The 141,012-nt window shown below is 41.0% G+C and overlaps 2 protein-coding genes, 1 long non-coding RNA gene and 4 pseudogenes across 14 annotated transcripts; 2 read left to right on the forward strand and 5 right to left on the reverse strand.

Moving 5' to 3' along the window:
* Positions 1-33,845: 33,845 nt before the first annotated feature.
* On the reverse strand, positions 33,846-79,071 carry RPN1 (ribophorin I). 8 transcript variants are annotated; one of them, XM_081078914.1, is made up of 12 exons: positions 78,873-79,020; positions 77,556-77,627; positions 62,589-62,717; positions 60,491-60,555; positions 56,466-56,772; positions 42,125-42,334; positions 40,983-41,175; positions 40,450-40,549; positions 39,098-39,236; positions 38,744-38,863; positions 35,849-36,094; positions 33,947-34,571 (listed from the first exon to the last, which is right to left on the reverse strand). In XM_081078914.1, exons 5-12 carry the CDS (start codon positions 56,757-56,759, stop codon positions 34,389-34,391), a joined length of 1,485 nt encoding a protein of 494 aa, XP_080935040.1. In that variant the 5' UTR covers positions 56,760-56,772; positions 60,491-60,555; positions 62,589-62,717; positions 77,556-77,627; positions 78,873-79,020; the 3' UTR covers positions 33,947-34,388. The 8 variants fall into 8 exon arrangements, 7 of the variants coding, with proteins under 7 accessions (XP_080935035.1, XP_080935040.1, XP_080935041.1 ...); XM_081078915.1 differs by having other exon boundaries at positions 78,888-78,981; XM_081078910.1 differs by lacking the exon at positions 62,589-62,717 and having other exon boundaries at positions 78,873-79,071.
* Positions 42,456-43,265, reverse strand: LOC308510055 (small ribosomal subunit protein eS6-like; annotated as a pseudogene). Its single transcript has one exon. The product of its transcript is annotated as a small ribosomal subunit protein eS6-like (transcript).
* Positions 79,072-79,172: 101 nt separating the features above from the next.
* Positions 79,173-119,839, forward strand: LOC308510057. The gene is made up of 4 exons (XR_013995297.1): positions 79,173-79,343; positions 115,891-116,178; positions 119,067-119,164; positions 119,516-119,839. It is a non-coding gene; the product is annotated as an uncharacterized lncRNA (long non-coding RNA).
* On the forward strand, positions 79,382-95,561 carry LOC308509737 (26S proteasome regulatory subunit 4-like; annotated as a pseudogene). Its single transcript has 3 exons — positions 79,382-79,474; positions 94,315-94,754; positions 94,967-95,561. The product of its transcript is annotated as a 26S proteasome regulatory subunit 4-like (transcript).
* Positions 119,840-129,404: 9,565 nt separating the features above from the next.
* Positions 129,405-130,169, reverse strand: LOC308509877 (E3 ISG15--protein ligase HERC5-like; the record flags this gene model as incomplete). The annotated part of the gene is given in 3 exon segments (XM_081078387.1): positions 129,405-129,726; positions 129,728-129,752; positions 129,755-130,169. Coding segments are annotated over 3 exon segments (762 nt in total).
* Positions 130,170-130,786: 617 nt separating this feature from the next.
* LOC308509878 (E3 ISG15--protein ligase HERC5-like) lies at positions 130,787-132,310 on the reverse strand (annotated as a pseudogene). Its single transcript has 2 exons — positions 132,270-132,310; positions 130,787-131,451 (listed from the first exon to the last, which is right to left on the reverse strand). The product of its transcript is annotated as an E3 ISG15--protein ligase HERC5-like (transcript).
* An 11-nt stretch (positions 132,311-132,321) lies between these two features.
* LOC308509879 (E3 ISG15--protein ligase HERC5-like) lies at positions 132,322-132,830 on the reverse strand (annotated as a pseudogene). Its single transcript has one exon. The product of its transcript is annotated as an E3 ISG15--protein ligase HERC5-like (transcript).
* Positions 132,831-141,012: the final 8,182 nt, after the last annotated feature.

The following is a 141,012-nucleotide window of genomic DNA, read 5'->3' on the forward strand; positions in this document are numbered from 1 at the left end:
AATTAGGAGACACGTCATCAAAATGGCGGTGTGAGGTGAGCCTCTGTAAAGCTCCCCTGGAACTTACAACTAATCAAACAACAATAACTCCACAAAGGACTCCCTGCACAGCAGACAGGCAAGACGAAGAGGTCCACTACTGAATTCACCTGCAGGTGGGAAAATCGTGCGAGAAGGGGAGGACGGAAGGGAGAAGTGTGGAGACAGAGCCGCTCCGGCACAGGACACAGACCTGGCTCAGTGCTCTGAGCTCGCTTCATCCCGGAACTACCGCAGCTGCGGGAGACAGAAGAACTCGGACTGCGAGGGCTCCGCTTACGGCCCACAGGGCTGAGGGGACAGCATATAACACAGCTGAACCCAGCGCTCACGGCAGAGACCTGGGAGAAAAGACAGGAAAGAAGGCTGAAAACTGTGGTTTAAGCCCTCACTGCCAAGCAGAGAACGGAAGCCTTAGGCACGGAGACTAGCCGCCCCTTGCCAACCCTCCCACAGCTCGCCCCACCCCCACCTGCCCGGTGCTAGAAACGAAACAGTAGCAGTGTCGGATCAAAGGACAGAATATTTGCTGTTCTGAGAACTGTGGACCTCAGGCACAGATTCGCAGCCCAACTAGTTACGGCAAAGGGGAGGGAGCTGTGGAAGCAGGACTGGCTGTGGTGGTGGTCCCCGCCATTGCTCTGGGCCACCTCTCACAACTCACCCCGCCCCTGGCCCCACCTACCTGGGCGGATCCCTGCAGGAGTAAACAGAACTGCTGAAACATATGGCTCTGAATCTGGTGCAGAAAGAGCTTTGGAACTTCAAAAGCTCTCCGCATCCCCACAGGGACGTGCCACCCTATGACTCAGGCGAACAGTTAACAGAGGAGAAGCCCATTTCCACGGGAATCCCACCATTGTGTGAGAAGCTGCAATAGTGCAGAGAAAACATAGCACAGGTGTGAGAGAGGAAAAAAAAGGCTACAGTCAGAGAGAAAATAAAACATTCTACCAACAAGTATTAAAAAACAAAAGAAAAAAAAAATGGCGGCTTGAGGTGAGCCTCTGTAACGCTCCCCTGGAATTTACAACGAATCGGACAACAATAACTCCACAAAGGACTCCTTGCACAGCAGACAGGCAAGACGAAGAGGCCGACTACTGAATTCACCTCCAGGTGGGTGAATCGCGCGAGTGGGGGAGGAGGGAGAGGAGAAGTGCGGGGACGGAGCCGCGCGGGCGCAGGACACAGACCTAGCTCAGTGCTCGGAGCCCGCTGCGCCTGGATCTTCCGCAGCTGCGGGAGAGGGAAGGACTCGGACTGCTAGGGCTCCGCTCACGGCCCGCAGGGCTGAGGGGGCAGCATACAAAACCGCTGAACACAACGCTCGCTCACGGCAGACCTCGGAGCAAAGACTGAGGGAAGAGGGCTGAAATCGGTGGTTTAAGCCCTCACTGCCGAGCAGAGAACGGAAGCCTTAGGCACGGAGACTAGCCGCCCCCTCCCTACCCTCCCAGAGCTCGCCCCGCCCCCACCTGCCCAGTGCTAGAAGCGATAAAGTAGCAGTGTCGGATCAAAGGACAGAATATTTGCTGCTCTGAGAACTGTGGACCGCAGACACAGATTCGCAGCTCAACTAGTTCCGGCAAAGGGGAGGGAGCTGTGGAAGCAGGACTGGCTGTGGTGGTGGTCGCCACCATTGCTCTGGGCCACCTCTCACAACTCACCCCGCCCCTGGCCCCACCTATCTGGGCGGATCCCTGCAGGAGTAAACAGAACTGCTGAAACAAACGGGCTCTGAATCTGGTGCAGAAAGAGCTTTGGAACTCCAAAAGCTCTTCGCATACCTATCAACCTGTTGCAGAAGACACTCCTGTAGATGTCTAGGAAGAGAAATAGTAAATCAGTGATTGCCATGAATAACCAAGGCAACAAGATAGCTCAGAAAGAAAGTGAAAAGTCTCCAGAAAAGGAACTTAGAGATATGGACCTTTGTGATTTAAATGACAGAGAATTCAAGATCACAATTCTGAAAAAACTGAACGAGATGCAAGAAAGCACAGAAAGGCAGTTTAATGAACTCAGAAACACAATCAAAGAACACCATGAGCATTTTACAAAAGAGATTGAAATCTTGAAAAAGAACCAAATAGAATTTCTGGAGATTAAGAACTCAATAGAAGAAATTAACAATAAAATATCCAGCTTAGGTAGTAGAGTTCACCAGATGGAGAAAAGAATCAGTGACATCGAAGATAGGAACCTGGAATTTACACAGAGGGAAGAAGAAAGAGACTTGAGACTTAAAAGAAATGAAAGAACTCTACAAGAACTTTCTGACTCCATCAGAAAGAGCAATATAAGAATAATGGGCATAACAGAAGGAGAAGAAACAGGGAAGGGAACAGAGAATATATTCAAACAAATCGTCGATGAGAACTTCCCAAACTTGTGGACAGAACTGGATCCTCGAATCCAAGAAGCAAATAGAACACCTAATTACCTCAATCCCAACAGGCCTTCACCAAGGCACATTGTATTGAAGCTGTCTAAAATCAATGATAAGTAAAGAATCCTCAAGGCAGCCAGGGAAAAGAAGACGGTAACTTACAAAGGAAAGCCCATTAGATTATCATCAAATTTTTCAGCAGAAACTCTACAAGCTAGGAGGGAATGGAACCAAATATTCAAACTATTGAAAGAGAGAAATCATGAGCCAAGAATAATATATCCAGCAAAGATCTCCTTTAGATATGAAGGAGGAATAAAGACCTTTCCAGACATCCAGAAGCTGAGGGAATTTTCTAATACACGACCTGCACTACAAGAAATACTAAAGGAGGCTATTAGACCACCATCAACAGGGACAACTTGTGGCATCCGAAACATAAAAAGGGGGAGCGTAAAGGCCTGAACTGGAATATGGGAATAGAGAAAGTAAGCGTACTGAAGAAACTGGAATACTCTAAATATCAAACTTTCTTTTACATAAACTCAAGGGTAACCACTCAAAAAACATCCAAATCTGAAATATATACTGTAATAAAAGAAGAAACAGAGGGAAACATCATAGAATACTACCATACAGAAATAACAGACAACAACAAAAAGGCAAAGAACCAATGGAGACACAGCCTTACCAGAAAACTAAAGACAGAATGACAGGAAATCCTCACATATCAATAATCACCCTAAATGTAAATGGACTGAACTCACGAATAAAGAGACACAGAGTAGCAGATTGGATCAAAAAACTAAACCCAACCATATGCTGCCTACAAGAGACACATCTCAGCTACAAGGACAAGCATAGACTCAAAGTGAAAGGGTGGAAATTGACACTTCAAGCAAATGGTACCCAGAAAAAATCAGGTGTAGCCATAATGATTTCCGATGAAACAGACTTCAGGGTGAAAAAGATAACAAGAGACAAAGATGGACATTTCATCATGGTAAAGGGGACTATACAACAAGAAGACATAACAGTCATCAATATTTATGCCCCCAATCAGGGAGCACCGAAATATACCAAGCAACTACTAAGAGAACTAAAGGGAGAAATTGACCAAAACACAATTACACTAGGAAACTTAAATACATCATTGACAGCTATGGATAGATGATCCAAATAGAAAATAAATAACGAAATAGCAGACCTAAATGACACATTAGATGAAATGGACATAATTGACATATATAGAGAACTTCATCCTAAAACATCAGACTATACATTCTTTTCTAGTGTACATGGAACATTCTCAAGGATAGACCATATATTGGGACACAAAATCAGCCTCAGCAAATTTAAGAAGATTGAAATCATACCAAGCATATTCTCTGATCACAAAGCTTTGAAATTGGATATCAACTGCAAAAAGAAAGCAGGAAAAAACACAAATACATGGAGATTAAACAACATACTTTTAAAGAACGACTGGGTCAAAGAAGAAATTAGAGGAGAGCTCAAAAGATACATAGAAACAAATGACAATGAAAATACATCCTACCAAAATTTTTGGGATGCCGCGAAAGCAGTTTTAAGAGGGAAATTTATATCATTACAGGCCTATCTCAAGAAACAAGAAAAATCCCAAATAAATAACCTCGTGTTACACCTTAAAAAACTAGAAAAAGAAGAACAAGCGAAACCCAAGGTCAGCAGAAGAAAGGAAATAACAAAAATCAGAGCAGAACTAAATGAAATAGAGAACAAAAAGACAATAGAAAAAATTAATGTGACAAAAAGCTGGTTCTTTGAAAAGATTAACAAAATTGACATAATTAACAAAATTATCTTAGTGGCTAGACTCACTAAGATAAAAAGAGAGAAGACACTAATTAACAAAATCACAAATGAAAAAGGGGAAGTTATCACAGACACCACAAAAATACAAAGGATTATCCAAGAATACTATGAAGGACTATATGCCACCAAATTTAATAACTTAGAAGAAATGGACAAGTTCTTAGAAACATATAGCCTTCCAAGGCTGAATCATGAAGAACTGGAAAATCTTTACAGGCCGATCACCAGTAACGAAATTGAATCAGTCATCCAAAACCTTCCCAAAATCAAAAGTCCTGGACCAGATGGCTTCACCAGTAAATTCTACCAAACATTCAAAGAGGATCTAATACCAATCCTGCTCAAACTCTTCCAAAAAATTGAAGAAAAGTCAGTACTCCCTAACTCATTTTATGAGGCCAGCATTACCCTGATACCAAAACCTGGTAAGGACAACACAAAAAAAAGAAAACTACAGACCTATATCTCTGATGAATACAGATGCTAAAATCCTAAACAAAATTCTAGCAAATCGAATACAACAATGCATTAAAAAGATTATTCATCACGACCAAGTGGGGTTCATCCCCGGGGCACAAGGATGGTTCAACATTCGCAAATCCATCAATGTGATACATCACATAAACAAAATAAAGGACAAAAATCATATGATTCTATCAATTGATGCAGAAAAAGCATTTGATAAGATACAACATCCATTTATGATTAAAACACTTACTAAAATTGGTATAGAAGGAAAATACCCCAACATAATAAATGCCATATATGACAAGCCCTCAGCTAATCTCATAATTAATGGTGAAAAGCTGAAGCCCTTTGCTCTACGTTCAGGTACACGACAAGGTTGTCCCGTATCACCTCTGCTTTTCAACATAGTGTTGGAAGTCCTCGCCAGAGGTATCAGGCAAGAGAAAGAAATAAAAGGCATCTAAATCGGGAATGAAAAAGTTAAATTGTCACTCTTTGCAGATGACATGATGCTATATATAGAAAAACCTAAAGACTCCACCAAAAAGCTATTAGAAACAATCAATGAATACAGTAAAGTTGCTGGCTACAAAATCAACGTACAAAAGTCCATTGCTTTCCTATATACCAACAATGAAATCTCAGAAAAAGAGATAGAAAAAACAATTCCTTTTGCAATTGCAGCAAAAAGAATAAAATACCTAGGAATAAACTTAACCAAGGATGTGAAGGATTTATATGCTGAAAACTATAAGACATTTTTGAAATAAATTGAAAGACACAAAGAAATGGAAAGACATTCCGTGCTCATGGATTGGAAGCAACAACATAGTTAAAATGGCCATATTACCCAAAGCCATATACAGATTTAATGCAATCCCCATTAAAATCCCAATGGCATTTTTTAAAGAAATAGAACAAAAAATCATCAGATTTGTTTGGAACCACAAAAGACCCCGAATAGCCAAAGCAATATTAAAAAAAAAGAACAATACTGGAGGTATCACACTCCCTGATTTTTCCTTGTACTACAGGGCTACAATAATCAAAACAGCTTGGTATTGGCGGAAAAACAGACACATAGACCAACGGAATAGAATTGAGAACCCAGAAATAAAACCACATAAATATGGACAGATAATTTTTGACAAAGAAGCTAAAAACATACAATGGACGAAAGACAGCCTCTTCAATAAATGGTGCTGGCAGAATTGGATAGCTACGTGCAAAAGAATGAAACTGGACTGCTATCTGTCACCATGTACCAAAATTAATTCAAAATGGATCAAAGACTTAAGCATAAGACCTGACACAATAAACTGCATTGAAGAAAACATAGGTACTAAACTTATGGACCTTGGGTTCAAAGAGCATTTTATGAACTTGACTCCAAAGGCAATGGAAGTAAAAGCTAAAATAAATGAATGGGACTATATGAAACTTAAAAGCTTCTGCACAGCAAAAGAAACTATTGACAAAATAATGAGGCAACCAACTGAATGGGAGAAGATTTTCGCAAACAGTGCCTCTGATAAGGGGCTAATATCCAAAATATACAAGGAACTCATGAAACTCAACAACAAAAAAACAAACAACCCAATTGAAAAATGGACAGAGGACCTGAAGAGATGTTTCTCCAAAGAGGACATACAAATGGCCATTAGACATATGAAAAAATGCTCAACATCACTAATCATCAGAGAAATGCAAATGAAAACCACAATGAGATATCACCTCACCCCAGTCAGAATGGCTTTCACCAACAAGACAAATAGCAACATGTGTTGGAGAGGCTGTGGAGAAAAAGGAACCCTCATATACTGTTGGTGGGAATGCAGACTGGTGCAGCCACTATGGAAGGCAGTGTGGAGGTTCCTCAAAAAATTACGAATAGAATTACCATATGACCCAGCAATCCCTCTCCTGGGTATCTACCCAAAGAATTTGAAATCATTTATACATAAAGACACGTGTGCTCCAATGTTCATTGCAGCTTTGTTTACGGTGGCCAAGATATGGAAACACCCAAAATGTCCTTCGATAGATGAATGGATAAAGAAGTTGTGGTACATATACACAATGGAATACTATTCGGCATTAAGGAAAGATGATATAGGAGCATTTGTGACAACATGGATGGATCTTGAGAGTATAATGCTAAGCGAAATAAGTCAGACAGAAAAAGCAGAGAACCCTATGATTTCACTGATATGTGGTATATAAACCAAAACAACAAAAGAACAAGACAAACAAATGAGAAACAAAAACTCATAGACACAGACAGTCATTTAGTGGTTACCAGAGGGAAAGGGGGTTAAGGGGTGGGTGATGAGGGTAAGGGGGATCATATATATGGTGATGGAAGGAGAACTGACTCTGGGTGGTGAACACACAATGGGATTTATAGATGATGTAATACAGAATTGTACACCTGAAATTATGTAATTTCATTAACAATTGTCACCCCAATGAATAAAAAATAAATTAATAAATTAATTAATTAAAAGAACAAGACAAACAAATGAGAAACAAAAAGTCATAGACACAGACAATAGTTTAGTGGTTACCAGAGGGTAAGGGGGGTGGGGGGAGGCAGATGAGGATAAGGGGGATCAAATATATGGTGATGGAAGGTGAACTGACTCTGGGTGGTGAACACACATGGGATTTATAGATGATGTAATACAGAATTGTACACCTGAAATCTATGTAATTTCACTAACAATTGTCACCCCAATAAATTAAAAAGAAAATTGGAATTATGTTGTCATGAGCCAAGGAATGTCTGGGGCTACCAGAAGCTGGAAGAGGCAAGTAAGAATGCTTCCCTGGTGCCTTCAGAGGGAGCAAACCCGTTGATTTTGGACTTCTAGCATGCAGAAGAGACATTAAATTGCTGTTATTCTAAGCCACCCAGCTTGTTAAGGCAGCCCTAAGAAAGTAATCTTGTCAATGTTCAAATTTCGAATTATCTCACAAATGTCTTTTTTTTTTTTTTACATTTTGTTGAAATCAAAATCCAAACAAGGATCACCCACTGTAACTGGTTAATATGTCTCTTAAGACTCTTTTAATCATTCTTTCTTGCAATTTACTTGTTGGGAAAAAAAATCATATTGTTTGTCCCCTAGCGCTGTGTGGATTTTGCAGTTTACATCCCCGTGGGGTCGTGTAACCCTCACCGCTCAGAGTGTGTTCCCGGTGCAGCAGCAGCAGCACCCAGGACCCGTTGGAAATGCAAAATATCTCAGGCTTGCCCCAGACCTGCTGGATCGGAACTTCATTTTCACAAGCTTCCTGGTAATTCATACACATGCTGGAGCTCAAGAAGCACAGGAGTCACATATTCTTGTCTGCATTTCCTAAAATTGGTAGTTGAAGCTAGAGCTTGATTTGATTCAGGTTTGATTTTTTTTTTATTTTTTTTTGGCAAGACTATGTCATAAGTGATGCTTGTTCCATCAGGAGGCATGCCATGCCTGGTTGTCTCTCTGTTATAATGCTAGGAGAAATTGAATCATCAATGTCTACATTTATTAGAGTTGCAAAATGGGTGGTATTCTATTTCCATTACACCTCTTCATTCAGTAGTAAGAATATGTCTGTAAAGAAAAATTTCCTCTTATCTACTATTTGATTACCCAGTTGTACAGCTGATATAGGAAGAAAAGGATAAATGCTCAATTCTTTCCCTCTTATATACCACTTTTCAAAAAAAAAATTAGTATGTTACCAATGGTGACAGTGAGTTTGTTTGTTTTTAGCACCATGTGAACCTATGGATTTAAGCAGACTTAATGTGTTTACAATCCATTATAGTTCTTATTCTTATTGGTGCTTAGGTGGTTGTCTGACCTTTGACCAGTGAGAATCATTCACGTTGTCTACTGAGTCTTTTAGACATGACCCTGGTAGTCTAGGGTAGCTACCTTGCTATCGCACGACCAGATGTTCCAAACTCACCTTGTACATCTCCTGCTCAGACCTGGAATCAGCCATTTCTCCACGGTCTTCTGGTTTCATTCAGCAGAGAAGGGTGTTTGGAAACCACAATATGTCTGTAAGAGAGCACACTGCTATCTGCTGGACTTGTTTTGGGACCTTTCACTGAATAAAATACATTTAACATTTTAACATAAAATACATGAGTTCACACTTCCAATCAAATTCAATACCACGTGATTTTTAACTTAACCTTTTCAGTTTCACCTGCATAGCTCCTTTCTCCCAAGTGACAAATCCAAGCTTATGGTGACACCAGAATGGCAGAATTAGAATACCCCCATATGCTCATTTGCCCCTAAAGGCATGATGAGACTTGGGGTTTATAGAAGTTCTAGCCATGGCGGCAGCTTGTATGAGTGAGGAGGAAGCTCTACAGATTGTCTGGGGCTCTGAGGGAGAGAGGCCTGCAGGTTGACAGAGCCAGCTGAATTGGGGTGAAATGACATGAGGTCATTTTGAAGGTCACAAAGGGGAATGATAGGAGGGGAGGCCCATCTCAAGACTGCTCATGGAATGGGAGGCTTGGGTAGGAGACTATCGGAGGGAGAATAATAGCCTGAGAGGCAAGACATTGCCAGCCTATGAAAGGGACTAAGGGTGGGGCCCTCCATACTCAAGACGGTCCCTGACTACTTCCATTTGTGGGGGGCCACTAGTACACAAAAAATGAAGTAATACCAAAGCATGGTTACACAAATTACAAGATATTTTAAGTGTTTCCATTTAACAAATTAAAGTTGTCATAAGAAAAGAAAGCATGCTACAATGTGATTATACTTACAAAAAATAATTAGGAGATTTATAAAAATATGTATATATTAATCTGGAGTCATTATAAGGAGTGAGTCCAATTGTAGAACATACATTTAAAGCTGGATGGAAGGAGAACTGACTCTGGGTGGTGAACACATAACATGATATATAGATGATGTATTACAGAATTGTACAGCTGAAATCTATGTAACTTTATTAACAATTGTCACCCCAACAAACTTTAATTTAAAAAAAAAATTTAACGCTGAATGGAAAACACTGTCTTCTTTCAACCCTGCCAGTGGATTTCTGCAATTATATGTTCAAACTTTTTTTTAATATACTTTATTTTTTTAGAGATGTTTTAGGCCCACAGTCATGAAAAGTACAGAGAATTCCCATACATTTCCTGCCCCCACACATGCACAGGCTCCCCCATTATCAACATGCTATAGCACAGTGGTACGTTTGTTATAATCAATGAATCTATCATGACACATCATAATCACCCAAAGTCCAGTTTGCATTAGGGCTTACTCTTGATGTTGTACAGTCCATGGGTTTTGAGAAATGTACAGCAGGTCTTCTAATAACATTGTTTCATTCAACATTGTTTACTTATAATGTTGATGAGATGCTGTAGGAAATTAACTCTTGTTCATATCAATTAGCCTATGGTAAAATTAGTTTCACATATGTCTTTTTGCTTAAAGTCGCAGAACTTTTTTTGGGGGGCCGGGGGGCAGGAAACAGTGTGTTTTTCCACAACCCATCAGCTCCACGTCAAGTCATTGTTTTTCAATCTAGTTGTGGGGGACACAGCTCAGCTCCAAGCTTAAGCCATTGTTTCTCACTGGCCCATGTGGGAATCGAACCAGTGACCTTGGTGTTATGAGCATTGTGCTCTAACCACTGAGAAAATTGGCCACCCACCAAAGGCTCAGCTCCAAACTCAAGCCGTTGTTTTCAATCTGGTTGTGGAGGGCACAGTTCAACTGGCCCATGTGGGAATTGAACCGGCAACCTTGCTGTTAAGAGCTTGCGCTCTAACCAACTGAGCCACCCGGCCGCCACCACAGAACTTATCAATGATTTTAAGTGAGGACTTAATGTACAATGACATGTATCCACCATTACAGTATCATACAGAATAATTCATTGCCCTAAAAATCCTTTCTGCTCTACTCATTCATCCTTTCCTTCCCTGAACCCCTGGCAACCACTGATCGTTTTATTATCTCCATACTTTTAGCTTTTCTAGATGCCATATAATTATAATCATACAGTATGGAGTCTTTTCAGATTGGCTTATTTGACTTAGTAATATGAATTTAAGTCTCCTCTATGTCTTTTCATGGCTTGATAGCTGATTTCTTTTTAGCTCTGAATAATATTTCATTGGCTGGATATATCACCATTTATGTACACATTTACCTACTGAAGGACATCTTGGCTGCTTCCAAGTTTTGGAAATTATGAATAAAACTGCTATAAACATCTGTGTGCAGGTTTTTGTGGACATAAGTTTTCAACTCCTTTGGGTAAATACCAAGGAGCATGATTGCTGGATTGTATGGTAAGAGTTCTTTAGTTCTATAAAAGCTACCAAACTGTCTTCCAATGTAGCCATACTATTTTGCATTCCCACCATCAATGAATGAGAGTTTCTGTTGCTCCACATCCTCATCAGCACCTGGTGTTGTCAACATTCTGGATTTTGGCCATTCTAGTAGATATGTAGTGGTATCTCATTTTAATTTGCATTTCCCTGATGACAAGTGATGTGGAGCATCTTTCTTTTTTTCCGCCTCTCCCCCCACCCACTCCGGTTCAAGCCGTTGTTTCTCAGTGTAGTTGTGTAGGACACAGCTCCCTGGCCCGTGCTGGTATTATGAGCCTTGTGCTCCCCCCAGCTGAGGCAGTCGGTCGCCAGTCGTCGGTGGGCCACTCACAGCAGCTCACGGCAGCTCATGCCGGCTGCCAGCCACTCACGGCAGCACACAGCAGCTCCCACTGGCTGCCCACCACTCACGCTGGCTGCCGGCCACTCATGCTGGACACCAGCCGCTCATGGCAGCACACGGTAGCCTATGACAACACACAGTAGCCCACAGCAGCTAACACAAACCTCCGCTGCTCACGGCAGCCCAGCTCCAGGGAGAGCCATTGTTCACAATCTTAACTGTAGAGGGTGCAGCTCACTGGCCCATGTGGGAATCAAAACAGCGACCTTGGCATTAGGAGCACTGTGCTCCAACCACCGGAGCCCACATCTTTCCATATGCATATTTGCCATCTGTATATCTTCACTGGTGAGGTGTCTGTTCAGGTCTTTGGCCCATTTTTTAATTAGGTTGCTTGTTTTCTTATTGTTGAGTTTTAAGAGTTCTTTGTATATTTTATTTATTTTTATTTTATTTTATTTTATTTTATTTTTACATCCCTCACACCGTGAACCTCCCTCCCCCCATCCACCACCACCCCGACCTCACACCGAGCCATCACATTATACACATAAAATTATAGTTGGCATTCATTAATGTCCAGCCTCTGGTGTACAATGCCATGACCAGGCATCCACAGCATCCCTGAGGTGGTCTCCCAAACAGGACACATGTCCATCGGATACCCAACAAAATCCCCAAACACTATTGAATAAGTTCCCCAAAGTAATTCTCAAAAAACCCTGAGGCCATCCTGTGGTCACCAGCCGCCCCCCAATCCCTTCACCCTCCCCCCCATCCCCAACCCCCTCCCCCCCGCCCATCTAACAACTCTCGGTTTTTTGTGTCCCCAAAACTGTTTCTGATTAGTTCATACACATATTCTTTTCTTTAGATTCCGCATATAAGTGAGATCATATGGTACTTGTCTTTCTCTTTCTGACTTATTTCACTTAACATAATGTTCTCTAGATCCATCCATGTTGTTGCAAATGATAAGATTTCTTTTTTCTTTATGGCTGCGTAATACTCCATTGTATAAATGTACCACAGCTTCTTAATCCAGTCATCGACCGATGGGCATTTCGGTTGTTTCCGTATCTTGGCTATTGTGTAAAGTGCTGCAATAAACATAGGAGTGCATACAGATTTTTGAATTGGAGTTTTGGATTTCTCCGGGTAGATGCCTAGGAGTGGAATTACTGGATCATAGGGTAGTTCTATCTTCAGATTCCTGAGATACCTCCATACTGTTGAGTTCTTTGTATATTTTAGATAATGGTTCTTGTCAGATAAGTCTTTTGCAAAGATTTTCTCAATCTGTGGCTTGTCTTTTCATTCTCTAGGTATTCGACCTCTTTTAGAAGGTCTGAGTTTGAGACCCACCCATGTGCAATATCAGTGGAATCCCCCACCTCCCTGTGCCCCATAGTTTCTGAGGGGAGAGGAAGGGCCTATGAAAGAAAGAACTAGACTTCACAGGGAGGGATGGAAGCAAGAGGCCTGAGGCGTACAGGGCCTGCATGAGCTTCCTCCCTCAGGGGTAGATGTGGACAAGATCGAAGTACGGAGCGGAGAGTCGGGTCCCCTGAGGAAATAATGGGGGGAAAGTTAAGTGAGAAGAAGGAGAGGTTTAGAGGGTGGGGAAGTTGAGGAAACACTTGGAGGCAGCCTGGGCAGGGGCAGGGAGGCCTGTTGAGAATTAGAGTGAGGACTTTGTCTCTGAGGCTGGGGTGACACTGATGCGATGTCCTGTAGGAGGATAAATGCAGACTTTCCTTTGTCAGGATGGGCAAACCCTGGAGCCAGTGGACCCAGGTGTGAAGGTGGCTTAGTCCCAATGCTGTCACTAGGGGTCCTTTGTGAGCTACTCTGAAAGCTTGTCATGATCCCTCACACTAAGTCTGAGTGGACATGTCATATCTGGCACTTTTAACGATTGGATCCACAAAGGGCAGTAACCAAATGCAAATATCAGGTTTTGCTATGTTCACCTACGACTTGTATCCAGGAAAATCGATACATTTAAAACCCACACTCCAACTTCAAACCATTCCTAGGGACCCACACGTGAGAGTCACATTCCAGGGAAAACTTTCAGTGAAATATTCCATGACTTGACAAAACAGGCTGCTTTAAGGGTATATCTGTGAAATTGTTGGTATTTGATTTCCCTTTTCAAAACCCACATCACCAAAAATAATCAAAAAGGTAAACACAATGGAGCCCAGTGGGTCTCTTCGGGCCGGAGTTGTTGCCAAGTTCACACAAATCCATCAGCTGTCAAAGCAGAACTGCAGCTGTCTCTCCACCATCTCAGGAAGAACAGAAAATTTGTCACCATGTCCCTGATCATAAGATCTCAAATTGGAAGTCTTAACCAATTTTTCTCAGCTCCCATCTATCTAAAAATAAACCCAATAAGAAACCTAAATTCTAACAGTCCTGGTTCGGGACAACCTTTTTAACTCATTAACAACTGGAGGTCCTCGCAGCATCCTACATTTGGTTCTGGTCATCGGGTGGGAGGATGGAAGGAGGAGAAGCTGGGAAAAGTAAAGGGCAGAAAGAAAGTAAGATAAACATTGAACAGCATTAAAAGTCACCAACCTGTAAATATCATGGGTAGGAAACTTTCTGACACACGTCTTTGTGACAACTGGACAGAGAGACTCTCTGTGCCTTCAGGTAGTCATGTATGCTCCCAAGAGTATCTGGAAACCTCTGCCCCCAAATGTTTTTTCTGTGCCTGGAATTCTACCATTAAAGATTCTGATCTCCGGTCGTAACACATAGAAAAACTGGAAATCAGCCTAGATGGATATAAATAATTCTGCTTAAATAAATTATGGTACATACAAGGTCTGACAATTAAGTTCATGAACTCATCCTAGAAAAAGTGCTACCTACCTCATTGCTGAATATCACTACAGTCACCTCAAAGTACTCCCCTTGGGAAGCTATGCACTGACACCAGCACCGAGTCCACCCTTCAAAGCAATTTTGGAACTCTTCTGGAATGGTCGTCAGAGCTGTTGTCATATTACTTACCCTTGATGTCCTGAATGTCATCCAGATGTCTTCCTTTCAATATTTCCTTTATCTTCGGGTAAAGAAAGAAGTCACTGGGGGCCAGATCAGGTGAGTAGGGAGGGTGTTCCAATACAGTTATTTGTTTACTGGCTAAAAACTCCCTCACAGACAGTGCTGCGTGAGCTGGTCCATTGTCGTGATGCAAGAGCCATGAATTGTTGGCAAAAAGTTCAGGTCGTATACATTTTTCATGCAGCCTTTTCAGCACTTCCAGATAGTAAACTTGGTTAACTGTTTGTGCAGTTGGTACAAATTCATAATGAATAATCCCTCTGATAGCAAAAGAGGTTAGCAACATCTTTGCAAAAAGTTTGCGAACTTAATTGTCAGACCTTATATATTACAATGGAATACTGTACAGCTATAAAAGAAAAAAAAGAAACTATTTATCAGTGGGTCTCCAAAACACATTGTTCAGGGAGAAAAATTAAGGTGTAGAACTCTGGTATAAGAAAGAGGAGAAGAGAAATATTATTCACCCATTATAAAAAGGAAACTCTGCCATTTGCTACAACATGGACAGACCTTGAGGCTAAGTGAAATAATCAAACAGAAAAAGACAATACCACATGCTCTCACTTTTATATGGAATCTAAAACAAACAAATGAACCAAACGCATAGATAGAGAGCAGATTGGTGGTTGCCAGAAGTGGGGGCTGAGAGATGGGGGAATGGGTGAAGGTGGTCAAAATGAATCAACTTCCAGTTATGTAACATATAATTCACGGGCATGTAATATACAGCATGGTGACTATAGAAAATGATACTAACGGCATATTTGAAAGTTCTCATCACAAGAAATTTTATAACTACCTGTGGTGATAGATGTTAACTAGACGTACTGTGGTGATCATTTCACAATATATACAAGTATCATATCATTATGTTGTACACCTGATGCTAACATAATGTTATATGTTGATTATATCTCAGTGAAAAAAAAGGAGGGGAGAATTTCTATACATATACGTTTGAATGTGGGAAAGCTTGTCTGTAGGAGAACTCCCAGGAACTGATAATGCTGGCTGTCTTTACAGAGCACAACTGAACAGGTAATGGAAGAAGGGGGCTCTCACTGTGTGTTCTTTTGGATCTTAAATGACATGAATGTATTATCTTTTAAAATACATTTAGATTTTAAAAGGAAGGAAATGAAAACAGATCTATGTGTACAGGCATGGAGAAATATACAAGATTCATTATTAAATGAAAATGAATTGCTAACATGGTGTCTAGTGTGAGTCAATCTGTGCTTTTTTTTAAAAAAATATTCACATATAGTCTTGGAAATACATAGAAAACGACTTGAGGGATATATCAGAAAACACGTGTTCCCTTTGGGGAGTCTGGAAAAAAGAGAGGTCTTGTACTTTTCATTGTAATCCCCTTCTGTCCTGTTTTGATTTTTAAAAACAAACATGTATTACTATTTTAATAATAATGATGATGGGATGGTTAAGGCAAAAGGAAAACTCTGTGGATGTTACGTGTCCTGAGCCTGCCTGGCTCCAGTGCCTGCTGAGCCATGATGGGCAAAGTGACTCCACAACACCATGCCCGTGCCGACCTCCAGAGCTACTGTAGAGCTCCAATCTGAAGGCCAGGTTGCGCAACTCCAGCACAGAGCCCAGCACTGAGGAGATGACCATCTTCAGAAGCCTCTCATTGAAATCCATGTGAAAAGGGCAGGGAGCCAGTGGTGTGGGAACTATTCACAAATATGTGAACCTACACAGGTGATAAAATTGTATAGAACTAAACACAGCATGTGTGCGCACGCGCACGCACACACACACACACACACACACACGCATAATATGGGTGCAAATCAAACAAGGGCCATTAGAACAAGACTGGTAAACAACATCAATGTCAATGTCCTGGTTGTGATATCATACTACAGTCACCATTCAAAATGTCACAATTCGGGAAACTGGGTCAAGGGTTCACAGGCTCTGTGTTCTTTCTTACAATGACAAGTGAATCCACAATCATCTCAATAAAGACTCCCATTTTTTAAAGTGCATGTGCTTCTTGCAGCTTCATGAGCTTAACTCTGATTAGAAGAGTCATCATGAGCATCAAAAATGCAGCAGAGATAGGAGAAAGGAGACAAGCCCCTGGCAGAGGAGAAGGCAGGCCTCATGGACCCTGCGATTTGTCCAATGGCCTCCGAGGAGACCACACAGGGGCCATCACAGTGCCTTCCTTGCAGCCGCCCAGGGAGCTGGACTAAGAAGGAGGAGGACTCAGTCCTGGAAGGATGGGTCCTGGAGAACAGAGGGCAGAAGGAAACAACGGCTGCCAAGTTCTTTCTCTGCCCTCTTAGAGTGCGGTGGAAATTTTGGGTCTCCCATCTGGGAGTGCCTCTGGGCAAGTGGCTCCTTGCTCTCTGAATCTCAGCCTCCTCATCTGTCAAAAGGGTTCTGTATTTGGACCTGGCAACTTGCTGGGGGTTAAAAACACACAGGCCTGAGTATTCCGACAGTGTGGGTGCTCAGGAAATGTGGTTTCCTTCCCCTCAGAGAACCAAATTCACGGAGCAGAGTTCTGTAGTCTTCTGAGGGGTGTCCCTCCCACCTTCGCCTGTAGCCCCTTCCCTTTAGGGAGGAAACCCACCGAGAAAGACAAGACCTAAAACATCACCAGCACATCCCCTCACAAAAGGTACTCTGCTGTAGCAGCAACTCTTTCACTCCTAAAGAACGCTTTTCCAGCCCACTCAGTGCAGGTCCTGAGCACTGGGCTGGGAACACCATGCCTCTGGCCTCCAGGCTGTGTGACACTGAGCAAGGCATTTAAACCCTCTGTGCCTCAGTTTCTTCATCTGTAACTTAGGGCCAAGAACCCCAGCATGATTGTGAGGATTAAATTAAATGAGATAATATAGATGAAAGGGCCTTGCAAACTGCAACCATTATGCGCTATTATTTTTTATCGATCCATCAGGTTAGAGAATGTGTCTCCCTTCCACTGTAGCCTGTGGACATGGACCAACACCCCAGTGGATGGAGATTAAGTCATCACAGGAACACATGCCGCCAGCATGGCTTTAAATGCTGGACTTATATGAGTTCATCCTCACAATGACCATTTGCAGAAAGTTCTATCCCCCTTGTCAGATGAGGAAAATGAGACACACAGGGATTAACCCACTGAAATGGCTAAACTTCTTTCCCACATAGCCCCAATTCTCTGGAGCTAAGTAGCAGCCACCCCGTTACAGTGTGTGGACTCACCATTTCACCACAGTCCCCACCACTTATTGCCACCTGACACTGAAGCCAAGACACTGTTTTCATTTTGAAAGGCCCTTACACTGTTGCTCTTCTTATGGTAGCAACATGGTTTTTGGTACCATGTTTCCATCAAAAATTGAAAAACGGAAAGTAAATCAAGGGGCCATGAGTTTTACTTTGTAGGACGTGAAGAATATTTATATGGAGTTAATCTGCAGACATCTGTCCTATTCACTCATGTGCATTACCAGCTTGGCCAGAGCTGCATTATAAGGTTGTCAATGCTGCATACTGCTCATCTCTCGGGCCCCTGTTTAGTCACACTCTGAATGAATGGCACCTCCCATAGTTCACAGCCTGTATTGCCTAACATAGCAGTGTTCCCAGGAGGCTTGGCATTACAATCTCAGGTCTCAGGGTCCTCAGCCCCTGTCCCTGAGTTGCACATTGAAGGTGGTCCTTCAGTGTGTTCCACACTCGCCTGCCCTATGCGGTGTGCCTCTGTGTCTCATGAGAAAGCCCCAAGGCAAGACTGAGTCTGGGGCTGTGTCACTCTACCAAGCCCTTGCACTTCCTGAAAGTGCTTTAGATAAAGAAATAAAGATGACCATCAGTGATAATGACGCCTGGATGTCAGTACTTCCCATAAGCCTCTGAAAAGGGATCTAAGATACATCTTCTGATCTGTGAAACCCCCATATTCAGCCTCCACAAATGGGAATTCCCTTATTTAAGATTGGGCCTCACATATAGCTGCCAAGAACCATATAAAAAAATCTTTTAAAAAAACTTATCCCCCTTACCCTGTTCATCTATTTCTGGAAATCTAGCCTAAGAGAGGGAGGAGGGGGAGGGAGGGAGGAAGGAATAAAAAAAAAAGAGGGAGGGAGCAAGGGATAAAGGGAGGGAGGGAAAGAAAAAGGTAGGGAGGGAAGAAAAAGTTATATTCATAAAAACATCCACTGGCGGTGCCGGCCGGGTGGCTCAGGCGGTTAGAGCTTCGTGCTCTTAACTCCAAAGGCGGCCGGTTCTATTCCCACATGGGACAGTGGGCTCTCAACTACAAGGTTACCAGTTCAACAACTCCAGTCCCGCAAGGGATGGTGGGCAGCGCCCCCTGCAACTAAGATTGAACACAACACCTTGAGCTGAGCTGCCTCCCTGATGGCTCAGTTGGTTGGAGCGCATCCTCTCAACCACTACTAGGTTGCCGATTGGACTCCCGCAAGGGATGGTGGGCTGCGCCCCCTGCAACTAGCAACGGCAACTGGACCTGGAGCTGAGCTGTGCCCTCCACAACTAAGACTGAAAGGACAACAACTTGAAGCTGAACGGCGCCCTCCACAACTAAGATTGAAAGAACAACAACTTGACGTGGAAAAAAGGCCTGGAAGTACACACTGTTCCCCAATAAAGTCCTGTACCCCTTCCCCAATAAAAAAAAATAAAAATAGAAAAAAATCCACTGGCGAAAGCACATCCAAATGATCATGGTAGGTATGTCGTTTTGTGGTGAGAGATTGTTCATTTCAGTTTTATCATTTTGTAAAATTTCTGCAATGTTATGCTAGTTTGATAATTCTGGCTAAATCAATGCAAACTTAAAACTTGATATGTCTTAAAGACTCCAGGCTACCTGATGCCCCCTTAACTTTGCAGCTGATCGTCAAGAGCAAGACTCTGGAACTAGACCTCCTGGGTGTCTAGTTTTGCTCCTCTACTCCCCTGCTGAGTGTCTCTGGCAAGCTCCCTGATCTGTCTTTGGCTCAGTTTTCTTATTTTTAAAATGGGCACAATCATAGCACCTAGTTCTTAGTAAGTCCTTCTAAGTTGCTATCACTTGTGTAACTGGGTTCTGCCATCATTTCTGACTCACCAGCTCACCCCAAACCCCCATCACTCTCCAGTATCACCTTGTTCATCTTCCAATGCCAAATGAATTCCCAAACTCAACATTTCTATGAAATGCCTTCAGCTCCAGGTGAGGAGCAGAGGAGGAACAACTGGGTGCCGAAGGGCCAGCCACCCTACACCCCTGCTGCCTCCCACCGGATCCTTTGGCCCCCTCCCTGCTCCTGAAGCCCTTTCCCCAGTGTCCCCATAGCTTGCCTTTAATGAGCCCTGTCTCCTCAGGGCCACTTCTTCCTCAGCCTGCCCCCAATTTTATGATTGTCACCCCTTAAGGGCTGACATGAAACTCTAACCAAAAGTAAAATAGCAGAAGAAAGCTTTAATTCTTTTTATTTGTTTTAGGCTGACACGTTTCAAAGTAAATCACAGACCATGTCACCGCACCTCCGCACCCTCCAATGCACATCTTGAAGAAACACGGATATGTTTCTGCAGTCAAAATACAGTCATCGCCAACAACATATTTTATTAATGCCATTTAATAGTTGATTCATAGGCAAATTCAGAAGCAACATTTTGAAATTTGTAATGTTTTTATCCGTCTTTCTTTTTGGACTTTATTATACATAACGACGGGGACTGGCAGAGGTACAAAAATGCACAAAGACTGCGTGAGGCTGTAGGGCAGCGGCATGTCCTACCTTGCTGAGGGGTAAATCCGAGGGCAGTGTGGCAATGGCCAACAGATTTCACAGACATGTGTCTTGATCCAGCAAACCCACACCTAGGAATTTACTGTATGGGTGTCCATCCTACCAACCAGAGGTACGTATATGAGGGCGTTCACCACAGTGCTTCTGGTGGAGCCCAAAACGGAACGTCGGAGATGTCCGTCATCAGGATGGTTCATTCAATCAGCATGGTGACCCGCTCTGGAACCTTTAACAAGTCCCAGGAAAACTAAATGCAGTACCTAACCTTTGATGGGGTCTGTGTCTGAAGGGTCAATTATTGGGTCAATGGACAGAGTAGGATTACAGATTAAAGAAAAGTACTGTGCTGAGACTAAAACTGTGTTGTGTGTATGTAAAAAAAAGAAGAATCTTCATTCTTAGGAAATGCATACTAAGGTCTTTAAAGAGCCATGATGCATACAACTTATTCTCAAATGGTTCAAAAAATTACATTATATATGCATAATGTACATAATACTGTGTGCTTACATATACTTACAGACACACATATATAGAGACAGAGAGACAGAGAAGGGAGAAGGGAGGAGAGGGGAGGAGAAAATGATAAAGTAAAATGTAAACAATGGATGAATTGGGGTAAATGGTGTACAAATGATTTTTATACTATTCTTAACTTTTTTGCAAGTTTAAATTTATTCCTATATAAAAAGTTTAAAAATAAAAAAATGAGGCAAATGAATATAACCAATATTCACAATCTCCAAAATAAAGGGAAGAAGCCAGGTGCTGCAGGCAGTATGGTAGTACTCGGTTGTTGCTCACGGAAGAGTGCAGCAGCCCTGGATCTGGTCCCACAGATGCACAGACCACCTAGTGAAACACTCAGAAGGTCAGCAGTGGCGAGTGGGGCAGTCGTTTTCATTAAAAGGACAAGAAAAAAGAAATGGGTGTGGGGACTAATTTAGTTAGCCCATGGGACTTGCCATAAGGACTGGAGTCCTGGGTTTGCTGGGACCATTCTGATTTCAAATGCTCCCTCCATCTCCCTTATTAGTGCTCTCAGACATGGCCAGCTGGGAGTCCAAGGTGGGGTTTGCAAACTGTGTTGCCATAGTTTGGACATGTGGCCACACAACCCCTGTTAGCCCTGTCCTCCTTTCAGCTCTGCACAGGAGGGACAGGGCTGGTCTCCCAGGCTCAGAACCTGTGACCAGCTTCTTCATGGGCAGGACTGGCATCGGGCTTGGCTTGGGGCCTTTGCAGCAACCCCCCAGGTGCTCCGGCCCAGTCTGGCCAATGTTGCCTGAAAGCATCTTGCTGAGCAGATAGCCCAGAATCCCAGACCCTTTTAAGAAGCAAATCCTGTGCCAGCCAAGCCCAGGCCTCTCTATCATTTCCCCCATTTTCCCTCCTCCTCCTCCCAAGGCCAAGGCCACTTCACTCATAGTCTGGCAGAAGCCTACAGAGGAGGAGATTAGTCCCCCAATCCCTGCCCTGCTCAGGCCCTCTGAGAAGGCAGCTCCCTAGAGGAAGGGTAAAGACCTTTCAGAGGATTTTAGGAAACAGGAAACAGAGTGAGGATCCCTTGCCCTGGCAATTTGCACCATTCCCATCAGTTGGGGCCAGAATAACAAAGAAGCTTCCTTTCATGTGCCTTCTCTGGTCGGTTGATAGTGCTGCCTGAGCTTTGTGATGACAAGGATTCTGAGGCACTGCCCCAGCTTGAAGGAGAAAATGTATTGGTAATCTATTGACCATGTCTGCGTGGTGTGGAGACTGTCAGTATACAGACTATGTATTTGCCATCCCTGAGGTAAGGTCTTTTCCTTCCTCAGCTTGTAAGCATGACTTCGAGTAGAGATGAGGAGAGGTTATTAGCAGAATTACTACGACTACTGCTACTGCTACTACTATTACTCTGACCATAGCTACCAGTTACTGAGCACCTATTATTAGCCAGACATTTATAAATGCATCCCCATAACAGTTCTAAAAGTGTTAGAATTCACAACGGCTGAGTCTTACCGATCTCTGAATGTTTGCTGAACTGAGGGATGCGCATCATAACCCCATTTTGTAGCTGAAGCAACTGAGGCTTACAAATGCTTACCAAGGTCCCACTGCTAGTAGGTGGTGGAGCCAAGAGTCAAACCCAAGCCTGGACACTCTCCACCCCCTACTCTGTCTCTCCCCAGTCCACCCTTGCCATCCCAGGGCCTGGCCCCTGGGTGCCACTCCTGAAACTCCCCACCCTGAGCCCCTGCAGACATGGGGGTCATCTGCCTACAAAGCCGTGGGTGCTGCTGGGAGGGGCGACAAGGTGGGCAGGGACTCACCACCCCCACAGGCAGTGGACAGGGGCCTCCCTGCATCCGTTACTTGCCTCCAGCCCAGGTTCTTCCCACCACACAGCAGTGATAGATAGTTTGTGAAACACCCAGAGCTTGCGGTTGACCAAAATTCTGAAATAATTCCATTGAGACCGGAATTCATGCAATGTTCTGTATCCTGATGTGGTAAAGAAGGCAGCCTGCGGTGTTGAGGTGGGGGGCGGGGAGGAAGGGGAGAGAGGAGAGGCCCAAAGATGATGAGGCAGCCTCCAGCCCCTGCAGCAGAGGCTCCTGCAGTCCCCCTCACCCATGGGCTCCGGAAGGCTCATCTGACAGGAGCGGAACCCTGATAAGCACCACCTGACCAGGAGGCCCCAGGCAGAGAGATTAATGCACAAATTGTCAACAACCTCCCTACTGGGGGAACAAGGGCATATGGGGGCACGTTGGGAAAGGAAAGACAGAGAGGCCTAACTAGAGATACGCAAGAAGATGGACGGCCTGCCCCAGCCTCTCAGTCTCAGCCTCAGCCTCATCCCCCCAACCTGCAGGGCCCAGTCCTGGGCACCCTGAGTGGGAAGAGGCCAAGGTGTGAGGCTGAGTAAGCATCATGGTAGCCGGGCTTCTTGCTGAGCTGGTCTCTAACCTGAGCAGGCCCTTGCTATGCAGGGGGATGGACAGGAACCTGTGCAGGCCCCCTCAGCCTGGAAGCACCCTACAGCTGAGTTGACTTCTGAGTCTCCCTGTCCAGGACTGGGGCTTCAGGCCATCCAGCGCTCCACAAGGCCCAGTCAGCCTCCCTGGCCAATGAGCTGGAAGGGGATTGGGTTTCTCCTTGGCTGGGGCCCCTCCCAGCAGTGCGGAGCGTCTCTCTACTGCAGCTGGGCAGGGATTCCAGGCCCAGACATGGCCAGAGGAAGGCAGGCCCAGGGTGCCTCTGGAGTCACCATGTTCAGGACCTCCCCTCAACCAGTCTCCTCACCAGGAAACCAGAAATCCGAGGGCAATCCAGCAGTTTTTCTATAGAGCAAAATGCATTCACTGAAAGGGCTGCCCTATACTCTGAGATTATGAGCCTCACACTTTTTAAGGAAAAATAGAAAATAAAACCTTTTTTCTGAAGAAATGATGGTACAGCCAATTAGACACAGTGTACTGAAGACCCACTGGTATATTTAGTTTGCTACATGGATTTACATCTTTAAATCCATTCTTTCAAGTTGTATTTCCGGTTTTGTTTGGAAATCTCTGAGCCCCAGGCCCCACCTCTTCCACTTGCTCTCCTCCTCTGCTCTTCACTCCAATGAACCTGAGTTATGTTTATTAGCTGTCCTCACTTAGGGAGTCAGCCATGTCCCAAAGTGTCCCACACCCTGTTGACCTGCCCCTGGCCCATGCGTTCCAAGCCAGGGGACCTCAGTCTAAGTCCCATCCCTCACCCTGGAACAGCTCCCCCGTGGGTCTGCACCCACAGGCAGGGTGTACTGGGGCCCACTGTCCTGGACCACTGGCATCCGTGGGTAGGCAGCCTGCAGATACTGGCCCAAGTTGTACCCTCTGTGTGCAGAGGAGGTTTCTGTACACAGAAAAGCAAGGATCCAGAGCATAAACCCAGTGTTATCCAGGGTGACACAGCCCCAGAGGACTGGGCTTGGGGGCTTCAAACGTACACCTGGTTTCTTCTCAATCATTCCTCCACTTCCACTGGCACTTAGCTATTGTAATCACCTGTCACTGATGATTGCCCTACAATCCTGTCTTCCTCAATCAGTTGTCAGGTACAGGAAACACACACACACACACACACACGCACGAATGGTCCCTGGTCCTGGTAAGGGACATACTGGAGCACGAGGACTGGAGTGGCAGTGGGAGCATGGGAGGCTGTTCAGATAGGCAGAGAAGGTGGTGGCTTCTTCCAGCCCTGGCACGCCAGGCCCACATATCCCGATCATCTGAATTTTTTCAAGACATGTAGAAGATTCGAAATTTTAGGAAATCTCTGACTTTTAAATGTTGAACATAATTTCAACTTTTCACAATGATAATAACATTTTGCAAGAAAAGAAAATACATCTGCCAGACAGCTGGTGCAATCTGCAATCAGCAGCCAGATGACTCACCAGGCCAGTCAGGATTGTGAGGGCACAAAACCAGCCAGACAACTTCTTCTGAGTATCTTTTCTGGGCCCGGCTAAGGCTGGCACAGGGCACCCACCTAAGTCAGACCGAGACCCAGGAAGCTAGGCTTGAAGGGGTGCACAGACACAGGTCATTAAAGATAGTGAAACAGTGTAGCACTCTTGTACAGGCATGGCGAATTTCCTGGGGATTCACAAGACATTGCTCAGTTTTCCTCCGGGAGGGAGGTTGGCAGCTGGAGGCTGGTAGAAAGGGGGTGGAGCCTTCTACACTTCTCTTTGTACCCTTCTGAGCTGCTTGAATATTTATCATGAGCTTGTATTACTTTTAGTTTTTAAAACACAGGATATAAATGTAAACCAATGTAGTGACAGTTATGACATTGGAAGGCGAATGCACAAAAAGCCCAGCAAAGCAGTAACTGTCTCCATCTAGGAGAGAGGAAGAGAGCAGCAGTAAGCCTTCCCAGGGGTGATGATGCTGGGGGTTTTAGACAATACATAGGAGATTTTCCAGGCAGAGAAAAAGAGAAGGTTCCTTGCAGATCAAGGAAATTGGTGGTTGTCGGGGTTACTGGGGAAGGTTTCACAAAGTTTATAAAGTGACATACTTCAACTGGGCCTTGAAGGAGAGATTTGAATAGGAGAGAGGTTAAAGTGGTGGGCACAGCACAAGCATAGACATGGAGAGAAATGAGCCTGGCACATGTCAAGGACAATGGAATCTGGCTGGGATTCCAGGAAGGCCAACTTCTGGTGCCAGAGGGCAGTTCCAGAGCAGAGTCTGCAGTCTGAGAATGTCCTGAGTCCCCACAGAACCTGGCCCAGAGCTATCTTTCAGAGCTCCAGGAGGCCCTCAGTCCATCTCTGCAGGACAAATGACCACGTCAGGCAACCTGCAGGTTCTCAGCAATGTGGCATGACTCACCTCCCAGTTGGGAGCCGGTCAATCACTACTAGGTCCCAATGCCACTGGGACCTTTACCCACCTCGGTGGGACCTTGAGCTATCTTTCCCTAAGCTCCAGTTTCCTTAGTAGGAACTTCCACCTGCAGGGCAATTGTGAGGAACCCATGGTATGAGCTTGTCAAGTTATATCATAGGGCCTGGCTTGGAACAGGAGCTTCATAATAATTGCAGACATTTAGCCGGTACCCACTTTTCTAAGGGCTCTGCCACCACCAATTTGTTTGGTTTTCACAAGAGCCCTATGTGGTTATTCCAGTGATAATCGTATGTAACAGATGAGGAAACTGAGTCAGTCAGGGATACACACAGCCAATGAATGTAGGTGCGGGAATGTGGAGCCCCAGCAGGCTGGCTCCAGTATCCAGGCACCCCACATAAAGGGTCACCCACCACACCCTTCATGCAGGCACCCCACTTTTTCACCCTTTCAAAGATGAAATTGGCAGCCTCAACAGAGCTTCTACATGCCAGAGCACTGGTCACCAACTAGCAAAACTGACCCACACCCAGCAAGAAATGCCCAGCCTCTGTGCTTTGGGCGCCACCTGGCCAACCCCGGGGAGGGGGGGAGGAGTGGATTTCCTGGGTGGGGGCGCCCTCTGGTGGTGATGGGCTCAGAGTTCCCGCTGGCCTCAGAAAGTCTTGGAAAAAAGTAGCAAGCAAGGTGTGGTGGACCCAACTTTTACCTAAACCTCAGTCACCATTCAGGGCCAGAGGCCAGATGCCCCACTTTGTGAAGGAGAAACCAAGGTCCCCAAAATGGAGCAAAACCTTTGTCCAGGGCCACAGAACACATCCATGCAAGAACTGGAAGAAGCAGCCAAACTTGACGCCCCGTGGCTGGCCTGTGGGATGAAGGGGGACATCAGCACTTATTGAGTGCCTGCTGTGTGCTTTACATGCATGACCCCTATTAAATTTTTTTTTTCATGGCACTTGTTAGAGACAGTAAGAAAGACTTCATTCAAGCAGCACTACTACAATGGGGTCTTATAGTAGGGGAGAGTCATGGGGCTCTACCCTGAATACAAGGAAGAGGGAATTTATAGCCACAGAGCAGGGTGGGGTCAATGGGTAAAAAATGACTAACAGGAAAACATCAGGGTTAAGGGCGGGTTCTGTCTAAATCAACCTAATAGGATTCTTGCTGAAAGTGGACCAGGTGATCAGACATCACCTGGGAGATGGTGGTGATGAGGAACCTGAACAGGTATCACGGGTAGATGGAGGATTCTGGTTAAACTTTGTGGGAGTATTGCTGAAATTGGACAATGTAGAGATGAATACGGAAGCCCAAAAGTCAGGGCCTTATTGAGAAGAGAGTTTAGAGGAGCTGACTAGAGTTTGGTCAAGTTGAGAGTCTAGTCTTTGTACCCCACTCTGGGATTATCACAGTCTATGGATGAGACGCAGGGGTCAGACACTGTTGATTCCAAAGCCACCCCAAAGGCTGGCCTCCCAGAAAGCTACCTCTTAACTACCTCTGTGTTCCACTGGGTCCAGTGGAGTGTGGCATAACAGGGACTCAGTTTCTCCTCTGAAATGGGAGCTGAATTAGATAGGTGTTTTGCCAGCATCAAGATCAACCTTCACATCCTGTGCCACCTGCTCCCATCACCCCAGTCTAAATGTTCTCATAATAACAACAGACCCCTACCTAGTGCATACCATGCGCCAGTGCCTGGCCCCCGTCAACTCATTTGAGCCTCACACTAACGACTCTCTTCAGTTAGAAATTAATATTATCCCATTTTATGGATGGGGATATTGAGGCACAAGGCAATTGAGTACCTTGTCCATGGTCACACAGGAAAAGGCAAAGTTACCCATCCAACACAAGAAGCTGCCCAGAGCCAGAGAGGTGAGATATTATGAGGTAGGAGGACACCTGGATGTACTCACAGAAACATGGATGGACCCCAAAGTGTTGAGTCAAGTGAGACCAACATGAAGCAGACTATGTGAGAGAAAAGTGGACACTCACCTTCCTGGAGCTGCCTCTTTCTATACCACCTTCTCCCTAATCAAGTCAGTCTCATAGTCTAATTTACTTTTTTTGTTTTTTTGTTTTGTTTTCTTTCAGGTGTACAAAGCAACATAATAGACATTTAAAGCCCTCACAAAGTGATAACCCACCCCCCCGAAGCTACTACCCCTCTGACATAATATAGCTGTTACAATACCATCGACTATCTTCCCTATTCTGTACTCCACATCCTGTGACTATATATGCCTATATATTTAGTTATAGTTGACATTCAATATTATTCTACTTCAGCTTCAGGTGTCTAGCACATTGGACACAGTCTATGAAGTGATCCCCCTGATAAGCCCAGTGCCCATCTGGCACCTTACATGATCTTTACAATATTGTTGATTATATTCCCCATACTGTATTAACTATCAACTTATATTTCTTAATGCCTTCATCTTTTTCATCCTGCCCTCAACCCCATTCCCATCTATCACCCTGATAGACCTAGTATCTAGTATCTATCTGGCACCATACCTAGTTATTACAATATTGTTGACTGTATTCCTTATGCTATACCCTACATCCCCATGACTACTGTATAACAACCAATTTGTTCTTCTTCATCCCTTCCCCTTTCTTAAATGAAACTTTGTATCACTACCATAATTAGAAAACCAGTTGCACTTGCCTAAATAAAAGGTAACTGAAAAGAACAAAGAGAATGTAAATCAAGTAAAGGGATTGCATACTGCCAGATAGTCAAGTGATCAGGACAAGCTCTGTCATTGTAGAGATTGTTACAGGGGTGTTAGACCCAAGCTGCCCCACCGTGGACTTTCTCTTGAGACCCACCCTCTGAGTCAAGAGTCTTTCTCACCTTGACCAGGCACTGCACCTCCCTTCTTTCCTTTCCAACAAGGGCATGGCTGCTCTCTGGGGCCCCCGAAACTTCAGAGCAGACTGGAGCTTTGGTAGATAACTCCTGCCTTGGACCAGGCTGGGTGTGCTCCCAGTGCTTTGAGGGCTACGCCACATAACTGTTGTTCTGCAAGTCCCCCCCACCAGGCCTTGCCCAGACTTACCCAATTGTTGTGTGGCCCCAGAAAGAGTCACTTCTCCTCTCTAGCTTCCAGTCCTCACTGTAAATGGAGATGAATTACACCTCCTTCTGCAGTAGGGACTAAACAAATACCACTGGCAAAGTGCGCAGAACAGGGTGGGCACTGTGAGGGGACACATTGGTGGCCATCATGGCAGAGCCTGTGGCCTGTAGTCCTCCCACTCCAGCTCCTTCGTCCAGTCATCCCTGCAGCCTCCTTTGGGATAGAGGAAAGATGGAGCCTGTGGACATCCATCACAGGAGGGTGAGTCATGGGAGGTGAAGGAAGATGGGCCACGAGGGTGTCCATCACTGGGGAGTGGGTAGTTGAGAGTCAGAGGACATGGTGAGATATTATAAGGTAGGAGGACACCTGGATGTACTCACAGAAACATGGATGGACCCCAAAGTGGTGAGTCAAGTGAGACCAACATGAAGCAGACTATGTGAGAGAAAAGTGGACACTCACCTTCCTGGAGCTGCCTCTTTCTCTCCCATGCTCCAAGTGTACAAAGATACCCCAGCCCAAATCACCCCTCTCTAGTCCTGTCAAATTCAAAGGGGTCTCCCCCTCAGAGCTCAGCCTTCATCTCTGTCAATTCCCACACCCTATTTCTGTACTGCTGGAGTCCTTCACCTGAGTCTAGTCACCACAGAGCCCAGGTGGCACGTGGTTTACTCCCTGGTTCCCTCCTGGCTTCGAGCAGCACGACATCCCAGTGATCTGGCCTCACGGTGCAGGAAAATGTGAGCTCTCCTGAAGAGCTCAGGTGCCAGGGGGTGAGAACCTGTGCCTTTGTCTACTTTCCTCCAATACTCCTTACTACATGCACAGACCCATCTTCCCCACTCCGGGCCTTGGGCTGGGCACAAAACCCAGGCCCTGCCGCTTTCCCAGTCTGGTGGAGGGAAGCACCAGGCCCTAAAGGGAATGCGTCAGAGCAACAGGAGCTGGGGCTGACAGAAGAGAAGACTTTGTGAGCCAGGATACAAGAGCAGGGGGTGAGAGAGCTATGTGATGAGATGGTGTGTGTGAGAGCATCATGCAGAGGGCCTGAGGGTGCACAGAAGTGTTTCTGCAGTGAAGCAGCCTGCATGCCTTGTGTGTGCACGGGGGACAGACTTTGTGGGCGAGGAAAGGTGCTTCAGATGCCAGGCCTACCTGCTGTGCAAGGTCCCTAGTCTAGAAAGCAGGATAATAGTATCGACCAACAGTGTGGCTCTGATGGTTAACAGTGTCAGATGCATAAGGTGGCCAGAGCGTTGGCCACTGTCTGTGGGCTTCCAAGGCCCCTGAGGGTGGGCACTCTACCCACTCCCCTTTTTGTCCCCAAGGCCAAGGGCAGAACCCAGCACATGGTGGGCACTCAGTGAACGTCTGGCACATGTGAGTCAGCCCAGCAGTGGGTGTGCACGTACATCAGTGTTAATCTGTGTGTGCATGTCGGTGAGCCTTGGTGTGAACCAGGGGTGTGGGAGGGAAGGCACGCCCAAACATTGGAATGGTTGCCTACTTGTGGCTATGTGCCTTCACTGTCCCCCATGAAGGTATACATGAAACAGAGACAGAGAGACCATTCCCCAGTGCTAGCGCAGGTCTGCAGGATCGGGACCTGCTCCACGTCACAGTGCCCCCAGCACCGACAGGTAACAAGAAACCGGGATGGGTCCTGTCTCAGTGTCCAGGCTCAGTTCTCCTCTTGAGAGCCCAGCCCTACACTGGGGAGTAGTTAGAACTTGGCAAAACAAACAGAAAAAAAGCCCTGTGCCTCCACCCTCCTCAACTGAGGCTACTCCTGGGGCTCTCCCCATACGACTGGCGCCAGCATTCCAGCGTCAATATCAGAAGGTCCCTCAGACATTTCATTGTGCAGAGACTTCAGGCCTGGAGAGGGAAGGGACCAAGATCACCCCCAGGCTGCTGCAGAGCTGGGACCTCAACCTAGTGTGCTCTGAGACCCCATCTGATGCCTGAACCGTGAGTGGTGGACACTTATAAATGCACTTCGTAAACAGCTACACTCTTCCAACAAAAGGGTTATGCTGATCATTCTAGTATCTGTTGAGGGAAGAGACTCCATTTCTTGAGCCGGCACTGTGGGAGGACTTATTTACATCCCATCACTGAGTCCTTCCAGGCCTCATATTATATGGTCCCCAATCCCAGGTGAGCAATGTGAGGCTCAGAGTAGAGAAATAAACCCTGAGTCTCGAGTGGATCACATACCCGTAAGAAGCCTGGCATGGGTATGACCATGCCTTAATGCAAAGTCATGGGACAAGGGACAGGGACTGGGGAAGACAGTGCCAGGGCCACGAGGGCGCCAGGACAGCCAACACTCTGCCATGCTGCCTTTCCCACCTCCCAGGGATGATAGACTAAATCTATTTATCACAACACCCTATTTTATTTCCTTCATAGCATTTATCATTACCTGCAATGATTTGTTTTCTAGGTTCTTGTTAAGTTACACAAGACTTTGTCCCACTTAGTGTTATGTAGCCCTGATACCTTTAGACACAGTGCCTGACATAGTAAAGATATTTGTTAAATGAAACATAGGCTCAAATGTTCTGCCTCTTTAACTTTGCTAAAAGTGAGCTCAGGAAGGCAAGCAGTTGCCTCTGCACTTCAGAGAGCAGTGCCAAACAGTGCAAGGTAGAGGCCGTCCAGAGGAATAGGGAAGGCTGCCCAGGAGGCAAAAAGCTTGTACAGTTCTCTGCCGGTTTCCTTGGCAGTACTGGTGGAAGGCACGGCCAATTGCTCAGAGATATCCCTTGAAATCTCTTCCTTTAGCCCACAGTCACATCCTGGGACTCCCTCTCAATCCGCCTCTCCTCTCCTGGATCTGCAACCTTCCCTCCCTATGATCACCTTCCTTCTCACCAGCATTTAAATAGGCTCCTGTCTTTCTCATCTTAACATGAATCTTTCTCAATGGAAGAAAAAAAAGGGGGCTGGAACCTGGGTTCCTCCCTCCTCCTCACCACCACCCACATGCAAATCCTGCAGACCCTGGGATTATTCCTAACCATGTCCCTTATTCTGTCTACTTTTCCCAATGCCCAATACTATTTTGTTCTCTTCTGCGTTCCCTGCATTTAGTTCTGGGCCTGTCATGGTAAATATAGAACCGACCATCGGATAGAAGCTGAGAATTTAAATGGCTGGGTTGGGGACACCATGGAGGGCTTGGCCATGGCAGGGCTCGAGGGGCTGCACTCCGCTCTGGTTCGTCTAGCCCAGTTCCGTCTTCCTACCCTGTCACTTCCCAAGCCTGTGCAGGCAGGTGATGGACTAGTTCACAGACCCCTAGCCAGACAAGAGTCCGAGTCCAGCCCAGCTTCAAAATGGCGCCAGGCCTGGTCCGAGGCAGCAGACCTATGCCGAGGCCATGGGCCCTGGGGTACGTCCGGGGGCATTTCCTGTCTGGGCCTGCAGCCCCCAACCGCTGGCAGCACGGTTTCCGGCAGAGCTGCGGCCGGGCCCTGCACTATCAGATCGGCACCAGATGCCCGGTCAGGATACTTGTGGTGAAACTGTGAGGGCTCACTCGGTCCTTTGGGGTTTTCTCCCGTGTCAGCCTCCAAGACAAATGGAGGAGGGAAAGTAACACCCAGCCTTCCTTCTTTAGCCATCCATGTTTTCCCCCTCTGAGTAGGGGCCAACCTGGGGGCCTGCCACACAACCACCTCTGGCTGTAGGGGCAGCTGAAAGCTGCAGCCATGATGGATGCCAGGGCCAGTCTACTGGCGGGCTGGCCTGGGGGTCTGAGCAATATCCAGGAAGCCCCAGGGAGTGCTCCTCTCTACCGACCCCCCATGAGGAACACAGAGAGTAGGCTGGGTCTGAGACCAAATGAGAGGATTCAGGTGTGTGGGGCACCTCATCTTGCCAAGGGGGAGCCAGGCCTGGGCCAAGGCTTTACACAAAGGGCCCCATGTCACCCTTCACGCCAGGATTTACAAGGGACAAACCGAGGCCCTGTTTGCCACAGGGGAAATCGAAGACCAGGCAGGTGCTGGGCTGCCCATGGCCTAAAACTATGCCCAAAGCTAAGGATGAAAAGGGGCTGGGGGAAGCCAGGCGCGGGATGCCTCATGCATAGACCCCAGCCCAGGACACTGGGTGAGCCATGGGCTCTGGCCAGCCCACCTGGCTCCATAGCCCGCAGAGTATCTGGGAGCTCAAGTCCCTATTGCCTGTAGCAAGCACCACAGCCCAGCTCCGTTATTGACCCCAGACCCAGTTCTAGCCCAGGCTACTAGAGCGCTGTCGATTCCCCCACCTAAATCTCTCAACTCCATCCATGCTGGTACATCATAGCCCTGTCCAAGCCATCATCTTTTGCCTGGATTATCGCAAGAGGCTTTCTTCCACACCCACTTACAGTTCATTCTCAGCCAAAATACAAATCTAAATATGTTTCTCACACTGGTCGGTCTTCCCTTCATTTTAGAAAAAAGCCAAAAGCCTTTTGTAGCCCTATCTTGTTCTGAACTTTTTCTCTGCTGCCCTCTGTCACACACTTTCCACCTTAATCTCTGGATCCCCTTCAATGTTCCTTTCTCAGGGCCTTTGCACATGCTATGCTCTCTGTCTGAACACTCTCTGCCCCACCACACCCTGCCATCTATGTAACTCCTACAGAGCTCAACTCAAAAGTCACTTCCTTCATTGAAACTCTCCCCAGTTCCCATATGGGTTAAGTCCAGTACTGTCTACTATATACATCAGAGGACCCCCTGTCCCTTTTCCTCACAAGGTTTTGTCAGTTTATGATTATGAATTTGTGTTTGATCATTTGACTAGCCTCTTATGGAACCATCTCTGCTTTGTTCCTCACCGTTACTTTCGTGCCTAGTAGTGTGTGTGAGGCAGAACAGGTAATCAAAAAATGTAACAGAGCCCTGACTCCACCACTCTTTTCTGCAACCTTACTTGGCCTTTGTGGCCTCAGTGTTCTAATATGTAAGATGTAACCAGTACTTATTATGCACACTTGCTCTGTGGAGCAAGTCCAATTTTTAATGGATAAAAAACACTTGATAGAAGTACCATCCCCAAAGCTAAGAAATAAGTTATGAGAGATTTTCAACAGAACAAATGTTCACAGTCCCTGCTTTATTTTCATTTGGTCACAAACACTTTAAAAACATGCACACCTGCAATACCCAAACATCAGTAACTAGAAGGGCATAAAACAAGGGGCTTACAGGCTTAAAAGCGTCCTAGGCTTCAGAACAAAACAAAACCAATCAAATATTAAAAATTTAGTTGTTCAAAACACAAAAATATTTTATTTTTAATGGAAGTTTTTGGTGGTTTTTGTTTGTTTGTTTGTTTGTTTAAAAGAACACTTTAGGGACAAAAACTAAGCTTTTTGTGGTGTCCGAGGCAGGGCCTGGTTTCTCTTCCTTGAAGGCCTTTTGCAGAATACAGATGCCAGCATTCACTGGCCTCGCTGTTCAGCGCCCCCCACACCTGCTATCCGTAAGTGCAGCACTCTGGGCCCACCCTGAGGACAAGGACAGAGGCTACAGAGCATCCAGGATGTGATCAATCTTGGTGACCAGCTCCTGACGCTTGCCTGAGAGGAGCTTCTCATTCTCGATGTACGTGTCTTTCTTGAGTTTGCCAGCCACCAGCCGCTCAGCTTCCCCCGCCGACTTGAGCACCAGCTCCTTGACCTGTGCATCCAGTTTCTGCATCTCGCTCACCTGGCCAACAAGAGCAGGGCAGGGCTTGAGAGTGGTCCTCTCCTCCTCAACCGGCAGAGCCCACTGCCTCCCAAGCCTACAGACCCCCGAACTCCTCGGGCAGAGGGGCTGGTTGTGGAGGGAGATAGGCCTAGCTTCAAATACTACCCAGCTTCATCCCCCTATACACCCTATTCCTTCGAGCTCTGAACCTTGTGAGCAAGTCCTTTCACCATCGCTGGGCCTTACAGAAGAGGACTGTTGAGGAATGAGGGTGCACATACGTGCAATCACCAGGCATCGTTCCAGGCACACAGCAGGACTTGAGGGATGTTCATTCTCTTCCCTCCAGCTTGCCAAATTAGGTGCAAGAATTCAGTCAGGCAAAACATCAATGGCAGGGGTGTGGCAGTCGGACTGAATGACTCCCATTTTATCATCGACTCAGTGTCAGGCTGAGGGCTTTTATACATGTTCACTCAACATGCAACAAATATTTAGTGAGCCATAATGCTAGGCATGATTCTAGGTTCTGGAAAACAGCAGTAAAGACAGACAAGGCATCTTCCCCTCACAAAGCTGACAGATTATAAATACTTAAGTACATGGAGAAATACTTAAGTACATAAAGAAAATAGCACACGGTAAGGAGAGAGAATGCTGGGGAGCAGCACATGGAGAGGGTCGTCAGGAACTCTGAGGGGTACCTCCATAGGGAGGGGAGGTCCTCATACTCATTTACAGGTCACAAGAATTCACTTACACAGCATGTCCCAGGCAGGATGCTCAGCACTTTACACGTACTAACTCATTTTAACCACTATGAGGCCAATACTAACAGCATCCCTAATTTACAGGTGAGGAAACTGAGGCACAGAAGTGAGGTGACTTGCCTAGGTTTACAAAGTTTGTATCAGAGGCTAACTCAAAACCATGATTCTAAGTCTACAGTTTTCTTACCACAGCATGAGCAGCCTGGAGCCTTGTCCAGTCTGGCCTCCAGGACAGGAAGCAGCTGCTTTCAATACTGGCCATGTGGACAGACAATGCTGTAGAAGCTAGCAGAGCTTTCTCCAAACCCAGCTCACAGCTGAGACACCAAAACTTCTTGTCCTACCACCATGCCACAAGTGTACGACTGGGGACGTTATCACTCCACAAGCCAGGAGAGAGCAAGAGCTGCCTGGTGTGTGATCAGGTACAACAGCCATCTGGTGCTCTAAAAAGTTGGGTATAATCCCTGAAAGTGGAGTACGGTAGGCAATAAGCCAAATGACTCAGTGATAGCAGACACTTACTTTGTCGCACAGGTCAGAGCCCTCTGTCTTTAGCCTGGACTGCAGCAGTGCAATCTCACTGGTCAAAGCCTTATGTTCCGTCTCCAAGCTCTTCTTGCCGCTGTTGAGGGTGGACACATCCCGGGACTGCTTATACCTATTGACAGTCTCGTCAAAGAGACGGTAGAGACCTATTCTCTTATTGACCAGGGTCAAGACCTGCTCTGTGATGCAGGCCACCTTCATCTTGGCTTCTGCGGCTGGATCCTGGAGGAGAGACACCGTATGTGATGAAACCAGGCATAAGCCCACTCCGACCTTCACTCCCAAAGAGCACCCACCACCAGCTGTGCAAACAAGAAAAGCCACCTCCTTGGAAAGTCAGAGAATCAAATCCTTACTAACACTGCATCTGGACCAGTTCAGCAGGGAAGACTGGGAACATGAAGATGAAGCAGATGTTCACTTCGAAGTCGGACAGGGTAGACAGACGGATGTGAAAAAGGGTACTAAGGCCAGAATGCACCATGAAAGGGATAAAGTGCTGAGCAAAGAGAGATCTCAACTCAAGTCAGGAAAGGTTCCCAGTATGGTCATTATATTTCTCTCTTTAAAAACTTCAAGGGTTTCCCAGGGCCTAAAGGAAAAAGCCCCAACTCCTTATGCTACCATTCACGGCCGTTTAGATGAGGCCCTACGAACTTTCCAGAATCACCTTTCACTAGGTGTCTACTACAAAAATCCTAACTTGACAGCTCAAAAAAAAAACACAGCGGGGGGGGGAGTAGTCTCATTATTTTTGCAAAATAAATCAGAAAGGGTATCCCACGACTGATGAAATTGTTTAACTACAAGGCAGGGTGGGCAAGGATGAAGGAAACTACCATTTTCAATGTCTGAATTTAGAACCTTTCCAATGTTTTACAAATTCATATATTCTCAATCTAAAGAAAAATAACTGCAAACAAATCTCACTTCTACTTGGTAGGTTTGGTGTTTGTAGTGTGATATGAGTATATCAATTCTGAAACTATTTTGTGTTTATATAATTCAGTAAATAAACACACTGATATTGTAGGGATCCAGGAAAGAGGAAAAATGGTAAGAGCAAAGATAAGCAAGAACTCCCATGGTGTTAAGAATGGAATGAAAGACGTAACTATTAATTCATATTTTAAATACTATATTCATTTTTATCTCCTAGCTCTGTCTGCTGAAAAGGCTTAGAAGCAGTGATCGTCCAAAAGCAGTGACCTAGCTCACAGACCATGGTCTCTAGGTACCACCTGTACTGAAAGGAACCAGAGCTCCTTGGAGAAAGGAAGGTATGTCTGAAATGTATTGTTGTGCCAACAATGAAAGTGCTTAAAAAAAGGACGGGGACGTTAAAAACAGTCAAATCTGGGACAATTTGAGCATCAAAACCAATAGCACGAGTAGACAGTAATCCGTGGAACAAAGTAAGAGAATCCATGAATCCAAACAACCAATCAGTAAAAAAAGCTTTTCCTTAAAGTAGAATGCAAACTAAAAATGTAATCAGTTTTCAATCACCATACTAAAAAACATATTCAGGCAAGAATCAATGATAAATGCTACAACTAATGGATCGATGCATATATTTATAACTCCAAACAGATTATTTATTACTTAGAAAGAGAAAAATAATAACTTGATCAACTAAGGAAAGTTACCATCACCAACACTGGGACTGAATAGCACAGTACACTTCCTGATGTGATGCACTGCACACGCAGCATCACTTTAGTGTTCTTGCCAAAAATGCATCATCTGAATTTAATCAGGGAGAAATATAAGATAAACGTAAACTAAGGGACAGTCTACAAAACAGGTCTCTAAACTTCAAATATATCAAGGTCATGAAAGACAAAGAAAGGCTAAGGCACTACTCCAGATTAAAGGAGACTAAGGAAATATGACAACTAATGATCCTACGTTGGATTCTGGAGTATGAAAAATAATTACTGCAAAAGTTATCATTTGGACAGTCGACAACATTTGAACATGAACTGCATATTGGTGAGTAGGATTATAGCAACATTACACTTCCTGAATTTGATAGTTATATTGTGGTTATGTAAAAGAATACCCTTATTCTCAGGCTGCACACACACACTTGCTTAAGTATTCAAAGGTAAAGGAGCATAAATGTGTATAAACTTCTCAAATAGTTCAGGAAAAATGATGATACATACAGAGAGAGGCCAAATGTTAACTGCTATGTCTAGGTGATGAGCATACAAGTTATTTTTACTATTCTTACCAAGTTTCTATAAATGTGGAATTTTTTTTAAAAAATCAATAAAACGAAAGCAATTTTTATAGCTTAAAAAATGGTGCTATTTCATAATAAAACCTAAACTCAGCCCCTTCTGCATGACAAGGTTTGCTAGCAGCTGTCCCAGCTGTACCACCTGACCCTTGGGTAGCCTCGCTGGTCTATGGAACCACCTAGATCAATGTCTTTGCTCATATGTATACTACTGCTACCCACAGGACCCCCTGAAGCCTTTCCTGCTGTCCCAGAAACTGTTCCCTCCGGCTGAGTGCTCTTCCCCACCTTTTCTGCCTGTCACCTCTCCTCAGGATAGCCTTTTCAGCCCCCATGTCCCAACACCAAAAATAAACACTGCTGCGACCCTGTTCCCACAGTCTTCATCCACCAGTAGCAACCTGCGTCACGTAACATCAAGTCTCCATGATCACAGCAACACAGACTAGGTATCTTTACAGAAAAGATTAGCAGAGGCCACATTCAGGAGGGTATCTTCTGGGAAATAGGGTTCTGCCTTGGGCTTGTTGGAAAGACCAATGCTTAGTAAAGCTAGGGAAACACTTTACTGAGGGTGCACATATGACTAAATGACAAGAGAAAGAAAACAGCCGAGAGAGTACCTTTGTGATGGAGAAGTCCAGCCTGACATAGATGATGACGGTGAAGAACAAGGTGTAGAAAGCAGCCACCACCAGCAGGGGCTCCTGCAGCATGAGCACCTTGTTGAACGTGTAGTGCACCTGGGGGGGAGAACCAGGAGGATGGGCTGGGACAGGTCTGCGTGGACTCAGAAACCTCGAGGCCAAAAGCGCTTCAGCAGGCCAAGAATCATCTGGGCTGCCCACCTTACCCGCAGAGGATGCTGTGTTCAAACCATTCCAACCCAAGGAGGAAAAATGGGCAAGTCCTGGCCCCCAGCACCCATTCTCTGGGTGCTGGCATAGGAGACAGAACAAAGGAGTGGAGTCACATACCACAATGTCCTGAATGTGCTGTTCTACCAGATTTTTCTTATAGGCAACAATCACAGGGCGGCCAAATGTGTCCAGGTAGGTGTAGTGCAGTTCATCTGGGGCACGGCTGATTTCATAGGGACTGTCAGCTTGGATGTTCCTGGAGGCAGATGGGAATGAAATAAGTGCAGACAAACTGCACTGACCAACTAGCTTTATTAGGGTTGGAGAATTCCAAGGCTCTAGGGGCCTTCAGGGTCACTAAATTCACACTCCACTCTGCTCCCCTTCTAGCACCAGGGAACACCTGACTTCCTGGGACAGCTGACCCACTGCGAGAGCTCTGATATGAGACCATTCTTCTGCTGAGTTAACAACTGTCTCCCTGCATCCTGCACTCACAAGGGTTCACTAGTATTGGCCTACCCCTTGGAGTCACACAGCTCACAGAGCACTCCTGTGTGACTTGAAGAGACCCAAGAAGTTATTACAAATGTTCTGTCTTTTCACATGACTGAAAATTTTTTATAGGGTGCAGTGGATATTTTCTGTTTTTGTCTGCCCAGACACATTCTCCCTTCTCCTGGTCAACAGTACACTCTAGTTTTACTTGGAGGAACTACCCATTCCCCCATGGAATGTCCTCCACAGGAATTATGATCAAGTTACCTCTCTTTTTGGTGATCAGAGTGAGTAAGTAACCCAAGAAAGGCCAAGCGATGCTTCCCTTTAAAGTGAATCAAGAGCAAACTGACACGAGACTACAAATAGGTGTCTGTCACTCACGCCAAGGGCAGGTGTCTCTGTGAGTGTCCCTCAGTTTCGGCCAACCGGACTCCTGGACATGGTCTGGTTCTATCCTTTTTGAAGCCTGGTTCCCCAGCCTATGCTGTCATTTTAAAAGATCCTTAACTGCTCCAGGTTCATACCTTTCTGCTTAAGTTGGCCAAAGACAACTTAACTGCCTATAACCATAGAACCCTACTGTACCATTTGAGAATGACCCCCCTTCTGAACCTGGTCTAAGGAATGTAGACTGCTCCATTATTGTTCCTCTTTCTATTAACACAGAACAAGGGCTATCTGACTATCCTGACTTTGCGTTCCAGATTCAAGCCATCACTCTGGCCTGCTAAGGTGACTTTGGATACTGCTCCTGTCACACAAAGGCATTGTGCTTTGAGGAATATTTCATAAATAAATCTTGTTCCCTCATCTAACTTTTCTGTTTCAACTCCAGTCAGAAGGTCCTTATAGACTTCTCAGTCAAAGCTACATATACTGAGCATTTATTCCATGGCCCTGGAACACAGATTACTCTCGAGTACCAAGGGCACGCTCCCCATTTGTCTGATGAGAACAGTCACACTCACTTGGCCCCTTCAGGCAAGATGATCTTCACAGTCAGAGAATCTATCACTTGCTCATCAAACACGTGGTCCACAAACCTCATCTTCAGTGCATACTGATCACCTGCAGGGTGTGAAACACGCAGGTTTCAAACACATGCAGTGATGTGACAAACAGAAAACGGGCAGGAACTAGAGGGAAGCACAGGGTATTAACACTCCTATCTTAGACAGAAGAGTAGAGATGCTATCTAACGTTAACAGACTAGGGCTGGCCAGGTGGCTCAGGTGGTTGGAGAGCGAGCTCTCATCAGGGCTACCGGTTTGATGCCCGCATGGGATGGTGGGCTGCGCCCTCTGCAACTAAAGATTGAAAATGGTTACTGGACTTGGAGCTGAGCTGCGCTCTCCACAACTAGATTGAAGGACAACGACTTGGAGCTGATAGGCCCTGGAGAAACATACTATTCCCCAATAAAATTAGAAAACAATAAATACCGTAGGAAATTAAAGGAAAAAAGGATCTCTCACTTTTCTACTTGCTTATTAAGACTGACCCAAATTATAGAGGTACTCATAGCTTGGGAGATTGTAGCCAACGATGTAATGGGTCTTCCACCCTCCAAAAAGAGGGAAGCGAGGTCGGATTTCCATCTCTACGGAGTCATCCAAAATAAGAAGGTGGCTGGTGGACACATTGCCAATCTCATCCCGGTAATAAACATCCTGGGCAGCAGCAGGGAGGATGGTCTGCAAGCAAGTGGACATACTTTCTTCAGAAAAAAGTGATCTTAAATACAGAAAAGATACTGCACCAAAATCTTCATTATACTATGTGCTACTCAATTAAAATAGTCCTCAAACTGTAAACAACCTAAAAAAAGTCTAACTTTCCCTCCAAGACTTCAAAATGTCTAGATGTTGAATCTACTTTTCAATCAAGGTTGGCAAGTAGCCAAATTTTTCTACATATTTCTACAAATTTTTCTACATTCCAAAATTTTCTACAATTTGGCTACATTTTCTAGCCAAATTTTTTACATGGTAAATAATAAAGAAAATTATAAATACCTTTGCAAATACTAAACACAGAACAAAGGTAAAAACAATCTCCAAATTATTTTATGGAAAGGAAAACCAAACATGGAAGAAATTACATCAAATTACTAGACAGTAGGCAGGGTTATAGAAGGGGTTTCTCCGCTTAATATTCTTTAGGTATTTTCCAAATCTGTAAGCATATTTTGATAATTGGGGAGGAAATGTAATACCTTGTTCACAGTGAGCCCTTCTGTAACATGTAAGTACATAAAAATGTTACTAAGATTTCATTTATAAGACAAAAAATATAAAACTGTATATGAAATACGTATGATCAAACATTTTTTAAAAACAGTATAAAAATATGACAGCAATAATAACATTTCCTGGTATTGGGGAAACAAACACGGTAGAGTCTGAGAGGTGATATTATGTTTTCCCTTTTTCTATTTTCTATTACTCAAATTTTCTTTAAAAAACGCCTAGTTATATAAATGACGGCATTTTTTTTTTTTTTTAAGATTCTGTTCTAACACTGTCAGTCAACTGCTTGAACATTAATCTTATACAACTATCCATAGTTACCTACTTTCAAAAAGCAAAAGGGCAGATACGATAATGTCAGTTTCTCCCAACATCCAAGTTGAACACGCCATACCTTAAAAGAACGAATAGAGGAAATACCACTATCTGGCTGTCTCTGGTAATCATAGCGTGAAAAAGGACCCTTAAGCACGGCCCCTGTGTGTTTCAAGTCCACATTTTCTTCCACAGCAATATTACCCCAATGAGAGACCTCGATGACTCGGGTCATGCTGGTGATAGTCAGGAAAGGGCTGTTGTTCTCATAATGAACTTTAAAGGTATCCTGCAGAAGAACAAAACAAGTAGTTAAAAGTTTAAATCAAACTGATTGGAGACAATCCATACACCAGCAACAGAATAGTTCAACTATGATGTATCAAATGTATGCCACTTACTTACTTACTTAATTTATTTTTGCTGTCTGATCTTATTTGTTACTCTTAGTAAAGCTCATTTTAGACTGGACTGACTTAGACGTAGAAGCTCTCAGAGAGGACAGCCTGAGTCTCTTAGCAATCTGTTCCTGGTGTTTCTCTTTGGCCTCCTTCATTCTCTTGGCCAAAACTTTAGTGTATTCTGGAGCCTATTATTTTTCTTAGTATACTATTTCTTCAGAGCAATATGCCAATGTTTATGTTGCAGGACGCACGGAGCAACAAGAAGCTGAATCTTGGGTGCTTTGGTCCCAAGTTTCTTACATTCTTTATTTAGGGGCTTTCTCACAACATATCTTCTTCTTTAGAAATATGAACATCATCTTCTTTAGAAATACTGAAAAATTTGCGGATTCTGCTAGCTCTTTGGGCCCCAGGTGATGAGCCACCATAAAATCAGTGAGACCGGGAATACTTATCTTCCTCTTTTTTACAGTGACCAAGTTGACAACACTCAGATGGGCATCCACAATGCAACCCTGAACAGATTTGCACTTTCTTTGCTCTATAAAAGGAATTGCCCCTTACTCAGGAGCAGGCAGACACGGTCATGGGTCAAGACATCCTGCTTCATGGGGAAACCTTGTTTGTCATCAACAAGGTTGATGAATCAGTGTCCCACCACTGATTCAAACCACATAACCCTTCCATTCTTCACCTAGAGCATCAGCAGCCACTTCTGTGGCCATACACTTCTCATAAAATGTATGAAGTTTGCATTCGTCATCCACTTCAATGAGTTTCTGGCAACCCTTAGCTGGGAAAGATGTTCAGTTTCATCCTGAAGATGCTGACTGCCTCTGAGGCGCCACGAAAAAGAGCTGCCACATTTTAAAATGATACTAAGACTTTTTAATGCTATATTAAAATATTCATATTAGAAAAACAGGATATATAAAACGGTTTTAGGTTCCAACATAAATATCATTTGTTTTAAAAACAAAACCATCTACATTTCACTTATTACCTTATAGCAACTATTTGAGGGGAAAAAGAATGTGAAATGCAATACATGAGAATCTCACAACAGATGGGAAGCAGAGAAATTATACTTTCTCTGTAGAATTTTTTTTTCAATTTTTCAATTACAGTAAACATTCAATATTATATTAGTTTCAGAGATACAGCATAGTGATTCAACACTAATACCTGTAACTTGTGAAGTCATTCCCCAGTAACTAGTACCCACCTGAAACCACACATAGTTATTACTATATTATTGACTATATTCCCTACAATGAATTTTACATGCCCGTGACTATTTTGTAACTGTCAATTTGTACCTCTTAATCCTTTCACCTTCTTTACCCACCCCCCAATTCTCCCACCCTTCCAGTAAATAGCAGTTTCTTCTCTGTACCTATGACTATTTGTTTTCTTTGCGCATTTATTCTGTTCTTTAGATTCCACATGTGAGATCATATGGTATTTGTCTTTCTCAATCTGACTTATTTCACTGAGCATAATAATACCCTTTAGGTCCATCAATGTTGTTGCAGATGGTAAGATTTCATCCTTTTTTATGGCTGAGCAATACTACATTGTAGAAATGTACCAGTTTCTTTATCCAATCATCTACTAATGGGCATTTCGGTGGTTTTCATATCTTGGTTATTGTGAATAGCACTGCAGTAAACATAGTGGCGCATATGTTTTTTCGAATTAGTGTTTTGGATTTCTTTGGATAAATACCCAGGAGTGGAATAACTGGATCATGCGGTAGTTTTATTTTTAATTTCCTGAGGAACCTCCATACTGTTTTGCATAGTGGCTACACAAATTTGCAATCCCACCAATAGTGCACAAGAGTTTCCTTTTCTCCACATCTTCGCCAGCACTTGTTATTGATAGCCATTCTGACAGGAGCGAGGTGGTATCCCACTGTGGTTTTTATTTGCATTTATCTAATGATTAGTGACATCGAGCATCTTTTCATATGTCTATTGGCCATCTGTATGTCCTTATGGAGAAATGTCTATTCAGGTCCTCTGCCCATTTTTTAGTTGGATTATTTTTCGGTGTTCAGTTGTGTGAGGTTTTGTTTTAAAAATAAATTTTGGGGGGCCGGCCCAGTGGCTCAGGCAGTTAGAGCTCCATGCTCCTAACTCCGAAGGCTGCCAGTTCGATTCCCACATGGGCCAGTGGGCTCTCAACCACAAGGCTGCCAGTTCAATTCAAGTCCCGCAAGGGATGGTGGGCTTCGCCCCTGCAACTAAGCTTGAACACGGCACCTTGAGCTGAGCTGCCTCCCAGATAGCTCAGCTGGTTGGAGCGCATCCTCTCAACCACAAGGTTGCCAGTTCAATTCCTCGACTTCCACAAGGGACGGTGGGCAGTGCCCCCTGCAACTAGCAACAGCAACTGGACCTGGAGCTGAGCTGCGCCCTCCACAACTAAGACTAAAAGGACAACAACTTGACTTGGAAAAAAGTCCTGGAAGTACACACTGTTCCCCCAATAAAGTCCTGTTCCCCTTCCCCAATAAAATCTTTAAAAAAAATAAAAATAAATATAAATTTTGGGTATTAACCCCTTATCAGATATATCATTGGCAAATAATTTCTCCCATTCAGTAGTCTCCCATTTGTTTTGTTGATGCTTTCCTTTGCTATACAAAAACTTTTAGTTTGATGTAGTCCCATTTGTTTATTTTTTTCTTTCGTTGCTCTTGCCCGAGGAGACATATCAGCAAAAATATTACTAAGAGTAATGTCTGAGTTTACTTCCTAAATTTCTTCTAGGAGTTTTATGGTTTCTGGTCTTACATTTGTCTTTAATCCATTTTGAGTCTATTCTTGTATGTGGCGTAAGATGGTGGTTCAGTTTTAATTTTTTGCATGTATCTGTCCAATTTTCCCAGCATCATTTATTGAGTAGACTGTCTTTATGCCAATGTAAATTCTTGCTTCCTTTGTCATCGATTAAACGACCATATAGGCATGGATTTATTTTTGGGCTCTCTATTCTGTCCCACTGATGTATGTGTCTGCTTTTACGCCAATACCATGCTGTTTTGATTACTGCAGTCTTATAGTATGATTCGATATCAGGTAACATACCTCCCACTTTGCTCTTACTCATACTTCTCAGGATTGCCGTGGCTATTCGGGGTCTTTTATGTTTCCATATAAATTTTAGGATTATTTGTTCTAGTTCTGTGAAAAATGTCACTGGTATTTTGATAGGGATTGTGCTGATTATATTTCCAGGTATAAAACAAGTAAGTCATGGGGATGTCATGTACAGCATGCGGAATACAGTCAATAATATTGTGATAGCATACTATGGTGTGAGATGGTTGCTGGACTTACCATGGTGATTACTTCTCTAGGTATATAAACGTTGAATAACTAGGGTGTACCCCTAAAATTAATATAATATTGTATGTTAGCTATATTTTTAATAAAAATCTTTTTAAAAATCCATCTGGTCTAGTGTCATTTAGAGCCGCTGTTTCTGTGTTGATTTTCTGTCTGTAAGCTCTGTCCATTGATGTCAATGGTGTGTTACAGTCCCCTACCATGATTATTAAGTGTTGATTGCTGCCTTTAGTCACGCAATACTTGCTTTATACTATATTTGGGTGCTCCTATGCTGGGTACATAAACATTGACTAGGGTGACATCTTCTTGTTGGACTGTTCACTTTATTGCCATTTAATGTCCTTCTTTGTCTCTTATAATAGTTTTCATTTTAAAGTATTTTGTCTGATATAAGTATTATTACCCCAACTTTTTTCTCATTTCCATTTGTGTTTTTGTGTGAAGTATCTTTTTCCATACCTTTACTTTCTGTCTGTGTCTTTCAGTCTTGTACACACCATATGCATGGGTCTTGTTTTCTTATCCACTCAGCCATCAGATGTCTTTTAATTGGAACACTGAATCCATTTACATTTAAAGTTATTATTGATAGATATATAGTTATTATGTTGTCCACATTTTTGATCTTCATTTGTTTTCTTTCTTCTGATTAAAGTGTGATAATGAAGTCCTATAGCTTTATCTTCTCTGGGAAACTTTCTCCTTCAATTTTGAATGACAGCCTTGCTGGGTACAGTAGTTTGGGTTGTAAGCCCTTGTTTTTCATTACTTTGAGTATTTCCTGCCACTCCCTGTGGCCAACAAAATTGGGAAATCCACTAATAGTCTTAGGGGAGATCCCTTGTAACTACAGTGTTTCCCCCCAAAAAAGATGTAGCCAGACAATCAGCTCTAATGCGTCTTTTGGAGCAAAAGTTAATATAAGACCCAGTCTTATCTTACTGTAAGACCAGGTATAACATAATACTGCATCTTACGTTAATTTTTGCTCCAAAAGACACATTAGAGATGATTGTCCGGCTAGGTCTTATTTTGGGGTAGACAGGGTAGTTGTCTTTCTCTTGCTGCTTTTAGGATACTCTCCTTGTTTTTAACCTTAGCATTTTCATTATGATGTGTTTTGGTGTGGGCTCATCCTGTTTGGGACTCTGCACTTCCTGGGCTTGTATGTCTATTTCTTCACCAGTTTAGGAAAGTTTTCATTCATTATTTCTTCAAATAGGTTCTTGATCCCTTGCTCCCTCTCTTCTTCTGGTACGCCTATGATGTGAATGCTGTTATGCTTGATATTCAACAGGTTCCTTAAACTATCACCATTGTTTTTATTATGTTTTCTTTTTGTTCTGATTGGGTGTTTTCTGCTACTTGTCTTCTAAATTGCGGATTTGATTCTCTGCTTCATCTCATCTGCTGTTGATTCCTTCTAATGTATTGTATTTCAGTTACTGTATTCTTTATTTCTGACCGGTTCTTTTTTATGGTTTCTATGTCCTTCTTTACACTTATTATCTCTGTTGAAATTCTCGCCAAGTTCCTTAAGCATTCTTATAACCACTGTTTTAAACTGTCTCTGGTAGGCTGGTTGCCTCCATTTCATTTAGTTCTATTTCCGCAGGTTTCTCCTATTCTTTTATTTGGGACATATTTCCTTGTTTTCTCATTCTGGCTGCCTCTCTGTGTTTGCTTTTATGTGTCAGGTAGATCTCCTATGTCTCTCAGTCTTTGCCAAGTGGCCTTATGTAGTATGTGTCCTGTGTGATCCAAGGGAGCAGTCTCCCTATCACCTATGCATGTGTTCCAGGAGTGTCCCTTGAGGGTGTTTTGTGTATTCTTCTGTTGTAGCTGAGCCTTCACTGCTCTTGGTGCATCAGGAGATGGGAACTGAGTCCCAGGCTGGCTGACTGTGAGGATTGGCTATGCCCACAGTGTTATGAGATGCTGTATGGAGGCTGACCCCTCAGAGGATTTGCCTCGGTGGGCTCTTGTGCCTGTTGAGACCCCTGACCTTTGGGAGTGCTACTTGTGGGACTAACCAGGTAGTGCTCTGGTGTGATCTAAAGCTGACCTCTTGGTGTGTTGTTTCTGGTGTCTTTTGGGAGACGCTCCCGTGCAGCCCAACTTCAGCCTTGCCTGTGATAGGCATGCGGCTGCCTGATAGGAACCACAAAGCTGTATGTTGTTGGCTGCTGCCTATGCTGGACCTTGAGGAATGTCAAGGTGGCCTCACTATGAACCAAGGCCAGCTGCCAGCAGTAGTGGGCCTGAGGCAGCTTAGCAAAAGGCCTATGGTCCCCTAGGCCTGTTGTCACCCACGGGCTGCCAATAAGGCCCAGTAATTGAAAGAGCCTCCCTAGGTGCACGGGCCAGGCTGGTTTACCGAGTGTTGAGAGTGACCTCAACGATGTAGCACTAGCTGGGTGGGGCAGAGGCCCAAGGAGTCACGAGATGTGGCTTGTGGTTTTTACAAAGTGAATGAAGATTCAGTTCTTTCACCAGTGCACAGTCTGTGACTACTTCACACAGCACCCTGAGAACATAGCAGCCAGTCACTGCATGCCTCAGGCTGGCAAATCCCCAAGAGCAGACCAAGTGCAATACAGGTTTTGGGTCACTGCCCACCAAAATCTGCCCAGGTTGTCGTGGGCCCTCTGCTGCTGCAAAAGGCATCCACAGACAAGGCCAGCCACCCAGTTGCATAGAGTGCCCCTGGTTATGCAGCTCTAGGTGGGGCAGGGATCCAGGGAGCTAAGGGGAGTGGTCAGTACTTTCTACAAAGTCAATGCAATAGTGCTAGGCCCATGATACCACAAAAAAAGCCCTGAGAACATCATGGTCAGCCCCTAGGCTCCCGAGAGCTGTCCAAGAGACACTGAAGCACAGGTCTTGCGTTACTGCCCATCAGTAAATGTTTCCCGAGCTGCCACCAGCTAGCTGCCACTGCAAAACGGCTTCCACAGCCTGTGGAGCAGGGCCAGCAGCCCAGCAGTCAGGCGTGTCCCGGGCGATGTAGCACCAGCTGTGTAAGGGGGTTTACCCAGGGAGTCACCAAGGCAGTGCACACGTGTGGATTCCACCAGTCCAATGAAGTCCCAGACTTGGTCCTTTAGGGAAGGGCTTAACATTGAAAAGATGGTGCCCTCCTGTAGGCCACACATCTAGCTTCACACAGGGACAATAATGGCTCCTGTCCCTTTACCTCCCGTCCCCAAACCCATACAACTCAGTCCTTCTCTGCATGTCCCTGGACCTCCCAAGCTGCCATCCCTCCACTAGAGACCAGACAAGTGCGTGAAGGCATGGTAGCCTTTTTATTGTTTTGCCTTGTCTAACTGCTGTACCAAGGCTTCCAATATTATGCTGAATAGAAGTGGTGAAAGGGGACATCGTTCTCTTCTTCCTGATCTTAAGGAAACCGCTTTTTGTTTTTCACCATTGACTATGTTAGCTATGAGTTTGTCATATATAGGCTTCATTATGTTGCAGTAGGTTCCCTCTAGTCCCACTTTCTTGTTTTTATCATAAATGGATGTCGCATTTTGTCAAATGCTTTTCCTGCATCTAACTGATATAATCATGATTTCTATCCTTTATTTTGTTTATGTGGTGTGTGTCGTTAATTGATTTGAAAATACTGAACCAACCTTCCATCCCAGGAATAAATCTCACCTGATCACATTGTATCTTTTAGTGTATTGCTGAATTTAGTCTGTAATATTTGGCAGAAGATTTTTGCATCTATATTCATCAGGGATATTGGCCTGTAATTTTTTTTCATAGTGTCTTTGTCTCGTTTTGGAATCAGGATAATACGGGCTTCGTAAAATGAGCTTGGGAGCCTTCCTTCCTCTTGAGTTTTTTAGAATACTTTGAGAAGGACAGGTGTTAATTCTTCTTTGAATGTTTGGTAAGATTCACCTGTGAAGCCATCCAGTTCAAGACGTTTGTTTGTTGGGAGTTTTTTGATTACTGATTCAATTTCGTTAGTAATTAGTCTGTTCAGATTTTGTTTCTTAATTCAATTGAAAGATTTTGTTCCTAGGAATTTATCCACTTCTTCCAGGTGTCCAAGTTGTTGCCACGTAACTGTCCATGGTATTTTCTTCTAATCCTTTGTATTGTCAGGTGTCACCTCACCTTAGCTCTAATGCGCACCTTTTGGAGCAAAAAATAAAATAAGACCCGGTCTTACAACATAAGACTAGGCCTAATATAATATAATATAGTATAGTATAATATAATGTAAGACTGGGTCTTACATTAATTTTTGCTCCAAAAGGCGCGCATTAAAGCTGATTGTCCAGGTAGGTCTTATTTTCGGGGAAACATATTATATTCTTTTATTAGGTTCTATTTTATTTACTTTCGCTCTGATTTTTATTTCCCTTGTTTTCCTCACCCTGATTTTTTCCTCTTTTTCTAGCTCCTTTAGGTAAGATTGTTTGATATTTTTCTTGTTTCTTGAGTTAGGCCTGTACTGCTATGCATTTCCCTCTTAGATCTGCTTTGGCTGTGTCCCACAGACTTGTGTTTTCATTATCATTTGTTTCAAGGTTTCTTTTGAGTTCTTCCTTGATCTCATTAACTCATTGTTTAGTAGTATGCTATTTAAGTTCTACGTGTTTGTGTTTTCTAGTTTTTCTTCTTGTAATTGATTTCTAGTTTCATACCACTGTAACTGGAGAAAATGCTTGGTACGATTTTGATCGTCTTAAATTTACTGACTTGTTCTGTGGCCTAACATGTGTTCCTTCCTGAAAAATATTCCACGTGCACTTGAAAAGAATCCTGCTTTGACGTGAAATGTTCTAAAATTTAGTTAAATCCATCTGGTGAAATGTGTCACTTAAGTCTGCTGTTTCCTTGTTTTCTGTCTGGATGATTTATCAATTGATGTCAATGGGGTGGTAAAGTCCCCTACTATGACTGTATTACTGCCAATCTCTCCCTTTATGTCGTCAATATTTGCTTTATATATTTGGGTGTTCTTATATTGGGTGCATAAATGTTTACAAGAGTTATATCTGCTTGTTAGATGATCCTTTTATCTTTATTTTCCCATTATAGCCTTTACTTTTTAAAAGTCTATGTTGTCCAATGTAAGTATTGCTAACCCAGCCTTTTCTCATTTCCATTTGCATGAAATATCTTTTTCCATCCCTTTACTTTCAGTTTCTGTGTCTTTTGATCTCAAGAGGGTCTCAAGTAGGCAGTATATGTATAACTCTTGTTTTTTTACCCATTAAGCCACCCTAGTTATCTTTTGATTGGAGCATTTAACGTAATATTGATTTGGTAGTGATGAACTCCTTTAACTTCTTGTCTGGGAAGCTCTTCATCTGTCCTTCGATTCTAAACAAGAGATTTGCTGGGTAATCTTGGTTGTAGGTCTTTGCTTTTTATCGCTTCAACTATTTCATTGATACCGTGTGTTGAGAAATCAGCTGACAGTCTTATGGGTGTTCCCTTATAGGTAAGTAACTGCTTTTCTCCGATTGCTTTTTAGATTCTTTCTTTGTCTTTAACCTGTGGCATTTTGATTATGATGTGTCTTGGCATGGGCCTCACTGGCTTCATCTTGTTTGAGAATCTCTGCACTTGCTGGACTTGTGTGTCTACGAGTATTTCTTTTGCCAGGTTAGGGAAGTTTTCAGTCATTATTTGATGAAATAGGTTTTCAATACCTTGCTCTCTCCTGGTATGAGTGTTCGTACATTAGATGTCCCAGAGGTCCTGTAAACTATCCTCATTTTTTAAAATTCTTTTTTTCTCCTCTTCTGATTATGTATTTTCTGCTACTTTATCTCCCAAATCGCTGATCACTTCCTCTGATTCATCTAATCTGCTGTTGATTCCATCTAACATATTCTTCAATTCAGTTCTTGTACTCATTTCTAAATGTGTTTTTTTATGGTTTCTACTTGTTTGTGTAAGTTCCCACTGATTTCATCTATTCTCCCCATATGTTCATTGAGCATTCCTATATCCAATGTTTTGAAATGTAGATTACTTGCTTCCATCTCCTTTAGTTCTTTTTGAGTTTTGTCCTGTTTTTTCATTTGTAACATTTCTTTGTCTAATTTTAGCTGCCTTGCTGTGTTTATTTCTATGTATTAGGTAGATGTCCTATGTCTCTCAGTCTTGGCAAGGTGGACTTATATAGTAGGTGTCCAGTGGGGCCCAGTGGTACAGTCTGCCTTATCACTTATGCTGGGTTGCTCCAGGGGTGTCTCATGTGGGTTTTATGTGCCCCCGTTATAGTTGAGCCTTGACTATTGCTGGCACATCAGTGGGTGGGACTGATCCTCAGACTAACTGGCTATGAGGACTGGTCGTTACTATAGCAGGTAATCTGTTGTGCAGAGGCTAACCATACGGAGTGGGTTTCACTATAGTGGGGCTCTGGTTCCTGCTGAGTCCACCGTGTTGTGTGTTGTTTATGGAACTAATTGGTGCTCTGGTGTGGACTGAAGCTGGCTACGAGGTGTGTTGGTTCTGTGGCCTTTTGGGAGGGGCTCTGGTGCAGGCCCAGGTCAGCCACTGCCTGTGCCTGACCTGGCCACCTGGTAGGAGCTACAAAGTGATCTGCAGTTGGTAGCTGCCTGTGCTGGGCTTGGTGGTACTTGGGAGAGGCTATGCTGCAAACTCAGGCCAGCTGCCACTAGTGCCAGACTGGGGGCTGCTTAGCAAGAGATACAGGGCACACTAAGGCCAGCCACTATTTGTTTGGGGGTTGTGGATCTTTCAGAGATTTTAGGGAAGTCCACAGAGCAAGCTATAGCTGGCCGCTTGTGAGTAACAGCTGCTGAAAGAGGTTCCGGCCTGTGAGCAAGTTGTATGGGGCAGGTCCTCAGGGAATCACAGGGTGGGGTGAGTTTGCTGGCCACTCAGATTTGGTGCCTGTCTGCACCTGCAGGCTGGGTGGAGGGAGAGTTGAACAAAGGAACTATGGTGCCTGTCAGCACTTCTGTCCTGGCCAGAGCCGTCCCTCCAGTCCTTTCCCTAAGCCAGACAATTTGGTTCCTCTCTACATGTCCCTGGAGCTTTTTGAGCTTCTGCCCCAGCGCTGCAGCTCAGAGCCAGTGAGTTTATCAAAAAGTAAGTCCATGCAAGGGTCTTTTAAGAGGAACACCTGAGATTCCTGAATCCCTCCATCTCATCTGGACAGAATTTCTGCTGATTTTCACAGCCAGATATTGTGGGGGACTCCTCTTTCTGGCACTGGTCCAGGCTGGGGAGCTCAGTGTGGGGCTGGGATGTTTCACTCCTCAGGAGGGACCTCCACAGTCGAGCTATCCTTCCCAATTCTTAACCACTGGGTGTGGATCAGCCCATTTTGTGTGTCTGCCCTTACCAGTATGGACGTGGCTTCTTTATATCCTTAGTTGCAGTTCTGTTCAGCTAGTCTTCAGGTGGTTCTCAAGGGTGGTTGTTATATAATTTAGTTGTAATTTTGATGTGATTATAGGAGGTGAACATAGCATTTACCTACTCCATCATTTTGACCTGAAGTCCCAGTCAATTCTCTCCTTGCAGTTATTATTTTCCAAATTTCTACAATGACTTTTTAAAAATTGTTTTTAAAAATAATTTTTAGTTTAAAAATAAATAAAATCTTAAATTGTAAATAAAAACTGACAAGGAAATAAATACATCTATACATATAACAGCTAATAAAAAAAATCTAAGAGACACAATCTCTAACCATTGCACTAGCAAACAAACTCATAATTGAGGGTGATAAATAGCATTACTGGATTTTTCTAACCTGGAGAAAACTTATCTGGAAAAATTCACAGAAGAGAGACTTTTAAGCTAACATCTATGGAGCTAACATGTATGTATGTGTCAGACACTCTTTTATGAGCTCTAAATAAGCACATTATCTCATTTGATTCTCAACCCAACACAATAAAGTACTACTTATCCCCATTTTACAAATAAAAAAACCTGAGGCCAACCTGTTTTCACTGACATGTTCAAGGTCATAAATCTAAGTGGCAATATTAGATCTTCAACTGTGCAGAAAGTTCTGGCTCTGTATTTCTACATAGTAAGTCCCACAAAACTTCAGAGGGAACTTTGACAATTCCACCACTTCTTTGCCAATTTTACCACTAAGGTTAGTATTAATAAATTTTTGTGGTCATTAAGTAATTCAAGTGCTCTCCTATGAATACACACCTAGAACCCTACTGAAATAGAATGTAAAAGGACAGGAAGAACAACCTTCTTCCCAAAAAGTCCATGAAAAGGACATAATAAGGTATATTTTGTTAATTCTTACAGCTCTATTTTATTCAGTCACTCTATGGCTAGATTTTTTAAGGTTCATCTTCATTCATAATATCTGATAGCATTTAATACCAATACTAGCAAGGGTATAAGAAAACTGGCAGTTTCATATTGGTGGTACCATTAACCAATTGACTAAATCTTTTTTAAAAAGATTTGGCAATACACAGTAAAAGATTTTAAAATGTTCATATACTTTGATTTGAAAACTTACTTCAGAAAATCTATTCTGAGAACATATGAAGTTATATGCAAAGAGATAAACATTATACTGTTAAATGAAAAAAAGCTAACTGTCCAACTATGGGAAACCTGGCAAATAAACAGGACATCAAATCATAGGATCTTAAATGGCCATTAAAAATGGTTGACAACAGTAATGTAAAATATTTAGAGAACATTCTAAGTGACAAAAGTATTGCTTTATATGTAATATGATCTCTTCACTAAAAAGCCCCTATGTGGGAGACTGGATGGCTCAGTTGGTTAGAGCACAAGCTCTGAACTGGCTTGCTGGTTCAATTCCCACATGGGCCAGTAAGCTGCGCCCTCCACAAGTAGATGGAAGACAATGAGCTGCCGCTGAGCTTCCAGAGGGGCGGCCGGATGGCTCAGTTGGTTAGAGCGCGATTTCTCAACAAGGTTGCCGGTTCGATTCCCACATGGAATGGTGGGCTGCACCCCCTGCAACTAAAGATTGAAAATGGCAACTGGACTTGGAGCTGAGCTGCGCCCTCCACAACTAAATTGAAGGACAAAGACTTTGGAGCTGATGGGCCCTGGAGAAACACTGTTCCCCAATAAAATTTTAAAAACAAAACAAAAAAACCCCCTATGCTTAGAAAGAAATGACTGAGGTACTCAAATGTCAAAAGTAGATGTAAACTGATGTCAAAAATTTTCCTCTGTATTTGCCAAAGTCTGTCATGAGCATTTCTTTAACTTAAAGTGAAGAAAAGCTCCAAATCTAAAACTTTTTTTTTTTTTTTTAGGTTTAACGGGGTGACATTAGTAAAGTTACATAGGTTTCAGGTGGACAATTCTGTAATACACCATCTATATATCACATTGTGTTTTCACCACCCAGTCATTCTCCTTCCATCACCATATATTTCAAAACTTTCAAATTTTAAAAGCCTAGATAGGAGAGAAACAAACCTCTATGCCAATATTTTAAGGAAGAAAAAGAAATACATATGCAATTAGAGGAAACACAACTCAGAGAGCAGCCCAGCAGCCTCACTGAGGCACGTGGTCCCAGGGCTCTCTTCACTACATTGCAACTACACCAGAAGACAGAGAGGACCTCTGTCGCTCCCCCTAAACTCACGTACCACAGAATATACAGGGTACTACTTTTTGAGAAATGGGGAAATATGTATACATTTAATACAAATCTGCATATACTCATAGAAAGAAACATTAGAAAGATAATCTAAAATTAATATAAATGCCCACCAAAGAGAACAGAGGAAGGGAAATGTGGAAAAATTCTCTGAATATTCCTTGTTACATAATTTTGACTGTGTAATATTCATTTCTTTATATTCAAAAAATTAAATCAATAAAAAATTCTTGAAAATAACCAAAATGAACAGCCCTAACAATACGTTAAACTGACAGTTGAGAGCAGGAGAGCAGAGGAACAATTATTCCAAGTGACATTAGAACAAATTAATTCGACTATACATCCTTAGTAGCATATGTTCTGGACACAAAGAGAAGCAAAGAAATCATAAATATCTTAAATATCCATATTTTTTAGAGATAACAGAGTGAAATGACATGATTTCTGAGATTTGCTTTAAATTATTACAGCAAAATATACAGAAAAAAGGGATAGCTGAAGCAAGTGTGCTAATATCTTGATAACCACTGAATCTAAGTGATGGGTGTATAGGAGTTTGTTATCCAATTCTCTACACTTTTGCATACATTTGAAATTTTTCATAACAAAATCTTTTTTAAGCCTTAATTGCTCCCTCTACCTTTAAGGGCCAACCCCCAGACTCAGCAAAGCAGCCAGCTTTACTATCCATAGCAGCTACCCCACCCACACTAGACAGCACACCACACATTTTCCCATCCCTAGGCCTTTGGCCCTCTTATTGCCCATGCCCAGAATGCTTTGTTTTCTTCTCCCCCAACTGCCCAAATGCTACCTCCTTTAAAAAGCCTTCCTAAACTTCCAGTACTCCCAAAATGAGAAAGATGACCGACCCCATGGAATCATTCCACAGCAGATTAAAAAACCGAGCAATGATCTTGGATTTCCACACACCCCACGCCACCCAAGCCTACCAACTAGTTGTCATTCTAGAAGACATTCTCTGAAGTAGAAAGGAATGGGTTAGACTGAGCTTACCTGACTATAGGCAGGGATGTCTCTGAAAGGTCCATAATCCAGGAGGTCCTCAGACCGCGTGGGGTTCCCCAACTTGGTGTAGCTCTCCACATTTCGGGAGGCAAGCTTCACACGCATCATTTGTGTCTTTGTCGGATAGGGAGAGTAGAAATAGTGGTTGCCCTCAAACACCACAAACTGTTTCTCTGATTGGGTGATTTGGGTTGGATATGGCTGAAGCACATGGGTATAGACTGTTTCCACAATGACTGAAATCTTGGTCCCAGGATCAAGAGCAACTGGGAGCTTCACCATGAAGAATTTCCCACTGCAGGAAAAACAAGGCAAGAGAATTAAGACATAAAGGAAATTAAAAACAGAGCTAGCAACTCAAAGTCACAGCAAAATTTTTTACCCAAGATGAAAGCAGTTCAAAGAGATCACCTTTAACCTATTAATTTAAGCCGTTTAAGACAAATATTTGGATGTTCATCTCAAGGTTGTTTATAATAGTAAAAGAGCATAAAACAACCTAAATGTCCAACAGGATAATAGTTAAAAACATTCCAGCAGAGAGCCACACAATGGAATACTGACAGCCACTAAAAGATGCTTGGATCTACATATATGCTAAACATTTCCATGTACAATGTAAGTAATGTATCAGTTTACAAATGACACAGTATAATTCCATTTGAAAATATGTACACATACAAATGTATGTGTAAAAAATATTTCAATGAATGTGCCATGCAATGTTTAACAGTAACTGTCTGAGGGTAAGCTTCATTTTGTTGTTTTTTCTAATTTGTTTTATAATGAACTTGTTATCACTCTCATAACCAAAAAGAAATAAAGCCATTAGCATTTTAAAGAAAAAGAGATCGCCTGAAAACTACTAACCTTCAGAGTATTAACTAAGAAATGAACCTGAGTTTCTACACCAGGAGACCAATTCTTTACAGACCCAGAAACCGTTAAGTGGAAAACTGAAAGCATTTTAACATGCTTCCATGGTATTTAGAGTTTTTAAATGTCTTTATCAGTCACACCATTATACTTCATAACATTATCCTGAAATACCTACTCAAAATCTAAGCCCTATACCTTCTCCAGAAACAGTCTTAACAAATTCTTGCCTTCAAGTTCCAAATCTGCTTCTCATCCCATTCTGTCCTGAGCTCTAAACTCAAATTTTCAAATGTTCACAACTCCATTGATCACCCCCAAAGGCAATTCAACATATCCAATATCATTCATGATACCAATTTCCTATCTCTATTAATACTGCTACGGTCTAACCACTCTAAACTAGAAATCTCAGGCATTTTCTGATGCCTCACACTATCCTGTCCCCAATGTCAGGTTTATCCTGTCTTAGAATGTCTCTCAAATCTATCCCTTCCTGGCTTTCCATTGCCTCCTCAATTCAAACCATTTTCTTTTGCCTAGACTATTGCATCTCTTCCAATTAATCTCTACCTCCCTCCAGCCCACCAACACAATTTGAAGGTGTCACTCCCACCTTAATTTTCATGTTAAATAACTGAATCTTGTTTTGATGATTCAGAAACACTTCAGAACCATTCAGTGTTCCAGGGTCGTCATTATAAACATCAATTCTTATTGAAATGCAGAAGCACTAGCTAATGAAGGTTTCTGATTGATAAAAGGCTGGACAGACAACAGAGAGCTGAATATACTGGTGTCTAAGAAGCAGACAGCTTTCTATAGCTCTTTTACTGGACCTAACCTAATGGAAGAACATTTTGTAAAGGACTTGGTTTTGTCAGGTAAACTAAAACAATTATTCATTTACAGAAACAGATTTACAGAAAACATATGCTACTAAAGATTTACTGAGATGAATACCCAGTGCATGTCAGTTTCTGTGGCAGGACCGAGGAATAAAGAGAAGTCTGTGTAATGTGTGTACTCATAAGTAGGAATTAAAAAAAAAAAAAACCAGTATGTTGTTAAAAAAAGTTTTTAAAAGTTCTGAACTGACTACAGGGTAAAGTCTACACCCCTAAGAATGGTATACAAAGCAATCCTTAAACTGACCTCAGCCCTCCTTACACCACCTCCACCTTCCTCTAAGTTCTAGCCACTCTGAAGGCCCAATTAACTAAACACTCCATGAAATGTCAAACCCCTTTATCTTTACAGATGTTTCTGCCTGGACTGCTCCTTCTCACTGGTTAGTCCTCTTAGCAATTAAGTCAAAATTTACTGAGCACTTTTTATGTACCAGGTTCTGTTCTAAGTATATTTTATGTATTAATTTGGTGAAAGTGAGTCTTAACCATGATAATAAGAGGTAGACATTACCTAGCAGAGAAGGAAACTGAGGAGCCGTTTCCCAGGGACACATAGCCAGTAAGTAGTAAGAGAGACAGGATTCGAACCCAGGCAGTACGACTATATAAGACCATACTCATATCAACTATGCCATCCTGGCTCTCCAAGAGATGTGCTGCAGACCATGAGCCAAAGCCAGTAAACATAGATAGGGTCCTCAAATAGCCAGAGAGGTGTCTCTGAAATACTTACAAGAAAAAAGGGTCTTAATAACAACGTATTTAAGGCTAACTCAGGCATCCTCAGGGCTGGTGAGATACCCATTTCATGCATTCTGAAGTTACAACAGAAAAATCAAGGTAATCACCATGCATTATAATTTGATTCCTCAGATAATGAAATCGAAGCAACTCAATGAGGATTAAGTGTAACAAAAGACAACTATGAAGACCATACAAAATACAGGAAATGTTATGTGAGGAAAAAAGATTAAAAAGTAGGATCGCACGGTAATTGAACCTATGTAAAAATATATCTGCAAGTGGACATAGTCCAGAACAAAAACATGTAAGTTGTCATGTTAGGGTTATGAGACAGTGACTTGTTTAATGTTACTATTAAGCTTTATATAGACGAATAAATTTAAGTATAATCCCATTTATACCCATATGTAAAATCATGTATATACAGACATATACATAAATAAAATAGTTATTGTTAGATCAACTTCTCATTATTTTTAAAAAATTCAAAATGAATGAGAAAAAAGTTTTTAAAACTCTGGCAAGCAGGGAGACCCAATTTAACATTTTCCAAATCACATAGGGACTGCTAGTTGTAAGGCGCAATGATTTGCTTGTCAAGAACCAATTTTTAAATTTCTTCCTATGATAAACTATAGCATAAACTGAAGCAAGGTTTTTTTAACTTTAGCACTACTGACACTTTTGGGGTGGATAGTTCTTTGTTAGAAGGGGGTACCTGTCCTGAGCATTGTAGGATGTTTACTTCAGTAAGAATCACTGAGCTAAAAACATCTTTTCTTCCCACATTATACATTCAACAAATATTTCAGTGCCTAACACATATCATGCAAAATATTGATAATTGAAGCTGGGTGATGGGATATGTAGGTGTTCTTTATTTAATTCGTTCTGCCTTTTATGTGTATTTGAAAAATATCCTTAATAAAGTGTATCAATATAAACAATAAGTGCCAGGTCCCAGACTGGGCTGAGGTTAAAGCCGAGAACAAGGCAAATCCAACCCAGGCCTTCACAGAGTTCAGTCTACCTCCTACAAAGAAGCTTCACTTTTCATGCCCTGAAGTCTTAAAAGATGAGATATGGAGGTGGGGATGGGGAAGGATATCTGCCCCTTGAAAAACAGGATAGTAGTCAGCCATTGATAGGAGGATATCTGCTGAGGCAAACAGCTTGGAGTTCTCATTGGTTCCCCATCTATTGGTTGGGGATCCCTAGTCCCCACATAGATTAGAGAGACCTGGTATGGAAAGCAACTACTTTCTTATTGTAAAACAAACTGCCACCAGGGAATCCAATTTCATCATTAATTATCAGAAAAGACATCATAAATGGGTCCAGAATATATGACATACTGTTGCTTGCTACCACACACTATATTGAAATAGCCTCTAATATACCAGGCACTTCCATAAGAAACTCTCCTACCTTATGATCCAAGCCTGAGGCAGATACAGATATTCCAACTGTTCGTTAGCTTACCTTTTACCCTTAATCTTGGTTTCTTGTACTTCCAGATTGTTCTCTTCCTCATCTTCTCCCTTCACCTATAAAAGGACAAAGGAGGTTATTCTTTTTTGTTTTTAGCCTTTAAATTTTGAGTCAACAATTAACCAACAGCTTCTAAAATATTCAAACTACAAGAACTTTTTAAAGATTGAATTCTGGTTTCAGTAACATTTTTTTTTTCATTTGAAACGAGAATACTGTCAAGGATTTACTTTTGCATTAAGTTATATAAGCTCTATAAATACAAAACGTTTTCCTGAATGATCAAATACACACATACACAAAAATTACACCTCCAAATACACTTTACACTTCCAAACATAAAGTCCTCAAAGGCTTCTTTCTGGACATTTTCTTCTTCATTTACACCCATATATACAGAAAATAAATACTGTTATTTATTGTTGTAGAAGTCTCATGCATGACCAAAATTGTTTTTATTTGCACAAAAAGTTAACAATGGCAAAAGTCCACGGGGCAAATAAGCCAATGGCCACCGTTTGACACACTTCCTGTTCTTATCCTTCACTGTAGCAGGACGTGTAACCAAAAAAAGGATGCTACAGGGTCTGAAAAACAGTAGGCACCTCAAATCATGAGACTATTTAACTATAAGGGCAAAACTTACACATACTGCCTATCTCTTTGCCAATCCAACCTCCACCGAAAGAAAAACAAAATTAAGCCTACCTTTTAGCACTGAAGCACTAATTGCCAACAGGGTATACAAAGCTATAATGAGGAAGCTATTTTTAATATTTCAAAAAGCCTACAAGTCATCATGCAATTATCCTCAATAAAATTGTGCAGGCTAATAAAAACAATAAGTTTCATTAATTTGACTAGAATCTTATCAGAATGGGGACATTCTAGTACACTCGTGTACTAGTGTATCACTCTTAAGAAATATTATTTTTTTAAGATTTAGAGAGAAAATATTTCTAATATAGTAGCCATGTAAGAGGAAAAATAAGATGGGTCCTTAATAGTAAGATAAGGAACCAGTGGCTCCTCGTCAATAATCACTATGGTCCCTTCCACCAGTTCCTAGAATTCTGTATGTAGGATTGAAGGTATTCCACTGAATTTTTTTATTGTTTTTTTGAGAATGAGAACTAAGCAGAGGCTGTTGAATTTGGCTTTAAAAGCTTTCCAGGCATCTCTGAACTGTTTCAATTGGGGTTGGGCTTCAAAGTCAGAAGCTTGCAAACAGTCTGCAACCAAAATACCAGAATAGATTCCTTTTTTCCTCCAACAGTATCTCTGTGAAAAAATTTCTAGCAACTTCACCAAAGCCTCCAAATCAATTGTTGGGAAATACACAACTTCTGTGTTAAGTGTATTATCCAGTTTCCCATTGGGATAGGGATATAAAGGAGCACATATATCCATTGACGGGGTCTTTCTGTTGGACAAAATTAACAAATAATTTTGAGTATATCAGGTGATGAGAATACAGGTATTATACCCCAACACAATGCTATCTCATAGCCACCTAGGCCATAAAAGATGTGGGACAGTAAAGATCACACAGTTTGAAACAAACCTAACCTAAGCCCTAACTCACCACTCTAAATCTCACATGGGGGAGTTAAACAAAAAACTTAGCCTCCCAGGCTACAGACTCCTCACCTGCATAAAATGTAAACCTCAAGGGTTGCTATGAGGGTTAAGTGAGAATGTACTTAAAATACAACAGTGACACAAAATAGATTTTCAATAAGGAATCAGTACAGTAACCCAGCTTATAAGCATTCTCCAACATGATGGCAAAATTAGTTACTTCTGCTGGAGTCTTATTATACTGTGACAACCTCATTAAATCAGGACTAGCTTACTATGGGATTTAACATTCAAAACATAAATGTGGCAGCACAAATTTAAATGAAGTTCTAATCCATCTGTCCACAAACCTTTGAGTAGAACTGAGCATTTCATCATGGACAAGATATGAATGGGAATAGGAGTCATTTCAGAAGTATAATCTCTAGAAACTCAGCTTTATATCTCCAGATTCAGTCAGAAAGTAAGGTGTGCTTAGAATAAATATGACACTGTAATGACTATTCACCTCTTAATAAATAATTGGGTGATCACTTAATGGATGTTTAATGAAAACAGTAAAAAACGTAAAGTTCTGTATCCTTCTATTCCCAAAGCCAACATTTTCTTTTCTTTCCTTGAGTCTTCACTGAAAAACCTGGAAGTACACAAGCAAACTTATCAAGTGTGAAAATCGGCAGAAAGAAGGAAATGAAATGGACTTTACCTTTCCGTACAGTTTAAAGGGGCTTATATTACTTGTATGATTTCTAAAACTAAAGATAAAATTTTCAAAAGCATTCATTAGCAACCGTAAGTGGTATATTAACGATTACAAATGATTACAAATAAAACACAGCCTATCACATTTCTGATTGTACTGGATATCTGGAAAGAAGCACCTACAAAAGGCCAGATACTGAATTAGAGAAATTAAATTCATTACAAGTCATTTATTCTTCCTCCAGTCTAAGAATTAAAGACCCGCGCAATCAGGCGCCGGCGAGCCGCCCGTTACCCTAGAGACGGGGTCCTTTCTCCCCGGGTGCCGCCATCTTAAGTCGTGACTGAAGAGAAGGTTTGGTACACATGGGCCGCATACTAGGCCCTTCCCTAAGGCTAGTGGTTTCACTGGGGTAAGTAGTTTCGCTCCCCGCAACGTCACCAGCGCGAGGCCACACGAGCGGCCCTGGAGGTGCTCGCTCCACAGAGAGGTGCAGACCGCGCCAGACCAGGCTTACGCTGACGTGTCCAGAGCGGAGGAGCCGCCGCCCCGACGCCTGGGCTCAGAGTACAGGCGCTCGGAGCGGCGGAGGCCGCCCCACTCACCTGCACGCCGAGGTACGCCAGCCGGGCCTCGAGCTCCGGCTCCAAGGCCAGAAGGAAGGAGGAGGCGCGGGAAGTGGAGCCGCCGCCCGGATGCGCCAGGACCAACTCAGTCGTCACCTTGGCGAGGTGGCTGCTCAGATCCACCGTGCGTTTCACGTCCTCGTTAACCAGTGGGGGTGCGTCGGGGGAGGCGCTGCCCGGCGCCGGGGCAGCGCCGAACAGCAGGAGCAGAAGCAAGCGAACGGCTGGGACCTCCATGACCAGGACTCAGGGGAGATGCAGGCCGCGCGAAGCGCCGCCGCCCCGCCTCCGGCCACCACGCAGTCGTTCATTGGGCCCAGGCTGGCGCCACAAGATGGCAGCACCCGGGGCGGAAGGACCCCGTTTCCAGGGCAACGGGCGGCCCGCCAGCGCCTGATTGCGTGGGTCTTCCTTTATCTAGTTTCTAGAGGAAGTGGCCAGTGCCATCTGCTCTCTCCTAGCTTTCTTCTTTGCAATAACACTGGTCTTTCTACTCCTTGAGAGACAGTTAGATTTAGCTCAAATGGAGAAAGTAAAAGCCTAATAAAAAGTTTAAGCAGAAACAGGATATCTGCAGTCTCAAAGTAATTTCCCCTAAAATATTTAGTAATTAAAGGGGAAAATAGTAAATTTACGTTGGAGAATCCTGGCAGGCACCACCTTAACCACGTGATAATGGTTAACATCGCCATTATAAGACACCTATACCAAAGGTGCCCTTCACTTCTGTCACAGAATTGAAGTACTGTCACAGAATTGCTGAAAGCGCATAACCTCAATGCAACCATCAGAAACATCAGGCAAACCAAAAGCACCTTTGTCGTGTCCCGTGCAACAAGGGTAGTGAGGATGCGAGAAGGGGCGGTTAGGGTTAAGTTTTTAAGCAAGAAACAAACGGAGACTTAATGCAGTCAAATCTCTCCGAAGGCCAGGGGTCTCTCAGTCTCAGAGGACTGGAGCCCAGAATAAAGCCAACTGGAGGCTTTTATTGATAGGTCTGCAACTACAAGAAAGCAACATTGTTTCTTACACGGTCTATGAGGCTCAGACCTCACAACAGAAAATGTTTATTCCAATCACCCTTTGTCTGTAAACAGCCAAAGCACAAGGTCCTAGGATGTTTTTACCTAAAGTATGTACCTTTTCAGGATCAAGTCTTTCACATTGTAACAACTCTGTTGAGAGAAGTGGAAACAAGTGCAAGGGGAAAGCCAGAGCCGGCAACAGACTTTCCCAAGCAGGGGGAAGGGGAGGCAAGGCCCCTTCCCATACCTGTCCAAGGCAGCTCGTTTGGGGTCCCCACTGGTTCCGCCTGGCTTAGGTTGTATCTCCCGGGAGATATCGTACCTGTCTGGCTGCAAACTATCTTTTGGGGACCAGACAGAGAGACATAAGGTGTAAACACAAGGATGGAACAGAGTCCCAGAAAGGCACAATCTCACAAACTCTTCTTTCCTTAAGGAAAGACATGAAGGGACAGTTGGCTAGGCTGTTGTGTGACTATCCACCTTGACTTTATCCCAGTGAGGCCCATTTCAGACTTCTGTCCTAAAGAACTATAAACATAATAAGTTTGTGTTTTAAGCCACTAAGTTTGTGGTAATTTGAAAGTAATACAAAAGAGCAGGGAGGTTGCCCTCTTTTGAGGGCAGAGAGGTTGTCTGGATCGTTCATCCCATGATCCCAGCGTGTACATCGGTGGTCAATAAACACTGAATGAACAAATGAGCTTTTCATTACAAATATTATTACCCCATCTTATAGATGAGTAAACTCATGTATCCAAGCCAGTAAATGTCAGGTTGTTTGGAAACCTAGACTGACTCCAAAATGTAGCTCTTTCCACTACCCCAGGCTGTTGAATAAAATCCAAGGTTTTCACAAATTGAAAGATCCTAATCTAATCCTTATTTCCCAAATACGACATACAGGTCTAGAGAGCATAACTTACCCATAGTGACACAGTTATTTAAGAGCAGAACTGGGACTAGAAACCTGATATCCTAACTCCCCAACAACAATGCCAGAATGGAAAATGTTAAATCCTTTAACATAGTCATTTTAAAAAATACAGTACGGGGAAGTTCTTTGGCAGCAGTCGGTTGGGACATGCACCAGGTCCCAAATGAATGAAAAACTTATTTTTTCCACCAAATGACAATTATACAGCAAAGTTATCCCTGAGTTATCCTGGAGTTTCAGATCTTCAGTTTCCCCTGGATAACTTCTGCGTTGTTCACGGTGTCCTGGTGTCTGTCTGTCTGTCTCTCTACCTCTTTCTCCACACCTCCCTCTCTCCCTCCCCATTTCTCCTCCCCTCATCATTTACTCCAGGGAAAACCATGTCATGATCAGCCCTGCGGAGAGGAATTGATGCCTCCTGCCAACAACAACTTAAGTGAGTTTGGGGCAGATCCTCTAGCCCCAGTCCAGTCTTCAGAGACTGTAGCCTGAGCTGACAGCTCACTCATGTGGCTATTGGCAGGTGTCAGAGAGACAGGAGCCTAAGTGTCTTTTGTAATGTAATCTCAGAAATGACATACCATCAATTCTGCCATATTCTATTGGTGACAGCCAACCCCAGTACAATGCAGTAGAGGATTCTGCAAGGCTGCGAGTACCACCAGGAGACTGTGATTTTGGGGGAACATTTTGGAGACTAGCAACCACAAAGGGTATACAGCGGCAAGTCAGTCTCTATCTTCTGTTCCCGAGCCACCTAGTTATACTCTTAGGAGGCAGTTATACTCTGCTACCCGTTTCTCCTGTCTCCTTGCAAAGAGAGTCAAGGAGAGAGAGCACAAACTGCATCTGTCCCTAAGAAGTGTTAATGATAAGTAATGGTATATTATTTTTTATTTCAGAAACTACTGCCAAAAAATTATCTAAACATGGAAGCTATTTACATTGTTTTAATTGAATTCATTCACCCCTTCACCCCCCCAAAGCACCATTTGTTGAGCTTTAGGTTACATCACAGGCCACTCCTACCCATCTGAAAGACAAGCAGGAAAATATCTATTTTTAGCAGAGAATGTGGTTTGGTGAGAAAGAATGAGAGAAAAGATGTCTGGTAGACATTGAGCAGTCTATGCCACAGCACTCCACAATTATTTTAAGGAACTTTCATTAGTTCCATTTGGGAAAACAGTCAAAGTGCTCCAAACACCACTAGCAGAAGAGGGGTAATGAGGTCACACACCCATAAACTCGAATCTTTAAAACAGTAACTACACCTGAAAATTGCCGGAAAAAAACTAATTCATTTCTACTGGAGGTCCTAAAGAGTTGGCCTGGATCCTTCTTTAGTTCCCAACTTATCAATGTCTGCTCCTCCATTACTCTGTAAGCTACCCCATAACCTTCCAGTACATTCCTTCTTTCTTTCCCTATTAAGTTAGCCAGGACAAGTTTCTGACAGATTGGAGGATGAAGGGAAGATGGACTTGTTGGGAAGGAAATCACAATATTGTACCAGGAACAAATTAGCAGCTGTTCAGACTGACAATTCCAGTATCACAGGAGGGAGATTGTCCCAGTGGGTGCCAGAATGGACACATAATAGCAAGTACCAAGTGCTCCCTGACTTGGCACTAAGCAATGCCCTCCATCCCACTCCCAGGACTTAGGGCAACCTGGGAAAAGACGAGAAGAAAACAAATTGACCAAGATTAACTTTCTATCACCCAGAGGAAAAGGGAACTGGAAACAGAAATAAAGATATGTTATAGAAGTAAATACACAGAAAGTGCCAAAAAAATGTATACACTTTTTAAGAAAGAAAAAAAAACCTATTAAAACCATAACACTCAATATATATCAATAACAAGTCATGTTTGACTTCTGCAATTACAAGAGGTGCTCAAAGTAGTTACCATCAACATTATTTTAATACAGTGTTTTCCCTTCTTAAAATGTGTATACACTTTTTTGGCACCCTCTGTATTTACACTTCTTGCAAACCTATGTTTGTGGCCTGTATGTCAAGAAATTGTTTTTGCCCATACGATTCCTTTTAATTAAAAGCCCCAAACCTATTTACTGTTCCCTCTGCTTATTTCTGGTCAGTACATTTAAAATCATCTGAGAACAATTCATGAATCTTACACACACACACACAGACAATTAACCCCCCTCATCTCTGTGTCCCCTTGTAGGTTGTCTGTGCGTCTGCCTTTCTTTATAAGAAAGGGGAACACCAAGGTTCAGTTCATCTTTCTCCATGATGACTCCCAGAGTACGTGGAATGTCACAGGTGCTCAGCAAAAAGGTGTAGAAAAGTGTTTCCACTCAGTTAAGTAAATTTGAGAAATACCACTCTGCACATTAGCAGATCAGTGAAACCTCTGTATTATTCTCCTATTTTGGAAAGACAGAACTGACCAGATACAGGAAACAAAGTCAAATATTGAGCACATCAATTACCCATAGAAGAATGTTCAGAACAATTCTTTTCTTTAGACCCCCAAATCCCTATTATTATATATATTACTCAAAGCTCCTTTGGTGGCAAAATGTAGAAGAAACCCAGCTCAAACCAGGAATGGTAGTATGCAGTATAAACTACTATTACAAAATCTCCAAACAATGGATTCAACAAGAAGAATGTTTATTTCTCATGTGAAAAATCATAAGAAACCCAGGAACCTACATTTTTTTCAATATGATTACTCTCTCATGCTTAACACATGGCTTCCATCTCATGATCCAAGATGGCTGGTCCTGCTTCCTCCATAAAGTCTACAATCCAGCTAATGGGAATAAAGGTGGGGAAGAGGAGGGCATGTTCCTTTCCTGTGCTACAGATGTCTGAAAACTACAGCCTGTAGGCCAACTACCTGCTTCTGTAAATGAAGTCTTATTGGTATACAGTCACACCCACTCACCTCGTATGGTTTATGATTGCTTTCACACTACAAAAACAGAGTTGTATAGTTGGAACAGAGACCATGTGGCTGACAAAGCCTAAATTATTTACTATTGGGACCTTTAAAAAAATTATGCCCACTCCCATTCTATCATTATGTAAGATGTTCTCACAAGGGAAAGCTGGGTGAAGGATAAAAGGGGCAAACTAGCAGCTGTGTAGACTGATAGTCTGAGGGAAGACAGGAACTCTCTCTACTATTTTTTCAACTCTTCTATAAATCCAAAACTCAAATCAAAAATAAAAGGATTTTTTAAAAGATTCTTTAAGTGAAAAGCAAGCCACAGAATAGAACATCATTGGAACATATTCCACAGACAGGAGTCATACCCAAAATATATAAGAAAATACAAATTAATAAGAAAAAGACAGACAGCACAGTAGAAAAATAAGCAGAAGGATTTGACCAGACACTTCCAAAGGATAAATTATTCAAACGTCCAACAAGGATGAAAAGGCATACAACATCACTCATAATTAGGGAAACGCATACTAAAACCAAGATAAGATACCACTATATAGTCACCAATTGGCAATATTTTTAGTCTCAAGATACCAACTGTTGATGGGTATATAGATCAAGAAGAACTCTCATTCCCTGCTATAAGTTGGACTAACCACTTGGGAAACAGTTTGGCATGGTCTACCAAAGATATGCATGTCCTATAGCCTAGCAATTCCACTCCTAGACATATACCCTAGAGAAATGTGAGCACATGTATCCTGTGCTACTTAGACGACAATGTTCATAGAGCTTTGTTTGTAATGATAATAATTGAAAACATCCTATGTGGTCATCTATCAAGAGATGAAAGGTAAAGACTTCTGTAAATATTGTACGGATAAGACATCAGCAGGAACGGCAAAGTAAGGTTCTCCAAAACTCTCCTCCATAAATTCAATGAGAACATTGGGGAAAATGGTCAAAATCAACGTTTTTAGAACTCTGAAAATTAACTGAAAGATTGTAACAACTCAGGGAGGATTTATTCAAGAAAAACAGCTGAATCTCAGGAAGAACAGTGAGTTTGTGGCATTTTAAGTTGACTTACTCTGATCCCACTCTTTCCAGTGTGTAGCAGCATTGAGAACCAATCATGGTAGAAACCAGCCTAGCAGCCTCTGGGGGCAAAGACCAGAGTAGAGCTCCTCCAAAACTCAACTCCCAGATAATTGTCATTATCTGACTGGCTGACAGGTCCCTGGAAAATCCCACTCACAATGTTTGTCTTTATTTGACCTGACTCAGAGCTCACAGGGTGTGCTGTTCCCCAGAAACATTTGTTGAAAAGCATCAGTGGTGATTTTTAAGCATCACAAATACATGAGGCAATGGGGGTAAACAAGCTGACTGAAAAAACTCGAAAGGAAAAACTGGGGAATGAGATGTCCCCATATTCTTGGGATCTAGAAGGCCACATACATGTGCAGGGCTGTGCACATGCCCAGGAAATCCCTGAGAAGGCTCTAAGTTCTCACTGCTGGCTGTTCTTGATGCTCTGTGGAAACAAAAAGTGAAGGAGAAGGTAGAACTACAAACTACCTGCAAGAGCATTGAAGGTGTATACCAACAAGCACCCAGAACCCTTCAGCAAAGGTTGGGAGATTTAATGGCTCCAGACATTTAAGGAAATCTCTGTTCAATCATTAGTTGACCACCAAACTAAATGATCAGAGAATCCAGTGGCCATACATGACAAAAAATACATACTGTACAGAATTTGTTCCAGGAAGTCATAAACAAACAAATAGCAGCAAAACAAACAACAAAAACAACATACCCCAGGAAAAAGGAGATCTGATGTCCAGAGTTTCCACAGGATATTATTTCAAATGTTCAGTTTTCAACAAAAAATTGTGAGACATGTAAAGAAACAAGAAAGTATGGCCCATATGGGGGGAAGGGAGCAATGAATAGAAACTGTACCTAAGGAAACCAAACATTGGACTTATTAGACAAAGACTTTAAATCAGCTATTTTAAATACATTCAAAGAACTAAAGGAAAATATGTCCAAGTAGGATAAATTCAAAGCGATCCATACATAAAAACATCATAATTAAACTGACAAAAGACAAATGCAAAAAGAGAATCTTGAAAACAGTAACAGATGGAAGAGGGGGTTATCACTTTGTGAGGGGTGAAATGTCTAACTATTGCATTGCTTTGTAAACCTGAAACTAATTAAAAACAAAAGTTATGGGGCCGGCCCGGTGGCTCAGGCAGTTGGAGCTCCATGTTCCTAATTCCGAAGGCTGCCGGTTCGATTCCCACATGGGCCAGTGGGCTCTCAACCACAAGGTTGCCAGTTCAATTCCTCGACTCCAGCAAGGGATGGTGGGCAGTGCCCCCTGCAACTAAGATTGAACACAGCACCTTGAGCTGAGCTGCCGCTGAGCTCACAGATGGCTCGGTTGGAGCACGTCCTCTCAACCACAAGGTTGCCAGTTCGACTGTCACAAGGGATGGTGGGCTGCTCCCCCTGCAACTAGCAACTGGACCTAGAGCTGAGCTGCGCCCTCCACAACTAAGACTGAAAGGAAAACAACTTGACTTGGAAAAAAGTCCTGGAAGTACACACTGTTCCCCAATAAAGTCCTGTTTCCCTTCCCCAATAAAATCTTTAAAAAAAAAAAAAAAAGTTACTGATGGTCAAAACCAACAAAAAACCAGAAAGCAGCAAAAGAGAAATAACTTACCATGTACAAGGAATCCCTTATAAGCTTAACAGTTGATTTCTTATCAGAAATCATGGAGGCCAGAAGGCAGTAGAATGTCCTCAAAATGCTGAAAAGTAAAGGCATTGTCAACCAATAATTCTACATGAACAAAATATCCTTCAAAAATAAAGGAGATGGGTGAAGGATTGACAGCATCAGGAACTCCATTCACATGCTTCTCCATGAAACTGGTGAAAACTATACAAACACAACCATTTAAAGCCTCTGGGGGGTAGATGGGTGGCTTAGTTGGTTAGAGCGCGAACTCTGGGCAATAGGGCTGCCAGTTCGATTCCCACATAGGCCAGCGTACTGCACCCTCGGCAACTAGAATGAAGTCAATGAGCTGCCGCTCAGCTCCCGGGTGGACAGATGGCTCCGTTGGTTGTAGCTCAGGCTCTCAACCACAAAGTTGCAGGTTCGACTCCCACAAAGGATTGTGGGTTGCGCCCCCTGCAACTAACAACGGCAACTGGACCTGGAGCTGCATCCTCCACAACTAAGATTGAAAGGACAACAACTTGACTCGGAAAAGTCCCAGAAGAACACACTGTTCCCCAATAAAGACCTGTTCCCCTTCCCCAATTAAAAAAAAAATCTTAAAAAAAAAGAAATATCAGCCCTAAATGACACATTAGATGAAATGAACACACAGTAGCACCTCGATTTTCGAACATCTCCGTTGATGAACATTTCGGTTTACAAACGCTGTAAACCCAGAAGTAAATGCTTCGGTTTTTCGGAAGGCGAACATATCATGCGATTTCTGCTAAGTGCAAGATCTGGAGGCCTAGCTGTCAGCTGTTTTCAAACGTTTCAGAATTCTAACTAACGGTATTCCGGAACGGATTTCGTTCGAAAACCAACGTACCACTGCAACTGACATTTACAGAGCACTTCATCCTAGAATATCAGACTACAAATTCTTTTCTAGTGTACACGGAACATTCTCAAGGATAGACTATGTATTGGGACATAAAATCAGCCTCAGCAAATTTAAGAAGATTGAAATTATACCAAGCATATTCTCTGATCACAAGGCTTTGAAATTGGATATCAACTGCAAAAAGAAAGCAGGAAGAACAACAAATGTTTGGAGATTAAACACCATACATTTAAAGAATGACTGGGTCAAAGAAGAAGTAAGAGGAGAGGTCAAAAGATACATAGAAACAATGACAATGAAGATACATCCTACCAAAAAAAAAGAAAAAAAAAAGAAAATACATCCTACCAAAATTTTTGGGATGCAGTGAAAGCAGTTTTAAGAGGGAAATTTATATCACTACAGGCCTAGGTCAAGAAACAAGAAAAATCCCAGATAATAACCTCATGTTACATCTTAAAGAACTAGAAAGAAAACAAATGAAACCCAAAGTCAACAGCAGGAAGGAACTAACAAAAACCAGTGCAGACCTAAATGAAATAGAGAACAAAAAGACATTAGAATAAATCAGTGCAAAAATGAGCTGGTTCTTTGAAAAGATTAATAAAATTGACAAACCCTGGGCTAGACTCACTAAGATAAAAAGAAAAAAGACACAAATAAACAAAATCAGAAATGAAAGAGGGGAAGTTATCACAGACACCACAGAAATACAAAGGATCATCCAAGAATACTGTGAAGGACTATATGCCACCAAATTCAATAACGTAGGAGAAATGGAAAAGTTCTTAGAAACATAGAGCCTTCCTAGGCTGGATCACGAAGAATGGAAAAATCTAAATAGACCGATCACCAGTAAGGAATTGAATCATTCATCTGAAACCTCCCCAAAAGAAAAAGTCTGGGACTAGATGGCTTCATTAGTGAATTCTACCAAACATTCAAAGAAGATCTAATACCTGTCTTACTCAAACTCTTCCAAAAAACTGAAGAAGAGACAATACAATATTTCCTAACTCATTTTATGAGGCTAACATTACCCTGATATCAAAAACCTGGTCAGGATAACACAAAAAAGAAAATTACAGACCAACATCTCTGATGAATACAGATGCAAAAATTCTAGCAAATCAAATGCAACAATGCATTAAAAAGATTATTCATCACGACCAAGTAGGGTTCATCCCCAGGGCACAAGGATGGTTCAATATATGCAAATCGATCAAAGTGATACACTACATAAACAAAATAAAGGACAAAATCATATGAGTATATCAATAGATGTAGAAAAAGTGTTTGACAAGATACAAAATCCTTTTATGAGTAAAACACTTAATAAAATAGGTATAGAAGGAAAATACCTTAACATAATACAGGTCCTATATGACAAACCCTCAGCTAATATTATAATTAACAATGAAAAACTGAAGCCCTTTGCTCTACATTCAGGAACACAACAGGACTGTCCCCTATCACCTCTGCTTTTCAACATAGTATTGGAAGGAAGTTCTAGCCAGAGCAATCAGGCAAGAGAAAGACATTAAAGGTATCTTAACTGGGAATGAAGAATTGTCACTTTTTGCCGATGACATGATGCTTTATATAGAAAACCCTAAAGACTACACCAAAAAGCTATTTGAAACAATAAACGAATACAGTCAAGTTGTCAGCTACAAAATCAACGTACAAAAGTCCATTGCATTCCTATATTCTAACAATGAAATCTCAGAAAGAGAAATTAAAAAAAACAATTCCTTTTGAGATTGGAACAAAAAGAATAAAATACCTAGGAATAAACTTAACCAAGGATGTGAAAGACCTACATACTGAAAAATGTAAGACATTTTTAAAAGAAACGAAGACACAAAGAAATTGAATGACATTCCATATTCATGGGTTGGAAGAATCAACAGTTAAAATGGCCATATTACCCAAAGCAATATACCAGTTTAATGCAATCCCTATCAAACCCCAATGGCATTTTTTAAAGAAATAGAACAAGAAATGATCAGATTTGTATGGAACCACAAAAGACCCCGAATAGCCAAAGCATTCCTAAGAAAAAAAGAACAATACTGGAGGTATCGCACCCCCTGACTTCACTTTGTACTACAGAGCAACAATAATCAAAACAGTATGTTATTAGCAGAAAAATAGACACACAGATCAATGGAATAGAATAGAGGAATAAACCCACATAAATATAGACAGATAACTTTTGACAAAGAAGCCAAAAACGTACAATGGAGAAAAGACAGCCTCTTCAATAAATGGTGCTGGGAGAATTGGAAAGCCACGTGCAAAAGAATGAATTAGACTGCTGTCTGTCACCGTGTCCCAAAATTAATTTAAAATGGATCAGAGACCTAAACGTAAGACCTGAAATAATAAACTGCATAGAAGAAAACATAGATACTAAACCTATGGACCTTGGGTTCAAAGAGCATTTTATGAATTTGACTCCAAAGGCAAGGGAAGTAAAAGCTAAAATAAACGCATGGGACTATATGAAACTTAAAACCTTCTGCATAGCAAAAGAAACCATCGACAAAATAAAGAGGCAACCAACTGAATGGGAGAAGATTTTTGCAAGCAGTGCCTCCAATAAGGGGCTAATAGCCAAAATATATAAGGAACTCATACAATTCAACAACAAAAAAATAAAGAATTCAATTAAAAGATGAGCAGAGCACCTAAAGAGACATTTCTCCAAAGAGGACATACAAATTACCAATAGATGTATGAAAAAATGCTCAACATCACTAATCATCAGAGAAATGCTCAACATCACTAATCATCAGAGAAATGCAAATAAAAACCACAATGAGATATCACCTCACCCCAGTCAGAATGGCTATAATCAACAAGACAAATAGTAACAAGTGTTGGAGAGGCTGTGGAAAAGGAACCCTCATACACTGTTGGTGGGAATGCAGATTGGTGCAGCCACTATGGAAGGCAGTGTGAAGGTTCCTCAAAAAAATTAAGAATATAATTACCACATGACCCAGCAATCCCTCTCCTGAGTATCTACCCAAAAACTCTGAAAAGTTTTATCCAAAAAGACGTGTGCTCCAATGTCCATGGCATCTTTATTTATGGTGACCAAGACATGGAAACAACCAGAGTGTTCTTCAATAGATGAATGGATAAAGAAGTTGTGGCATATATACACAGTGGAATACTATTTGGCCATTGAAAAGATGAAATATAGTAGTACCTTGGTTTTCAAATGTCTCTGTTGACAAACATTTCAGTTTATGAATGCCGTAAATTTTATGGATCTATGGTATCATTAGATAGTAAAATTCATGCTAAATTTGCAGTTTTAGGGACTGATTTTAAAGGTGTGGAATGGATGAATCCATTTTTGCATTACTTTCTATGGGGAAACTGTGCCTCGGTTTTCGAACGTTTCAGAACTTGAATGGTCTTCCAGAACGGATTACATTAAAAAACCGAGGTACCACTGTAGTACCATTTGGAAGAATATGGATGGATCTCGAGATTATAATGCTAAGCGAAATAACTCAGATAGAAAAAGTAGAGAACCATATGATTTCACTGATACGTGGTATATAAAACTGAAAACAACAAAAGAGCAAGACAAAGAAGTGAAGAAACAAAAACTCATAGACACAGATAATAGTTTAGTGGTTACCAGAGAGTAAGGGGGGTGGAGGGGTGGTAGATGGGGGCAAAGGAAATCAAATATATGGTGATGGAAAGAGAACTGACTCTGGGTGGTGAACACACAATGTGATATATATAGATGATGTATTACAGAATTGTACTTCTGAAATCTATGTAACTTTACTAACAATTGTCACCCCAATAAACTTTAATGAAAAAAAGATCTCAAGCCAATAACCATAAAACACTAATAAAAGAAGAACAAACTAACCCAAAGAAAGCAGAGGGAAGGAAATATTAAAGATTAGAGCAGAAATTACTGAAATAGAAACACACAAAGAAAATCAATTAAATCAAAAGCTGGTTAGTTGAAAAGATTTTCAAAAACTGACAAATCTATAGGTAGATTGAACAAGAAAAAAAGAGAGAAGATGCAAACTACTAGAATCAGAAATGAAAGAGGGCATATGAAGAAATGCTCAACCTCACTAACCATCAGAGAAATGCAAATAAAAACCACAATGAGATACCACCTCACTCCAGTCAAAATGGCTATTATCAATAAATCAACAAACAACAAATGCTGGCGCGGATGTGGAGAAAAGGGAACGCTAGTGCACTGTTGGTGGGACTGCAGATTAGTGCAGCCACTATGGAAAACAGTATGGAGGTATCTCAGGAATCTGAAAATGGAACTACCCTATGATCCAGTAATTCCACTCCTAGGCATCTACCCGGAGAAATCCAAAACTCCAATTCAAAAATCTGTATGCACTCCTATGTTTATTGCAGCACTTTACACAATAGCCAAGATATGGAAACAACCAAAATGCCCATCGGTAGATGACTGGATTAAGAAGCTGTGGTACATTTATACAATGGAGTATTACGCAGCCATAAAGAAGAAAGAAATCTTATCATTTGCAGCAACATGGATGGATCTAGAGAACATTATGTTAAGTGAAATAAGTCAGAAAGAGAAAGACAAGTACCATATGATCTCACTTATATATGGAATCTAAAGAAAAGACTATGTGAATGAACTAATCAGAGTCAGTTTTGGGGACGCAGAGAAAAAACCGAGAGTGGTTAGATGGGTGTGTGGGAGGGGGTTGGGGATAAGGGGAAAGGTGAAGGGATTTGGAAGCAGCTGGTAACCACAAGATGGCTTCAGGGTTTTTCTTTTGAAAATTAATTTGGGGAAGGTATTCTATAATGTTGTAAAGATTTTGTTGGGTATCCGATGGACATGCGTCCTATTTGGGAGACCACCTCAGGGATACTGTGGATACCTGATCATGGCATTGTACATCAGAAGCTAAACATTAATGAATGCCAACTATAATTTTATATATATAATGTGATGGTTCAGTGTGAGGTCGGAGGGATAGTGGATGGGGGGAGGGGGGTTCACAGTATGAGGGATATAAATGATGAACGTCTAAGTATTACCTTGTTTTGTACACCTGAAACTAATAAATAAATTAATTAATATAAAAAAAAAAAAAAAAAAGAAATGAAAGAGGGGATATTACTACTGACCTCAGACAAATAATGAAGGATTATGTGGACATTTGTATGCAAATAATATATACATAACCAAATGAGATGGATAAATTCCTAGAAAACACAAACTACCAAAACTGACTCAAAAAGAAATAGACAATCTGAATAGACCTATAATAAGTGAAGCTATTGAATTAGTAATTTTAAAAACTAGCCACAAAGAAAAGCCCAGGAGCAGATAGCTTCACTGGTGTATTCTTCCAAACATTAAAGAAGAATTAATACCAATTTTTCACAAATTCTTATCATAAACAGAAAAGAAACACTTCCCAACTCATTTTAGGAGTCCAATATTCTCCTGATACCAAAACCAGAGAAAGACATCACAAGAGAAGAAAACTATAGATGACTGCAGATGTTCTCAACAACATATTAGCAAACAGAATGCAGCAACATATAAAAAGAACTACATACCATGGTCAAGTGGACTTTTCCCCAAGAACGTGAAGTTGGTTTAACATCCTCAAAATCAATTAATGTAATATGCTATAATAACGGAATAAAAGACAAATTAAGACTTTTCCAGACAAACAAAAACTGAATTTGTTACTATCAGACCTGCACCAGAAAAAATGCAAAAGGGAATGTTTCAGGTTAAAATGAAATGACTAGACAGTAACTCAATTACAAATGAAAAAATAAAGAGAACCAATAGAGGTAACTAGTAGGGTAAATATAAAAGATTACATAAATGTACTTGTTGTTTGTAGCTCTTTTCTTTCTCATTTACAAGACAACTGCATAAAGCAATAATTATACGTATTATGTAGATAAAAGTGCAAAGGCCTAACGTTCCTGTTCGTTTGGGTTTGTCTTGTCCAGCACCAATGGCATTCATCACTTTAAGGACAATATTGTGGAATTTCAATGTTAGAGAGTCATGGAAAAATAAACTTCCTTACATTATTTTTTCCATGAAGCAGTAACATTTGCACATTTTCACACCTGGATTATAAAACCTTGTGCATTTCCCAAGGACAGAAACAGCATATTCTCTAGGAACTGGATTCTCACCCAGAATTGTGATGATGCTGATGAAAACTCTGTGACTCATACTTGCCCTTAACTAAATGTTAAACATATCCCTCTTGAGGTGATAATAACCAGTGTGAAAATTGATAGCAGATATGAAGGTATTATGGAACTTTAAAGAGAGATCTCCTGAAGACCTGGAATGATCCAATTTCCAGAAACTGGAAACTATCCTGATGGAATTGGAGGTGGTCTGATTGATGGTTTGAAGCAGGTACAGCCGGTAATGTTATCTAAAGATTCCTCAAATCACTGTTTGCAACTTCTTAGGAAGTTGGTAGTATGGATCTTGGAAGTGTGAGTGCCAAAGATATTTAGTCCTCCTCCTTCCTGACAAGTAGGAGCCCTCCAAGGGAGGTCAAGCTGCCAACTCCTGAGGCAGAGCCAGGACTGCTTCCCAGGGACTGCCCAATCTCAGTCAAGTTCCTGAGAGCGAATAGCCAGGTGGTACCAAGCACCATCACCACCAGCTGCAGGTCAGGGACAAGGCTGTATGGTCTGGCTTCTCGGGAGAAGAAACTAATATAGTTAACAACCAGGCACTGTAACCTGATAACTCAATCCTCGCAACAATCTCCACATTATCGTCATCGCATTTGACAGGAACGGGGGGAGGGGGAGTGAGGAGGAAGGAACTTCTAATCCCATCTCTACCAGGGTTTAGCATGGTAGGCAAGAAAGGTGAGTCTGTTTTCTCACCTGTAAATGCCTCACCCGGTGGTGGAGAGATTTAACAGACCACGCAGGGACCCTTAAACACTGGATTCGTTCCTAGGTTTCCCATCCCCACGCTCCGCCACGCCACATCTCTATTCGCAGGCTCAGATGCCAAACCCAGCCTCGCCCCAGTTTGGCGTTCACCGCCGGGACCGGACGACCACAAAAACCCGCCCAAGCCGACCCGGAAGCAGAATCTCCAAGTCAAAGCTGGCGTCGCTGCTTGGGCCCCACCGCCAGAGGGAGAGAGAGTCGCCTAAGTTGGCTCGTACCTCACTTGTCACGTGAGCAAGCCAGTCCCGCAAATGGAGGTGTTTGCCGTACGGATAGCTGCTTCCTTTGTGGTGGTAAGGAACGCTGAGAGGCTTTCCCGTTTCTCGTCAACGCGGTGACCTGAGCGAAGTAATTGCAACACAGGCTTCTCATAAACGATGGCTGGCGCGGAGTTAACAGGTATTTTTCTTGACGTGGTAGGTGTCCAGAAGTACAAGATGGCGGCACCCACTGCGGGCGCTGATGCAGACGGGAAAATGGAAGCTTGCGTGCTTGGGATTGCCCGCCCCTCGGCCCTCCCCGCCCCTAGCGTAGGGTGGGGCTGGGCTTTAGGGTACCGGGGAAAGGTGGGAGCCGCATCTGCGTGCTCCCTACCCAGGCTCTTCCCCGCGCCACTTGGGGTTAGTGATACCTCATCGTACCTAGTTAAGGAGTTTTCCGTCTTGACGATTTAGAGAGGTGGGCAGAATGGGAATTCCTAGTACGTTCAGATCGACTCATGTAGACAAAAAGATTTTTTCCTATCTTCAGCCACGAGACCAGAGAATGATAAGGTGAAATAAATGAGAATCCATTCTTTTAGAGGAATAACCTGTCATTGCTAGAAAGAGCAAAGCAGCAGTTTATATACTAATGTGGAACCAACGCCAAGATACATTAAGTGAAAGAAAGCCAAGTGCAGAAAAATGTGTTATCAATATGACATGATTCGCGTTTTTCTTTTCAATGCTCCACATAGGTAAAGATATACATGAGCTTGTAAAGGCATAGCATTATCTCTGGAAGGACTGAGACAGTGGTAATGGTAATTGCCTAGTCTAAAGAAGAGGAATTAAAATGAAAAGAGGGGGAATGGGGATGGGAGGAAAAACAAGTTTTGCAAATATTTGTTATATGATTTGAAGGTTATATGATAGAGGGAGAATAGTACGTTGAGAAAAACGTGGGCTTTTGTTCAGTTGGAACCAGGGCATTTAATAAAGATTCATGAGATTCAACTTGTACAGTTAAAATTTTCAGGGTCAGTACTGTAGAACTGGCTGCAAAGGATCCAAATCCATGTTTCAACTGGTACCCTCTTGAAACTAGCTGTTTCCTTGTGGGGGGCATAAGAAGGTTTGGTTTTTTGGGGGGTCGTTGATGGGAGGAGGGGAAATGGAGTTTGAACTGGCAAATAGAAGGTACTTACAAGCTATTTGTTGGATTAATGAATGCCTTTCTGCTACAAGCGCACATGAGGCATGCCAGTTAAGTTCGCGAACTCATCCTAGAAAAAGTACTACATGCCTCATTGCTGTACTACATGCAAAAAGTACTACATGCCTCATTGTTGAGTATCGCTACAGTCACCTTCAAAGTACTCCCCTACTTTGGAAGCTATGCACCGACGCCAGCACCTATCCATCCTTCAAAGCAATTTTGGAACTCCTTTTCTGGAATGGCCATCAGAGTTGTCATCGTATTACCCTTGATGTCCTGAATGGCATCAAAATGTCTTTCTTTGAATATTTCCTTTGTCTTTGGGTAAAGAAAGAAGTCATTGGGGGCCTGATCAGGTGAGTAAGGAGGGTGCTCCAATGCAGTTATTTTTTTTCTGGCTAAAAACTCCCACATAGACAGAGCCGTGTGAGCAGGTGTATTGTCATGATGCAAGAGCCATGAATTTTTGGCAAAAAGTTCAGGTTGTCTAACTTTTTCACACAGCTTTTTCAACACTTCCAAATAGTAAACTTGGTTAATTGTTTGTCCAGTTGGTACAAATTCGTAATGAATAATGCCTCTGATATCAAAAAAAGTTTAGCAACATTTTTCCAACAATTTCGCGAACTTAATTGTCAGACCTCATTCTCAGTGGCTTCTTTTGTTGCTGGTATATCTTCCTATGTTTTTAGGGTTGTTACCATGGAAAACAATGGTAGCATTGAATTAGAGTTCAAACCAAGTTCAGCCTTAAAATCATCCAGAAATGTGTTTCTAATGCTAAAAAAAATAAAATAGTAACAGTTTCAGAATTGGTATTGATCTTGGGAATCATGTTTGAATGTGAAAGAAGTATCAATCCTCCTTCATGAAGCAGCTGATCATTACTGAGCCTTTAGTAGTGTGCCAGTCACTGACAAGTCGATACTCTTACACATACTCTGTGTTACTGGATGTATTACATGTGGTAATGTAATTAGAGTTTAGCCAAGTTCCTAACATGTACTAAATGCTCAGTAAATATTAGCAATTATTATTTGGAGTCAATCCTGAGTTGCTTCATATAGTACGTTTTTCCCTCTGAGACCTTAGGGGGACTTTAAAAATATGCTAGTTGCTGTAGGGATCATATTATTTTTATCATCTTAGAGGCCACGTGGAACAATGCAAGGAACTTAACTTTTTCTTGTGTATCCTTGAGTACGTTAACCTTTCAGGTCTTTAGTCTCTTCATGAGTAAGACGAAAATCACAAAACCTCTCTCATGGGGTCACCGTGAAAATAGTAATTAGGAATAATGTCAATAAAGCACTTGATGCAGGACATACTGTAGGCACTCAATAAATGTTCTCTAATTTGGTAATATTTCAGTCTCAGAGTTAAGGAACAAACACTTCACTCAGAGGCACGAGAACTCTGGTCAAGGGGCTCGAGCAAGTGACCACAGGATGACAGTTCATACAGGAAGCCTACAAGAAGTTGGAGGGATGGCAGATCCACTGGCTTCAGGGCCTCAGGCTTCCTATCTTCATTTGGAAAATGGCAAGGCCTCCACACCAGGGGGTTCTGCCCTGCAAGACATTTCCAGACATGCCCCCTTGCCAACAATCACCTGCACTATTTCAGCTCACAGTTACCTCTTTGGAGCATCTCTCCATACCTCTTAGAGACATTAGCCACTGTTTCCAAGGCTCATACATCCGTTCATCATGCTTTAGTATTTAATGTGAAGCACCTACTGCATATGTTTAAATTTATTTTCAGTTTTTAATTGTGGTAAAATACACATAACATAAAATTTACCATCTTAATCTTTTTTTAAGTTTATTGGGGTGACAATTGTTAGTAAAATTACATAGATTTCAGGTGTACAATTCTGTATTATATCATCTATCAATCCCATTGTGTGTTCACCACCTAGAGTCAGTTCTCCTTCCATCACCATATATTTGATCCCCCTTACCCTCTGGTAACCACTAAACTATTGTCTGTGTCTATGAGTTTTGTTTCTCATTTGTTTGTCTTGTTCTTTTGTTGTTTTTGGTTTATATACCACATCTCAGTGAAATCATATGGTTCTCTGCTTTTTCTGTCTGACTTATTTCGCTTAGCATTATACACTCTCGATCCATCCATGTTGTCACAAATGTTCCTATATCATTTTTTCTTACCGCCGAATACTATTCCGTTGTGTATATATACCACAACTTCTTTATCCATTCATCTATCGAAGGACATTTTGGTTGTTTCCATGTCTTGGCCACCGTAAACAAAGCTGCAATGAACGTTGGAGCACACGTGTCTTTATGGATAAATGTTCTCAGATTTTTTTGGTAGATACCCAGGGGAGGAATTGCTGGGTCATATGGTAATTCTATTTGTAATTTTTTGAGGAACCTCCACACTGCCTTCCATAGCGGCTGCACCAGTCTGCATTTCCACCTACATATATGAGGGTTCCTTTTTCTCCACAGCCTCTCCAACACTTGTTACTATTTGTCTTGTTGATGAAAGCCATTCTGACTGGGGTGAAGTGATATCTCATTGTGGTTTTCATTTACATTTCTCTGATGATTAGTGATGTTGAGTATTTTTTCATATGTCTATTTGCCATTTGTATGTCCTCTTTGGAGAAATGTCTCTTGAGGTTCTCTGCCCATTTTTCAACTGGGTTGTTTGTTTTTTTGTTGTTGAGCTTCATGAGTTCCTTGCATGTTTTGGATATTAGCCCTTTATCAGAGGTACTGTTTGCAAAACTCTTCTCCCATTCAGTTGGTTGCCTCTTTATTTTGTCAATGGTTTCTTTTGCTGTGCAGAAGCTTTTAAGTTTTACATAGTCCCATTCATTTCTTTTAGCTTTTACTTCCATTGCCTTTGGAGTCAAATTCATAAAATGCTCTTTGAACCCAAGGTCCATAAGTTTAGTACCTATGTTTTCTTCTATGCAGTTTATTGTGTCAGGTCTTATGCTTAAGTCTTTGATCCATTTTGAATTAATTTTGGTACGTGGTGACAGATAGCAGTCCAGTTTCATTTTTATGCACGTGGCTTTCCAATTCTCCCAGCATCATTTCTTGAAGAGGCTGTCTTTTCTCCATTGCATTTTTAGCTTCTTTGTCAAAAATTATCTGTCCATATTTATGTGGTTTTATTTCTGGGTTCTCAATTCTATTCAATTGGTCTATGTGTCTGTTTTTCTGCCAGTACCATGCTGTTTTGATTATTGTAGCCCAGTAGTACAAGCTAAAGTCAGGGAGTGTGATACCTTCAGCATTGTTCTTTTTTCTTAAGATTGCTTTGGCTATTCGGGGTCTTTTGTGGTTCCAAACAAATCTGATGATTTTTTTGTTCTATTTCTTTAAAAAATGCCATTGGGATTTTGATGGTGATTGCATTAAATCTGTATATTGCTTTGGGTAATATGGCCATTTTAACTATGTTGATTCTTCCAATCCATGATCACGGAATGTCTTGTCATTTCTTTGTGTTTTCAATTTCTTTCAAAAATGTCTTATAGTTTTCAGCATATAGGTGCTTCACATTCTTGGTTAAGTTTATTCCTAGGTATTTTATTCTTTTTGCTGCAATTGTAAAAGGTATTGTTTTTTTGTGTTTCTTTTTCTGAGATTTCATTGTTAGTATGTAGGAATGCAGTGGACTTTTGTACGTTGATTTTGTAGCCAGCAACTTTACTGTATTCGTTGATTGTTTCTAATAGCTTTTTGGTGGAGTCTTTAGGGTTTTCTATATATAGCATCATGTCATCTGCAGAGAGTGATAATTTAACTTCTTCATTCCCAATTTGGATGCCTTTTATTTCTTTCTCTTGCCTGATTGCTCTGGCAAGGACTTCCAACAATACGTTGAAAAGCAGACATGATAGGGGCAGCCCTGTCGTGTTCCTGAACGTAGAGCAAAGGGCTTCAGTTTTTAAACCATTGATTATGAGATTAGCTGAGGGCTTGTCGTATATGGTCTTTATTATGTGAAGGTATTTTCCTTCTATACCTATTTTATTAAGTGCTTTAATCATAAATGTTGTTGTATCTTGTCAAATGCTTTTTCTGAATCAATTGATGTAATCATATGATTTTTGTCCTTTATTTTGTATATGTGATGTACAACATTGATGGATTTGAATGTGTTGAACCATCCTTGTGCCCCTGGGATAAGCCCCACTTGGTCGTGATGAATAATCTTTTTAATGCATTGTTGTATTTGATTAGCTAGAATTTTGTTTGGGATTTTTGCATCAGTATTCATCAGAGATATGTCTGTAGTTTTCTTTTTTTGTGTTGTCCTTACCAGGTTTTGGTATCAGGGTAATGTTGGCCTCATAAAATGAGTTAGGGAGTACTGTCTCTTCTTCAATTTTTTGGAAGAGTTTGAGCAGGATTGGTATTAGATCCTGTTTGAAGGTTTGGTAGGATTCACTAGTGAAGCCATCTGGTCCAGGACTTTTGATTTGGGAAGGTTTTGGATGACTTGATTCAATTTCGTTACTGGTGATCGGTCTGTTTAGATTTTCTAGTTCTTCATGGTTCAGCCTTGGAAGGCTATATGTTTCTAAGAATGTGTCCATTTCTTCTATGTTATTGAATTTGGTGGCATAAAGTCCTTCATAGTATTCTTGGATGATCCTTTGTATTTCTGTGGTGTCTGTGATAACTTCCCCTTTTTCATTTCTGATTTTGTTAATTAGTGTCTTTTCTCTTTTTATCTTAGTGAGTCTAGCCAAGATTTGTCAGTTTTGTTAATCATTTCAAAGAACCAGGTCTTTGTCACATTAATGTTTTCTGTTGTCTTTTTGTTCTGTATTTCATGTAGTTCTGCTCTGATTTTTGTTATTTCCTTTCTTCTGCTGACCTTGGGTTTCACTTGTTCTTCTTTCTCTAATTCTTTAAGGTGTAACATGAAGTTATTTATTTGGGATTTTTCTTGTTTCTTGTGATAGGCCTGTAATGATATAAATTTCTCTCTTAAAGCTGCTTTCGCTGCATCCCAAAAATTTTGGTAGGATGTATTTTCATTGTCATTTGTTTCTATGTATCTTTTGATCTCTCTTCTAATTTCTTCTTTGACCCAGTCGTTCTTTAAAAGTATATTGTTTAATCTCCATCTATTTGTGCTTTTTCCTGCTTTCTTTTTGCAGTTGATATCCAATTTCAAAGCCTTGTGATCACAGAATATGCTTGATATGATTTTGATCTTCTTAAATTTGCTGAGGCTGATTTTATGTCCCAATATATGGTCTATCGTTGAGAATGTTCCATGTACATTCGAAAAGAATGTATAGTCTGATGTTTTGGGATGAAGTGCTCTGTATATGTCAATTATGTCCATTTCATCTAATGTGTCATTTAGGTCTGCTATTTCGTTATTTATTTTCTATTTGGATCATCTATCCATAGCTGTCAATGATGTATTTAAGTTTCCTAGTGTAATTGTGTTTTGGTCAATTTCTCCCTTTAGTTCTCTTAGTAGTTGCTTGGTATATTTCGGTGCTCTCTGATTGGGGGCATAAATATTGATGACTGTTATGTCTTCTTGTTGTATAGTCCTCTTTACCATGATGAAATGTCCATCTTTGTCTCTTGTTATCTTTTTCACCCTGAAGTCTGTTTCATCTGATATCATTATGGTTACATCTGATTTTCTCTGGGTACCATTTGCTTGGAGTGTCAATTTCCACCTTTTCCTTTGAGTCTATGCTTGTCCTTGTAGCTGAGATGTGTCTCTTGGAGACAGCATATGGTTGGGTTTAGTTTTTCGATCCAACCTGCTACTCTGTGCCTTTTTATTGGTGAGTTCAGTCCATTTACATTTAGGATGATTATTGATATGTGAGGATTTCCTCTCATTCTATCTTTAGTTTTCTGGTAAGGCTGTATCTCTATTGTTTCTTTGCCTTTTTGTTGTTGTCCATTTTTTCTGTGTGGTGATATTCCATGATGTTTCACTCTGTTTCTTCTTCTATTACAGTATTTATTTCAGTTCTGGATTTTTTTTTTGAGTGGTTACCCTTAAGTTTATGTAAAAGAAAGTTTGATATTTAGAATATTTCATTTTTTTCAGCACACTTACTTTCTTCATTCCCATATTCTGGTTCAGGCCTTTACTCTCCCCCTTTTTATGTTTTGGTTGCCTCAAATAGTCCTGGTTGATGGTGGTCGAATAGCTACCTGTAGTATTTCTTGTAATGCAGGTCGTGTATTTAAAAATTCCCTCAGCTTCTGTATGTCTGGAAAGGTCTTTATTCCTTCTTTATAGCTAAAGGATATCTTTGCTGGATATATTATTCTTGGCTCATAATTTCTCTCTTTCAATAATTTGAATATTTGGTTCCACTCCCTCCTACCTTGTAGAGTTTTGCTGAAAAATCTGATGATAATCTAATGGGTTTTTCTTTGTAGGTTACCATTGTCTTTTCCCTGGCTGCCTTCAGTATTCTTTCTGTCGTTGATTTTAGACAGCTTCAATATAATGTGCCCTAGAGAAGGCCTGTTGGGATTGAGGTAATTAGGTGTTCTGTTTGCTTCTTGGATTCGAGGATCCAGTTCTGTCCTCAAGTTTGGGAAGTTCTCATCAACAATTTGTTTGAATATATTCTCTGTTCCCTTCTCTCTTTCTTCTCCTTCTGGTATGCCCATTCTTATATTGCTCTTTCTGATGGAGTCAGAAAGTTCTTGTAGAGTTCTCATCTTAATCTTTTTTAAAGTTCAGTGACATTAAGTACATTCACATTATTATGTTACCAATCTCCAGAAATTTTTCATCTCATAAAAAGATGAAACTCAGTACCCATTAAACAGTACATCTTCTTTCTGCCCTCCCCACCCCCAGTTCCTTGCAACCACCATTCTACTTTTTGTCTCTACTCTAGAGACTTCATATAAGTAGCACCATATAGTATTTATCTTTTTCTGACTGGCTTATTTTACTTACCATAATATCCTCAAGGTTCATGCATGTTGTAGCATATGTCAGAATTTCCTTCCTTCTAGAGGCTGCTGAATATTCCATTGTATGGATAGACCACATTTTTTTTATCTAGTCATCCATCAATGGCTATTTGGGTTGCCTCCACCTTTTGGCTATTGTAAATAATGCTTTTTTGTACATGAGGCATACATATTTTAATATGAAGAAATACCAGTGGGATTCTAGAGAGCAGAATATGTTTTATATACTTACATTTCACGAAGTAATTCAGAATGATTTTTTAAAATGCCATATTATCAATGCTATTTACAATATCACTAGAAAATTTTTAAAGTATAGTTAATCATTGTGCATTATCGGCCATGACATGGCCCAGTTATGGGACAACCCATTTAAAGTTATATGACAACTGCAGTTTTCCTTTCTGTCCTGTCATTGGGTTTGGGGGATTTCATGGTCCATCTTATTGAGAGATGGTGTCAAAAATTTAAGAAATAAGTAGATGCACAAAGATAGAGATCAGAAAAAGACACCTTAAAAATGATTATAAGGTGAAATATTGGAAGCACTTGACTAAGGCCTAATTTATTCATATTTGAAATGTGATAATAATAATATTAATCTCACGGGGACATTGTGGGAATAGTAGAACTCATGGTGACTTACCTGCCAGTAGTAAATGTTGGCCGTAATGATAATGATGTCTGTGGACATGGAAAAATGTTCATAATATGCAAATATTTTATTTTTTCTCTTTTTAAAGAATTGTATTAAAATATATCTAACATACAATATTAGTTTCATGTGTATGTCATAGTTATTCAACAGTACCCACCTAGCACTATAAAGAATTATTACAACATTATTGATTATATTCCCTGTGCTAAAGAAGTGATCATCATGGTAAGTCCAGCGACCATCTGACACTGTTCCACGCTATCACAGTATTATTGATCTTCCCCCTTTTAAAACTTTTCAATTAGAGTTGACATTCAATATTATTTTATGTTAATTTCAAGTGTGTGGCATTGTGGTTAGACATTTATATAATTTAGGAAGTGATCCCCCTAACTAGTGCGACCTGGCGCTGTACATAGTTATTACCGTATTATTGATTATATTCCCAATACTTTTACATCCCCAGGACTATTTTGAAACTATCGATTTGTATTTCTTTATCCCTTCACCTTTTTCACCCTGCCCCCGATTTCCCTCCCATCAATCCCTGTTAGATCTAGTAACCATCTGGCACCATTCTTAGTTATTACAACATTATTGATTATATTCATTATACTATACCCTATATCCCCATGACTACTGTGTAACAACTAATTTGTACTTCTTAATTCCTTCCCTTTTTCACCCATCCCTTATCCCCCTGCCATCTGGCAACTATCAAAACGTTTTCTGTATCTGAGTTTGTTTCTATTTCATTTGTTTATTTTGTTCTTTAGATTCCACTTATAAGTGAAATCATATGACGCTTGTCTTTTTCTGTCTGACCATTACACTCAGCACAGTACCCTCTAGGTCCATCCCATGTTGTCACAGATAACCAGATTTCCTTCTCTTTTTTATGGCTGAGTAATATTCTATTGTATATATGTACCACTTCTTCTTTATCCATTCATCCATTCAAGGACACCCAGGTTGCCTTCATATCTTCGCTTATGTAAATAATGCTACAGTGAACATATGGATGAGCATGTCCCCTCAAGGTAGCATTTTGGGTTTGTTCAGATAAATATCCAGAAGTGGGATTACTAGGTCCTTCTTTGTCTCATGTTATAGTCTTTGTTTTAAACTCTATGTTTTGTCTGGTATGAGTATTGCTACCCCAGATTATTTGTTTGTTTGTTTCTATTTTCATGAAATATCTTTTTCCATCTCTTTACTTTCAGTCTGTGTGTGTCTTTCAATCTGAAGTGCATCTCACAGGCAGCATATGTAAGGGTCTTGTTTTCTTATCCATTCAGCCCCCCTATTTTTTGATTGGAGCATTTAATCCATTTACATTAAAAGTAATTGTTGATAGGTATGTAGTTATTGCCATTTGATTATTCATATTTTTTTCATCTTAAAGAAGTTCTTTAATAAGATTCCTTATAATACTGGTTTGGTGGTGATGAACTTCTTTAGCTTTTTTTGTCAAGGAATGTCTTTATCTGTCCTTTGATTCTAAATGATAGTTTTGCTGGGTAGAGTAATCTTGGTTGAAGATTCTTGCTTTTCATCACTTTGAATATTTCCTGCCAGTCCCTTCTGACCTGCAAGGTTTCTGTTGAAAAATCAACTAGTAGTCTTATGGGGATTCCCTTGTAGGTAACTAACTGCTTTTCTCTTGCTGCTGTTAAGATTCTCTCTGTCTTTAGTTTTTGTCATTTTAATTATGTGTCTTGCTGTTGGCCTTTTTGGGTTCGTCTTGTTTGGGACTCTCTGCATTTCCCAGGCTTGTATAACTATTTTCTTCTCCAGGTTAGGGAAGTTTTCTGTTATTATTTCTTCAAATAGGTTTTCAATTACATGCTCTCTCTCTTCTCCTTCTGGCACCCCTATAAAGTGAATATTGGTAAGCTTGATGTTGTCCCAGAGGACTCTTAAAACTCCCCTCAATTTTTTTGGATTCTTTTTTCTTTTTGCTGTTCTGATTGGGTGTTTTCTGCTACCTTATCTTCTATATCTCTGGTTCGATCCTCTGCTTTATCTAATCTAGTGTTGATTCCCTGTAATGCATTCTTCATTTCCATTATTGTATTCTTTATTTCTGACTGGTTCTTTTTCATGTTTTCCATCTCCATTTTTGTTTCTTATCTCTTTGTTGAAGTTCTCCCTAAGATAATTGAGTGTCCTTATAATCAGTGTTTGGAACTCTGCATCTGGTAGATTGCTTGTATCCATTTTGTTTCGTTGTTTTTCTGGAGCTTTGTTCTGTTCTTTTATTTGGGACATGTTTCTTTGTCTCACTATTTTGGCTGCCTGTCTATGCTTCTATTAGGTAGCCTATTATGTCTTCCAGCCTTAGTAGAGTGGCCTTATGTAGTAGGTGTGCTGTGAAGCTCAGTTGCGCAGTCTTCCTGGTCATCTGAGCCTTGTACTCCAGGTGTGTCCCTTGTGTGGGTTGTGTGTGCCCTTCTCTTGTAGTTGAGCCTTAGTTGCTATTTGCATATCAGTGGGAGAGACTGATCCTAGGGCTCATGTGTTGTGAGGACTAGCTATGAGTACAGTGGAGGAGTTTTGGTGCAGAGGCTGACCATACATAACAGGATCTGCTTCAGTCTTTTGGTGCCTGCCCAATCTGTCCCTTGGGTGTGTCATCCTTGGAGGTGGCTGCGTGATGCCCCACCTTCTTTCAAATTTGGCTGCTGGGGGCGCCAGCTCCAAGGCCACCTGGGAAGGGACCAGGTCAGGTTCAGCCACAGCCAGTCCCCCCAGCACTGGGGGCTACCTGGCAGGAGCCATAGAAAATCCACAGATGGCCACAGCCCTTACTGTATTTGGAAGTTCCTCGAGAGGCCAAGCCACAACCAAGACCAGCTGCTGCTAGTGCCAGGCTTAGAGCTGTTCGGTTAGGGGTACAGGACATGCTCAAGTTAGATGCTGCTTGTGTGTGTTCCAAGAACCTTTGAGAGACCTAGGGAAGTATGCAGCATGAGCCAAGGCAGGCGGTTTGTACAAAAACGCCACTGGAGGGGCAGCCGGTTAGCTCAGTTGGTTAGAGCACATTGCTTTTAATAACAAGCTTGCTGGTTTGAACCCCACATGGGTCACTGTGAGCTGCGCCCTCCATAACTAGATTGAAAACAACTACTTGACTTGGAGCTGATGGGTGTTAGAAAAACACTTAAATAAATAAAAGGTAAAAAAAACTCTCCCTTTAAAAAAAAAGTCACTAGAAGCAGCTTGGCAGTGTCTGAAAGTTGGGTGGAGTGGGATCTCAAATCACCAGGGTGTAGCCAATGAAGAGTGTTAGCCAACTTGATGGAGACTCAGATATGGCGGCTACCTGTGTCTGCATACTGGGTAGGGGGAGGGCTCAATAAAGAAACAGTGGCTTCTGCTAGATCCTTTGTCCATGAGAAAGCTGCCCCTCCATCCCCTCTCTCAAGCCAGACAACTCAATTCCCCACCCACCATATGTCCCTGCTGCCTTTTCAGCTGCTGCCGCAGCACTGGAGCTCAGAGCCAGTGATTCCATCAGTGAGTAAGCCCTTGAATGGTCCCTTTAAGAGGAGCACCTGGGACTCCAGCCACCCTCCATCTCACTTCAGTCACAACCAGAAATTATGGGGACTTCTCTTCCTGGGACTGGAACACTGTGGGGGGGTGGGGCTGGGACCTCTTGCTTCTGGGGGTGGGGGTGGGCCAACCTCCACAGCCGAGATACACCACCCAATTTTTAATGGTCACACACATGGGTCTAGGGCTAGCCTGTTCTGCCCCTCCTACCATTCTCAAGGTACCTTCTTCTGCATGTCCTTAGTTGGAGGGCTTCAGTTCAGCAAGATTTTAGGCAATTCTCAATGATGATTGTTTTGTAGTTTAGTTGTAGTTTTGATGTGGTCCTGAGATGAGGTGAGCACATCATTTACCTACTGCGCCATCTGGATTGGAACCTGCAACTGATTTTAAAAAGGAATGCAGTAAATCTAGGTGAAGGGTATATTGGATTCTTTGTACCATTCTTACAACTTTTCTGTAAGTTTAAATCTATGTCAAATAAGCTTTAAAAATATTATGCAAATAGCATGTAAAATAGAATACAACTTTACGGAAAAAATTATACACACAAAAAAGATGATATTTTTATATCAAAATGTTAATTAGGGTTATCTCTGGATGGTGGTATTACATATTTTCCTTTCCCCTGGTGTTTTCTTGAATTTACCAATTTTTGGTTGTTGTTTTAAGCATGTATTAGTTTAGTAATTATGGAGAAAAGGCACTAATAGTTAAAAAATAAAAATCTTGAGTCTAATAAATATCCAATAAGTGAATCTAATAGTTATCTAATAAAAACACCTGAGACCTTTCATGAAATCAAGTACTATCCACACAGCCCTAGCTTCCATGAAAGGACATGGCATCAGAGCAAGGATGGATGCAATAGCAATAAAGAATTGTGATCTCAGTGTTGGGTGGAGACTTTTTAAAAGGTTGATAACTTCACACTTCAGAACAAAATTAGATGCTTAGAATATTAGCAACTCAAGTTTTGAAAGATCTTTAACAAACTTTGAATCCACCTTCCCAGTGCTCTGGACATCTTCCCCACCACTTGAGTGTGCAGTCTCTGCATTGCTTAAGGAGCAAAGTACTTCCTAATTTACAGAAGCTTTGTTCCATTTTTGGAGAGTTCTGACTATGGGAAGATCTTCCTCATTTGGAGACCAAATCTGATACCTTGCTCTGTTCCTTGGAGATGTGCGGAACATATGTATTCCAAGACAGTCAATGAGGGACTTCAAAAGTGTCCACCCTGAACTTAAATGACCTGTTCTTTTCCAACCCAGATCTTTTTCCCAAGCTCCAGACCCACACATCGTGCTCTTTCCTGGTTCTCTATATTTGGCTTTCCCACAGATACCTCAGACTCAGCATTTACAAAGCATGACTGTGCTTTACTCCTTCCTTATCAAAAACCCAAGAATAATGCAGTTATTTGTCTCTGGTACAAGTGAGAAGCAAATTAGAGCTTTATTTTTCTCTTTTGTAAAAGAAGTTTTAATTTATTCTAGTGTGGCTGATCCATGGTGCCATCAAGTTCCCAGACTCCTATGTTTTGACCCAACCCATAGTGCCTTAGCAAGACATATATTTCATTTTTCTCATGGATCAAGAAGTTCTGAGAAGAGCTGTCAACTCATGAAGCCCTCAGGGGCCAAAGCTACTTTTATACCATTGCTCAGTCATCCTTATCCTGCGGCTTTCATCCTCATGCTTACCTCAGGGTCTCAACATGACTGTGTCACCTTCTCTATCACATCCATGTTTCAGGAAGACTAAAGGGGAAGGGAAAATGGCAAACCATATTTGCCAGCTCAGTCAGCCTTTTTTTTAATGAGCTATTCAGGAAACCCCACCTAACAACTTCCACTCCCGCCTCATTGACTAGAAGCATGTCACCTGGACACCTCTAGCTGCAAGTTATGCTGAGAAATGTAGTTCTTTTGCTGGGCACATTGTTGCCCTGAACAAATTAGTTATATTATAAAAACGAAAGTGAGAGTAGATATGTGAGTAGTAGTGTCTATCACAATAAAGCTGTGTTAAGCAACATTAATCATGTTTCCTAACTTCAGGGTTTCTCAGAGCCTTTAAAATTTCAAAGAGAGATACTGTGTGCATCTACAGAACCCTTTTTACAATGGTCATGTCTCAGGAATTGTGTTTCATGAAACACAGAATAAGCCACAGTCTCTCTTTAATTCTTTTAAAGTTTTATCTGAACTCAGGGTGGATTTTTAAAATGTATTTATGTTACTATTATGTAGTAAGAATGACAGCTTTAAAGACTTTCATGTTAATTGCATCATTCTTTCCCAATCTAGAAAGTTTCTTGTCGTTTTTAGCATTTCTTTCAGTTCCGTGGTACTTTGCTGGACAGGTTTCTTCCCTGGACTATTACAACTGAATCCTCTCCCTTAACATTATGAAGTATCTGTTTTTTCTATGTACAGGTATGTATGTATGCATGTATATATACAGAGGGTGCCAAAAAGATGTATACATATTTTAAGAAAGAAAGGAAAAACTTTCAGTATTAATATATACCGATAACAAAAGATGAATACAAGTCACATTTGACTTCCACAATTACAAGAGGTGCTCAAAGTGGTTACCATCAGCATTCAGACACTTCTGATTATGGCTGACTACTGCTTGAGCAAAGTGTTAACATCTCTTAAAATATGTGTATGTTTTTTGGGCACTATATATATTATATATATGTATATATATATATGCATATATACATGTATATATTATATATATCCATGGAGGAGATGATTAGATTATTGATGACAATCATGCCATTGTGTCTCCATCTGTGGGTTCAGAACACTGTGTCAGCATTCTTTTATTTGTAGACATGGATGTGCTGGAACTGGGCTGCTTGGTCCTGCTCAGCAACAAGGTGCATGCTGTGATAGGGTTGTTGAGGGATGACATAGCTCCCCTACTCACAGAGATAAAGATGGAAAAGGCCCCCAGGAGACCTATGCTGATATTGGGGAGGTTGGACAACCAAATCCAGGAAATTCAGGAATCTGTGGTGCTTCCTCTTGCTCATCCTGAATATTATAAAGAGATGGGTTTAAAGCCTTATAAGGGGGTCACTCTCTATGATCCACCTGGCATAGGTAAAAGCTTAGTAGCCAAAGCAGTAGCAAACCAAATCTTGGCCACTTTCTTGAGAGTGATTGGCTCTAAACATATTTAGAAGTACCTACTGTGTTTCCCTGAAAATAAGACCTAGCTGGACAATCAGCAATAATGCGTCTTTTGGAGCAAAAATTAATAGAAGACCCGGTATTATATTATATTATACTAACATTATATTATATTATAGTAAAATAAGACCGGTTCTTATATTAATTTTTGCTCCAAAAGACGCATTAGAGCTGATTGTCCAACTAGGTCTTATTTTCAGGGAAACACTATAGGTGATGGGCCCAAACTTGTGCAGGAATTCTTTTAAGTTGCTGAAGAACACGCACCATCCATCATATTTATTGATGAAATTGATGACATTGGGACCAAAAGATACGACTCTAATTCTGGTGGTGAGAGAAATTAAGCAAACCACGTTGGAACAGTTGGATGGATTTGATTCAAGAGATCCCTAAAGGTTACCATGGCCACCAAATAGAAAATTTGGATCCAGCACTTATCACACCAGGCCACATTGACGAGGTCAAGTTACCTCTGCTCAAAAGGTCTAAGTGCGATTCACACAAGCAGGATGATAGAACCCTAGACCACTTGATCAAAAGATCAATTGGTCTGTGGTGCTGACATCAAGGCAATCTGTATAGAAGCTGGTCTGTTGGCCTTGAGAGAACACGGAATGAAAGTGACAAATGAAGACATCAAAAAAAATCTAAAGAAAAAAAATTAAATAAAAAACAAGAAGGCACCCCTGAGGGGCTCTATTTCTTGCAAGCCACAGTTGACTTCAAGGAAATGGTTGGGAGTGCCCTGACTCCTTGGAGGGACGAGGTTGGGAAAATTGCCCAGAAGAATCCATGTTCCAGTTGACCTTTCTTTTATTTCTTTAAATGCCACTTCTGGTTGTATTGCTCTTCACTAGTCTTGGCTGACATTTGCTTTTTACTTTCATCAAATCTTTGTAGGAGTAATAAAGACACATCAAGTTATGAAAGGTATCACTTTCTTACTAACATCTTTTCCAGCAATTGCGTTGATGTGAGTGATGCAATTTGATTTGAGTGAGATGAAAAACATCTGCAAATTTCTGAGCAGAGACTGGCATGATTGGATTTAAATTTTTTTTTAAAGGTTGTTTTAATTTAACAAGTTATACAGTCTACGTACTGCGGTTCAGAGACCTAAATGTTAAGAGCTAAAACTGTAAAACTCTTAAAAGAAAACAGGGCCAAATTTCACAACATTGTATTTGGCAGTGATTTTGTGGGTAGGACACCAAAGGCATAGGCAACAAAAGAAAAAAGAGACGAATTAGACTTCATTAAAATGTGAAACGTGTGTGCATCAAAGGACACAGTCAACAGTAAAAAAGGAATTCATAGAATGGGATAAAATATTTGCAAATCACGTATCTGATAAGGGATTAATATCCAGAACATATAGAGAATTACTAAAATTCAGCAATAACAAAGCAACCCAATTAAGCTCATAAGGTAAGAGTTGCACCCAACAATATAAATGTACTTAATCCCACTGAATAGTACACTTACAATGGGTTAAGTGCTTAACTTTGCTATGTATATTTTACCACAATTTTTAAAATAAATTTTGGACAGAATGAACAAAGGACTTGAGTAGGCATTGCTCCAAAGAAGATATGCAAATGGCCAATAAACACATGAAAAGATGCTCAACATCACTAATCATTAGGGAAATGCAAATGTAAACCACACTAATCCACATATAAGTGAAATCATATGGTTCTTGTCCTTTTCTTTTTAACTTATTTCACTTAGCATAATACTCTTAAGATCCATCCATGTTGTCACAAACAGCAATATTTCATCTTTTTATGGCTGGGTAGTATTCCATTGTATATATGTACTTCATCTTCTTTATCCAGTCATCTGTCAAAGGACACTTAGGTTGTTTCCATGTCTTGGCTATTGTGAATAATGATACAATGAACATAGGGGTATATACATCTTCATGAATAAGTGTTTTGAAAAATTTTCAGGTAGATACCCAGAAGAGGGATTGCTGGGTCACATGATAGTTCTATTCTTAATTTTTTGAGGAAACTTCATACTGTTTTTTATAGTGGCTGCACCAGTTTATATTCCTACCAGTGGTTCCCTTTCTCCACATCCTCGCCCACACTTGTTATTTCTTGTCTTATTGATAATAGTCATTCTGACTGATGTGAGGTGGTATCTCATGTGGTTTTGATTTGCATTTCCCTTATAACTTGTGATGTTGAGCATCACAATAGCGTATACAGATGTTGTATTATAAAGTTATACACCTGAAATTGGTTAAGAATGTTATTAACCAATGTTACCCCAATAACTTTATTTTTACAAACCACAATAAGATAATACTTCACACCCATTAGGATGACTATTATCAAAAAACAGAAATTGAAACCCTTATTCATTGCTGTTGGGAATGTAAAATGGTGCAGCTGCTGTGGAAAATAGTCTGGAGGTTCATCAAAAATTAAACAGAATTACCATATGATTCATCAATTCCACTTCTGTATATACCCCAAAATAATTGAAACCAAGCACTCACACAGATATTTGTATACCAGTGTTCACAGTAGTAGTATTAATCATAATAGCCAAAAGGTGGAAACAACCAAAGTGTCCACCATTGGATGAATGGGTGAACAAAATATATATGCACATAACAATACGAGTAAAATATTATTCATCCTTAAAAAGGAAGGAAATTTTGAGACATGCTACAACATGGATGAATTTTGAGGGAATAATGCTAAATGAAGTAAGCCAAATGGACAAAAGAACAAATACTGTCTGATTTTATTTATATGAAGTCCTTAGAGTAGTCAAATTTATAGAGAGAGAAGTAGAATAGAGGTAGGGGATGGTGGGGGGTGGAATAGGGAGTTACTGTTAATGGGTACAGAGTTTTAGTATGGGATGGTGAAAAAGTTCTGTGAGTGGGTAGTGGTGATGGTTGAACAATGTAAATGTACTTAATGCCAAAATTTTATGTTACGTCTGAGTATATTTTACCACAATAAAAATTTTGTTAATTTAAAATTTTTAAATCTACATCTTTGAATCGCCATATGTTTATTTTAAAAATTGGAAGACCCTTGGCATACTGTTAAGAATTGAACACAAAGAAAATCAAGAAAAGAAATATAACCATAGTATACTGCTTGGTTGTGCAGGTAATATTTATGTAGTTCTCATCATATGAGCAATATTTATTGATTTTTCAAAATTTACAGTCTACATATAGAATCAGCAAGGAAGATAATTATGATTATAGAACAAAACATAAGGATTATCAAGTTTGATGATGTACAATTAAAATCACAAATAACAGAAGTAGAGAGGTGAGAGGATGAGGTGAAGAAAAGAGTAGGTTCTAGAATATCTATATCTTATAAAATTGGAACTCAGATACTGTCTAGAGTTGATAGAACAAGAAATAAAATCATAAAATCTGAAGTTACAAGAAGGACTAAAAACAGTGATAAAAACTATTGGAAAGAGTGGGGGAGAGCAGGGTATAAGTGAATTAAATCCTCACACAGCAAGAAGTCAATGCGTCATTCACATATGCAGAAACAGCAGTTTAAGCATATTATTTAGAGCTATAGAAGTTAATTACCAGAAAAACAAACAAATAATTAAAGAATGATTGCTCTGAGAAGCAACCTTAGGGTCAGGAAGGGATGGGGCAGTTGGCTTTTATAAAAATGTTTCAGTACTGTGTTTTTGTTTTTGTTTAACCATATGCATGTATTGTAAAACCTATTTTAAACATCAAATTGCAGAGTAATGTGTAATATATGACCCCATTTTTAAAGAGAGACCAAAATCCAACAAACCATACATCTGTGTAAAGGTGATTATTTGAGCACAGAGAAAGATGAAAGATAATGCTTTTGTTTGGGAAGCAGCAATAGAGCGAGCTTGTGGGAGCGGTTTTTACCTTTATACTTTGTTATTTGACTTGAACGTGTATTACGTAATTTTTTAAAATCATTTCCTTTCTTTCTCAACCATTTGAGAGCAAACTGAAAACATTTTTACACTTTACCCCTAACTTCAGGGTTTATTTCCTAAGAACAAAGGCATTCTGTTACAAAACCAGAGTACATAATCTGGAAATTGAACATTGATATAATACTGTTAGCTAATTCACACCCCATCTTCAGGTTCTTCCCCTGTCACAATAATGTTCTTTATGGATTTTTTTCCCTGGTCTAACATCCAATCCAGGACCATGCATTTCATTTTGTTTCCATGCCCCTTTAGTCTTTTTTAATCTAGAACAATTTTTTAGTCTGTCTTTCTCTTTTTTGACCTTGATACTTTTTTAAGTATCAAGCATAGGACAGTTATTTTCTAGACTGTCCCGCAGTTTGGGTTTCTTTCTTATTAGATCCAGTCTTTGCATTTTTGGCAGAAAAACTGTGTGTAATACTGTGCCCTCAGTTCATCTTATCAGGAGGTCCATGATGTTACTTTATCCTAATATTGCTAATGTTAAGTGTGATCATTTAGTTAAAGTGGAAGTCCACCAGATTTTCCTACTGTAAAGTTACTGTTTTGTAGTAAATAATTGTGAGGAGGTTCAAATTTTACTTCTACCCTTCTAGGTTCTTTGGCTGGACTAATAATTAAATTGACATAAAATATATTGAAAAGAGAAACACAAATTTAATTTCATACATACAAGAACTCCATAAAAACATGAGACCCAAAGGCAATTGAGGCTTAAATGCCATCCTGAGCTAAGGAATGGTATAGGAGCCTGGGGCTTCCAAGGGGAGGAGGGCAATGCACAGGAAGATAAGAAGAGCAGATGTTTGGTAATCAGATGTTTGCCCTACCATATAGGTAAGTTCTTACAGATAAAAAAAGTTATCTCTGATAATAGCTCTCTTTCTGGGCCAGGCCCCTTACCTAAATTCTTTTATGCAGTTAAGGGAGAGGTAAATGTTTTTCTTAAGTCTGCTGGGTCTTGATTGCCTTCAACTAAAAATAATCCACCTAGTGTCACATCCAGCGCAACACAGGCAGTGAGCAAATGAGAAGGGGCAACGAAGGGTTAAAAAAGAAACAGAAATCAAGAAAGTTGTGATGCGGGGGCCAAGGGTCTCACAGCCTAAAAGGACTGAGAACCCCAAATTGGGCTGCCTTGTGGCTTTTATTGATGCACACATAAGAAAGCAACATTGTTTTCTCCAAGGTCTGTGAATTTCACACATTATACTAATTTGAACTAATTACCCTTGCCTGCAAGCAGCTGAACCATCAATTTCAGGATATACCTGCCCAAGAGACAAAACCTTTATGCTGAAACTTACTGAAATGGATAGATGGAGAACTGATGTTATTGCACTATTGACTCTCTTCCCAAGCAGGTTGTGGGAAGGAATGCAGCCACAAAGGCAGAAGCTCTCCTTAACCGGGGGAAGGTGGGGGACTATGTCCACCTCTATCAACCCCATGGGTTCTCCTACTGGTCCCCACTTGACTGTGCCTGGCTGGAGTTGTGTTCCCCCCCCCCCCCGTGGGGAATCTTACGTCATTGGCTAACCAGCCATCCTCCAGGACCAAACAGGGAGACATAAAGTATAAGCACAAAGGTGAAGCAAAGTCCCTGAAAGGATTAGTCTCACAGACTCTCCTTTCTTTAGGGGGCAGGTACGAGGGGACAGACAGGTAGGCTGCTGCATGACAACAGTACAACATAGGGAATAGAGTCAATGGAATTGTAATAGATATATGTGATGTCAGAAGGACAATAGATTGAGGGAACGGGGTTGTCACTTTGTGAAACTTTGTGAGGAGTAAAATATCTATTGCATTGTTTTGTACACCTGAAACTAATACACACACACACACACACACACACACATACACACACACGAGAGAGAAGAATAAAAGGAAAGTGCAGTGAAATTTTTTAAAAAATGCATTTGAATGAAGGGATATGTAAATTCACAATGTGTTCTTTTTGTTTTGTTTATCCCCACCACCTGCTTTAGTGTTTGACTATTTCTTTGAGATGTAAATGTTCTCTAACTATATTAAATGTGAATCTATGAAACCCACCCCTATACTAGTACCCAGATTAGAAATGGGAAATGGGGTATATATGGAAAGTAGTATACTGATCAAGAGTCAACACAAATCAAACAAACAAAATGTAAGAAGCCAGAATTTCTTTTAATGCATGAGAATACATCCTCCTCAGCATTCTTCTCAAAAGAGGTTAAATTTGTGTTAAATCACATGTACCCATTTTTTTTTGTTTAATTTAAAATTGAGAAAAAAGTTATCTGACAACTGTGAACCTTGGGAAAAATGATTTATGAATTTTAGGCTTCCTGTGTTTTCCTGTTGCTAACCAGTGATTTTTGTTATGACTATCTAGTAGATTTTCACTTCAGATATTATATTTTCATTTCTATAATTTCAACTTTTTTACTTTCTATTTCTCTAATGAGATGGAACATATTTTTTCACCCATTTTATGTTTTTAAAATATAATTTAATATTTATTATAGATGTTTATAAATCATTGTCTGTTAATTCATGAATTTTTATTTTCTTGGGGTTGATTTGTATTGAATATCTTTCCACTCCGTTAAATGTCATGCTTTTCTGTTTCAAAAAAATAAATAAATGATCCACATGCCAAAGTGGCACATTTGGGAGTGGCTCATTCTGCTTTTCTTCAATTCCAATGTGTTGTGTTTCCTTTTCTTTTTCTTTTTTTTTCCCCCCAAAGCTAAGTAGGAATGACCAGGAAGCACTTTAGAAAAGGGTTTGCTAAAGGCCAACTTCTGGGACCCACTATCCTTCCTGCTCTGTCAGCACTTGTTATTACTCCCCTCCTCCATCCCATCCATTTCTGCCCTGGGTATCTTCAGAGCCAGTGGCTGAATGAGGCCCTGCAAGCATTTCTTCAAACCTGAGGCCTAGAAGGTGCTAGGGCAATGGTTCTTAAACTGCTTAGAATCTAAACAGATAAAATGGAAGTTGTTTGAGGTGGAGCAAGAGTGGTGGGCTGCAGCCATGCCCAAAGATCTTCTTCCTTGTTTGTTGGCCTCTGCACTAGGACAGCATTGAAAGGCACACCAACAGCCACTGGCTCCTCAACAAGGCTGGCTTGGACCTTACCCCCTCTTCCAATTACTGCCTTGAACAGCTCTGACACTGGGGCCACATTAGTAATTGGCTTTTGAGGAGAAACTCTCAGCCTGTGCTCAGCCAGCATCCAAATCCTTCAAGCCATCCTGCTGCACTTTCTCTTGTTTTTCTGGGATATAGACTGCAGCCCAGAGAGGAAGACAAATAGAAGTGACTGAGACACAGACAGGCTTCTCCCTCCTCTCTGCCCCTGAACCTGAAGGCAGCTGCTTCCTTCTAGCCTGCACCCTGGAGGAAGCACCCAGGTTGGATGTCCAGGCTAAAGGCCTGCCAAATCTCCTGAGCTCTCTTTGCAACAGACCAGCCCCATCAGAGAGGAACCAGGATCTGGTGGGTGACCATGGCCTCCAGGAGGAAGTGGACTAAAGTTTTTCACTTCTCCAAGGTTATTCTTACTGGTGACTTTCAGAGTCCATATGTGACAAATAAGGTAGGGTGGGAATAGGGTGAAGAAGACACCAGCCAGGAATGAAGACCAACTTTGTCACTGACCCTAGCAGCCAAGTCAGCCTGACAGGTCCTTTCAAATTTCTGACTCTCATTTTCCATTCTAAAAGTGGGGACAAAAAATAAGTAACTCCAATGAGTGTCAAAAGGACTAATTGTCATCCTACTATGGCTTCCCAAATCTTAGGAACTGGCATGCCACCTGAATGGTTTTGACATAGCTTCATGCCAGTTCTATTACTTACCTAATTGTTTTGCTTTGTAAACATAGCCATGTCCTAAAGAAATGCTGCTCACAAAATTGAGTTTATTTCACACATTATGTTTTCCTACTCTATTGAAAATAAATAGACAATGATTAAAATTAAAAGTGGTTCATGTTTGTACCACTGTGGTGTAATACATGGAGAGTTATCCTTGCCTCCTTTGTGCTTCCTCACCATGACCAAAACCCTTCTCCCACCTGACCTCCACAGTCTCTGATTTAACCTCTATGGCTTTGTTTGTAGGGAAATGAAAGAGGTTCTAAATCTCTGTGATGATAGATATTTTGAATTATTCAGTATGTTGTTGCAGATATTCAATTGGCCTGAGTCATGGTCAGGATTGTACAACCATTACCTTTGGGTGTGGAAGGGAGGACTGGATATGTCAGAAGCAGGATTTCTGTAGAGAAGGTTGTGTTTGTGCTTGCCCTGACTTGCCCTCACAAGTGACCTATTCTCCACCTACAGCGGGTTAGGCCAGGGAAGCTTTCTGGTATGTGTGTGTGGGGGGGGAAGGGAGTGTATCCACATTGCCTCCTGGGTATACCAGCAACAGGCTCTCCAGTATATGAACCAGAGCCTAATTCAGGCCACTTATGAGCCAGTATATGAGCCACTTTTTAGGTGGAATACAGCTGGATAGTCAGTTCCAACTGCGTAGCTTCTGCATTAATCAGGGCTCAGTTACAGGAAACAGATGTTCTAGCCATTTTAATCAGAAGGGGATTTAATACAGAGGATTAGATGCTTACAAAATCATTGGAAGGCCTAGAGGAATGGCTCTGGTTGGGCCTCCAAGAATGCAGCAGAACTGGAGAGGTGCAGCGTCTCCTACAATCAGGAATGGGGGAGTCACGAGGCTGTCACTGGAACTGTGATCCAGATATAAGGAAGCCTTTGCCGCTGGTGCAACTCTATCTTAATCTCTTTCAGTCTCCACAAAGCTGAATTGCTGCTACAATTTAGTGTCTCACTGGCCATACTAGCCAGCACTAACAACCAGGGAAGCAAAAAGATGTCCCCCACCTCACTTTTAGCTGCATCAATGCATTTGCCTGGTAGAGCTGACTTTCATCCAGAATTCTAGCCGCAATGAAAGCAGGTAGATGTAGTTTTGGCTTTCTAGCCTCTGCAGCGTGTGAGTGCACAGTAGGGGATTGAAATGGATTGTGAGAACCATTTTAACCAAACTGTTTTAACCACAACAGTTTGACAAATGAAGCATCTTACTCTCCAAGACCCAGGCCCAGTCGATCTCTCAAGCCTCATCTCCAGCCACTCATCCAACTCATTTGGGGTACTTCCAAAACTCAGTGCATTTGCTCAAGATACTCCCTTGGTTTGGAATGCTCTTTCTTGCTTTTTCTACCAGATGAAGTTGGATTGCCTATTCTTAGAAGATTTCTCGTATCCCATAGGAAACGTCTTGTTCTAGGCTTCTATAGCTTTTTGTGTATGTGATTTATTCACATGTTTGTATCCCACACTAGACCAAAAGGGCAGAGAGTAGGTCTCATCTGACTTTGTTTACACCTCTGGGTAAGGTTCAAGCCAATTCTTTTAGCACCTAGCATTAAAAAAACAAGGTACCAAAATTCCTGGTACACTTTAAAGATTTAAGTTTACCGTCCTGATACTTTTGATATTAAAATGATGATGCAGTACTACTGGGAGAATTTCAAAATAAATACAGAAAAATTTTAAATAGATAAATTTATAAAACAAAGTATTAATTCATTTAAAAAGGTATTGGACACTGTAAGAGAGAATGGTAATTTTTGCCCTAAATCAGATCTCCTCTACTTTTTATATATTAATGACCCTCAATTTTTAGCTGAATATACATGGTCAACTGATCAAATACTACATTTCCTAGACTCCCTTGCAGTTATGTGTGGCCACATAATTAAGTTTGGCCTATAGGATGTGGGACCAATTGATTTGCACGACTTCAGGGCCACTAAAAGGAAACAGTCATTTTTCTTACTTCCAATAGACAGTAAACCATTTTGGGCCATGCAGACTGGGGCATACCTAGGGACAGTTGAAAAACAATATATTTGAAGGCTGACTCCCTGATACGGCAAAGATGGGCTATTAATAGATGAGAAATAAACTTCTATTTAGACTTCTGGTCAAGATGGCGGAGTAGGGAAACGTGGTGCTCACCTCCCACAACCACATCAAAATTACTACTAAACTACAGAAAAACCATCATTGAGAATCACCTGGTGATTAGCTGAACAGAAATTCTATAACCAAATATACAGAAGAAGCCATGCCGAGACTGTTAAAGAGAGGTAGAGACAAAGAACAGGCAGGCCCCCATACCCACAGTGTGTCAGTTAAGAAACAGGAAGGATATCTTGGCTGCAGAGGTGCTCCCCTGAGAAGCAAGGGACCTGGCATGCACAAGGCTCCCCAGCACAAGATTCCAGTGCTGAGAAGAGACATGCCCATAACTTCTGGCTGTGAAAACCACTGAAGATAGTGGCTCACTGTGACAGGGCTGCTGGAGCCCCAGGCATTTCTCTTAAAGGGTGCATGCATGGATTTACTGGCTGATGGACTCATTCACTCTGAGCTCCAGGGCTGGGACAGCAGCTCGAAAAGTGCCAGGGACATACAGGGAGGAACTGAATTGTCTGGATTTAGGACAAGGGCTGGAGAGGCAGCTCTCTCTGACATTTTGTTCCTTTGTTGAGCCCTCCCTCTACACAGTCTGCAAGCACAGGTAGGCACCAACATCAAATCTCCATCAACCTGGCTAACACGGTTTGACCTGCCCTGGTGTTTCCCAGATCCCCTGCCCCACCCAACTTGCAGGCCAACCCAAGCCATTTCCAGTGGCTTTTCCATAACAACAGCCTGTCTCAGCTTGTGTTATGGACTTTACTAAAATCTCTCAAAGGTTCACAAACCCCAACCGAGCAGCATCTGCCCTTGGCGTGCCTTATACCTCTTGCTAAGTGGCCCCCAACCCTGTACTAGTGGCAGCCACCCTCAATTCACAGCATAGCCACACCCAGGTGCCTCTCAGTGTAGTGCAAGTGGCAACTGTCTGCGGATCACTTTGTAGCTCATACGATGTGGCCCTGGGCAGAGCACAGGTAGTGGCTGACCTTGGCCTGCTCAGAGCCCCTCCCAAGAGGCTGCAGAAACAGCACATGCAGTAGCCGGCTTCAGAGCACACTGCAGCACCACACAATCACTTCCACAAATGACACATCCAAAGGGCAGAATTGGAAGACACCAAAGCCCCACTAAAGTGAATCCTGCTCCATGGAGTCAGCCCCTACACAACAGCTCTTCCACTGTTGTCACAGCTATTCCTCACAGCCAGTCAGCCTTGGGGTCACTTTGTCCCATTGACATACCAACAGCAATCAAGGATCAAATACAACAGGGCACACACAAATGACACCAGGGAAACACTTGGAGTGCCCAGCTCAGTTGACCAGGGATACTACGTCACTGGTTCCCATAGGAGCATACTACATAAGGCCACTCTACCAAGACTGGGAGATGTAACATATCTACCTAATACATAGAAACAAATAGAGAGGCGGCCGAAATGAAAAACAAAACAAAACATGTTCCAAATGAAAGAACAGAACAAAACTTCAGAAGAAGAACTAAACAAAATAGAGACAAGCTACCAGATGCAAAGTTCAAAACACTGGTTATAAAAATGCTCATTGAACTTAGGGGAAGAGTAGATGAACTCTGAGAACTTTCACAAAGAGATAGGAAATATAAAAATGGAGATAGAAAACAAAAAGAACCAGTAATAAATGAAAACAATAAAATGAACACATTAGAGGGAATCAATAGTAGATTAGATGCAGCAGAGGATCCAATCAGAGGTTTGGAAGACAGGGTAGTGGAAAACACACAATCCAAACAGCCAAAAGAAAAAAGAATAAAAATATTGAGGATAGTTCATGGGCCTCTGGGACAACATCAAGTGTACCAACATTCACATCATAGGGGTACCAGAAGGAGAAAAAAGCAAGAGATGGTATTGAAAACCTATTTCATCAAATGATGACTGAAAACTTCCCTAACCTGGTGAAGGAAATAGACACACAAGTTCAGGAAGTACAGAGAGTCTCAAACAAGATGAACCCAAAGAGGCCCACACCAAGGCACATCATAATTAATTCCAAATGTTAAAGACAAAGAAGAGAGAATCTTCGCAACAGCAACAGCAAGACAAAAGAGGTTAGTTACCAACAAGGGAGCTCCCATAAGACTGTCAGAAACTTCATATTGGCATGAAATATTCAAAGTGATGAAAAGCAAGTACCTACAACCAAGTTTACTCCACCCAGCAAGGCTGTTTACTTAGAATTGAAGGACAGATAAAGAGCTCCCAGACAAGAGAAAGCTAAAAGAGTTCATGACCACCAAACAAGTATTACAAGAAATATTAAAGGGACTTCTTAAGAAGAAAAAGAAAAAATATATAAAAAAATATGAATAATAAAATGGAAATAAATACATATCTATCAACAATTACTTTAAATGTAAATGAATTAAATGCTCCAATCAAAAGACAGGGTGGCTGAATGGATAAGGAAAAAAAAGACGCATACATAGCTGTCTACAAGAGACCCATTCAGATTGAAAGACACACACAGGTTACAAGTAAAGAGGTGGAGAAAGATATTTCATGCAAATGGAAATGAAAAAAGAGCTGGGGTAGCAATACTTACATCAGACAAAATAGACTGTAAAACAGGCTATAGCCAGAGACAAAGAAGGACGCTACATAATGATAAAGGGATCAAGGGTTACAAGAGGATATAAACCTTGTGAACATTTATGTACCCAACATAGGAGCACCTAAATATATAAGGCAAATATTGACAGACATAAAGGAGAGATTGGCTGTAATACAGTAATTGTAGAGTACTTTAACACCCCATTGACAACAATGGATAGACATTGCAGACAGAAATTTAACAAGGAAACACTGGCCTTAAATGATGTTAGACAAGATGGGTTTAACTGATAATTTTAGAGCATTTCACCCAAAAGCAGCAGAATATACATTTCTTTTTTCTTTTTTTTTTTTGGATTATTATTATTAGAATATACATTTCTTTTCAAGCATGCACAGAACATTTTCCAGGACAGACCACATGTTAGGCCACAAAACAAATCTCAAAAAATTTAAGATTGAAATTATACCAAGCATCTTCTCTGTCCACAATGGTATGAAACTAGAAGTCAATTACAAGAAGAAAACTGAAAAACACACAAACACAGGAAGGCTAAATAGCATTTTACTAAACAATGAATGGATTGACAATGAGGTCAAAGAAGAATCCAAAAGATCTTTTGAGACAAATGAAAATGAAAACGGAATGACCCAAAATCTATGAGACACAGCCAAAGCAATTTTAAAATGAAAATTCATAGCAATGTATGCCTACTTCAAGAAGCATCACTCAAGAAAAATCACAAATAAATAATCTAACCTTACATCTAATGGAACTAGAAAAAGAACAAACAAAGTTCATGTGAGTAGAAGGAAGGAAATAATGAAAACCAGAGTGGAGTAAATGAACTAGAGTATAAAATGACAATACAAAAGATCAGTGAAACCAAGAACTCATTCTTTGAAAGATAAACAACATTCATAAACCTTTAATCAGAATCATCAAGAAACAGAGAGAGGAACCAAATAAATAAAATCAGAAATGAAACAGAAGTGAAAACTGACAACGCAGAAATATAAAGGATTATAAGAAAATACTATGAACAATTATATGCCAACAAATTGGGCAATCAAGAAGAAATGGATAAATTTTTCGAAACACACTATCTTCCAAGACTGAATCAAGAAGAAACAGAAAATCTAAACAGACCAATAGCTACTAAGAAAATCAAATCGGGGAAAAAAAACTCCCAACAAACAAACATCCTGGACAGGATGTCTTCACAGGTGAATTTTACCAAACTTTCATGGAAGAATTAACACCTATCCTTCTCAAACTATTCCAAAAAATTCAAGAGGAGGAAGGCTCCTAAGCTCATTTAACGAGGCCAGTATTATCCTGATTTCAAACCCAGACAAAGACATCATAATAAAAGAAAATTATAGACCAATATCCCTGATGAACACAGATGCAAAATTCTCAACAAACTATTAGCAGACCAAATTCGCTATACATTAAAAAGATCATGCACCATGATCAAGTGCGATTTATTACTGGTATGCAAGGTTGGTTTAATATCTGCAAATCAATTAATGTGATACACTATATAAAATGAAGAATAAAAATCATATAATGATATCAATAGATGCAGAAAAAGCATTTGAAAAATCCAGCATCAATATGACAAATCCACAGCTAACATCATATTGGTGAAAAACTAAATGCATTTTTCTTAAGATCAGGAAGAAGACAAGGATGTCCATTTTCACTTCTATTCAACATAGTATTGGAAGTCCTAGCCACAGCAACAGACAAGAAAATGAAATAAAAGGCATCCACATTGTAAAGGGAGAAGTAAAACTGGCATTATTTGCAGATGGCACAATACTATATAGAGAGAACCCTAAAGATTCCACCAAGAAACTACTAGAACTGATAAATGAATTCAGGTAATGTAGTAGGATGCAAAATTAATATTCAGAAATTGGTCACATTTTTATACATCAATAACAAACTGTGAGAAACAGAAATGAAGAAAACAATCCCATTTACAATTGCATCCAAAAAAGGTATGTAGGAATAAATTTAACCAAAGAAAGGGATAAAAGACCTGTACTCAGAAAATTGTAAGACATTAAAGAAAGAAATTGAAGAAGATACAAATGAATGGAAGCATATACCATGCTCATGGATAGGAAGAATTAATATAATTAAAATTTCCATAGTACCCAAAGCAATTTATAGATTCAGTACAATCCTTACCAAAATACCAATGGCATTTTTCACAGAAATAGAAAAAATAGTCCTAAAATTTATATGGAACCACAAAAGACCCCGAATAGCCAAAGTAATCTTGAGAAAGAAGAACAAAGTTGGAGACATCATGTTACCTGATATCAAGCTATATGATAAGGCTATAGAATCAAAATGGCCTGGTACTGGCATAAAAACAGACACATAGATCAATGGAACACAGTAGAGAGCCCAGAAATAAACCATGCCAAAATGGTCAATTAATCTATTTCAACGGAGGCAAGAATATACAATGGGGTAAAAGTAGTCTCTTTAATAAGAGTTGTTGGGAAAACTGTACAGATACATGCAAAAAAGTGAAACTAGACCACCTATACAAGAATAAACTCAAAATGAATTAAAGACTTAAATGTAAGACCTGAAACCATAAAGCTCCTAGAAGAAAATATAGGCAGTAGACACTCTGACACTGCTATTGATGGGCACTTAGGTTCCTTCCATAGCTTGGCTATTGTAAATAACACTGCAATGAACACATGGATGCATGTATCTTTTCAGATTAGGGTTTTGGATTTTTTCGGATAAAAACTGCTATTGGTAATTTCTTAGATATGTCTCCTCAGGCAAGGGAAACAAATGAAAAATAAACAAATGGGACTACATTAAACAAAAAAGTTTTAGCCAATAAAACAAACAACCTACGGTATTTGGGAGACAATATTTGCCAATGATTCATCTGATAAGGGGTTAATATCCACATTCATAAGAAACTCAACACTAAAAAAATAAAAATCCAATTAAAATGAGCAAAGGACCCGAATAGACATTTCTTCAAAGATGACATACAAATGGTTGATAGACATATGAAAAAATGCTCAAAGTCACTAATCAAAGAAGTGCAAATTAAAACCACAATGAGGTATCACTTCACACCTGTCAGAATGGCTGTCATCAATAAATCAACAAACAGCAAGTTTTGGTGAGGATGTGGAGAAAAGGGAACCCTCATGCACTGTTGGTGGGATTGCAAATTGGTGTAGCCACTATGTAAAACAGTATGGAGGTTCCTCAAAAAATTAAAAATAGGACTACCATAAGACTCAGCAATTTCACTTTTGGGCATTTATCCGAAAAAATCCAAAACCCTAATTTGAAAAGATACATGCATCCATGTGTTCATTGCAGTGTTATTTACAATAGCCAAGCTATGGAAGGAACCTAAGTGCCCATCAATAGACGATTGGATAAAGAAGAGTTGGTACATATATCTAATTGAATATTACTTGCTCATAACAAAGAAAAAATGTTACCATTTGTAACAGCATGGATGAACTTAGAGGGTATTATGCTAAGTGAAATAAATCAGAGAGAGAAAGACAAATACAGTATGATTGCACTTATATGTGGAATCTAAAGAACAAAATAAATGAACAAACAAAACAGAAACACTCAGAGGTAACAGAGAACAAACTGATGGTTGCCAAATGGGAGCAAGGTTGGTAGGATGGACAAAAGAGATGAAAGGAGTCAGAAGTACTATTGGTAGTTACAAAATAATGGGGATGTAAATTACAGCACAGGGAATAGAGACAATAATATTGTAATAACTATGTAAGGTGCCAGATGGGTACTTTACTTATCAGGATGATCACTTCATAATTATATAAATGTCTAACCACTATACTGTATACCTGAAACTAATATAAAATAATATTGAATAACAACTGTAATTGAAAAAAAAATTTAAGTGGTTATCAAAAATTGAAATAACCCCCTCCCAAATCAATTAAGTTGGTCAAAATGACAGTGTAAGGATTCCAAAATTGTCTCCTCCATAAAAATCAACCAGAAAACTGGAAAATTATCAGAGTCAAATTTTTGAGACGTGTGGAAATTAGCCAAAGGCTTGAAACAACCTGGGGAACATTTATTCAAGAATAACTGTGGGCAGTGGACCTGCTGGCCATGATAGAAAGACATAGGGACAGTGGAGAATGTTTGCTGCCAATAATGTCCTGTGATACTGCAGCCGTGAAGTCAGTGCCCATTGGGTCGGGGTTTGCACTGTCTGGCAGAGGTGGCAGCGTTGTTCTCACCAGGACACTTCATTTATTCCTGCACAAGCATAGTTGCCCAGCCTTCCTGAAAATTCTGGAAGGTAACCGATATCTTTTTCTTTTCATTTTCTAGTATTTTCCTTCACTGTAAAGATTTATCAGTGCGATGTCTGTGCAGAGTTTTAAAATTAAATGGAAGTAAAACATTGATGAAGAAAAAAAAAAAAGGAATAAATGTGGGGGTGGCCAGTTAGCTCAGTAGGTTAGAGCATGGTGCTAATAATACCAAGGTTGCCGGTTCAATTCCCACATGAGCCACTGTGAGCTGCACCCTTCTCAAAAAAAAAAAAAAAAAAAAAGTGTGAATGTCAGTAAGAACAGTGAGGTTGGTGATGTTTTAACTTTCCCTACATCCATGCCCTGTTCTCCAGATCCACAGTAGCCTTCCGAGTTAACCTGCATTCCTGGTGTAGCATGAGAGCTACCAGAGGAAGAATATTGGTAATAGTCTTTCAAAGGTGCACTCCCAATTGATTGTCATTATTTAACCTGTCTGGTGGTTCCCTGAAAGACCTCAGTTGGAAGGCTATTTATATTTCACCTAACTTGTAGCTCACCGAATGTGAAACCTTCTCTAAAGGGACATTTAAAACATACACACACACACACACACACACACACACACACTTATAGGCAAGTGTTTTTTTTTAACTTTGTGACTGCTAGAGGCAGCAGATGAGAGTAGGGTCAAACAATAGACTCAATAAAATACCTTAAAAGGAAAAGTTAGGGAATAGATGTCCATAGGGGCTTTGAAAGCTTTGATATATTCTAATAAATGTAGGTCATGCACATACAAAGGTCTGTGTGCCCAGGAATGTGCATGTGCTCAGGAATGAAATGAAAAGGCCTTAGGATTTCTTCTTTGATTGACCTTGTAGCACTGCACAGCAGAAAGTAAAGGCTAAGGTGGAGTTGTAAACTGCCTGCCTTGCATTGAAAGGCATATCCTAACACACACTCAGATTCCCTTGGCAAAGACTGGAAATGTATTAGTTCCAGGTATTTAAGGAAATCTCTGTCCCATCATTAGCTAACCGCTAAGTTAACTGAGTAGAGACTTCAGTGGCTTCACATGACTAAGAACACAGAATTTACAGGATAGTCACTTAACAAATAACTACTACAACAAGCAGCAGTGACAACTATCCTTGGGGAGGAGAAAATCTGATTTCTAGAGTTGCACATTTGATTGTGTGAAATGTCCAGTTTTCAACAACAAAAAATGAGAATACTTCCAAAGTCATTCTTTGAGGCCAGTATTATCCTAACACCAAAACCAGACAAAGACATCACAAGGAAACTACAGACCAGTATCTGGTGTGATTGTAGTAGAAATTGTCAACAAAATTGTCAACAAAAATACTAGCAAACTGAATCGAGTACTATATAAAAAAGGATTATACACCATGAGCAACTGGGAATTTACCCCAGGAATGTGAAGTTGGTTCAACATAAGGAAATGAATTAATACAATATACCATATTAATAGAATAAAGTGGAAAAAAGGCATTCAAATTGGAAAGAGTACATGATGTTGCATATAGAAACTCCTAAGGAAAACACACACACACACACACACACACACACACCAATTAGAGCTAATAAACTTAGCAAGGTTACAAAATACAAGGTAAATATACAAAAATATAGCTGCATAGCTATGCACTAACAATGAAGAATATAAAAATGAAATTAAGAAAACAATTCCATTTATAATAGATGAAAGATGATAAAATATATAAGAATAAAAAGAAGTGCAAGATTTGTACAGTGGAATGTTCAAAACATTGTTGAAAGAAATTAAGAAGACTTAAATAAATGGGAAGACATCCTGTGTTCCTAGAATTGGAAAATATAATATTGTAAAGATGATAATCCTCTCCAAATTGATCTACAGATACAATGCAATCTGTATCAAAATCCAACTCCCTTTTCTTTCTTTCTTTTTCTTTCTTTCTTTCTTTCTTTCTTTCTTTCTTTCTTTCTTTCTTTCTTTCTTTCTTTCTTTCTTTCTTTCTTTTTTAATTTATTAGTTTCAGGTGTACAAGACAAGGTAATACTTAGACTTTCATCATTTATATCCCTCACACTGTGAACCCCCCCCCCCATCCACTATCCCTCCAACCTCACACTGAGCCATCACATTATATATATAAAATTATAGTTGGCATTCATTAATGTTTAGCTTCTGGTGTACAATGTCATGATCAGGCATCTTTTTCTTTCTTTCTTTCTTTCTTTCTTTCTTTCTCTCTCTCTCTCTCTCTCTCTCTCTCTCTCTCTCTCTCTCTCTCTCTCTCTCTTTCTCTCTCTCTCTCTCTCTCTCTCTCCCTCCCTGCCTCCCTCCCTGCCTCCCTCCCTGCCTCCCTCCCTCCCTCCCTTCCTTCCTTCCTTCCTTACTTCCTTTCCCTCCCTTCCTTCCTTCCTTCCTTTCTTTTTCTTTTTTGCAAAAATTTACATACTGATCCTAAAATTCATATGAAAATGAAAGGGGCCCAGAATAGCCAAAACAATCTTGAAAAAGAAGGACAAAGTTGGAGGACCTCACACTTCCCAATTTAAAGACTTACTATAAAACAACAGTAATCAAGACAATGTAGTACTGGCTATCAGGATAGATATATAGATCGATGGAGTAGATTTCAGAGTCCAGAAATAAACAAACACATCTACAGTCAATTGATTTCAACAAGGGTGCCAATCCCATTTAATGGGGACAGAATAGTCTTACCAACAAATGGTACTGGAACAACTGCAAAAGAATGAAGTTGGATCGCTACCTCATACCATATACAAAATTGTATATAAATTAAAAATGGATCAAAGACCTAAATGTAAGTACTAAAACTATAAAACTCTTAGAAGAAAATATAGATGCAAATCATGATGTTGGATAATACAATGATTTCTTAGACAATTACACCTAATCCATAAGCAACTAAGGAAAAAATAAATTGGACTTCTTCAAAATTTAGAACTTTTGTGTGTCATGGAACACTGTCAAGAAAGTGTAATGACAACCCATAGAATGGAAGAAAATATTTGCAAATCATATGTCTGCTAAGGATGAATTACACAGAATATATAAACACAAGTCAATAATAAAAAGACAACCAATTTAAAAATGGACAAAGGATTTGAATAGACATTTCACCAAAGGAGGTATACAAAAGGCCAATAAGCACATTCAAAGATACTCAACTTCATTAGTTATTAGGAAAATGAAAATCAAAACCACAGTGAGAAACCACTTCATACCCACTAGTATTATTACAGTAAAAATAAACAAAAAAAAGACAATAACAAGTGTTGGCCAGGATGTCAAGAAATCAGAACTCTCAAACATTGCTGGTGGGAATATAAAGTGATGCAGCAGCTTTGGAAAATAGTTTTACAGTTCCTAAAAATTTAAATATAGTTATTTTTGACCAGCTAGGTTTATACCCAGATAATTGATAACATACATTCACAAAAGAAACTTGTACATGAATGTTGAGAATAGCATGATTCATAATAGCCAACAAAGAAAAACAATCCAAATGTCCATCAGCTGATAAATGGATAAATAACATGGTATATCTATACAATGGAATATTTTTTGCCATAAAAAACAAATGAGTACTAATACATGCCACAACATGGATGCACCTTGCAAACATTGCTACGAAGCCAGAAACAAAAGGCCACATAATGTATGCAATTCATATGTATACATATGCATTTATATGCAATATCTAGAGTAGGCAAATCTGTAGAGACAGAAAGTAGATTAATGGTTGCCAGGGTCTGGGGTATTAGGGAATAGTAAGTAACTGCTAATGGGCTCAGAGTTTCTTTATGGGGTGATGAAATGTTCTAAAGTGATGATGTTTCCAAAACCTTGTGAATACGAATATACTAAAAACCACTGAATTATATACGTTAGAACTGGTGAATGGTAAATTTTGTGGTGTATGTATGTTATATCTGAAATAAATTTTTTAAACAATAGCTTACAAAGTAATGTTTTGTATAAGTGGTGGATAGGCAGCCTCTAAAATGACCCAAATGATTTTCACCTACTAGCATTCACACCCTTGTCTTCCCCTTTGGTGTGGGCCAGATTTAGTGACTCACTTGTAATAAACAATACAGCAGAAGAGGGGAGATGTCACTTTTGATGTTAAGTTATAAATAGAAACTTGTGGCTTCCATACTGGAGACTCGATCTCTCTTCCTCTCACTTGTATTCCTTGCTCTAGGGAAGCTGGCTGCCATGTTATGAGCACTTCTATAGAGATCCCACGTGGTGAGGAACTGATGTCTCCAGCGCAGACCTAAGGACTGACTGCCAACAGCCAAAAGAGTGAGCTTCAAAGTGGATCCTTCCCCCAGGCAAGCCGTGAGATGACTATAGCTTCAGCCAACGCCTTGACTGCAGCCTTTTGCGAGAATCTGAGCCAGATACACCCAGCTAAGTTACTCCTGGATTTGTGACCTACAGAAACCGTGATATCATAAATGCTTGTTTTCAGCTGCTAAGTTTTGAGGTAATTTTGATATTTTCTAAAGTTAACTAATAGAGTATGTTATATCAAACAGACAAAAAAATATAAATGATATATACCACATATTATATTATTGGTTATACTAGATGATGTGATTGTTGGTTCTTTATTTTTCTTTTTTTTTCCAGATTCCTGATTTTTCTATAATTTTCAGTAATGAACATATATTGTTTACATAATTAGATGAGAAAATGAAAGGAATAGCTACTTTTAGGATGCTTAGGGACTATTTGGTAACAAAATAAATACATTTGTTATAGTATTAGGTAAAATAAGCAATATAAAAATTGTACGTATACTATTATTATTGCATAAAATTTGTCTGCATTTGGAGAGGGCTTAGAAAGAAGAACTCAAAACAGTTAATTCTTTGGAATCTCCCTTTTGAATATCAAATTCACTATTCTCATGATGTTTAATTATTAAGTTCTACCTGGCTGGAACATTGAAAATAAAGAATCATTCTGGCAGACATTGGAGGGAGGCAGAGTGGAAGCCATGCCCTAGGAAGCGGATGGAATGGTGGTCCTGTATGGAATGCAAAGCTCGGGGGTTGGAGTGGAAGGAAGGATGTACCCAGCAGAGGATGAGGAGGCCAGACGGGTAGATCCTGGTGGCTGGTTTAATGAAAGGGCAGAAAAAGATGACCAAAGTAACTGTCCCATACTTGAGAGAATACTGAAAAGGAAAATTGGGCTATTCTTTCACAGTGCCAACATTATTAATACTAGGTTATTTTGAAAGCTTTACATAGCTGTGTTCTATTTGCCTTATTTCCCCCAAGAATAGATTAAGGATCTGGCCTTTTAGGTTCCTCACCAATGCACACAATGAAAGAGAAATGTATGAACAGTGCGATAGTGGTCATTAATATTTGAATAATGTTTATTAATATTCAAATTATCCTTTCAGGGACACAGTTAAGATCATGCCTCTTTGAAGTTAGGTGTGAACATATGACAGGCTTTGTGTAAGGAAACATGAATAGAAAATGTTGCATGTTTCACTCTGAGTAGAAGCCTTTAAAAGCCAGAGCATGAGTTTCCATACTCACACCCTCTTGACACAGCAACATCAGATATGCGAGGCTGGCTCCATGAGCCCAGGTTCCTGAATGAGGAGAACTTGGAGCAAGACATACCATTAAAAAGCACAGATTCTGCGGTGGTGAACACAGAAATCTATTTGGGATATCAAATTGTATAGAACTTAGTACACATACAAATTGTACAGAACTACGTACACACCAATGAGTACAAAGAAAACTGAGGAACTCTGAATAAGATCAATGTCAATATCCTTGCAGTGATACATTATAGCTTTGCAAAATGTCACCATTGGGGGAAATTGAGCAAATTGTAGAATCAATCTCTCTGTATTATTTCTTAAACTACATGTGAATCTACAGTAATCTCCATTCCCCCAAAAAAGTGACAGAGTTATTCCTTTCTCAGTTATTTTCCAATCTTTCTCATTATCTCCAGGAAAAATTCTAAATATGATAGCAGTGTATCTTTTACATTTCTCTGACATGTACAAATACCCCTTTTAAACAAAGAAAAGTAGGCTTCATTCTCAAAACCTTCAGCATACAGTATCTAGTTACAATTCAGTAATGATTATTTTCATTATGCTTATTTTTACAGTTATTTTCTATATATGTTGAGCGATTCCTTACTCCTTATAATGGTGATACAAAATTTTTCTTTTTAAAAACTTTAAAACAACTCCCTTTCCATAAACAGTAGTATTGATGGTGTGGGTTGTGTCAAAAATAATGAAGGTGGTTTACAAACAGTGGAATCGGAGGAAACACAGACCCCACCACCACCACACACACACATGAAATGTAAAAAGTTTATGAAAATTTAGCATTAATTGACTGAGGAATCTCAATGTCTTGTAATACAAATATGAAATACGCTCTGGGTAGCAGATTACTTAATGACATTAAATATTTTTGAAGTGCAACATACATAAAGTATTCACATCATAAATGTACAACTTTGTAAAAATTTTCCCCAAATGGATGTATAAATGCAATGCAATTCAAGTAAATATTTTAGCAGAAATTTTTGTGGAAATTGACAAGTTGATTCTAAAATTCATACCAATAAATTTTTTAAAAATTTGTATGGAAATGAAAAAGGCCAACAATAGCCAAGGCAATCCAGGAGAGAAAGAAGAAAGTTGGAGGACTTACATGACCAGATATCAGGACCTATAATATGAGTACAGTACTTAATACAGTGTGGTTTGGGCATAAAGATAAGCAAACAGATCAATGGAACAGGAACAGGACAAATCTAGAAATAGAACCATAAACATACAGTCATGTGATTTATGAGTATGACAAAGTTCACAATGGAGAGCAGTGGGGAAAGGATGGTCTCTTTAATAGGTGGTACAGAATCATGGCTGCTCCTCTCGCTGTGCTCACTGATCACTCACATCGTCTGTGGGGCCTGTATTTCCTCACAAAGCACATGTAAATTATCCACAGAACCCCATGGGGGTTTCTTATAACTCAGAATCATAATAAGGGAGATCTGATTCAGGCTTGAACCCTTCTACCCCTTCAGCTCCTGCTAAGTGTATACCACTAATCCCTCTTAAGGTCTCCCCCTCCCCTTGCCAGCCTTCCTGGGTGAGGAGCCAGCAGGAGGAATGTGGTCTTCAGCCTCCATAGTGGCCCCAGTGATCCTCACCTCTTGGTATTCGTATCCTTCTGTAGTCTCCTCTCATATTCAATCAAAGCTGACCTGAATATGACTAGTATAATTTTCTAGAGGTGATGGTGGATGACTTCTGAGACTTGGTCATGTCAGACATTATAGCTTTTGCCTTCCTCCTTTGGATTGTTTTCTTAGGGGAAAGTCAGCTGCCAGGTCAAGAGGACATTCAAACAGCCCTATGGAGAGGCCCCTATAAAGAGAAGCTAATTTCTCAGTACCAGTGTACCAACCATGTGAGTAAGCCTCTTTGGAAGTAGATTCTCGAGCCTTCAGATGATTCTAGCTCCCAGTCTTTGAGTCTTTCAGACATCATGGAGTAGAGATAATTCATGCACACTGCTCTGTCTGAACTCCTGCCCACAGAAATCATGGGATAATAAATGACTATTGGTTTATGGCACTAAGTTTTGGGGTGTTTTGTTTTGCAACAATAGATAGGTAAGACAGTGGCTCAAGCCTGATTCCCTTTTGGACCCACTCCTTCACTCTGGGGAACTCCTGCACATTAGTGTCACCTGAGTGGGTTTCAGGCAGTTCCCCTGCAGCCTCCTCTTATCCTGTGTCCCTCTCCTTTTCCTGTCCAGGGAGGCAGAGGACAGGATCAATACATCTGCTGCCTAATTGGAGGATCCACTGGGAAATGAGATGCTCATCAATCCTGCTTGTAGCCCCTTATCCTGGATTAAGAAACTGTGGTACATTTATACAATGGAATATTACACAGCCATAAAGAAGAAGGAAATCTTATTATTTGCAACAACATGGATGGACCTAGAAAACATTATGTTAAGTGAAATAAGTCAGACAGAGAAAGACAAATACCATATGATCTCACTTATATGCGAAATCTAAAGAAAAGAATAAGTGAATGAACTAATCAGAAACAGTTTTGCAGACAAAGAGGAAAAACTGAGGGTTGTTAGATGGGCGGGAGGGGTCGGGATAAGGGGTAAGGTGAGGGGATTAGAAAACAGTTGGTAACCACAAGATGGCCATGGGGTTTTGAAAATTAATTTGGGGAACGTAATCATAAAGTTGTAAAGATTTTGTAGGGTATTCGATGGACACGTCTCCCATTTGGGAGACCACCTCAGGGAAGATGTAGATGCCTGATCACTGCAATGTACACTTGAAGCTGAACAATAATGAATGCCAACTATAATTTTATACATATATATATATATATATATATATATATGTATACATATGTATGTATATACTTACAAGAGGCGGAGTACAGTATTGAGAGTGGAGACAGTGGAAATGTGATGGCTCGGTGCCATGTCAGAGAGATAATTGATGGGGGGAGGGGGGCCCACAGTGTGAGGGATATAAATGATAAACGTCTAAGTATTCCTTTGTCTTGTGCCCCTGAAACTAATAAAAAATATATATTAAATAAATAAAAGCAGAAAATCAAAACGATACTCCCCATTTCGGTTGTTTCCACAGTGTGAGGGATATAAATGATAAACGTCTAAGTATTACTTTTTCTTTGTGCACCTGAAACTAATAAAAAAATATAAACATCACCATATATCTGACTCTGGTTGGTGAACACACAGTGTGATACATAGATGATGTATTACTGAATTTTGCATCTGAAATCTTTGTACATTTGTAACTTTGCTAACAATTGTCACCCCAATAAACGAATTAAAAAAAAGAAAAAAATATATAAACAAACAAACAAAAAAAACCAATGGACCTATGATCACATGGATTCCCTCTCTCACCTCTTCTCACACTTGCGCTCATATTGGGGTAGGGAGAGGAAAAAGTGATTGTGGCAGGGCCAATCCTGCCACTTCTCTGTACACTCCTGAGGCAGGAGTGTTATTGCCCTAATCTTAGCAGATGTCCTTAATCATCCTTAAATGTGAAGTCCTCAATGCTGTTTGTCCTCAATTTTGATCTCTATTGTCAACAACAGGAAAAGGCCCTGTCAACATTTGGATCTAAGGCATTCATGACCTATTATAACCTGGTCTTTCTGCTTGGTATTTCTTTCTGCTCCTGATTCCTTTCCTCTATGTGTTCTCTAGGAACACTGAACCATCAGCAGTTTCTGGAATGAGTTATAACATGCTCTCTCTTTTCTCCAAACCTTTGCATATAGTCATCCTGCTGGCAGTAACCTTGCTGTTCCTTTGCCCAGCACATTCTTACTCATTCTTCATGAATCATCTTAGCACTGCCTCCTCTGGGAAACCCTTCTTGACTACTCTTATCTCCCTGGTTACATCAGGTGTCTCTCCTGGACCAGCCTACCTCTTTTGTTTTCTTTAGCCTTTATCAGACTGTATTTATGGCAGAAGCAGAAAGCTGCTCACCAAAGTTTGTTCTCTCTCTTCCATAGCATACAGCTGTTACTGGAAGGCAGCTGGCTAACCTAGTCCCCACTTTCCACCTCCTCTTGCATTTAGGTGTGTAATATGACTAGCACTTGCCAAAGTAATGTGAGGAGGAATGACATGTGACACATTCCACACCAAGGCATTTGAGAAATGGATGTGTTATCTCCACAAAGTTCTTCTGCCACCAGTTATATTTAGACTATGACAAGACACTTGGGAATAGTGATGCCACAAGGTGGAAAGAGTCTGGTACTCCAAGTTAATATTTGGAGGAAAATCACATGCTTCCATTTTGTTTGAGAGCTAATTAATTTGGAGGTCTATTTGTTATAGCAGATAGTGTTTCCCTGCCTAATACAGTATTATAATGGTGTGTTTACTCATGTTCTTGCTAGACTAGTCTTAGAAGAAAAGTGGGAGTTCTTTATGTGAAAGGAGAGGAGGAGAGGAGACAGGAGAGCAATGAATTTACCAGTCATTCAAGAAATATTCACTAAGTATCTATTTATTATGTCTCAGGCACTGTTCCAGGCATTGGAATTAGAGCAGCAAACCAGATAGACAAGGTCCCTGTTCTCATGAAGCTGAAATTCTAGGATGAGAAACAATTAACAAGTAAACAATCAATTACAGAGGATCATTTCTGAGAGAGGTGATATGGAAAAAATGTTACAATGTAACAAAGTTATAGGATAAAGAGTAACTGGGAAATAGTATTAGATAGGGTGATCCAAGAGGACCTCTCTATAGTGTCATTTAAGTTAAGACTCAAATGGTAAGAAGTATCTAGTCATGTAAAGATCATTGGAATGGGGGGTAGGGGTGGGGGTGGGAATGTCCAAGACAGAGGAACTAAAAGAGCAAAGGCAGGAACAAGTTTGATGTATTTGAGAACAAGAAGGCCAGTGTGGCGGGAATGGATTGATCAGGAAGAGAATAAGACTAGATGGGGGCAGGATCATTAGTCACTCCAATTCCCTGCTTTGTTTTTCTTCATCATACTTATTACCATCTAATATACTATATTTTTCACTTATTTACAAGGCATACTTTCTGTGTCTGCCAGTAGAATGTAAGTTCCATGAGAGCAGGGAATTTTGTTTTGTTCACTTCTCTCTCTCTAGTGCTCAGAACAGTGCCTGCCACACAAATTCTCAAGCCAGGTTTATAAAATGAATAAATAAATAAATGAAAGGTAGACAAAGCAGATGATGTAGAGCCTTGAAGGCCATGGTAGGACCATTCTAGACAAAGAAGACCAGAGGCGCACATAGGGAGGGGCATGTGTTGCTTATGTAAAGGCAGGCTGAACTACCACGAAATTGTCGGGATGAAATCAGAAGAGGGCTTCAATCAACACTGTAGAAAGAATGACTTGATGGAAGCAGGGTTCCCTGGTCCCCATGTGATTGCTCATTTGCAGTGAAAGTCTGAAACAGTTAGGTACAGTGGTCTGATGAAATGGAGCCAGGGGAGAGAATACAGAAGGAATCCATAGCCTCTGAGGGGATAGCAACCTTGTGTCCCAGTCTCATTTATTCAATTGGCAGGGGCACCTCTGGGACTCAACCGCCTCTCTTCCAGGTGAGTATAGTGATCTATTTGCTCTGGTGTTACTACTTTGCCCTTCATAAGGTCATGTGACTTCTTTATCCATCCTAAGATGTCAGTGGGTGAGAATTATCCTCCTCATTCCACAGAAAAAGGAACAGGCTAAGTTTTCATCAGGACTCTAACATGAACTGCCTTGTCGTATCTTGGATCTCTAGAAAACAAAGCCTGGGATCAATCTTATCATGTTGCCACTTTATTGTGGAGTTCAATCTGGGCAGCAAGGGTAAAGGACAGAGGGGAGAAGGGAAAACAAATACAAGATGATGGGTTATCATCCTGGCCACAGTCTCAACAAGCATAGCTGGTTGTTGGGTCTCATACAAGGCTGCAAGATCAACATAGGACACCCAATTCAATCTGAATTCCAGATGAACACAAAGAATGTTTTAGTATGAATATTTTTACTTGCTAATTCTGACAACTTTAGTCCCATGAGATATCTCTAGGGAGGCCATATGGAACAGTACACTGGGGAAAGGCAAAAGCACAGACTTTACCTCTCAGTTCCTCCCCAAATCCTGAGTCCCATTGGTCAAAGTTTACTCCCCACATTTCTGGGCTGTATTACCTGACTCTTCTGGGCAGGCAGTAGGAGAGCCAAAGCCCCTGTGAGTCCACTCAGCTGGGACCTGGGCCATGACGCTGTTGCAGCTCCTGCTGAGACCAGCCCGTGAGTGTGGCTGTGACTTTCCATCAAGCAAGTGTTAAAGTCTGGAGGGTGGAGTGGAGATAGATAGGGTGAGGGAAATGGTGGGGAGCGGGGCTGGTCGATTCAACCATTGCTGGATACAAGTTCCCCAAATTTTGTCACTAAGACATGTTCGTCACCATCTCTTTGTTTTACTCTGTTTTGACTTTAGCTTTGCTTTCTGCTCTCAAGGTGGCAAGAAGTCCTCTAGCAATTGCAGACATGTCTTATTTTTTCTCCATAGAGAAAAATTCTTTCTTTCAACAGATCTGCCTATTTTCACCCCAAAAAGACCTAGACTTGAGAGGTAATTGGCCCTGATTTCCCTAGAGCTGATAAAGGGCTCTTTCCTGAAAGGGTCACTGTGAGCAAAAGGCTACATTGCAGCCTTGTGTGCAGAAAGGCTCTGGAAAGCAGCCCTTGTCTAGAATTGTGGGAAGAGGAAGACGATCTAGAGTGATGTGTGGTTGTCTTTTTGTGGGTGCTCCCTCAGCCACATGTACACACACACACAAACTGGGACCTACTGTGGCTTGTTCTTCTCTGTGGCCCTAGGGTTGTCCTAGAAGCTGAGGACTGATTACTTACTTACTTATGAATGAATAAATGAATGAACCTTTGTTTCCTTTACTACATCCAGCAGAAAAGTGCCTGAAGCCACAACCTGAGATTTATCTCCCCCAGCAACTAATGTGTAACTTCAGTCGTTCCGTTACATGCGATTGAATGCTTCTTAAATCAATTTCACATCTTTTTATTTTAATAACTCAGAGAGTTGGGGTTATTAATACCATTTTAGAATAAGGAAATTGAGATCCAGAGAGCTCAAGTGAGTTGCTCATACACTGGGGCCCAGGCTGGGTGCTAGGGGTCAGGGCAAGTCCCAAGAAGGAAAGGAAGAGTAGAGCAGGTATGGAGGGACTGCCAGTTAGTGACTCCTGAATTAATAGAAACTATCAAGGGAGGAACCTTTGAGCAAAACTGGCCATGTTTAAATGGGAAACCCCATGCAACTTCATAAATCATGCAAATCTGTGTCAGAGAGAGTAATTCAACATTTCCCGCTACTCAGAATTGTTCAGTCATGTGGTGAGGCTTGTCAATGCCCAATGGGATGCTGGGGACATCAAGGGAGATCAGAGCAGGCTGATTCTTGAAGAGCTCTCCAGTCTAGACAAGGAGCAGATGTTAAGACAGATGTTAAAACAGACATTAAGCAAGCAGTGTCATGGGGCTGTGGCAGGGGTCTACCAGCGCCATGGGTTTTACTGTGGGAACAGGAGAAGAGAGGGTGGTGGCCAGGAAAGATGCTGCACTGTAAGTGACCTGTGAAGGGAGACACACCTCATACGTAGACACACATACTTTTCTCACTGCTTAAAATGTTCCGGGGTTTCTTATCACATGTGGTATATATTTCAAAGGCTCTACCATGACCTATGAGACCCTATATCATCTGGTTCTGCCCATTTTTCTACCTCACCTCTTTGCACTTCCTCCCTCCCTCTCTCTGCTTCAACCATACTGGCCGCTTTGGTCTTCTTGAACAGGACACTTTGTTTACACAAGATTTTGCCCTTGCTGTTCCCTCTCCTTATAACATTTTTGCTCAGGTATTCTCAACACGCTGGCTCCATCTTGTCAACAGGTCTCTACTCAAATGTCACCTCCTCAGAGAGCCTTTCTTACCACCTGTGTCTAATATCACCTCTCCTCCAACTTCTATCACTGTTCCATAACACTATCTTATCATCTGCATCCCATTTATTCCTTTATGGACTTTTTTAATTTAAATATTTGACAGTTAATACCAACTTATGGTTCAAGAAAGATTATATAACAGATATGCACTGAAAATCTAGCTCCCACCCCTACCCACTTCATCAGGTCTGGTGGCTTTGTAGTGCATCAACTAAGCTATGGCTACATTTCCTGCTCTTCTTTTTGTGGATCTGTGTTCATGTCATAAGAGAACTTTACGTGACATTTGAAAGGCAAAAGTAAACCAGATGTCATATGATTTACACTCTGAAAATCATGCAGGGCAGCAGACACTGGGGCAGCTTGTGCATGGTATCACTGATCTGCTTGTCTTGTTGGCTTGGGGCAGCACCCAGACCCACATCTCCTGCAACCCTGATCAGAACTCCCCCTTTAGCTTCTCTGAATTCTGGCCAAGCATGTGTGCAGCTCTGTGGTGAAGGGCACTGGATTCTGATGCAGGTCACCCATGCATGGCACCGAAGTGGGAAGTGAGAGACAGACATGGGTTTCAACTGGTCCATGTGAGTCCTACTTATGCTCATGGGGTCCACATCCAGCTTTTCTTCCTGATTGATGTTGGGCTCAACACTGGACACACAAGTAACAGCCTGAATAGACTTTCTCCAACAAGTGTAAGATCTAACCCCTACCATTAATTCCTTATTCAGACTTCTCTGATTAAGTCTTAATTGATATACCACATAGTCACGTTTTATTTGCTGAAGTATATTCTGATTCCACCTTTTTTTTTTCAAAGAAGGGGACATGTTATATAGTTTTCTGTGTCTTGCTTTATCACTTAATAATATCTCTTGGCGATATTTCCATATCGATATGTAGAGAATTCTCTCATTCTTTTTTTATGTTAATAAATTGAGTTGATTTTAATTTTGAAAATATTTCCAAGAAGGGGTAAAGGGTGTTAGGTAGGGTCAGCCAAATCATCTGTGTTTGTTGATGGCTACTTGAAACGCTTCTTCCACTCTTTCCATTGTAGAATATTCAGGGAGGTAGAGGCCACTAAAATATGTGCTCTTAAGGGATCTTTTTCATTCAGATTTTCAGAACAGCAAAATTTTATTTTCGTGTAGTTTAAAACTTTTCCTTGAGAAATGTCTATTCAGGTTCTCTGCCCATTTTTTAATTGGATTGTTTGTTTTTTGTTGTTGTTGAGTTATATGACTTTCTTATACATTTTGGGTATTAGCCCCTTATCAGAGATGTTGTTTGCAAAAATCTTCTCCCATTTGATTGGTTTCCTCTTTATTTCGTTGATGGTTTCTTTTGCTGTGCAGAAGCTTTTAAGTTTCATATAGTCCCGTTCATTTATTTTAGTTATTCCCTTGCCTTTGGGGTCAAATTCATAAAATCCTCTTTGAACCCAAGGTCCATAAGTTTAGTACCTATGTTTCCTTCTATGCAGTTTTTTTATTTCAGGTCTTATGTTTAGGTCTTTGATCCATTTTGAGTTAATTATGGTACATGGTGACAGCAGTCCAGTTTCATTCTTTCACACATGTCTTTCCAATTCTCCCAGCACCATTTATTGAAGAGGCTGTCTTTTCTCCATTGTATGTTTTTGGGTTCTTGGTCAAAATTTTTCTGTCCTTATTTATGTGGTTTTATTTCTGGGTTTTCAATTGTATTCCATTGGTCTGTGGGTCTGTTTTTCTGCCAATACCATACTGTTTTGATTATTGTTGCTCTGTAGTACAAGCTGAAGTCAGGGTGTGTGATACCTCCAGAATTATTCTTTCTTAGGATTGCTTTGGCTATTTGGGATCTTTTGTGGTTCCATACAAATCTGATGATTTTTTTGTTCTATTCCTTTAAAAAATGCCACTGGGATTTTGATGGGGATTGCATTAAATCTGTATATTGCTTTCGGTAATATGGCCATTTTAACTATGTTGATTCTTCCAATCCATGAGCACGGAATGTCTTTCCATTTCTTGTGTCTTCTTCAATTTCTTTTAAAAATGTCTTATATCACAGTATGGAGGTATCTCAGGAATCTGAAAATGGAACTACCCTATGATCCAGTAATTCCACTCCTAGGCATCTACCCGGAGAAATCCAAAACTCCAATTCAAAAATCTGTATGCACTCCTATGTTTATTGCAGCACTTTACACAATAGCCAAGATATGGAAACAACCAAAATGCCCATCGGTAGATGACTGGATTAAGAAGCTGTGGTACATTTATACAATGGAGTATTACGCAACCATAAAGAAGAAAGAAATCTTATCATTTGCAGCAACATGGATGGATCTAGAGAACATTATGTTAAGTGAAATAAGTCAGAAAGAGAAAGACAAGTACCATATGATCTCACTTATATATGGAATCTAAAGAAAAGACTATGTGAATGAACTAATCAGAGACAGTTTTGGGGACGCAGAGAAAAAACCGAGAGTGGTTAGATGGGTGTGTGGGAGGGGGGTGGGGATAAGGGGAAAGGTGAAGGGATTTGGAAGCAGCTGGTAACCACAAGATGGCCTCAGGGTTTTTTTTTTGAAAATTAATTTGGGGAAGGTATTCTATAATGTTGTAAAGATTTTGTTGGGTATCCGATGGACATGCGTCCTATTTGGGAGACCACCTCAGGGATACTGTGGATACCTGATCATGGCATTGTACATCAGAAGCTAAACATTAATGAATGCCAACTATAATTTTATATATATAATGTGATGGTTCAGTGTGAGGTCGGAGGGATAGTGGATGGGGGGAGGGGGGTTCACAGTATGAGGGATATAAATGATGAACGTCTAAGTATTACCTTGTTTTGTACACCTGAAACTAATAAATAAATTAATTAATTAAAAAAAAATAAAAAAAATAAAAATGTCTTATAATTTTCAGTGTATAGGTCTTTCACATCCTTGTTTAAGTTTACTCCTAGGTATTTTATTCTTTTTGTTGCAATTGCAAAAGGAATTGTTTTTTAAATTTCTTTTTCTGAGATTTCATTATTGGTATATAGGAATGCAATGGACTTTTGTACATTGATTTTGTAGCCAGAAACTTTACTGTATTCATTTATGGTTTCTAATACCTTTCTGGTGGAGTCTTTAGGGTTTTCTATACATAGCATCATGTCATCTGGCTAATATCCAAAATATATAAGGAACTCATACAACTCAACAACAAAAAAACAAACAGTCCCATTAAAAAAATGGGCAGAGGACCTGAAGAGACATTTCTCCAAAGAGGACACACAAATGGCAAATAGACATATGAAAACGATGTTCAACATCACTAATCATCAGAGAAATACAAATAAAAATCACAATGAGATATCACCTCACACTAGTTAGAATGGTTATCATCAACAAGACAAATAATAACCAGTGTTGGAGAGGCTGTGGAGAAAAAGGAACCCTCATACACTGTTGGTGGGAATGCAAATTGGTGCAGCCGCTATGGAAGGCAGTATGGAGGTTCCTCAAAAAATTAAGGATAGATTTCCCATGTGACCCTGCAATCCCTCTCCTGGGTATATACCCCAAAAATCTGAAAACATTTATCCGTAAAGTTGTATGTGCTCCATTGTTCATTGCAGCTTTATTTACAATGGCCAAGACATGGAAACAACCAAAGTGTCCTTCGATAGATGACTGGGTAAAGAAGTCGTGGTATATATACACAATGGAATACTGTTCTGCCATAAGAAAAGATGAAATAGTGTGACAACATGGATGGGTCTTGAGATTATTATGCTAAGCGAAATAAGTCAGACAGAAAAAGTCAAGAACTGTATAATTTCACTGATATGTGGGATATAAAACTGAAAGCAACAAAGGAACAAGAAAAACAATTAAAGAAACAAAAACTCATAGACATAGACAAGAGTTTAGTGTTTACCAGAGGGTAAGGCATGAGGGGATTGCTAGATGAGGATAAACAGGATCAAATATAGGTGATGGAAGGAGAACTGACACTGGGTGGTGAACACACAGTGGGATTTATAGATGATGTAATACAGAATTGTACACCTGAAATCTATGTAACTTTACTAACCATTGTCACCCCAATAAACTTTAATTTAGAAAAATTTTTGAATTGTCAGTTCCTGTAAGAAACACAATTGAATTTCTTCTCTTCCTTCAAAGTCAATCTGTTGTAAAGCCTTCCAAAACATCACTATGGTGGGATGTGAATGGTCATATCCTTGTTTGTAATGAGCATTATTTTCAGAAGTTTCCAGGTCATAATCTGTATTTCCAACAATCATATACTTTAGTTCTTCAGGATGGAACAACTGAATAATCTCCTTGTCACACACTTTGTAAAATCCTCTTTGAAATTCTTTGTAAGCTGCCTTTACAGAGACGTTCAAGATATAACTGACACACTTAGAAACACTGTTTGTTAGTCTGGTCAACAATTATGCAACTTCATTAGGAATTAAGTCTCCATCATTTTTGTTCCAACGCACATTCAAAAGGATATAAAATACTTCTCCAAAGTCATCATTTTCATCATCCAGAAATGTTGGCAAATTCTTTCCAAAAACAGGACTGAGTTCTTTCAAGTCTTCCAATGATGGTATTTGGTCTAAAAGTTTCTTAAACAGAGCCAGGGGGAAAGTGATGTTGGCAACATTGGAATTAAACAGGGAAAGTCCACATGGAACCCCAAAGAAGAAATACCTCTTCTCAAATTTCGGCTTGACAGGAAACCAATTGTAGGAAGCCTTTTTAGGACACATGAACATCCCATATTCTGGCCGGGTCATCTCTTCAAACAATGGAAAAACTGCTTTGAGTCCTCCAAAGTCATGTTCAATTTCTTCACTAAATGAAAGCATTAACTCACTCCCCAGATCTTTGCTCTCCAATTGATTTAGCTGACTCAAATCACCCTCAATCAAGTGACTCTGTGAATGTTAAAGGTGGGCAGCAAAGCTAAACTGAACCCTCTGTGTTCCACAATTCCAACCAACTGCATACAAGCTCTTTTTTCTCCTGTATTTTTAAAAGTGAGTCTGCATATAGTAGTTAAATTTTTGACAGAATATCAAGATAAATGGAAAATGACTGAATATAAGAGGATATTGGATGTCCACTGAAATTTCTGAGTTCATTTTCCAAGAGGACCTTCTGTATACATCGCCATGAAAATTAAGCCAGTGTGTGAGTTAATTTACTTTGAAAATATTTTCAGGTAGTTGACATTTCGTTTGGTCTACCCTGTGCAGCCTTTTCAGTATTTCTAAGAGAGCTTAATGTGACAGTTAATTCTCAGTACTTTCAGTTTGATGATGCAGTTGAGCAGTGATGGCTTTTTCTAAACATCTGAATGAATTTGTGAAAGCAGATTCTTGCAGAGATGCCCAGTATTCCTCCAGAACCCCTGAAGATTTATCACTCATTTTACAAACATCCTCTGCAAACGGAACCAACAGGCTCTCCCAGTTGGTTAAAATCATGCATCATGACATTCTAGGAGAAGGAAGAAAACTTCTAAAGTATTTTGGTGTGGAGAATGAAATGGACGATTTTTGAGAAAATTATCCCTGAGACATGTGGTTATCCAGTCCTTTTGGGTTAACTCCTTAAAGGTGTTTCTTGCTTTATTTAAGACCAAATGAATAGACATCATTTCTACAGCTCTTTCCCTTTCAAAACTTCCGGTCAGATAAGCAGGAGATGAAAATATCTCTGATTTCTCTTTTTGTATTTTGCCACTGCTTAGTCCCCACATCAGCAATTCACCTCTCTACAATCCATTCAGTACGGGAATTTTCCTCCTCAGGTTAACATAGGCATTCTCTTTTTTCATTCAGAGCAAAATGCTTTGATCCTTTTCAGCAATCATTATTGACTCCTTTTCTGAGATACAGATTTCAATTTGAGTTCTTCATCTCAGGGCAATTTCATGGGAACTGGTATCAGCTGATTATGTGTTCTACCGTTTCCCAGTTGTTGTTTTTCCAGGACCAAAAGAAAAGACCTTTCCCAAATCAGAAACATTGACAAGTGTGTGTCCCCTTTCACATGCTATCTGGGTCACTCTGTTCCCAAAGAGCTCAGTCACCAAAGGGTCTTAACTCAGTCTGTGTTGAATTGTGACCGAATTGCCCATTTCTTCTAGCATCAAAAGTAAACACTGGCCCATTGTGGGGACAGAGCCAGGAGTACAGTTTCCAGGCTCTTGGCCTTGCGTGGAAATGTGCTGGCTCGGGTAGTAAATGGCCATCAACTGATCGAATGGGCATCAGCTGTGGTTAGTTGGCCGTCAGCTGTAACCAGTGAGCCATTGGCCATGTCACGCAGGGGACCCTGCTCGATGCGCCATTTGTCGTGCGGGGCGTCCGGCGGGATCTCAGCTCCCGCTCCCCACATAAGAACGCAGGACATGGTGAGGCCAAAAAGGAACACCCACGGAGCCATAGGTAGGGGGGTCAAACCAATATATCTTCGCTGGTGGCTGGGCTGGAGACACAGGAAGCAGGATCTACATAATCTGCAACCCGCCCATCCTAACAGCAGTCCGCGCTTGACAGCCACCATCTTCTTGTTAGCCCCCATTCCATTCTGCTAGCGTAGCCACAGCAGTTATATTAGTGGCCAATGGCTTACGGGTTACAGCTGACGGCCAACTAGCCACAGCTGATGGCCATCTACTACCCAAGCCAGCACCTTTCTATGTGAGGCCGAGAGCCTGGAAACTGCTTTTTGGGGCTTTGTTCCCACAAGCCACTAATATAACTGCCGTGGCTACACTAGCAGCTAATGGTGGCTGGCAAGCGTGGATTACATTTAGCACAGCGGATTGCAGTTAGCAAGGGGTTGGTTGGTTGGTCGTTGGTTGGCAGACAAGTGGCTGGCGGATTGCGGATCATGTGGCTCCTGCTTCCTGTGTCTCTGGCCCAGCCACCAGCTAGACTATAGTGGTAATGACTCGCCTATCCATGGCTCTGTTGGGGTTCTTTTTTAGCCTCACCATATCCGGCGTTCTTACGCAGGGAGCCGGAACTGAGCTCCTGCATGACACTCATCCTTTGTGAGCAGGGTGGTGTGAGAGCCACCACAAACAAGCAAGAAATTAAAATTTCCCATTGTCCAGTGCTTCATTAAGGGAAGGAAAATCTTTATGTCTGTGTGGCCCAGGCCTAGTTGTCCAAAATCATTTCTTCCCCAAGAGTAAATGTTTCTGGATATAGATTTTCCCACAGAAATCTGAGAAAAGGGGACTCCTGAGAGATGCTCCACAATCTGGTGTCAGGGGTGAGGCAAGTATTTTTCCAACTCTGAGCTGGTGGTGTAAATTCTGTCCCCATGCAAAAAGCTCACCTTTTTAGAGTGCCAGAGAATGATAATCTCCACATGTGATCTGAATTTTTTTTTTCTTGTAAAGTGCTTTGAAACCTTGCGTGTTCTGTGTGATAGCTGTACTCAAATGGTTTTCCATCTGTGGATTGAATCAGCAAGTGCTCTGCTCCTTGGTCCATGGAATGTAAGTTCATTTTTCCCCCCTAACTTAATGCTCTTTGCTCCACTGGCAGCTGGTGCACCTGGAAGCCAGGCACGCCGTGCTCCAGCACTGCCAGGTGCCCGCATGCAGCACAGCTGGCTCTTCACCTCAGCTCTCCCCAGCAGCACACTGCAGAGGCGCGCGGTGCAGAGAGCCAGGACATGGCAGGGGGCCACGGCCTCTCTCATTCTTTTTGTTTTCCCCTCTTCTTCTGCCCCCCCCACACTGGTTCAAGCCATTGTTTCTCAGTCTAGTTGTGTAGGACACAGTTCCCTGGCCCATGCTGGTATTATGAGCCTTGTGCTCCCCTCAGCTGAGGCAGTCAGTGGCCAGTTGTTGGTGGGCCACTCACACAGCCGCTCACGATGGTTGCCAGCCACTCACGCTGGCCACTGGCCGGCCACTCATGGCAGAATACAGTAGCCCATGGCAGCACACAGCAGCTCACGCTGTCTGCTGGCCACTCACACTGGCCACCGGCCGCTCATGGCGGCACTCAGCAGCCCTGGGCAGCTCATGCCAACCTCTGGCTGCTGAAGGCAGCCCAGCTCCAAGGAGAGCTGTTGTTCACAATCTTAGCTGTAGAGGGCGCAGCTCACTGGCCCGTGTGGGAATCAAACCCGCGGCCTTTGGTGTTAGGAGCACTGCGTTCCAACCGCCTGAGCCACCGGGCTGGCCCCCTCATTCTTTTTTTTATAGTTACTACATATTATTCCATTGACTGGGTGTACCATACTTTATTTTAACCATACTTTATTTATTTGTATATTTAACTATCTATATACAAATTTGAGTTAAATTCTCGTGTGTGTGTGTGTGTGTGTGTGCACGTGCTTACATATGTGTTATTTACCACAAAAATAGTAAGGCTCTTGAGACCAAAGGCCTTGTTTTTCTTATATCCTCAGCACCTAACAATGCCTAGCATATAATTTATTCTCAGTAAATAGTGTATTGAAAGCATAAAGCACTTCTACACTTTTCCCATGGGTTATGTTATTCACATCCATACCCATTGTTACTCTGAAATCTCTATTTTTAGCCTAGGCTACTTTGAGGGACCCATACCCAACTACGCCATCTCTTCCTCAGCCCAATGTATTTCACTGCCTCCTCCACATCTCCACTTGGATGTCCCATGTAGGTCTATGAGTCAGCATTTCCAGAACTGAACTCCTCACTCCTAACCTCCTCAACCTGCCCCTCCTTCTAGGCTCCAACCTCTAACCTCATCCAAATAGCATCAAGTCCCGTCCATGTCCCATATATGTGACAAGCTTTCTTAAGTGAGTTGTATGCATGGATCAGTAAGTCATAATCCCTGTCATTCCTCCCCCTCCCGGCCTCACATGCAGCCCCATTTTAGGCTTCCTCCCCTCCATCCTCCAGCAGGACAACAAGTTAATAGAGGACTCCTAAAACAGCTGTGATCATGTCATTCTCTTAACTAACAAGTCTGTGAGATCTATCCCCACACATCCCCAAACCTGTTCTAAATGTCTTTTATATAACTGTTTCCTTCCCCTTCATTTTGTATAGGCTCTAGTTATTGCTATGTAACAAAACAACCCAAAATGTAGTGGTTCTTTAGGTTAGCTCGGTTCAGTTGGATAGTTCTCACTGGGTGCCTCTGTATGATTGCCATTAGCTTTTAGTTGAATCTGCAGTTATTTGAAGTTTAACATGACTGGACATACCAAATGGCTCAGATACATGGCTGGCAATTCATGCTAGCTGCCTACTGGGGGATCAGCTGGAGCTGATAAGAACGCATATGCATGGTTTGGACTTCTCACAGCATGGAGGCTGGTTTCTGAGGAGGAACTTCTACTGTCTGAACTTTTCAAGAGTTCTGGGCAAAAGCTGTAAGGCTTCTTATGATCTAGCAGTGCAAATCACAGGTTATTACTTATGTGACATTCTATTGGTCAAACAAATCAGTAAGGCCAACCCAAATTCAAAAGGAAGGGAAGTAGACTCCACATCTTGAAGGAGGAGCAAAGAATTTATAGCCATCTTTAATTTACTATAGTCCACCTTCTGGACATAAATATTTATGTTTCTCTCATGTGCAAAATATACTCACCTCCTCCCAAGGATGCTAAAAGTCTCATCTCAGTACATCATTGAGTCATAATGGATCTTGTCATATAAATCAGGTCCAGGGGCAGATGAGGCTCCTCAGCTATGATTTCTCAAGAACAGCTTCTTGAGTACTGTTCCTCTTGATCTGAAGATCTGTGAGCTACAGACATGTTATCTGCTCTCCACAGACTCAACAAACAGAATTGACAAACATAAGATAACCAGAGCAGACACTTCTGTTCAAAAAGGGGAAAAACAGGAGTGACATAGTTACCACTGGGTCATAGCAATTCTGAAATCCAGTTAGGCACAGTTGCCAGTTCTTTGATGAGGGTCCAGTCCTGCTTCCTGGGAATGATTCTTTGCAGCTGTTGCCTCCACCTTCTTGGTTCATGGGTTTCTTCTGAGTCCTCCTTTCTTTTCCATAAGAAATAGCGTACATTTACATCTAAATAGTCATCTCAGTCTGCTTCTTGGAAGATTGAGCATTCACAAGTGTATTTTTCTCTTTTTATTTTTGTGCTCTGCTTTTTCTTGTGTTCTCTAGTTGCTATTTTATCTTCAAACAGCATTTTGAATGGCTGTAGAATGGGGTAGAATTATCATAATTCTTGGTCTTTGAGACTATTTCCAAATTCCATTCCCCTGAATACTATGTTATTGGTACTCATTGAGCACATACTGTGTTCCAGCACTGTTCTAGGAATCAGGAATAGCAATGACAAGACAATGACAAGCAAAAACAGACAAAAATCCCTGCTCTTATGGAACTGCAATTCTAGTGAGAGAGATGGACAATAAGCAAACAACTAAGCAATATAAAGAAACTAAGGAAGGGAGATAGCAATTGGATGCTTTGTATCTAGTGGTGACAGAAGGGGGAACTTCACTTGTCTCGTTAGGGAGACCATCTCAGGGATGATGTAGATGCCTGATCACTGCTCTGTACACCTGAAGCTGAAGCTGAACAATAATGAATGTCAACTACGATCATATATATATATACATATATATATATATACAATCATATATATACAATCATATACATATACATATATATGTATGTATATATAGTTACAAGAAGTGGAATACAGCATTAGGAATACAGACAGTGGAAATGTAATGGCTGCATGCGATGTCAGAGGGGTAGTAGATGTGGGGAGGGGGATTATCACTGTGTAAGGGATATAAATGATAAATGTCTTACTATTACATTGTTTTGTACACCTGAAATTAATAAAAATGTTTTAAAAAGTTGAAAGATATAAAAATAAATAAATAAGGAAGACCATTCTTTCTCACTGAGATGACATTTAAGTCAAGACCTGAAGAAAGTGAGGGAATGGCCATACAGATACCCGAGGGAAGAACCTTCCAGATAGAAAGAAATACAACTGCAAAGTTCTGAGCTAGATGTGTGTGTTCTCTTTTCTTAAACTAGTATAGTTTGAACAGACTGATCAGAGGGGACATTAGAAGGAGATTATGTCAAAATACTATTTGGGGTCAGGTGGGTAGGACCTTTTGCTTGTATGAAGTGTGATCAAAAGATATGGTGAATGTTTAAATTTTTAAAAAATTATTGTAGTAGAGGACACATTGCCATTAATCCCCCTCAAAATACTCCCCCTCGCTTCGAACACACTTATCCAATCGTTCTTATCACTTTCTGAAGCAGTTCTTGAAGTCCTCTTTTGTGAATATCTAGTTCATCCTCCATCATGACAATGCTCTGTGTCACAAGTCACTTCTGGTACGGCAATTTCTGTCAAATAAAAACATTATAGTGTGTCCTCATCCATCTTATTCACCAGATCTGGCACCATGCAACTTCTGGTTCCTTCCCAAAGTCAAAATGACCATGAAAGGAAAACATTTTGAATCAATTCAGGACATCAAGGCGGCCATGACAACGCAACTAAAGACACTTATGAAAGAGGACTTACAGAACTGCTTCAGAAAGTGGCAAGCATGACAGGATAAGAGTGTTCAAAGTAAGGGAGAGTATTTTGAGAGGGGGTTAATGACAATGTGTCTTTTACTGTAATAATTTTTTTTAAATTTAAACATTCACCGTATTGTTTGATCACACCTCAGAAAGCCTTTAGTTTTTGCTCTGACCTATGGGAAGAATTTGATTAGAAGAATGACATGGTTTGACATTTTTATAGAATTACTCTAGCAGTTACAGTACATTGAGAATTGGTAGAAGATGAGGTGGGAGCAGGAAACCAAGGTTGTTGGAATAATCCAGCTGAGAAATGTTGGAGGTTCAGACAAGGTGGTGGCAGAGATAGGAAGAAGTCACATTCTGATTATCTTTTGGAGGCTTGGATGAAGGGTACAAAAGATAGAAAGGGGAGTCAAATTAGTTTCCTAGGACTGCTGAAACAAATCATCACGAGATTGGTGGCTTAAAACAACAGAAATGTATTTTCTCAAATACACCTCAAATATTAAAATCAAAGTGTCCCCCTGCCTTTTTTATTGCCTCTTTCAATTTCTGGTGGCTGTTGGCATTCTTTGGCTTGTGGCTACTCATTCCAGTCTCTGATTCCATGTTCACATGGACTTCTCTTTGTGTTTGAATTCTGTGTGTCTCTTATAAGGACACTTGTCTCTGGATTTAGGGCCCACCTGGATAATCCAGGATGATCTCATCTCAGTAGCCTTAAATGTATCTGCAAATACCCTTTTTCCAAATCAGGTTACATCCACAGGTTACATCCAGGATGTGGACATATCTCTTGGGGGGTCACTATTCAACAGGAGTCAAGAATGATTACAAAGCTTTGGATTGAGCAACTGAAGGAATGAAGTTTGCATGAACTAAGATAGGAAAAGACTATGAGAAGAACACATTGTTGAAGATGAAGTTCTGAGTTGATCTTAATGTGTTCACATGGGGTAGGGTGCCCCACCCTCCTCAAAGCTCTTGTAAACAAAAGTCCAGAAATACCTTTTTCAAAAGAAATTTAAAGAGGGTTTACTCAGATAGTAATTTGCAAACCAGGAAAAGAGGCCCTCTCTATGAACAGAGAATACGTTCCAAATGGAAGGGATAGGACAGGGTTAATAAGGGCAACAGTTGCAAGGAGCTATTGATCAAAGAGATGGCTTGTTAGGGGAAACCAGGCCATAAACTTACATCATTTGTTTCCTGATTGGGGGGGCAACTGGACGTTCAATGATTGGCTGACTCAGCGATCAAGTAAGTGGGGTTGTGAGGTGAGAACAATGGATAGTATATGACTAAGCATTTTATCAATGTCCTAGTTTCAGCCCAGGCCGTTAAACAAAAAGGCTGTCTTTGATCACACAATCATAGTACAAGGAGTATTATTCAACAACAACGTAAGGAGTCCAATTTATTAAACAGTACAATCAATGCAGGGGGGCTTCTGGCTCTGCAGGCCATTCTGGAGCCAAAAATGGCAAAGTTGTGCTCTGTAAGCAGCTCAAACTATAAAAATCCAAATATTGTGCCACGAATTATACAATTAAAGTTCTTATAAGTCCTCATTTCCCCCTTTTTATCAGACCTCGCAGAATGCGATGGTGCTGATGAATCCAGTGATTAATCCAGTTTCTCTGTTCTTGAGTCCCATTGTTGTTGCCAGAGTGGTATATCTCCCTCCTCTGGATCCCTCTTGACCCACGGAGGAGAGAAATGATTCCAAAGTTTCTTGAGTTTTAGCCTCGGTGGCCAGTCTATAAAGGCTAGATGACTAAGATGTGATAAGTTAGAGTGGCAGAACATGGCTTTAAGCAAAAGCAATAGTTAAAACACAAGAGACTATATACTTATTCAGGATTATAAAAGTTAAACAAATGTGATACCCCAATTAACCATTTCTAGTCTATGTGCTACCATGATTTTAGTCTCTGCAGTTGATTTCAAACAATAAGGAAAGTCGTAGACCACAAAATTAAATGCTATAAACAAAATCAGTAAACCTATTAATAACATGACAATAATTTGTAATATCGATCAGAACCAATTTTCTATTCTGGAAGGTAACCAGCTAAATAAGTCATGTAATGGGTCATATTTCTCTTTTTTGTCCCATATACCTTTATGAAAAATATAAACATATATGTATTTATATATATAATATATATTATACATGTATATAATATATATAAAATGAGGGGACCAAAGAGGGCTGGGTTTGAAGTTAAACTTAGATTTAAACTTCGTTTTGGCAGGATTGACAAGCACAGGTTAGTGATAATCAGGGAGTTGAGATTTTTTCCTCCCTTAATGACATTTATTTGAAAGGTAAAGTTTGAAGAGAGCAAGTCTGGGTAAACATAGGATCAGGAACAGTATCAAAATTGGTGACAGGGGGGCAGCTGGATGGCTCACTTGGTTAGAGCGAGAGCTCTGAACAACAGGGAACAAATAGGGTTGCCAGTTCAATTCCCACATGGGCCAGTGAGCTGTGCCCTCCACAACTAGATTGAAGACAACAAGCTGCCGCTGAGCTGCCAGAGGGGCGGCTGGATGGCTCAGTTGGTTAGACCAAAAGCTCTTAACAACAAGGTTGCCAGTTCAATTCCCCCATCAGATGGTGGGCTGTGCTCCCTGTAACTAAAGATTGAAAATGGTGACTGGACTTAGAGCTGACTGCACCTTCCACAACTACATTGAAGGACAATGACTTGGAGCTGATGGGCCCTGGAGAAACACACTGTTTTCCAATGTTCCCCAATAAAATAAAATAAATTACTTAAAAAAATTGGTGACAGGAACTACTGATATTGGTTCTCTGTTGATTTAGAGGTTTGGTGACATATCCAACAATCAAAGAGGTTGCCTCCTTTAGCTGCACTTTGGGATAGCTTTCTCAAGACATTATCTTTCAGATACGGCCCACATCTGCGGCGGTGGAAACGTGGCCGGCATCCGCAGCTGCAGAGACGCAGAGGATCCAAGGATGGAACAGAGAACACAAAAGCCACGACGTGGGCTCTTTCCCTGCTTCCCACAGCTGATCTCTCCTGCTGAGGGGGCAGCCATTTGGGCCCTAGGACCCAGCTTAAGAGGCACAAGATTCAACATATACAGAGGCCCACTCCAGACCAAACCAGAGTACTACCGGATTTGACCTACATGTCACACCCAGAAGGAATTCTCTGTAGACACAAGATCCCATAGAAGCCAAACCACATTTAAGCAGTCAACCCTCACGCAGCAGAACACCCTGCGGTGGGCAGAGCCAAGTCTCACAACTAATCAGCCTGGGAGTTAACCCCACCTACTCACAAGCGAAAAGCAATTAAAGATCTCCTTTAACAGGACAATATACACAACACAAGAGTCACCTTTGGAGCACACACAGAGAAGAACAAAGTAGTGCAAGTCAAGTACAAAGGACACATACTACATAAGATAACCCAGCAAGAACTAAGAACTCTAGGGGATCTACCTAATACATCGAAGCAAGCACAGAGAGTCAGCCAGAATGGGGAAAAAAAGAACATATCCAAAATAAAAGAACAGAAGAAACCTCCAGAAGTGGAACCAAATGAAACAGAGGTAACCAACCTATCACAGACAGAGTTCAGAACACTGATGATAAGAATGTTTAAGGAGCTTAGAGATGACATAAAGAAGGATGTAGAAATCATAATGAACAACCAGTTAGAACTAAAGAACGCAATTACCGAAATTAAGAACTCACTTGAAGGAATTACCAGCAGGTTAGATGAAGCAGAGGATCGAATCAGCGACTTAGAAGACAAGTTAGCAGAGGTCACCCAAACAGAACAACAGAAAGAAAAAAGAATAAAAAACAATGAAGATGGTTTAAGAGACATCTGGGATAACATCAAGCGCAACAACATGCGCGTCATAGGAATACCAGAAGGTGAAGAGAAAGAGCAAGGGATTGAGAACATATTTGAAGGAATAATGTCCGAAAACTTCCCTAACCTCATGAAGAAAACCTGGTGCTGCTTTCTGTTTTGTTTTGCTTGGTGGTTTTTCTTCTTCTTCTTCTTCTTCTCCTTCTCCTTCTCCTTCTCCTTCTCCTTCTCCTTCTCCTTCTCCTTCTCCTTCTCCTTCTCCTTCTCCCTCTCCCTCT

The sequence above is a fragment of the Rhinolophus hipposideros genome (genome assembly GCF_964194185.1).
Source record: "Rhinolophus hipposideros genome assembly, chromosome: 17".
NCBI lineage: Eukaryota > Metazoa > Chordata > Mammalia > Chiroptera > Rhinolophidae > Rhinolophus > Rhinolophus hipposideros.

Bases quoted from the DNA above. Each gene is read 5' to 3' on its own strand.
- RPN1 (XM_081078909.1), bottom strand. From the start codon at position 63,646: ATGGAGGTCCCAGCCGTTCGCTTGCTTCTGCTCCTGCTGTTCGGCGCT. The intron at 38,864-39,097 runs GTATGTGACTCC...TCTCCCCCCCAG, and splicing joins AGCACATTCAGGACATTGTG to GTGCACTACACGTTCAACAA. The intron at 34,572-35,848 runs GTAAGTGTCTGC...CTTGTTGGCCAG, and splicing joins GCTCTGACCTGTGCGACAAA to GTGAGCGAGATGCAGAAACT.